Raw genomic sequence first — 144,179 nt, 5'->3', positions numbered from 1 at the left:
GCTAAATCTATTTTACACTCGGCTTGATATTGCCAACACAGAACCCCCGAAGCGACCTGTATCTTGATCATCTCCGAGACTGAAGTACAGAGGTGTTTCCAACAAGCGGACACTCGCAAGGCTGAGGAACCAGACGGCATCCCAGGGCAGGTACTCAGGATGTGCATGGCACAACTGCCAGGTGTGTTTACAGACATTTTTAATCTCTCCCTCTCCCAGTGTAGAGTGCCCTCCTGCTTCAAAACATCCACCATTGTCTCTGTACCTAAAAACAACTGGTGTCCCGTTGCACTAATCTCAATAATAAGTAAATGCTTTGACAGGCTGGTCAAGAACTACATCTGCAGCCTGCTACCACCCACACTGGACCCCCTACAATTTGCCTACCAACATAACTGATTGACAGATGGTTCACTAGCCACAGCTCTACACACCACCTTTACACATCTGGAGAAGGATGCTTATGTGAGAAAGCTGTTCCCGGACTACAGTTCAGCATTCAGCACCATAATTCCCTCCAGGCTTGACAAGAAGCTCAGACACCTTTGCCTTCACCCTGCCCTGTGCTGCTGGATCCCAGACTTCCTGTCAGATCACTGGCAGGTGGTAAGAGTGGGCTCGCTCACCTCTGCTCTTTTGACCCTCAACACAGGTGTCCCTCAGGGTTGTGTCTCAAGCCCCTGCCTTCACTCTCTGTATAACCATGACTGTGTCGCCAACCACAGCTCCAATCTAATTAAATTTGCTGACGATACTATACTGATTGGCCTAATTTCAAATATAAATGAGGCAGCCTACAGAGAAGAAGTCATCACCCTGGCACTGTGGTATTAAGAAAACAACCTCTCCCTCAATGTCGCAGAAACAAAGGAACTGATTGTGGACTACAGGAGGAATTGAGACCTATTAACATTAATGGATCTGGGGTTGAGCGGGTGAACAGCTTTTCCCTCAGCATACACATCACTGAAGATCTTATGTAGTCGGTACCTACCGGCTGTGTAGTGAAAAAAAGCACAATAGCGCCTCTTTCACCTCAGAAAGTTAAACAAGTTTGATATGGGTCCCCAAATCCTAAGAACTTTCTATAGGGGCATAACTGAGAGCATTCCAATTGGCTGTATCACTGCCTAGTATGGGAACTGTACTTCCCTCAATCGCAGGACTCTACTGTAGAGAGTGGTGCCGACAGCCCAGCACATCTGTAGAGGTGAACTTCCCACTATTCAGGACATTTACAAAGACAGGTGTGTAGAAAGTGCCCAAAGAATCATTAGGGACCCAAGTCACCCCACCCACAAACTACTCCAGCTGCTACCATCTGGGAAACAGTATCACAGCATAAAAGCCAGGACCAACAGGCTCCGGAACAGCTTCTTCCACCAGGCCATCAGACTGATTAATTCACACTGATACAATTGTATTTCTGTACTATATTGACTGTCCTGCTTGTACATACTATTTATTACAAATTTCTATAAATTGCACATTTAGACAGAGACATAACGTAAAGATGTTTACTCCTCATGTATGTGAAGGATGCAAGTAATAAAGTCAATTCAATTAAAATCAGTCCGAAAGAGACTTTCCAGGTAAATTCGGGGATGAGAGGACCATCTGATGACTGGTGGCTAAGAGAAATTAGATCTTTGCAGTTTAGAAGAATGTATTGAGACATTACTGAAACATGACTTGAGGGTGGATGACAAGATAAATGTAGGTATGCACTACTAGTGTGGGGGTAGATGTCATGATGTTTTCATAATTGGTGGGAATAGTTGCAAGATTAGGGGTGACCACATGAAACTAAGGTGCACTGAAAATTCTTCTTAAAGGTGATGAATCTTGAGAATTCTGTACCACCGTTGTGGATTCTAGATTATGGTACCATTTAGAGAATGTGGATAAATTTTTGAAAGATCATAAAACTAAGAGCCATGGGGAATTGGCACAGAGGCAGCTTGGGGGGAAATCACCTTTAATCATATTGACTGACAGGGCAGGCTTAATGATTCAATTGGCCAGATCTGATACCACTCCCACAGGGTTCTTATAGCCAAAGGCACTGCCAATAAACGTGAACCAATTGAAATAGTGCATCCAGAAGATAATGAAGTTTGAAAAATGTGAATGGCAGAGGTTATAACAATATTTGCAAAGCCACAATTACTCCATGTTCTTCATTCAGGGAAATATTAGAAGCCAATTACAATCCTCACTCATCCTGCAGACAATGAAGGTGGGTGATGACATAATCCAGTGCCAGCAATAGCATATCCACAAAATTCATCAGAATCACATAAAACACAGAACAGAACGCAAGGAACAAAACAACAAAACAAGCCCCTTTCCTCCCCCACCTACACACAGACAGTACTCCAACTGCAGGACAGGCCTCCAGGCTTCAAACATCAGGTTTCAATTTCAAGCACAGTGGAGGCCTGGACTCTAGATGCCCTTTGCAGGACTTAAAACGCTGAGTGGAGGCCTGACCTCCAACTTCCCTGCATTCCTGCCCCCAAGCCTTAAGCAAACTCCCCGCATACTTGTCCCCAAGTCCAAAGCAAACTCCCCTCTGTCCCCAAAACCATCCCTACAAACTTAAAAAAACAACTGTCAGATCTGTAATCTCGATGGAAATTGGAGGTGCAAAGGGACTTAGCAGTCCTACATGAGGAAATCTGTAGATGCTGGAAATTCAAGTAACACACACAAAATGCTGGTGGAACACAGCAGGCCAGACATCACCTATAGGGAGAAGCACTGTCGACATTTCGGGCCAAGACCCTTCGTCAGAACTAACTGAAAGGAAAGATAGTAAGAGCTTCTCCCTATATAGAAGATAGTGCTTCTCCCTATAGATGCTGCCTGGCCTGCTGCATTCCACCAGCATTCTGTGTGCTGGCAGTCCTACTTTAGGATGCCCTAAAAGTCAGCATACAGGTTGAGTCAGTAGAAGGAAGACATACAAAATGTTAGCATTCACTTTGAGAACTAGAATGTAAAAACAAAGATGTAATGACAAGGCTTTACAAGGCCTTGTCAGACCACATTCTGGAGTACTGTGAATCTCGTTCTTGTCCTCAGCACCCTCCTTCTGTTCTCCTAACCAACGAATCCCTTACACTACAGCTCACCTCTTCTTCCCATCCCTCCACACTTCCCTTCTGAGTCAGAGCCACACTCAGTGCCAGACAGCTGACTACTTTGGCTTTCCTGTGCTAGGTCATTCCCCCTCCCTCCCCAACAGTATCCAAAACAAGATATCTGTTGTTGAGGGGAATGGCCATGCAGTCATGCTGGTTTATTTCAGATGATAGATAAGGGCCAACTGCATTGGTGGTTCTGCAGCATAATGTAAATGTGAATAGTTAGAATTTGAAGGACACAAATGAACAAGGAGGTTTTGTAAAACAATCTGGTTATTTCATAGTATTATTTGCCTACACTAGATTTTTATGAAAAAAATCTTCAATTATTTAAATTTATATTTCTCCATTGCCATATAGAATTTGGATTGTGTATCCTGCTAAACAGTCCACATTAACATTGTTGATCCAGTAACATAACCACAGCACTGTTATATCACAACTAGATAGCTACTCAATGTGTTGAATGTTTCTGCTTCCACTACCCTTTCAGGGAATAATTTTTTGAGCTTCCAAAACTCTTTAGATCTAGAAACAATTAACTACAAACATCTACAGCTAAATCTAGATCCCCTGGTTATTGACCCTGCTAAGAGAACTGGGGCTTTATTCATTCTCTCATGGTTTTACACAGTGTCATAGATAAACAGTGTCACATGACCTTGTTTAATATTACCAATTGACAGGTTTCTGCTGAATTTTGTACCTCTGGAGATAGCGAGAAAATTAAGTTTTAAACACTTGATACTTAGAAAGTACTGTCAAAATATAGGCCCTAAAGTCAATTTTGTGCATCAACAGAGAAATATGTAGGGATGTTTGCTTTTATTTTCTTTACCTCAGAAATTTAGTGTCCTGCTGCAGTCAAGTCTAAAGCACTGCAAATGATGGGTCAAATGTGAGCTTTATTGACAAGGCTGTTCCATGAAATGTGGGTTCTAATTGTAGTTGATCCAGTCATAAGACCTTAAGATATCAGGGCAGAATCTGCTCTGCCATTTTATCATGGTTAGTTTATTTTACCTCTCAACCCTAGTTAACGAAAATCCTCCTCTATCTATTATAAGCGATGTCTTGCTCTTCTGAGGTTGTTCCCTCTGTGCCTAGACTCTCCTACTATTAGGAGCATCCTCTCCACATACACCCTAACTAAGCTTTTCAATATTTGGTAGGTTTCAATGAGACCTCCCCCACCCCCACCATACCTCATTGTTCTAAAATCCAATCAAATACAGCCCCAGAAACATGAAACACTCCTCCTCATACGTCAATCCTTTCAATCCCGGGACTATTCTTGTAAATATCCTCTGGAGCCTCTCCAATGCTAGCACATCATTTCTTAGATATGGGACCATGGATGTCTCTTTTGCCTCCTGAGTGCCAGGGTAAGGGACATCTCGGATTGAGTCCACAGCATTCTTAAGTGGGAGGATGAACAGACAGAGATCGTGGTCCACGTTGATACCAATGACATGAGCAGGAGGGGTGACAAGGTCCTGTAAAGTGAGTTCAGAGAGTTAGATGCTAAGTTAAAGAACAGACCCTCCAGGACCGTGATTTCAGATTGCTACCCATGTCACATGCTTGCATGGCCAGAAACAGGAAGACATGCAGTTATGGGCTTGGTGCAGGAGGGAGGGCTTCAGATTTTTGGATTATTGTGGTCTCTTCCAGGGATGTGGGCCCTGTACAGAAGGGACAGTCTGGATCTGAACTGGAGGGGGATTAATATCCGAGAGGGAAGGTTTGCTAACGGGGATGGTTAAACTAGAGTTGCTGGGGGTTGAGAACCAGAATGCTAGATAGATAGTGGAGTGATTGTGGAAAAAGTTGTTGTTAAGCCTACGTACAAATTTAGGAATCAGAAAGTCAAACATGGAGGTATTAGCGTTCTGGGCTGCATACATTTCGATGCAAGGAGTGTTGTTGGAAAGGCAGATGAGCTTAGGGCATGGATCAGCATTCTATGACTGTAGACATTATTTAGTCTTGGTTGCAGGAGGGGCAGGACAGGCAGCTCAACATTCCAGGATTCTGTTGTTTTAGACATGATAGAATGGGTGGAATTAAATGCAAAGGGGTGGTATTACTAGTCAGGTAAGATGTTACAGCAGTGCTCAGTCAGGACAGACTGGAGAGCCATCTACCAAGGATACAAAGGTGGAACTGAGGAATAAGAAAGGGATGAGCACATTAATGGGATATTATAGACCACCCAACAGTCTGTGGGATTTAGCGCCAATTTGTAGAGATCGTAGACTGCTGCAAGAAACATAACGTTGTGATAGCATGATTTTAACTTTACACATATTGACAGGGACTCACATACTGTAGAAGGGCTGGATGGGGAAGTGTTTGTCAAATGTGTCCAGGAAAGTGTCCTTCATCAGTACAAAGAAATCACAACTAGAGAGAAAGTGATACTAAATCTCCTATAAGGGAATGAGACAGGGCAGGTGACAGAAGTTTATGTAGAAGAACATATTCATCTAGTGATTTTAACGCCATTAGTTTCAAGTTAATTATGGAAAAGGATAGGACTGGTCCTTGGATTGAGATTCTAGATTAGAGAAAAGCCAATTCTGATTTGAATTCAGAAAGGGTCTGGCAAGTGCAGACTGGAACAGGTTGTTTTCTGGTAAAAGTATACTGAAGGTGGAGGCCTTCAAAAGTGAAATTTTGAGAGTACAGAATTTGTATGTTCCTGGCAGAATAAAAGGCAAGGATAACAAGTTTAGGAAACCTTGGTTTTTGAGATATTGAGGGTCTTGTTAAGAAAAAGAAGCAGGCACATTACAGGTATAGTCAGACAGGAAGAGGCGAGGTACTTCAGGAGGATAAAGAAATGCAAGAGAATTTTTAAGAAGGAAATCGGTGGGAGGGGGGCTTAAAGAAGACATGAGGTTGCTCTAGCAAACAAGGTAAAGGACTTCAATAAATTATTATCAGCAAAAGAATAACAAGGGACAAAATTGGTTGTCTGTAAGAACAATGTGGTCATCTTGCATCAAACTGGAAGAGATGAGAGAGATCTTAAATGGATTTATTTGCATCTGTATTTTCTCAAGAGATGGGCCCAAGTCTGTAGACATGAGGCAATGCAGCAGTGAGATCATGGACCCAATACAGACCACAAGGGAGGTTTATGCTGTCTTGACGCAAGGTAGGGCAGATAAATTCCCAGAGCCTGACAATGTATTCCCCTGGACCCTGTGGGAGGCTAGTGCAAAAACTTCAGGGGCCCTATCAAAGATATTTAAAACAATCTTAGCCACAGGTGAGGCGCCAGAGGATTGACTAATGCTGTTCCATTGTTTAAGAAAGGCTCTAAGCACAGACCAGGAAATTACAAGCCAGTGCACCTGACATCAATAATGAGAAAGCTATTGGAAAGCATACTAAGGGACCAGATATATAACTATTTGGATAGACAGGAACTGGTTAGGGTTAATCAACATAGCTTTGTGCACGTTAAGTTGTGTCTAACCAATATATAGAGCTTTTTGAGGAAGTTACCAGGAAAGTTGAAGAAGGCATGGCAGTGGATGCTCTTTACATGGATTTTAGCAAGGCCTTTCACAAGGTCCCGCATGGGAGGTTGGTCAAGGATGTTCAGTCACTTGATTCAGTCAATGAGATTGTAAACTGAATTCTCAGGAGAAACCAGAGAGTGGTAGCAGATTGTTGCCTCGCTGACTGGAAGCCAGTGACTAGTGCTGGGTCCATTGTCTGTCATTTATATCAATGATCAGGATGATGATGTGGTAAACTAGATCAGCAAGATTGCAGATGACACCAAGATTGGGGAGGGTTATGGACAGATAGGAAGACTATCAAAGTTTGCAGAGGGATCAGGACCAACTGGAAAAATGGGCTAAAAATTGGTAGATGGAATTTAATGCAGACAAGTGTGAAGTGTTGCACTTCAGGAGGATCAACCACAGTAGGTCTTACATGATGAGCAGTAAGGCACAAAGGAGAGCAGCAGAACAAGGGGATCTGAAAATACAGGTCCATTAATTTCTTGAAATGGCATCACAGGTAGATAGGGCTGTAAGAAAGGTTCTGTCACATTGGCCTTCACACATCAATGTACTGAGTACAGAAGCTGGGATACGATGTTGAAATTGTATAAGACGTTGGTGAGGCTCAATTTGGAGTATTGTGTCCTGTTTTAGTCATCTACTTACAGGAAAGATGAAAGAATAAAAGAGTGCAGAGAAAATTTGCAAGGATATTGCCAGGACTTGCCGACCTGAGGGAAAGGTTGAATAGTTTGGGACATAGAGAACTGACTGGAGTTTTAATAGAGGTTTATCAAAATTATGACTGATATAGGTAAATAAATGCAAGCAGGCTTTTTCCACAGAGGCTGGGTGAGGTTACAACTAGAGGTCATGGATTAAGGTTGAAAGGTGAAATGCTTAAGGAGAACATGAGGGGGAACTATTTCTCTCAGAGGATAGTGACTGTGGAACAAATTTGTGGAAGTTGTGGAAGGGTCGACCTCAACATTTAAAAGAAATTTGGATAGGTACATGGATGGGAGGGGTATGGAGGACTATAGTCCATGAAGGTCAATAGGACAAGGCAAATTAATGGTTTGGCACAGACTAAATGGGCCAAAATCGTTTTTTTCCTGTGTGCTGTAGTATTCTATTCTATGACTTTATCTATAAAGCAGTGGGCAATAGCAGCCTTGCCAATAACAGCAACATTTCATAAAAAAGTAAATAAAACATGAAGCGCCATATAACCTGAAAGGCAATGGATCAAAAGGATGGATGTGAGAATAGACTAAACTGCACTTTTCTGCCATGCAAGGCCATGTTTGGCCAGCAGCCAGTTTCTGTGTTGTCAATTTTTTGATTCTATTATCAGACTAATTAGCATGCGGCACTTCGAGATCTGTTTCCACTTACTATAATTACAGACTTGGATAACTTTTTATTCGATTTGAAATCTGAAACCAAAACATAAAAATATTTGGAAATATAGGCAAGTACTAACATTGAAGCTCAAGTTTAAAACAATGAGTATGTTTATCTGGGGTAAATTCATGCAAAAGAAGACATGAATAATTATAGAATATAAGCTACAAAGTTCTATTCAAACATCAAGTCTAAGTTTATTTTAATTCAAAGAGATATTTAAGGAAACTGCATAACTCAAGAACATAAGAGTTTGGAAAAATCTCCATATTTTACCTTGTATATATTAAACCATTGTTGTATGAAGACAGGCCAAAAAGTGGCTGCTTTCACCTCATTCATTGTTTAAACTTGGTACTGATATAAAATATAACTCAGGTTAGGAATTCAAAGTTATATAGCAAGGAAAAGGGCCTTCCAGCCCAACTAGTCCATGGTAACAGATATTTTTCTGAGCTAGACACATTTACCTGTACAAGGCCCATATTGCTCCAAATTATTTCTATCCATGTCTAAATCTCATCTAAACTTTGTAGTTCTATCTGCCTCTACACTTTCTCTAGAAACTCATATATACCCACTACACTCCATCTGAAAAAGTTTCCTCTCAGATCCTTTTTACCTTAAAATTAAGTATTTTCTCACCTTAAATATAATGTCCTCCTCTACCATTGGAAAGATACTTGACAATCCACCTTATCTATACCCCTCATGATTCGATATTCCTTTACAAACCACCCCTCAGCACCCTGCACGCCAGGGAAAACAGTTCCAGTCTATTTAGCCTCTCCTTATTAAACAAGCTTTCCAATTCTGGTAAATTATCAGTGAAGCTTTTCTACATCTTTTCAAGCTAAATGATAAGGGAAAAACAGAATATCATACCAGTCAAAGCAAAAACAAAACATACCCAAGATTTATCATAAACAGTTAAAAATAGCTCCCGGAGTAACAATGTAATACATAGGCAATTCAATGTACACAGCAAAAAAAAGAGTAGCACTTCAATGAAATTAGAGCCAAGGAAATGCGAAGATTATATCCTTTTTCCATTTAATTTTCTAGAATGTATTTTTCGAACTTTCTCATTTTATTGTGATAAAAGTCTGGGTGATGCAAGATCAAAAACTTTATAACACATCTAAAAAATACTAACAAAAGCTTCTTCTGTTAGTGATGAGAACTTATGAGCATTGACAAACACACAATTCCAATCATATTACTCTGTCCATTCAAGCTCCAAGAGTATACAACATACATCAAATAATTCTGATGTTATTTTACAATAAAATTAATCTACCAGAGGTAAATAACTTGACTTTAGATAGCCAAATACAAGTCTAACACATCACTCCTTAAAATCGGAAAGGGAATCAAACTCATCAGTAAACTATCAGTAAACTCATCAGTAACATCCTTGGTTCCAGGCCATTCAGCTTTAACATGACCAAATCCAAGTCTCAGAAACCACATTAAGCATGAACCTTTACAGACAACTGTGATTACTTTTAGGATATGACCCATCTTTCTTGTCTTGTACCTACTGTAAGTTTAAGTGTGAAAACAAATTCAAGAAGTTATTACTCCAGAATGTTTCTCCATTTTTCACATCAAAAACTCCAGTAACTAAATATTTAAGAGTCACAAATTACTCTGCAAAGCTTATTCTTGTAACAAATCTCTATTATATCTAATCTCATATATTCTACTAGATATTATTCATTCATTCGTCGTATCTTATTGTACATTATTATGAGACTCAAATAAGTTACCAATAAGAAAGCACAGTTTAAATGCCAATGACTGCATAACAATGTCCATCAAAGGTTTTAAAGGAAGCGCATTCTACATAATATTTATCAAAGATTTATTATACTTGATAAAACCACATCAGGCTAGAAACATTCAAAATTCCAGTTGAAATGGTTTAAAACGGCTTTATATCAAAGCGAATATTCGTTTATTCACATTTAATGTTTTGTACACCAACGCTCAAAAGTTACTGCGTGGAATTTTACTAACATGACTATTTCTTAAATTCCTAACTGATTAATCCAGAAAACCACGAGATTTTTGATCGAAGTTTAAAAATTAACAAAATATGTTGCAGTAGAAATAAAGTACAATTGTTTAGATACAAATTTCGAACGGTGTCAAACTATTGTCACAAGCGCTAACTGTTTTGACAGCAAATCTGAACCACCCCGCCGCAAGCAAACAGAACTCAAAAATGAATTAATCTGTCACATCTGTCACTTACCTATAAACAAAACTGAAAGGCAAAGAAATACTTTAAGAACTCAATTTGTTAGAGAGCTCCTGTGCTTTAGGCTTGCCAAACAGAAGGAAGGGGGGGGGTAGGAGAGTGAGAATAGAATTGGTGGGACAGCAATAACCCGCGTTTCTCATTCCTGGAGCCAAAACACAAACAGCAACAGGCCCTGGCCGCAACACAAACTACCCGCCTCCCATATCTGTAATACAAAAATACAGTCGGAAAAACTACATTCATACGTACCCAGCGGTTTCATAAATTTATTATTCGTAGTAATTAAAGCGGGAGGGGAACTACTGAAAATAAAATTAAAATAAGAACAGGGAACTGAACTATTAGCAATATAGATGCATTTCTGTGGAGAGATCGGCGGGAAAGAACAGCAACAACCCCAAGTTTCCAAGATGGCGCCTTTGCCTGGGTAAGTCTAACCTCGGAACGGATGGATGCGGCTTGTTTTGACAATCCCAGCACCCTCTGCGCCAAGACAAACCGAGCTTGTCAATCAACCCGGCCTCGCCATCGTCCCGCCCTTTCAAACAAGGAAATCCATCAACACCGCGGCCCTCCCGAGGAATAGGCCAATAAGCGGGGAGAGCCTTCTCCCTGACGTCCTCAGTCAACGACGTCACAAAGCGAAAGGCGATGATCCAATTGCAGGCTGAGATGAGGGTCCCGCCCCCTTAAAGCGGGCGCTTGATAGGGGAACTTGGCGGCGGAGCGATATCTCTGAGTGGGAGTGCGTGGTGTGACCGGGAGCCGGCGGAGCTTGTTTGGGGCAATGGGGGGGAGGGGAGGGGAGGGTCGGAGCTCTCAGGCCAGGGTGGGTGGAGCAGAGGTGACAGGAAGTGACGGAGCTGGGAACGGGTGACTGGAGTTGTATGGAGAAAGGCAGACGGCGGGGTATTTGGTGAAGAAAAATAAGCGGAGAATCGAGGATTGTAGTGGCTTGTCGTCCAGTGATGTATGGTGGGAATAAGTTACTGACTGAAAAAGCTGAATTATTAGCAAAAACATATGTTCATAGCTCAGTCAATTTGAGACAGGTCTTATTCAGAAAGGTTTTTGCAAGTGATCCTCATATTGCCGAGAAAAGAATGTTCCAATTCCTGTTTCGATGTTGAATTTACATTGTCTGAACTTAAAAAGGCTATTAATAGTGCTGGTCAGACATCACCAGAGAAAGATAATACTTGTTATATATGGATAATGTGATTATCGGATTCAAAAGTTATATTTTGGAATTTTTAAAAAAAATGTAGGTTGAAGTGCACCCTCCTTTTTCCTGAAAATCAATCGGATCCTAGTTCTAGACCTATTTCGCTAACTTCACAAGTATGTAAGATAGTAGAATGAATGGTTATCGCAAGGCTTTCTTATTTGTGGGAAGTACTGGAAAATTAGCTATGCCAGTCTGAACTTCGTAAAGGGAGAATGATCATGGACTCAGTGCTAAGTTTGGAATCTAATATTTGTAAGGCCCAAATTAATAATCAGTGGTAGCAGTTTTCTTTGATGTAGAGAAAGCCTTGTATTTTATGGACACAAGGGTTGCTGCTTACACTTCAAAAGACGAGAATAGGTGGTAAAATGGGATTGAAGATTTTTTATGTTATAGGAAGATACAAGTTAGGATGGGATCGACATTCTCTAAGGAGTATGAAATAGAGAATGGGACTCCATAGGGGCCAACTCCTTTTTAGTATTATGATTAATAATATTTTCTTAAATGTTGTTTCTGACATTCCGAATTGTTATATGCTGTTAATACTGAAGTGTGGAAGAGAGGCAGGAATATAAATTGGATCATTAGGAAATGCAGGTAGCTGTAAATAAAGTAAATGGGGATATTGGTGGAGGTTTAAATTTTCTATCGCAAAGACTCAAGTTATTTCCTTTTCTCAAAAGGGCATGACACCCACAATGAAAATAACAGGAGACAGTGGTAAAGTTTCTAGGTATGTGGGTGGACACAAAGGCTGGCATGGATGGTGCGTGTGAATAAAATTCTAGAGAAGAAGTATATTGCTTTGATCAGAATTGTCTTAGATTATGAATGTGTCATTTATGAGTTAGCCCAGGGGTGGGCAAACTTTTTGACTTGTGGGCCACAAAGGGTTCTAAAATTTGACAGGGGGGCCGGACCAGGAGCAGATGGACAGAGTGTTTTGGTAATACACCTCATAAGAGAAAATAAAATATCATGGGATATGTAGAAAACATGTGCTTTAATTTCAATTGAAAATGAACAAATGCATTACAACAAAATATCTGTCTTTGAAGCCCCATGGTATTTAGCTATTTATTGAAATGACTTTTAAAACACTGAAAATTAAATGAATAAAATACAGCTTTTTTAATAGTATTTTAAAGCACTGAAAATTCTGTTATCCTTCAAGATATTATCATCATCACTCTCCTCCTGACTGTCTTCATTTCAAAAGTGGTAGGAGATGCAGGTCTACTTGTCCTACTCCTTCTTATTCAATTGTACCCTGTGCCAAAACTCAACAACGACCAGCACAAGGACAGAACAGTGACAGCGCGCCAGTATGCGGAGTGCGTTATTTGATCTGGAGCGCATTTTTTATTTTGAGAACGTACGTGCACCTCCGCACTACTCATGTCCATCACTTAACAGAAATGACATGTAACATGTAAGGCTTATTGAAAAAAATATTTTCAAATGCATTTTTTTACATAACACAACGAAGAAACTTATTTTTAATTTCAGTGGGAACAGTGTTGTTAGTCTCCCTTTTTAGCCAGCGCATCAAAGTCTAGATTTAGTTTTGTTGTGGCGATTCTCAGGATGGATCTGAGGTGTTGGTCAGTTAACTTGGATCTGTGGCTGGCTTTGTTGATGTTCATGACACTGAACGCCTATTCACACAAATAGGTCGAGCCGAACAAAGAGTAAAGCGCAAATGTGGAGTAATACGCTGCACCTCAACAAAGGTCAATGTATATAGAGTGCGTCATCTATTGTGAAAACGCCAGAATTGCGGGGAAAAAATGTTAACAAGGTTTATTAATATAATTTCATCAAGTTCTGCGGGCCGGATTAAAAAGCTTAACGGGCCGCATATGGCCCGCGGGCCGTAGTTTGCCCATGCCTGAGTTAGCCTCTGCAACAGTCTTAAAGCCCCTAGATCAAATTCAAGTGCAAACATTGTGATTATAATGTGGTTTTATTAAATCATCCCCAATTTTAGCATTACCGGTTGAAATGAGAGAAGTACCTTTACATCTGCAGGTTACAGTTAGTAATGATTTATCAGGATCAGGTTTATTATCACCGGCATGTGTTGTGAGATTTGTTAACTTAGCAGCTGCAGCAGTTCAATCCAGAATAAAATATAGAAGAAGAAAATATATATATAAATTACAGTATATGTATATTGAATATATTAAACTCATGCAAAAAACAAATAATATATATTAAAAAGTGAGGTAGTGTTGACAGGTTCAGTGTCCATTTAGGAATTGTATGGCAGAGGGGAAGAAGCTGTTCTGAATGTGCCTTCAGGCTTCTGTACCTCCTACATGATAGTAACAGTGAGAAAAGGGCATGCCCTGGGTGCTGGAGGTCCTTAATAGTGGACTCTGCCATTCTGAGACACCACTCCTTGAAGATGTCCTGGGTACTTTGGAGGCTAGCACTCAAGACGGGGCTAGATAAATCTACAACCTCTTTAAATTTGCAGCTTCTTTTGGTCCTGTGTAGTAGCCCTACCCCCATACCAGACAGCGATGCAGCCTGTCAGAATGCTGTCTACGGTACAGCTATAGAAGTTTTTGAATGTATTTGTTGACATACCAAATCTTTTCAAACTCCAAATGAAGTATAGTCGCTGTCCTGCCTTCATTATAACTGCGCCAATATGTTGGGACCAGGTTAGGTCCTCAGAGATCTTGACAGCCAGGAACTTAAAACTGCTCACTCTCTCCACTTCTGATCCCTCTATGAGGATTGGTATTTGTTCTTTCATCTTGCCCTTCCTGAAGTCTACAATCAGCTCTTTTGTCTTCCTGACGTTGAGTACAAGGTTGTTGCTGCGACACCACTCCACTAGTTGGCATATCTTGCTCCTGTACGCCCTCTCGTCTCCATCTGAGATTCTATCAACAATGGTTGTATCATCAGAAAATTTATAGATGATATTTGAGCTATGCCTAGCCACAGTCATGGGTTTAGGGAGAGTAGAGCAGTGGGCTAAGTGCACACCCTTGAGGTGCACCAGTGTTGATCGTCAGTGAGGAGGACATGTTATCACCAACCCGCACAGATTCTGGTCTTCCGGTTAGGAAATCAAGGATCCAATTGCAGAGTGAGGTGCAGGGGCCAGGTTCTACTTAGTCAGGATTATAGGAATGATGGTATTAAATGCTGAGCTATAGTTGATGAGCAGCATCCTGACATAGGTGTTTGTGGTGTCTAGCTGGTCTAAAGCCGTGTGAAGAGCCATTGAATTGCATCTGCTGTTGACCTATTGTGGTGATAGGCAAATTGTAATGGGTCCAGGTCCTTGCTGAGGCAGGAGTTCAGTCTCGTCATAACCAACCTTCCAAATCATTTCATCATTGCAGATGCAAGTGCTACCGGGTGATAGTCATTAAGGCAGTTCACATTATTCTTCTTGGGCATTGGTCTTATTGTTGACTTTTTGAAGCAAGTGAGAACTTCCGCCTGTAGCAGTGAGAGGTTGAAAATATCTTTGAATACTCTTGCCAGTTGGTTAGCACAGGTGTTCAGAGCCTTACCTGGTATTCCATAGGGACCTTCCGCCTTGTTGACAGCCTAACATTGGCCTCTGAGATGGAGATCAGAGGGTCATCAGGTGCAGCAGGGATCTTCACAGCTGTAGTTATATCCTCCCTTTCAAAGCATGCAAAGAAGGCATCTTGCATTATATCAACGACTCCATCGGTGCTGCTTCCTGCACACATGCTGAGCTCGTCGACTTCATTAACTTCGCCTCCAACATTCACTCCGCCCTCAAATTCACCTGGTCTATTTCTGACACCTCCCTCCCCTTTCTAGATCTTTCTGTTTCTATCTCTGGAGACAGCCTATCCACCGATGTCTACTACAAACCTACTAACTCCCACAGCTACCTAGACTATTCCTCCTCCCACCCTGTCTCCTGCAAAAATGCTATCCCTTTCTCTCACTTCCTCCGCCTCCGCCGCATCTGCTCTCAGGATGAGGCCTTTCATTCTAGGACAAAGGAGATGTCTTCCTTTTTTAAAGAAAAGGGCTTCCCTTCATCCACTATCAACTCTGCCCTCCATCGCATCCCCTGTATTTCACGAACCTCTGCCCTCACCCCATTCCCCCCACCAGCCCACCAGGAATAGAGTACCCCTGGTCCTCACCTATCACCCTACCAGCCTACAGATCCAACGTATAATCCTCCGTAACTACCGCCACCTCCTACGGGATCCTACCACCAGACACATCTTCCCCTCCCCCCCACTCTCGGCTTTCCGCGGGGATCGCTCCCTACGCAACTCCCTTGTCCATTCATCCTCCCATCCCTCCCCACTGACGTCCCTCCAGGCACATCCCTGCAAACGGAAGAAGTGCTACACCTGCCCCCACACTTCTTCCCTCACCACCATCCCAGGCCCCAGACAGTCCTTTCAGGTGATGCACCACTTCACCTGCGAGTCAACTGGGGTGATATGCTGTATCTGGTGCTCCCGATGTGGCCATTTATACATTGGGGAGACCCACCGCAGACTGGGAGACTGTTTCACCGAACACTGGCGCTCAGTCCTCCAGCAGTGGCGGGATCTCCCTGTGGCCACACACTTCAATTCCACAGACCACTCCCACTCCGACATGTCTGTCCATGGTCTCCTCTACCGTCAAGATGAGGCCACACGCAGGTCGATGGAGCAATACCTTACCTCCCACCTAGGTAGCCTCCTACCTGCCGGCATGAATATTCAACTCACAGACCTCCGTTGATACCCCTGCCCCCCACCCTTACCCCATCCCTATCTAAAATTTTAGTCTGGTTCTCTTTCTCTTTTCCCCCCTCATATAATCTCCCCCAGCCCTACCTTTCTTTCTCTTTTATTTCCCATAATTCTGCACCTTCCCCCTAGCCCGGGGGTCGGCAACCTGCGGCTCCCGAGCCATTTGTGGCTCTTTCACCTCTGTGCTGCGGCTCCCTGTGGCTTTGGGAAATAATTGGTCAGTATTTAATTAAAATGTATTTTATGTTAGTTTGTTAGCTTTTGAAATGTAATTATGGTGATCTTGTACAACCTAAGTGTAGCGACACATTTCCTGCCACATCATAAAACGGCTCACAATTAGCCAGCATTCCGGCTAAGGGAGATAGCCTACGGGGGTTTGTGAGTACGCGTCTTTTGCAGCATCTGCGTCCATGGGGGCTGGGTTGAGGGAAGCTGAAAAGCAAGGCTGTTTAGTTCGAATAAAGCTATCTTTGACTGCAGTTTACTGACACCGCTACAACGTGTTTTTATCGCTGGCTGTCCAGACGGAAGGTGCTGAAACGCTTTGTCGCGTGTCTGGAAGAAGTGAAAACTTTCCTGGGCAGCAAAGGGCTCACCTTTCCTGAGCTGGAACAGCCAGAGTGGCTGGAAAAGCTACACTTCATGGTAGACATGACAGCGCACCTGAACACGCTGAACACAGCTCTTCAGGGGAAAGGACGTACAGCCCTGCACCTGTTGGAGGATGTTTTGGCATTCGAGCGCAAGTTGACAGTGCTTGCCAGAGATTTACAGAAAGGCACTTTGTCTCACTTCCCCAATTTGAGAGAGTTCAAACAAGGTCACGACATGATAATTTCGGAGTATTTACATTCTGCAATCATCGCAATGCAAACATCGTTTGGGAAACGCTTCTGTGAGTTCAGAGAGGAAAAAAACACATTATCCTTCCCGGTCACTCCCTTAAGCATCGATCCTTCCCTACTGAATACGACTGCATTGGCAGGTGTGAGTCAACCTGATCTTGAGATGGAACTGGCCGACATAGCCGACAAAGACATATGGGTGTCCAAGTTTAGACGCTTGACAGCAGACCTTGAAGATGTTGCCCGTCAGAAGGCCGTTCTTGCTCAGAAACACAAATGGAGTGATATTGAAAACCTCACAGATGACAGCTTGCGATCCTGTGTAAAGATGAAGGTGACATCATACAGCCCTGATGTGCAGACGCTGTGCGCTGAGGTCCAGGAGCAGAAATCCCATTAACCAAGTATGATAAATATTTTAATTGCCTATTATTTTACTCATATTCATATTTTTTCATTGTTCAGTGAAATAGTCCTTTCATTTTTCAGGATGACAGCTGGCTGACGTTATTTTTGGTTTGCTGCTGGCGGAAAATTTAAGTTCGGCGTTTTTCATAAATACAAGAAGGACTCAAATAGACATTGAATATTTTACTTAAAAGTAACTTTCAACCCAACGTCTTTTTTTCGGAGTTCAAAATGTTTTTGTTGCATGCAGAAATGTAATTTCGTTTTCTCTGCAGGAGTTTGTTTAGGAGTTTATAGTTTGTTTATACATAGCATAAAGGCAAAAAAAACGTTGTATGCAGTGTTATTTCATTTTAAATGTCAAACGGGTTTTGCGGCTCCCAGTGTTTTCTTTTCTGTGGGAAACGGGTCCAAGTGGCTCTTTCAGTGGTAAAGGTTGCTGACCCCTGCCCTAGCCCATTTCCCTTCAGCCTATCACTTCCCAGCTCTCTACTTCATCCCTACCCCCACTTCTTATCCCCCCTCGACCATCCCATGTTACTTCACTCCTGATGAAGGGTTTCGGCCTGAAACGTCATCACTACCTCCTCCCATAGATGCTGTCTGGCCTGCTGAGTTCTGCCAGCATTTTGTGTTTTCAGAAGGCATCGAGTTCATCTGGTAGTGAAGCATCGCTGCCATTCAAGCTATTGGGTTTATTGGGTTAATATAAGAGAACATAAAGTTGATCATCCAATATTAGCAACATTAGTAGAGTTTTGGGAGCATTGCATTTGTAAGGTGGATAGGAAATGAATGAGCATAAAATCACAGGTAGTTTAATGTGGAATATGATCCCAGTATACCCTTTTCTGGGACTCCACGGTTTTCTTCTTTGCCTGTGGTTAATTTAAGTCTTCAAGTAAAGATCAAACCGAAGATTGATTGATTATATATCAGTGACATAGCATCTCAGTTGTGATATTTATTAAAATGGGTATTTCAAATGGTAGGCCAGACATTCTACTTGAGATTCGATAACATCTTTTATGGGTCTCTGCCCTTGTAGGGGTTGAAGGAAGACATTCTAGCCAAGCAGTCAGTATAAATGTAGTGGTGCCTTTGCATAAAGAGGAGGTGAAGGCCATAATTAAGAAGTCTATCGATCACTGGCAACAAAGTTGTGATGAGAAAAAGAAAGGATGGCATTTAAATAAAATTCAGAGGATGGTGGGCACGTGAGTGGCAGATGGGTATAAAAGGAGGGGAGAAGTTGGACTTGCACATTTATGTAATTCCCTGTTCAGAATTAATATGCATGATATGAGCATTTGTAAGATGTGCATTTGTCAAAAAACTGTAGCATATATTGTTTGAATGCATTTCCTTTGAGGTGCAAAGGAAACATCTAATTGCTAAATTGAAACAGTGTAGCGGCTAATTCTAACAAACCAATAGCAGTTGCTGGCCATCTCCATGGATTTATCATACTTGTAAGACGTGGTCTCCAATCACTCCAATAGCGATTTTCCAAAAGTCGAATATTTGATCCTTTATTAGCATTTAGCAAACATGCAATCTTGAACCAATGAAACTTAAGCGTAACTAAACAGTCAAAAAAAGACAGGACATTTGTTGGCACCCAGCTCCAAACTACCCCAAACAAAGCACAAAAGCATAACTTATTCCCTTCACTTTCACCATGCCCCCACTCGTGACTGGTTACCATAATATACATGCAACACAGAGTACAGTGCAGGTGGAGATGAAAAGCATGGCTCCTACTCCCAGTTTAGCATGGAAAGTTTGTTAGGATATCTCTGCCATTATAATGCATATAAGTATGTATTTGACTTTCAGAAAACCATTAGATTTTTTGATATTTGGGTTTTTTGGTGGGGAATGTAGTGGGTGTACCACCCTATCATCGTTATATGCAGGGGATACGTTTCTCGCAGTCAACGCATAATGTGAATAATATTTAAATGGAGAAAGTAGGGATGCATTCCAGAGGGCTTACTAAATATGTTTTATCTGTAATTTATTCACATTTTCATACCAATACGACACAAAAGCAGTACCACAAGACAACATTTATATTATATTTCATCAATTTAAGGTAATATTCAATGTAATAAATCATAGAAAGTTAACATACTAGGGTGTACAGTACTCACAAACGGTGGCAGGTGTGTTCGCTCTGGGAGATGAGTGGTTGTTGTGGGGTCGGGCAGCTTCACATGAGCACAGCAAGGGGTGAAGGAAGACTCACAGAACGGCAGCAGGAGATGACACTGGTTTGAAGAAAGTGGTGAAGGTTGTTTGTTTGGCAGCATTTTGTTTTTCAGCATAAATTTGCTTGTAGGGAAGAAGGGTTGACGGCAGGGAATGACTGTTAGACTGTCAGAAACGTTTAGGATGGGCTGGCGCATTGTCAAGCAACAAAAGAACTTTAAAGGCAGATTCTGTTCCCGGCAGTAGTGTCCCAGAGCTGTGTTACCTTTACCTGATGCCGTGCTGTTTATAATTTCCAACTTTTTTTCAAATGTTAAAGCAGTTCTCTGATGCTCAGCTGATGGCCCAGGACATGAAATTGAATGCTTAGGAGGCATAGTGAAATATTTCAAGCACAAAATCACTGCACCGTTGGTAAAACCAACAAAAGTTTAAGAGTGCAAGATCGCACATCCACACCTTGCCAAAACCAATGTGAGTCTGGCGGGAGTTCGAATATGAGGTGCGCACACCTGACTTGTATTGGCAGAAAAGCGGTGCTTCTCATCCCAGCTGTGAGCGGTGCACACGTGACTTGTATTGGCGGGAAAGCAGAGCTCCTCACGTAACTGATTTTTGGTGCATATCAGGAGATGTTGGTAGAAATAGGTTCCTTGCATAACTGTGAATCCTTATAGTCTGAAGGCGCATATGACGAGGATAGGGTGAACTTCCTGTCTCTGCTTCACACTCAGTAGGTGGCAAAAACATACCTTGCATTGATCTGCCATTAAACTTTACAAGGAGACATTCCTGAGTGGAAGGTGCTGGTGTTAGTCAGGAAATTTGATGCTAGTTTATTTGGGCGAAGTCAAATGGGTGGATGGAGGAAGTTTTGGGAAAAGAAGTGTAGGAAATCTTAGGGGGGAGAAAAACTAACTGACCAAGAAAACAGGAATGTGAAAACCGGAGAACGTACTAGGTCAACGCATTGTGGTTGAGCAGTTTTGAAAGTTTTCTTCAAGAGATTGTTTTACAAATATTATTTTACATTTGGGAAATTTAAAAGCTTTTTATGTAGTTTGTTTGAGTAAAGTATGATGGTAAATTAATACATCACAGAAGGCTGCAATGGGACCCAGTACATTGCACTTCAGGAGAGTTGTAAAATTCAAAAAACCCCATTCTTAAAATGTCTTCTAAAAAGATGTTTTCCCCTTAAAAATCTCCTTTAAATAATATTATTCAATCAGCTTTCAATAACCTGGCAAGTGGCCTATTTAGCTAGCAACTTTTGGAAGAGGACAGCGAGGCTTTGAGAGGAAGTGCGGCGGTGGCCATTTTCAAATTGTCCAATTGCGTCTCAGATCGGAGTTCTGAGAGGCGGGACTGCACAGGCACGTGAGGAGGCCTGGGAAGGAGGGAAGATATAAAAAGAACGCAACCTTAAGAAGCGGGCAGCTTCGTTTGCGGGCAGTGGAGTGCGCCGGGAGCAGAGTGTAGGGCTTGGGCTTAGGCAGAAGAGGGCACAGTAGGCTTATCTTTTAGTTCTTGTTATTGTCAGTTATTTGGGAAGTATGAGTGTGAGGGCAGCTTGTTGTTCTCGGTGTCGGATGTGGGAGGTCCTGGAGTCTCCGAGCCTCCCGGACGTCCACATCTGCGCCAGGTGCACCGAACTGCAGCTCCTGAGGGACCGAGTTAGGGAACTGGAGCTGCAGCTCGATGACCTTTGCCTGGTCAGGGAGAGTGAGGAGGTGATAGAGAGGAGTTACAGGCAGGTGGTCACTCTGGGGCCACGGGAGGCAGAAAGGTGGGTCACGGTCAGGAAGGGGAAGAGGCAGGTACTAGAGAGTACCCCAGTGGCTGTACCCCTTGACAATAAGTACTCATGTTTGAGTACTGTTGGGGGGGACAGCCTACCTGGTGGAAGTGACAGTGGCCAGGCCTCCGGCACAGAGGACGGCCCTGTAGCTCAGAAGGGTAGGGATAGAAGAAAGAGGACCATAGTAATAGGGGACTCAATAGTCAGGGGTTCAGACAGGTGGTTCTGTGGAGGTGATCGGGAGTCCTGGATGGTAATTTGCCTCCCTGGTGCCAGGGTTCGGGACGTTTCTGATCGCGTCCAAGATATCCTGAAGTGGGAGGGTGAGGAGCCAGAGGTTGTGGTACATGTAGGTACCAATGACATAGGTAGGAAAGGGGAAGAGGTCCTGAAACGAGAGTATAGGGAGTTAGGAAGGCAGTTAAGAAGAAGGACCGCAAAGGTAGTAATCTCCGGATTTCTGCCTGTGCCACGCGACAGTGAGAGTAGGAATAGAATTAGGTGGAGGATGAATGCGTGGCTGTGGGATTGGAGCAGGGGGCAGGGATTCAAGTTTCTGGATCATTGGGACCTCTTCTGGGGCAGGCGTGACCTGTTCAAGAAGGACGGGTTACACTTGAATCCTGGGGGGACCAATATACTAGCGGGGAGGTTTGCTAGGGCTACAGGGCAGACTTTAAACTAGTAAGATGGGGGGGGGGGCGGGGGGGTGGGAATCAATTTGAGGAAACTATGGGAGAGGAGGTTAGTTCACCAGTAGAGCAAGTAAATAGACAGTGTGTGAGGGAGGAAAGGCAGGTGATGGAGAAGGGATGCGCTCAGCCCGAAGATGTAGGGGAGAAGAAAGAAAAGGATAATAAATTTGAATGCATTGTTAGGGATGAAAAGAGAGGAGGAGGTGGAGAGTATCTTAAGTGTATCTATTTTAATGCTAGGAGCATTGTAAGAAAGGTGGATGAGCTTAAAGCGTGGATTGATACCTAGAATTATGATGCTGTAGCTATTAGTGAAACATGGTTGCAGGAAGGGTGTGATTGGCAACTAAATATTCCTGGATTTAGTTGCTTCAGGTGTGATATAGGAGGGGCCAGAGGAGGAGGTGTTGCTTTGCTTGTCCAAGAAAATCTTATGGCGGTGCTTTGGAAGGATAGATTAGAGAGCTCCTCTAGGGAGGCTATTTGGGTGGAATTGAGGAATGGGAAAGGTGTAGTAACACTGATAGGAGTGTATTATAGGCCACCTAATGGGGAGCGTAAGTTGGAAGAGCAAATGTGTAAGGAGATAGCAGATATTTGTAGTAAACACAAGGTGGTGATTGTGGGAGATTTTAATTTTCCACAGGTAGACTGGGAAGCTCATTCTGTAAAAGGGCTGGATGGTTTAGAGTTTGTGAAATGTGTGCAGGATAGTTTTTTGCAACAATACATAGAAGTACCGACTAGAGATGGGGCAGTGTTGGACCTCCTTTTAGGGAATGCGATAGGTCAGCTGACAGATGTATGTGTTGGGAAGCACTTCGGGTCCAGTGATCACAATAGCATGAGCTTCAATATAATTATGGAGAAGGACAGGACAGGACCTAGAGTTGAGATTTTTGATTGGAGAAAGCCTAACTTTGAGGAGATGCGAAGGGATTTAGAGAGAGTGGATTGGATCAAGTTGTTTTATGGGAAGGATGTAATAGAGAAATGGAGGTCATTTAAGGGTGAAATTATGAGGGTACAGAATCTTTATGTTCCTGTTAGATTGAAAGGAAAGGTTAAAGGTTTGAAAGCACCATGGTTTTCAAGGGATATTAGAAATTTGGTTCGGAAAAAGAGGGATGTCTACAATAGATATAGGCAGCATGGAGCAAAGGAATTGCTCGAGGAATATAAAGAATGTAAAAGGAATCTTAAGAAAGAGATTAGAAAAGCTAAAAGAAGATATGAGGTTGGTTTGGCAAATAAGGTGAAAGTAAATCCGAAAGGTTTCTACAGTTCTATTAAAAGCAAGAGGATAGTGAGGGATAAAATTGGCCCCTTAGAGAATCAGAGTGGTCAGCTATGTGTGGAGCCGAGGGAGATGGGAGAGATTTTAAATGATTTCTTCTCTTCGATATTCACTAAGGAGAAGGATATTGAATTGTGTAAGGTGTGGGAAACAAGTAAGGAAGTTATGCAACCTATGACAATTAAAGAGGTGGAAGTACTGGCACTTTTAAGAAATTTAAAAGTGGATAAATCTCCGGGTCCTGACAGGATATTCCCCAGGACCTTGAGGGAAGTTTGTGTAGAAATAGCAGGAGCTCTGACGGAGATCTTTAAGATGTCATTAGAAATGGGGATTGTGCCGGAGGATTGGCGTATTGCTCATGTGGTTCCATTGTTTAAAAAGGGTTCTAGAAGTAAGCCTAGCAATTATAGACCTGTCAGTTTGACATCAGTGGTGGGTAAATTAATGGAAAGTATTCTTAGAGATAGTATTAATAATTATCTGGATAGACAGGATCTGATTAGGAGTAGCCAGCATGGATTTGTGCGTGGAAGGTCATGTTTGACAAACCTTATTGAATTTTTTGAAGAAGTTACGAGGAATGTTGACGAGGGTAAGGCAGTGGATGTAGTCTATATGGACTTCAGCAAAGCCTTTGACAAAGTTCCACATGGAAGGTTAGTTAAGAAGGTTCAGTCGTTAGGTATTAATGCTGGAGTAATAAAATGGATTCAACAGTGGCTAGATGGGAGATGCCAGAGAGTAGTGGTGGATAATTGTTTATCGGGACGGAGGCCGGTGACTAGCAGGGTGCCTCAGGGATCTGTTTTGGGCCCAATGTTGTTTGTAATATACATAAATGATCTGGATGATGGGGTGGTAAATTGGATTAGTAAGTATGCCAATGATACTAAGGTAGGAGGTGTTGTGGATAATGAGGTGGGTTTTCAAAGCTTGCAGGGAGATTTATGCCAGTTAGAAGAATGGGCTGAACGTTGGCAGATGGAGTTTAATGCTGAGAAGTGTGAGGTTCTACATTTTGGCAGGAAAAATCCAAATAGAACATACAGGGTAAATGGTAGGGCATTGAGGAATGCAGAGGAACAGAGAGATCTAGGAATAACAGTGCATAGTTCCCTGAAGGTGGAGTCTCATGTAGATAGGGTGGTGAAGAAGGCTTTTGGAATGCTGGCCTTTATAAATCAAAGCATTGAGAACAGAAGTTGGGATGTAATGTTAAAATTGTACAAGGCATTGGTAAGGCCAAATTTGGAATAGTGTGTGCAGTTCTGGTCACCGAATTATAGGAAAGATATCAATAAATTAGAGAGAGTGCAGAGATGATTTACTAGGATGTTACCTGGGTTTCAGCACTTAAGTTACAGAGAAAGGTTGAACAAGTTAGGTCTCTATTCATTGGAGCGTAGAAGGTTGAGGGGGGATTTGATCGAGGTATTTCAAATTTTGAGAGGGATAGATAGAGTTGATGTGAATAGGCTGTTCCCATTGAGAGTAGGGGAGATTCAAATGAGAGGACATGATTTGAGAGTTAGGGGGCAGAAGTTTAAGGGAAACACGAGGGGGTATTTCTTTACTCAGAGAGTGATAGCTGTGTGGAATGAGCTTCCTGTAGAAATAGTAGAGGCCAGTTCAGTTGTGTCATTTAAGGTAAAATTGGATAGGTATATGGACAGGAAAGGAGTGGAGGGTTATGGGCTGAGTGCGGGTAGGTGGGACTAGTTGAGATTAAGAGTGCGGCATGGACTAGGAGGGCCGAAATGGCCTGTTTCCGTGCTGTGATTGTTATATGGCTATATGGTTAACTTGCAGTGTTTAACAAAAAGTCTTTGCTGTATATAAAAACGGGTCTTCAGCCCACCACATCAATGACAATCAAATAATTTTCCAGTCAAATCCTATTTACCAGCATGGCATGCCTGGTGATCAAAGATCTTCCTCAGATCCCCTCTAAATCTAAATATCTTGCTCTTCTGCTTAAATGCTATGCCTTCTGGTCTTAAATGTGGCTACCATGATGGTACCTATCTTTGCCTGTCATAATTTTGAATCCCTCTGCTGCTCCAACAAAAATCAATCTAACCTATCCATCTTCATGACTTAAATGTTCCACCTAATAAAAGATCCTGGTGAATCTCCTCTGCACCCTCTCCAGGCGATCAGGTTCTTCTTAAAATATTATATCCATAGTAATTATTATATACACAGTATTCCAGCTGTGACCTAACCAAAGTATTATAAAATGCACTAAAATCTTCCACCTCTTACATCTGTTTCAGTTAATGAAGAAAAATATTTTGTGTATCTTCCCATCCAATCTACCTGTGCTGCTATATTTGGACTTGTACATTAAGGTATATTTGTTGCTCGATACACTTAAGCCTTGCCATGCACCATATATTTTTAAATGCTAGTCTGGCACACTTGGGACCTGACTGTTTTTGAACCACTGAAATTGTCCCCCAAGAGAAAACAATCATTTCTTTCTAAGTATAGACACTCCCAAGGACTGGCAGGGATTCCAAAAACTTAGTAACTCAAACTTTCAGTAAGTTGGAAATGCAGTTGGGTGTGATTGCAGAAGTGGCGGTGGTAGATTAAATCACTGCGGGTTAGTACAGATCCTGGTGAGATCTTACTTAGAGTTAGTTAGTTAGTACAGATCCAAAGTAGGAGATTCAAAACATGCCAGACCACAGGAGTTCCTGGATCAGTTTCAGCCCATAGGGGCTATATCCTTAATACACAGCTAAAATGCTCAGCTCAAACTTATCTGGACTAAATCCCATCTGTTGTTGCCCTGCCCAATTTACCAGCTAATCAATATCATTCTGTAGCCAAAGACTAGCCTTCTCACTGTCAATAATGGAACCAGTTTTAGTATCACTGGCTTATGTCATGAAATTTATTGTTTGGGGATAGCAGTACACTGCAATACATAAAAAACAATAAACCACAATAAGTAAAAAAAAGTAGTGTAAAGGGAGAGGGGAAAATACGGAGGGGGTATTCATGGGTTCATTGTCCGTTCAGAAATCTGACGGCAGTGAGAAAGAAGCTGTTCCTGAAATGTTGAGTGTGTGTCTTCAGGTTCCTGTCCTACCTCCTTGTTGGTAACAATAAGAAGAGTGCAAGAGCTTGGTTCTGGGGGACCTTAATGTTGGATGCTGCCTTTTTGGGGCATCATCTTTTGGAAGTGTTTTAGGATGCTGAGGAAGCTAATGCACATGATGGAGCTGGCTGAGTTTACAACTTTCTGCAGCTTTTTCCAATCCTGTGGTCCTCCATACCAGACAGTGATGCAACCAGTTAGAATGCTCTCCACATTATATCTAAAGAAATTTGCAAGTGCTTTTGATGACATACCAATTCTCAAAGCTTATAATTAAATATAGCTCCTATCACGCCTTCTTTGTAATTACATCAATATGTTGGGCCCAGGATAGATCCTCAGAGATGTTGACACCCACAATCTTGAAACTGCTCACTTTTTCCACTTCTGATCCCTCAGTGAGGACTAGTATGTGTTTCTTCAATTTCCCCCTTCCTGAAGGGAAAATTTCCAAAATCATTTCCTTAGTCTTACCTACGTTGAGTGCAAAGTCATTGCCGCACTACAACACAACCAGCTGACCTAGCTTGCTCCTGTATGCCTCCAAATCTGTCATATGTAAATTTATCGATTCTATGAGGTTTGTTATTAGTAACCCACAGTAAATATAAAGAACACAACATGGTGTCAGGAGCCAGTCTGGAAGAGTAATACATTTCTGAATATGGGAGAATCAAAGAAAAAAAGAGCACAAACTGTTTTGGTGCTTGCTAACAGTTTTACAAATGGGAGGACTGCAACTGCCACCGTCACTTCATTTATCTGAGAACTGGAGAAGATTCAAACAACGTTTTGAAATGTATTTATCGGCGATCAGAGCAGATTAAAAACAGTAAAAATGAAAGCTGCGATTCTACTTCACGTAATAGGTGACAATGCAATTGAGTTATATAACCATTTTACTTTTGAAAATGAAGATAATTTGAATCTAAAAGCGATAATGGACAAGTTTGCAGCATTTTATATACCGAAGCACAATGTGACGTATGAGAGGTACAAGTTCTTTACCTGTTGGCAGAGAGCGGGTCAAACGATTGATCAATTAGTTACGGAATTGAGAAACTGCAGTAAAACATGCGAGTTTGCAGAGCTGACAGACTCTCATTATAGACAGAATTGTTGGTGGCATTCTGGATGATGGTCTGAGAGAAAGACTGTTAAGAAAACAAGACATAGATTTTGAAAAAGCTATGAGGCTCCGCAAAGCTTTGGAAACCGTGATGTTGCAGGCTAAAGAGCTTTTCATTGAGAACTGCGTAGACGCAATAAAGCATGAACATATTAGAAAAAATAATAAAGCAACAATGAAACCAACAGTGAGCAAGACGTCATCTGAAAGAAAGAAAAAATTGTGATCGCTGTGGGTGGCAACATCAGCCAGAACAGTGTCCAGCATATGGAAAGTGTGCAACGACTGCAGTAATCATTTTTCACACTGTTGCAGAAGTAGAAAGAAAATGAAATAAGTAAATGCAGTGTTTGAAAATGAACTTGAGGAGTTTTATATAAATGTGCTTTGTGAAAACAAAGTAAAAATGACTGGACTATTCCATTGCAAGTGAACCAAAACAATATTCTGTTTAAACTGGATAATGGAGCACAAGTAAATGTTCTTGCAGAATCTGAGTTTAATGCATTAAAGCCGAGACCAAAGTTACATTAGACAAATACAAAAGTGACTGGTTATACTGGTGCAGACATGCCAGTTAAAAGAACATGTGTGGCAAAAGTATCACACAAAAATATTGTGCACACGCTTTCATTTGTGGTGGTGCCAAAAAATGTACAGTCAATACTGGGTCTATCTGCCTGTGAGAGACTGAATTTGGTGAAAAGAGTCTTAGTCCTGGATAGAGTCAGAATACAGTGACTTGATGAAAGAGTATGAAGTCATAAAGAAAGCTCCCAGACCCATCCCTTTGTTACCAGCATCTGACAAAGCATTGCCACCAAAACCAGGAGTTGCAATTTTGCCCTCTGGAAGTAACACAAAAGCATCAATGGGCCATCACAATCTCCCCTCAGCAGAAGGACAGAAACCAAACTTGCCGGTACAGTACAAATCTGATCTGAAGCCAAAGAGTGACAAGAAGCAGGATCCAACTGAAGTGAAAGCACAAGTGAAGGAATTGAGAGGTTTTATTGAAATGATGAAGTCTCAGCATAAAAAAAGATTGCACAATTAATGAATGAATTAGATGAAGAAAGGAAGATTTGTATTTCATTACAAATGGAAGTGGAAGGAATTAAGAAAGCTACAGTACTTGAAGAAGTACAACCCAGATCATACATGGCCCAAACAGAAGGAGCAGTGTTAAGAAGAAATCGCAAAGACATTAAGAAAGAGCCAACTTCAGAGTTTCAGTTAACTGATGCAGACCAGACAAAGCAAGGAAATAACAACGAAACACAAGAACTGTGTGAACCACTCAGAAGGTCTACTCGTGTTTGTAAACCCCCAGAGAGACTGATAGAGAGAAGATAAATTATGCATTTGTTCTGATCAATGATGCTCGTTGTTTTTCTTTTTAAGAAAAGGAAGATGTGATAGCATGTCAGAATGTAATTGGACAGAGTTCGAAGCATGTGCAGAAATGGGAGAATGATTGAGAAACTTGTATGATAAAAACACAGTTGCTGGTGTAAATAAAAGTTCTAGTTCTATTCCTCCAGAATATGGTTTGTTGTTAGTAACCATGGTACGTATAAAGAACACATTCCTGCATTCACATCAAAATCATTTGCATAACAAATAGCAAGAGTCCCAGTACTAGACTCTGAGGTACATTGCTGTCCCCTGTCCAACCAAACCTTGGTCTCCTATTACAAGCCAAGATTTGTTGCCCGGCAAAGTTGGGTCATCCTACTGCAGAGCAAATTCATTTGGCCAAAGTATGTTGCACAATGTGCCTTCCATGTTCTCAGACATTTCATCTATTCATCTTTGAGCAAATTTGTTGCTAAGTGGAATTGCTTTAATTATTTGCTCTGGGTACTTATGTAAAACCGTACTCAGAACCTCCCTTACTGCTGGCAGAATCAGTCCTTCTCCAGTTGTAAGGGACTTTGCAGATTTAGCAATGAACAATGAAGTGTTGTATGAAGCATGCAAACCATTACTGTTTGTTGCAGTGTTGCCAAATATATTTTGAAGTGTTTTACATGTTTTGGAAGTTTTTATGAAGTGACTGAAAATGAGCCAAGTTCTTATCTGCTTTATCAGCATGCATTTCCTTCAAATGTGTAAGAAGTCTGGATTGCCTCATTTAAAAAATAAACTTTTTCACACAACAGGTACATTGGTTGCTGTTGGTTTCTTGGTGCTGGTATAAATCCATAGTAAGGATACTTAACATTATACCTTCTGCACTTTTTCATTTAGTTTGCTTCTGCCATTTTCATGATCAAGGTCAATCACCTATTGTTTAAGTCCAATCTCAAGCACAGCAATTACTAAAAGGGAATGTGGTGATGTTATAATAATTCAGTGAAAACCTGACTCTACCTGAAGGCAGTGATATCTTGGTTGGTCCATGGGCTAGGGAAATACAGTCAAGACCATTCAATAGGGCAGATTCTGAACACAACACCTGAATTCACAGGAACTGTGTGATTAGAGTATGGGAATTGTATTATCTAACACTGTACTACAGTAGTAGACAGCAATAATGAGTGAGCTGAGCTTGGATGTAACAGGATTTCTTCACTCCAGATTTCTTATGATGTGCCAAACACAGAACTGTCATGTTGCTTTTCAACAACTATAATGTGTTTCAAGCAAAGTCTAAGAGAATGGTGGGTTAACAAGAAATGAGGTGATTACATGATCATTGTAATCAATTATGATACACTGAGCACTGAATGCTCATGTTAAGTAATTCATTTGTTATATTAAGCCTGTAATCCCTCAGCTGCCCTCCTTGCTACCCAACATTACCCCCCACCCTTCATCTCCATTATCTTTATTCCCTCTTTAGAAACTGGGGGTGAGATGTTAATATCACCCATTTTGGGAATCACTGCTTTAACATCTTAAGTCTGTTAATCCCTGTCTTGAATATACGTTTTGCTGGCCCTCTTGTTTAGAAAATTCCAAGGATTAGCAAACCTTTTGTGAAAAATATTTCATCTCTTCATGACCAATCCCTGTTTCTGAGACATTCATGCTTGGTTCAAGATAGCAAAGCTAGAACAATAATAAACCCTGCAACAAACCTGTCCAGCTCCTTGAATTTGATGCTTCAGTGAGATCACATTTCAGTAATCTAAATTTCAGAGTAAAAGTCAGCCTGCTAAGTCTCTCCTCACATGGCAAATAAGACAGGAATTGATTGGGTGAACTTTCCCTGCATTCCCTCTATTGCTGACCTATGTAGTAGTCCAGATACTGTCTCTCCAAAGTATTATTGAATCAAGATGTTTACTCCTGTGTTTAGTTAATTTTGAAACAATGATCAACACTTCCTTTACCTTCATAATTGCTTGGTGAACTATCATTAGTTGTGTGAAAATACTTCCTGTTTTCTTTAAATATAACATCTTCTAATTGCTCACATTTAAAATAAATCCACCCTTTCCATTTGTTCTGCCTAGAAGAATGGCCCCACATCTTTCCATGTAACAGTCCTGATTGCTCCTCCACCTCAACCCACATTACTTCCTAGATTTGTATCATTTGTATATTGGAATATACTATATTTCCCCCCACCCATCATTGAAATGGATTGTGAAAAGCATCAAATCTGCTACAACTAACAGTTACAGCCTTGCAACTAAATAATGGCAGGTTTTTATTCAATTTTCATCTGTTAAGCAATCCTCAGTCCATACCAGTATGTTCCACCTAATATTGCATGCATTAATTTTGTCTAATAAGCTTAAATGCATCTTATTAAAGGCATTCTGTTTGTTTTCATAGAACGCTACAGCACAGCACAGGCTATTCAGACCACAATGTTGTGCCGACCTTATAACCTACTCTAAGATCAATCTAACCCTTTCCTCCTACACAGTCCTCCATTTTTCTATCATTCATATGCCTATCTAGAGTTTCTTAAATGTCCCTAAAGTAACTGCCTCTACCACCACTCCAGGCAGGGCATTCCATGCCCCCATTACTCTCTGTAAAAACCTTACCTCTAACATCCCCTCACCCCTATACTTTACTCCAATCACTTTAAATTTATGTCTCCTCATATTAGCGAAGAAATTCCAAAACTTTTGTAAAACATGATTTCACTTTCATAAATTCAGGTTGACACTGTCCAGATCTCTTACTATTTTCAATGTTGTTGGTTACCATTTCCTTAAGAACATCACAACTATAAAAAACCTTTATATCTCATTTTAATCTTTTTCATCTATAATCTTTAGCTCTGGATGCCCTTTGTGTGTCTACTATACTTGAACCCTTCTCGAAGAACATCTGTTATTTTTGTACTCATTCCTTTCTGATTTTTGAGTTCAATGCATCCATGTCAGGTTCCTTTTTAACAACAATGTTAGACCCTCTACTGTTAGATGTTAGTACATTTGATTGTACCTTAGGAATTATTAAAAGCAGTTTTATTGTTATAATTACTGTACTGGCAACATAGGTAACATATAATCTGGGACAGAACAAGATTCAAAACTAGAGCTTTTTAGTCCATAAATATTTTTTAAATTGCCAATTTTCTGTTATTTTTGAAAATTAATAAAAATACTAACTTTTTTTCTAACTCTCCTGTTTGAAATTCTCCAAATATCAGTTTTTCCCCAATTTGTTTATGGAATGTTGGTGTTTCAAACAAAACAACATTTATGCCCAATCCCTAAGTGCAACTTCAACTGAGTATCTTCCTAAAATACTTAGGAGAGTGATGACAGATCAATCTGTTGCATTGGTCAGTGTATTAGCTCAAATAGCAGTATATTAGGCAGTGCAGTCACTGATTGGACATGAGAGTGAGAGTGTTTTTGACCTATCTTCAAATGGAACAGTTATTGCTAAGGCTTTCAAAGAAAACAATGCTGTCAGTTTCAGATCAACTTAAAAATCTGAACTCTCATCACTATACAATTATCATGATTTCTGTGCTGTTGAAAAGGGTGGTTAATACCTATCATAACATTGCTTATTCAAAGTATTTGAAATTTCCTAATGTTTTTGCTGAATTTATAAATGCTTAATTATCAGTATTGTGCATTATATGATATCTTCATATCATATAATAAAGTTGGCTTTTAAACAACAGAATAATCATACTCCATCAATATTGACATGTTGGTACAATTAATGCCTTATGATTCCTGATAACTCTTACAGTTTAGCTTTATAAACCTGAATAATTATAGTTGTAATGTTATTAGACCTAGTGCAGCAAGGCACTTTATAGCAAATTATTAACAAAGATGAGGTTTATTTATTATGTCAGTTACATAAAACAGTTCAAAGATTGCAAACCTTTTCTGTGAAAGACATATAGTTGCTGATGAATATTCATCAGGACATACTGTATATCTTTTATACTAAGTGCAGTAGAAATTAATTTATAATCATTAGAAGGAAAACATTTAGCATGTGTGAGAGACTAGTTATGTATCCTTTGGGCAGTGTATCCTGGTTTTGATCTGTCAGTTGATGAGAACAGATTCTCTCTATTTAACCTAGTGATGATCATGTACACCTCTTCCAAATATCCTTTCAACCAAAGAGAATAACCCCCAGCTTCTCAAGTCTAACCTTTTAATTGAAATCACTCATCCATGAAACTGTTCTTTTTTTAAGTATCTTCTACACACCTTCTAGAACCTTCACATCCTTCCTAAAATATGGTGACCAGAAGTGGAATAAATATTCCAATTGTGGCCTAACTAGTGTTTTATAATTAATCACATTGACTATCCATTGCTATATCCTCCTCTGATCTATAAATTCACAAATGTCTCCATTGTTGTTGGTAAAATCTCAGATGGCAACAAGGAAATGTACAAAAATGAGATGGATAGGCTGCTTGAGTGGTGTTGTAACAACAACCACGTAATCAGTAAGACCAAGGAATTGATTGTGGACTTCAGGAAGGGGAAGTCAGGACAACACACACCAGTCCTCATTGAAGGGTCAGCAGTGGAAAGGGTGAGCATTTATAAGGTTCTGACGGTCAGCACCTCGGAGGTCCATATCCTGAAGACATGCTAGTAGCTCTACTTCATTAGGAGTTTGAGGAGATTTGGTACATCACCCAAGACTCTAGCAAATTTCTAGTGGAGAACATTTTAATTAGTTCCCTCACTGGCTGATATGGAGGCTCTAATACACGAGCTTGCGAGAGGTTGTAGACTCAGCCAGCTTCATTATGGAAGACAACCTTCCCCACCGTAAAGGTTATTTTCAAGAAGCGGTGCCTCAAGAAAGTGGCGCCCATCTCTGAGGACTTTCACCATCTAGCCAATGTTCTCTTCTCATTGGTACCTTCAGGGAGGAGGTCTAGGATCCTGAAGACTCAAATGTGATGATTCAGGAATAGCTTCTTTCCCTCTGCTATCAGTTTTCTGAATGTTCCATGAACCTTAGTTACTTCTTTTTGTTTACACAATTTATTTATTTTGTAATTTACAGTAATTTGTTTTTGTCCTCTACTGCCTCCTCAAAACAACTAATTTCACCTTATATAGTCAGTGATAATGCAAATAATTTTGTCCATTATTGTCTCCCTGTTTACTGTACCTTCAACTTTCTTGTTTCTTGTTTGTAGAGTTTCACGTTTTACTCTGCATACTCATAAGCATTTAAATGAATGACAAAACATATGGCCCCAGTGCAAATTGCTTTTCTGCCACCATTCTTTTATGCAGTATTCATCAAATGTCTTCTAAAAATCCTTTCAGCTATTACATCCCCTTTGTTTACCACATACTCTTCGTCAACTCTTCTCTGTTATCTCAAAAGATATTAATTTGGTTAGTCAACCATAATATACCTTCACAAAATGTGCAGGTTTTAATGCTATTAACTCAAACTTCTCAAGTATCTATTATTTTTTCCTTCCAGCTATTGTTACACTGATGAAGTCAAACTGCCGTTCTTATCTCATTCGGTGAGCCCTTGCTTTGCTTCCCCCTTGTGGGCATGTATATCATTTGCACTTTAAAAGTTTCCTCTCCAGGTAACCCTTCGTTCTACTGTTTTACTTGACCATTATTTTCCCAACGTACACCCAGATCACCTCTGATTCCAGTGGAGTCATTCCTTCTACAGTAAAGAAGCCATACTTTAGATTGTTCTCAGTTGTCTATTATTAAACTAATTCCTATGAAAGAATGGTCACCATTCTATTGACATTTGGTCTATTAGAATCATCTCATTCTCTAGAGCTAGTTCCACAATGCCTTCTTCTGTATTGTGCCAAGAATATACCAGTCAATAAAAAATCCTTCCAGACACACTTCCAAAGTACCCCACCTTCTAATGTTATTGTAAGCAATATTTGGGGAATTAAAGATCCTGAATATTACCACTCCGTAGTTCACACGTCTCTACAGTTCTGCTCCACTCTTGCATTTTCACTCTTTGGTGCTGAATACATATACTTGATATTATAACAACACTTCTTTTGTTCCTTAGCTCTAGCTGAAAGGATTCTGTCTCAAACCAATCTTGTCTTTCCAGCAAACACGAGTGAATCTGCAGATGCTGGAAATAAATAAAAACACAAAATGCTGGCAGAACTCAGCAGGCCAGACAGCATCTATGGGAGGAGGTAGTGATGACGTTTCAGGCCGAAACCCTTCATCAGGAGTGAGGTAACATGGGATGGTTGAGGGGGGATAAGAAGTGGGGGGAGGGATAAAGTAGAGAGCTGGAGGGAAATGGGCTAGGCTAGGGGGAAGGCGGAGTATTTTAGTCTGGTTCTCTTTCTCTCTTTTTTTTCCCCCCTCACTATAATCTCTCCCCAGCCCTACCTTTCTTTCTCTTTTATTTCCCATAATTCTCCACCTTCACTCCTGATGAAGGGTTTCAGCCCGAAACGTCGTCACTACCTCCTCCCATAAATGCTGTCTGGCCTGCTGAGTTCTGCCAGCATTTTGTGTTTTTACTTGTCTTTCCAGCCTTTTCTTTTGTCTTAATCTGGAGCTTTAATCAATACTGCCAGCCAGTTTCTGTTGTTAACTTCCCTACCTGTATCCAGTCCTTATTCATTAGGCATGCTTCAGTCACATTACCAAACTACCCTTCGTGTCTACTATTCACCATTATTCACCACACCTTAATCTTTATTTGTTATACATGTGTTATAAGTCTGTCTTTACCCGAGTTTTCTTCTTCTCTCATCCAAAATTACATTACTTCAATCCAATGTGAAGTAATAATCATTTGTACATTTTATTAATCTTTTTTGCTGTTACTTACTTACACCCTTACAAATTTAATTCTTCCCTACCACACTAGGAAATTTCCTTGTCTTGGTCTCATTAAGAAGCAACCTGCCTACCTTGAACAGCTTCCTTCTGCTCTTGAATTTTACATGGTTCTGATTTTCTTCTTCAAATCATGCCCTTTGCAAAACATTAACCTGCCTTGCACTTACTTTAATAATAGAAAAATTAGCCCACCAACCCAAGGTATAAATACTATATGTTTTAACTAATATAAACTTTTTCTTGATATTGTAAGTCTCTTTGTTTTCAGATTTCTCCATAAAATCTCTACATCTTCAAGATTTTTTGTTTCTCTTTATTCTCATGCTTCTTTCCATTTTTATTTTCATTTTAAAATCTTTTTTATTAATTAATATTGAAGATTACCAAAAAAGATACATTAAGTCAATATGTCATTGTGTACAATAAAGAATTAAATTAGCAAGTAACTGATTAACAAAGCTAAGCAATATATCAATAATAAGAAGAAAAAATAAAGTGTTAAGAATATTTTTTGAAGGAAAAAGAAGGAAAAAAAGAACACCTACTAACTAAAACAAAACCCCTACTGACTGAAAAGAAACAAAAACAAAAAAAAAACCATTGGGAGCACAACCCTGGAGCTATACGTCATACAAGCTTCCAAAAAAAAATCTATTTGCCAAGTCAAATCCACGTAAAGAAAAATTGGAAGGGAACCATATTAATTAAATCAGATGATAGTAGCGGGCAAATGAACCCCACCTTTTCTCAAAATCGAATCAAGGATTAAAAGTTCAACTTCTGATTTTCACCAAACTAAGACATAGCATCACCTGAGAAAACCATTGTATCAAAGTAGGAGCAGAAGCACCTTTCCATTTCAACAAAATTGCCCTTCTGGCTAATACTATAATGAATGCAATTACATGTTGGTCTGACAGAGAAATAGCATGAATATATTGAGGAATTATACCAAATAAAACTGTCAATTTATTAGGTTGTAAATTAATTTTTAAAGCTTTAGAAATTGTACAGAAAATAGACTTCCAAAAGTGTTTCAATACAGAACACAACCATAACATATGTGTCAATGTGGCTGTCTCAGTTTTACATCTGTCACACTGACTATCAACATTAGGAAACATTTTAGACAATCTTTCCTTTGTCAGATAGCAACAATGTACAATTTTAAATTGAATTAAAGAGTGATTGGCACAAATCGAATAAGAATTGACCAACTTCAAAATTCGCAACCGATCTTCTGTTATCAGGGTCATGTTAAGCTCTCTCTCCCAATCTTGCTTAATCTTAAGTGAAGGATAATTGTGCATTTGTAACAATAAATTATAAATTTACCCAATAAAACCCTTCACTAAAGGATTCATTTTTAAAATAATATCTGACAGGTCAGAATCTTGTATATATGGAAAATTACTTAAGTATTTTTGTAAGAAGTGTCTGACCTGAAGATGTTGCAGGAAATGTGAAAATAAGAGAGAGTATTTAGTTACTAATTTCTCAAAAGACATCAGTTGGCCATCTTGAAACAAATCCATGAAGGAATAAACCCCTTTATTCCTCCAAATAAGAAAAGTAGAATCACTTAATGAAGGTTTAAATAAATAATTTCAATAAATTAAACTAAAAAGTTTAAATTTTTTAAGATTAAAAAAAATTACGAAACTGGAACCAAATTTGTAATGACTGCTTAATCACAGGATATAAATTTAAATTTGTAATTTTGACCAGTTGTATAGGCAGAGATGCTCCTAATAATGAGGTTAAGTGAAACTGTTTCACAGCACTCAATTCCAAATCAGCCCACGGAGGTCGTTCATCTCTATCAGCCCAATATAACCAAAAACACATATAACATATATTAACAGCCCAATAATACATTCTTAAATTAGGCAAAGCAAGACCTCCATCTTTTTTTAAATTCTTGTAAATGATATTTAGCAATTCTTGGTCTTTTATTATTCTAAACAAAAGTTGAAATAACGGAGTCAACCTGATTGAAGAACTTCTTACTTAGAAAAATAGGGATATTTTGAAATACATATAAAAATTTTGGTAAAATCATCATTTTAACTGCATGAATTCAGCCAACTAATGTAAGTCTAAGTGGATTCCATCTACAAAATAATTGCTTCATAAAATCCATTAAAGGAACCAAATTAGCTTTATAAAGATCTTTATGATTTTTAGTGATAATAATAGCTAAATATTTAAGTGAGTCTGTAACTCTAAAAGGAATGTAGTCATCATATATAGAAGCAGAATCATTTAGGGGAAATAATTCACTTTTATGAAGGTTTAGTTTCCAAAACTTCCCAAAATCATTTATTAGTTTCAATAAACTCCATTTTTAAGCAATTTCATCATTGTCAATCCTGACTTGAGCTGCCTAAGCTCTAAAGGTTGCAATACCTTGCCTTAACTTCCCAACCCTTCTCTTTGAATCATTCCTCAGAACTTTTTGAACTATTCTCTTCATTACCTATTTCAAGATCCATTTTTGTGGTTTGGTTAAGAGTCAGTGAGTCAACAGGGACATGATTTGCCTCCTAAGTAAGTTGAGATGCTGGTGAGCTTAACCTGGTTGGACCAGGACAGGCTTTTGGTGATGTTACACCTAAGAAGTTGGTGTAACCATCTAAACAGGAGCATGTGCACTTCTGCCCTTATCTGATCTCAATTACCAGCTGTTTTGTCGACATTGAGGAAAGGTAGTTGTCACGGCACCATGTCACTAAGCTTTCTAACACCTTCCTGCACCCTGGTGTGGCCCGCTATAATGGTTTTATCTGCAAACATGTAAGTGGAGTTCGAGCAGAATCTGGCCACATTGTCATGAATGTATAGGGAGAAGAGTAGGGGGATGAGGTCATAAGGTAAATGGTGAAGTGTTTTAACATCACAGACAGAATTATTGTCACTTGAACTTAGAACACTCCTCCACATTACAGGAACTTAACAGAACTTGGGAACTTGAAAAAGTATCATTACAAAATATAACGTGTGCTGAAGCAATGTCTTATGTTGAAGATGAGCGAAGATGATGGAAGTTCATTCTTTAAAGTGTCAATAAGTGTCATTAAATTGAACTTGCATAATATCTGCAATACATATGAGATGTATTGGGCGAGTAGACACAGCCTCAGAATAGTGGGACATCATTTTAGAATAGAGATGAGGAGGAATTTCTTTAGGCAGAGGGTGGTGAATCTGTGGAATTTATTGCCACAGGCAGATGTAGAGGCCAAGTCATTAAGTAAATATAAGGTTGATGTCAATAGATTATTGATGAAGGAATTTGGAGAAAAAAGCATGAGATTGGGGCTGAGATGGAAAATGGATCAGCCTTGATGAAATGGTGGAGAAAATTCAATGGGCCAAATGGCCTAATTATGCTCCTATATCTATGGTATTATAATTTAAAGTATAGCTCTATTGTACAATCTCAAGTTCAAATTCAAATTTATTGTGATGCAGCTACACAAATCATTGTTCCTCTGAGGCCAAGATCCAAAAAACAGCACATGTAGTTACGATCCAGCAATAGTCACCAAATATGATTAGCACAAATCCCTATGGGGCATGACCTGAAGACAGACAGGTTGAAAAAAAGTGCGAGGTGCATGATAAAGTATGACTGTATAATGTAATTGGCACTATTATAATAACACAAGCAGTTGTAGAAAATGTGAAACAGCAGCGATAAGAGTTGAAATATGAGCAGTGCAGGATGAGAGTGAGTCTGTGAGTTGGCGAGGAGGGGTTTGCAGGGCATTCGGACAGGGTGGGCTTGTTTGCTGGGTGGCAGCAGGGTGTTAAGAATTCTAACAGCCTGAGGGATTTCTCATGCAAATTCAAGCTCACAGACCACTGATGGAATGCCAGACACAAGGTAACAATTGGCATAGCACTTTTGTGTATGTGACAGCCTAGATAATCTCTGTAGTATTAAGTTGTCAACAAAACTGCTAGGGGTAATTTTTGTTTATAAAGAGGTGTCACTGACTTCTACCAAATAATCTTCTTTCTCGGCACTTTCAGGGTTTATTTATTTAAATCTTAGACAGTTATGTAATCTTATAATATGCATCCATTACTGGGATGGAGATAGTGGTCTCTAAAATTACTGTTTCTCTGAATCATAAGGCTGATTCAATGCAACCACCTCTTCCCCCAAAACAGGATGGAACTTTGGTCCAAGGTCTGCCAGGCACTGGACACAGAAACAATGTCATACCAGGTAAATACCAAACCTACATTGGCAATATTGAGATTAATGTTAGTCCCTGAGTGCAATCATTATAATCACAGTCACAAAATCTCCTGAACACCGAACACGAGATAACATTTCTTAAAAGTCAATAGATCAGTGCCAGAAATGGAAATTGTTATAAGGAAGAATGGACAACCATTCTGATAATTAGCAACAGTATTAGGAGTAGTAGTAAAAGCAATAACCCATGGTAATAAGACCATCAGACATAGGAGCAGAAATAGGTCATGCAACCTATCAGATCTGCTCTGCCACTTAATCATAGCTGATTTATTTTCCCTCTCAACCCCATTCTGCTGCCTTATAGTAACCTTGGACACAGTTACTAATCAAGAACCTATCACCCTCCTCTTTAAATATACTGAATGACTTGGTAATGTATTCTACAGATTCACCACCTTCCTCTATTCTAAGGGTACATCCCTCTACTCTGAAGCTGTGCCTGCTGGTCCTAGACCACCCTGCTATAGGAAACATCCTCTCCACATTCACTCTATCTAGGCCTTTCAATATTCGGTAGGTTTCAATGAGATACTCGCCACCCCATTCTTCTAAACTTAAATGAATATAGACCAGAGCCATCAAATGCTTCTCATGCATTAACCAGCTTGGGATCATTCTCATAATCTTCATCTCTAATGTCCACACATCCTATCTTAGACATGGAGCCCAAAACAGCTCACAATATACCAAATGCCTTATAAAGCCTCAGCAATGCATAAACATGAGAAAGTCTGCAGATGCCAGAAATCAGAGCATCACACACAGACTGCTGGAGGAACTCAACAGGTCAGGCAACATCTATGGAAATGAATAAACAGTCGATGTTTCAGGCCAAGACCCTTCTTCAGGACTGAAAAGGAAAAGGAAAAGCACCACAATGAAAAGGTAGTTGGGGGGAGGGAAGGAGAAGGAAGCTAGCCGGTAGGTGATAGGAAAAGCCAGGTGGTGGGAAAGGTCAAGGGCTTTCATTACATCCTTGTTTTTATATGCTAGTCAACCAGAAATTAATGCTAACACTGTATTTTCCTTCCTTACTACTGACTCAATCAGCAAGGTAACAATTAGAGAATCCTGCATTAGGACTCCCAAGTCGTTTTGCACCTCCGATTGCCGAATTTGATCCCCGTTTAGAAAACAGTCTCTGCCTTTATTAAATAAGAAGGAACAAAAGATGGAAATACTAATTATTTATTGTTCATGCCTTATTTCATTGGAGGCTACCTTTACAGTGGTTAATATTTGCAAAATTTTTCTTAATAATTCATGAGTGAAAGCTGCAAGAGACGTTTGGGCACATAAATATTTTGATGTCAATCTCACTGCTGCTTCAACAAGTCTGTAACCCAAATGGAAAGTCTGCAGGTATGCCTCGTTTTAACAATATACTATAAATTGAACAGATCAACATCCTTTCAATCCTACACTTTTTCACTTTTGTCAAATATATAACACATTCCCTGCCCTGAGGAGATTCACCTGACTCATCCTGCCTATCACCAGAGGGGGGAAATCAAGGAAGAGGCTATTCGCTCTGTGCTGTTCCTGTAACTGCAACTGTGCCAACAAAGCCTCATTTGTTTCTTTCAATAGCATCGGAGCTTACTCACCTGCCTGTACCTTTGCTCTAAGAGCTTGCAATTCTGCTAACACGTCAGCATTAGACAATTAACAAGATAAATAAAACAGAATGCATTAATGTAGTTTCACCAACCCCACACACCTATAGGGAGGGCTTCATAATAAGATTTGTGGTCAGTGGTGTAAAAGAGCATCATTGGGACACTGGTTAGTTTTTGGGGGGGGGGGGGCGGTGAATGTAGCCACGTGGAACAGAGAATTGTGCCTGTTGTTTCCAGCTGGAGGGAAAGGATTATGGGATCTTCCTCCCCAGGTAGCCTTAAGAGCGTGCAGCCTGCGGGTGCTTGGGCCAGTGTCTAGTCCAGAGTGGGAGGTGAGTGGCAGCATTGCTGATTTATTTTAGTGACCACGTGTACCCGCGTGAGGTGTGTTACTTATGCAGATCCTTTTGAACATTGTAGGACAGTGTAGGTCTTCATGTGAGTCACTGCTTCAGCCTTTTATTTAACTCATTTTACTTAACTGGAGCTTGTGGTATTTATATGGCTAGTCTTAAATCTCCATGTGAACCTGAGGCACTGATGTGCTTTATTATACTGGTGTAGTAACTTTACCTAACACACTTTATTGCAATGACGCATTTTATTTCACTGTGACAGAGAGCTGAAACTTTAGTCTTTTATGAGCCATATGCTAAAGATAGTGCTATTGCACTTTATTCAGCCTGATGGTAACTCAGGAGCTGTATTTTATTTGGATCTGACTTGCCTCTCAATGTGCAATGTTTCTAACAAAACTTCTGTTTGTTAATAACATTTGTTTATCACTTTAAACTACGTGGTCGGACTGCCTGCCTTAAAGGTCCAGAATCTGCCTGTACTACCGGCTCAAGAGTTACACTAAATAAAATTGTTCTCTCTTCTAAGACTAATTTATGTCACTCTTTTTTATGAAGCACATTTTTTTAAACTTAAGTATCTTATAATTTCTTCCAATCCCACTTGGCAACATTCCTAACCTTTGTGCAATATAAGTAACACATCCTAAATGGAAAATGTAAATGATTAAAAATAGTACATGGACATGCTTAGTTACTGAAGAACTTTCTTTTATTTAGATTTGTTCTAAACTGAAAATACTTAGAAACATATTTTTAAAAATATATTGTTATATATAATAGCTAATTTAAAAAAGATTGTGTATGTGTTACCTTTTCAAACGGGCCATTATTATTGTTGTTTTTTTATACTATTCACAGTTGATTGTAACTGCATAATAATTAGCATAATACCAATTTTGTTCCCTTTTTAACTTAGTAGTACCCATCTAAAGATTCATTTCAGTAAGCTTTCTGCTCCAGTTCCATGCCACAGACCTCAAATGTCCTACAATAATGTTCAAGTATTCCAATATAAGAAATACCTGGCATTCATTTTTATAGCATCATAAGCTCAGAAGAAAACTGTTCTGTATTTAATATTTGCAGTAATATTTGAGTATTATAGTCAATATATTGATTGATTGAGCATTCTTGTTTAAGTAATTCATGACAGGTTATATCTATCAATGCATGAATTGCATATCTCATCACACTACTTCGTGATATGTGTGCACCTTGCTTAAATCGAACGCTAATTTAGACTCACATTTCAGATTCCTTTATTAGTTTAAATGTTTTGAAGTTACAAAATATAACATTGACAACGAGGTATTTTTAAAATGAACCTGAGATGAGACCTGTTGAAGCGTAGCAAGACATTCGAACTAAAAAAAGCACGTGGTGAGTAAAAAATGCAACCCAGTATGTGCAGACGGTTGAGTTTTTTTAAGCACATACTCTTCAGAAAGGAAGACATGATTGAGTTTTTAAAGTAAAGGCAGTAAACAGAAGAACTCAGGTTTCATAAACAGTGATGACTGGCAAATTATAATCATATAAAAAGAACAATAATGGCTGGCTACATCAGAAAGATTGACACGTAATAGATAGCTGGATTTTATAAAGATGAGAAAATCTGCAGGTGTTGGAAATCAGGCAACACACACAAAATGCTGGATGAACTCAGCAGACCAGGCAGCTTCTAGGGAAAAGAGTAAACAGTCGACGTTTCAGTCCAAGACCCTTCACCAGGACTGGAGATAATGATGAGAGGTTAGATCAACAGGGTGGGGAGAGGGATGGAAAAAGTAGAAGACAGTAGGTGATAGGTGAAACAGGGAGGGGGAGGGGTAAAATAAAGAGCTGGAAAGTTGATAAGTGAAAGAGATAAGGGCTCGAGAGGGGGAATCTGATAGAGGGTAGAAGACCATGGAAGAAAGGTAAAGGAGCATCAGATGGAGGTAAGGAGATAAGGAGTGAGAGCGAGAAACAGAAATGGTGAAGGTTTGGAGGCATTTACCAGAAGCTTGAGAAATTGATGTTCATGCCATCAGGTTGGTGGCTACCCAGGTGGAATATAAGGTGTTACTCCTCCAATCTGAGTTGGCCTCATCACGGCAGTAGAGGAGGCCATGGACTAACATGTCAGACTGGGAATGGGAAGCAGAATTGAAATGGGTGGCCACCAGGAGATCCCACTTTTTCTGGCAGACACAGTGAAGATGCTCGTTGAAACAATCTCCCAATCTACAGTACGTCAGGTCTCAGTGATATAAAGAAGGCCATACCGGGAGCACTAGATACAGTAAATGATCCCAGCAGACTCAAAGATAAAGTGTCACCTGGAAGGACTGCTTGGGGCCCTGAATAGGAGTGAGGGACAGGTATGGCACTTGATTTTTGCCACAAGGTTTTATATACTGAGCAAATTAAAGAGTATTTTGAAGCAAATGAAAAGACCAATAAGAAACAAGTACCAATTTTGCTGAGTGCATTGGGTTTAAAGGCATCCAGTTTATTTCAACGTTTAGCTGCTCCAACCAAACCAGCAGAAATGAAATTTGTTGTTATTGTCAGAGTAGTGCAGGAACATTTAGAACTGAAGCCATTGTTAACTGCAGAATAATTTATTTTCATAAATGGAATCTAAAAGAAGGGGAGTCCATTTCACTATAAGTGACTAAATTGAAGAGATTGCCTGAGCATTGTCAGTTTGGTAATGGTCTTAATGATGCATTGAGAGATAGTTTAGTTTGTGGAGTCTTAAAAGAAAGTATTCAAAAACAGCTCTGAACTGAAGCACAGCTTACATTTAAAAGAGCAGTTGAAATCACTGTTTTAATGGAAACTACAGACAGAGATGCAATTGAGTTGCAGTTGGGAATGAAAGTGAGCGTGAACAAAATTACCACGTCTGAACAGAAACTGACCTAGCCAAACAAATTGTGCTAACATTATGGCAGGGACTCACATACACCAGATCAATGCAGATTTAATACTGAAACTTGCAGAAAATGCTACAAAGTAAGACACATACATAGAGTATGTCAGGCAGACAAAATAAAAGAACTGCATAGAAGAGAAAAAGTTAAAAAGTCAAGTTGCAGTTTCAAAAAGAGCACTAATCTGCATGCTGTTGATGACAAATCTGTTAATGATGAGACTGACATAGGACTAGCTAGCCTTGTGATTTACACTGTGAAAACTAGCATTAAACAAGCAATGTGGCTTACACCAGAAGTGGAAGGCAAATTAATTAGTTGGACAGCAGTTTTAGTCATTCCACAAAATGAATTTGAACAGCATTTCAAAGATACTCAGTGGAAGCCTGTAGATATCCAACAAATAATTTATACAGGAGAAAAAATCATTCCTGTGGGTATGGCATTCATTACAGTGAAATACAACAACAAGCCACATTGAGCTTGCAGGTGGTAAAAACACGCGGGCCAGCATTGTGGGGACGTGAGTGGCTGAGCCAACTACTCCTTGATTGGAGATCCAGCCACCATTTGCATGCCACACCCCCTACAATAAGCGAATTCAGAAAGATACTACTGGATGCAACAGCTATCTCCATGCGAAACACTGTGAGCTGTTGCCCAACAGAGGACAACAGGTGATGCTGCCAACCTTTGTGCCTCTGGTTGGAAAACATATTGGACCAAGGAAGAACCTTGCTGCTCAGAGGAACCATGAAAGTGACAAAAACAGTGTTTCCACTACAACAATTTTTGTAGGCAGCATTTCTAGTATGTTAATCTGGTAGTTGCTTGTAAAATGTCATTTCATTTTAAGCTGGAATAGAGTTCAGGGAGCTTATGAAAGTTGCAAACATTTGTTTTTTATGAGTATAAAGAACCAGAATTTACTCTGAATGCATTAAGGTTATTGCATGAACTTCAAGTGGGAGACAAAAAACTGCTTGTAAAAGTAGATGCAAAAACCAAAGCCCAGCTGGCTGAATGGAAGGTCATAAAGAAAGGAGTCAGTGGAGATATGAAAGCAGAGGATTTGACAGATGATGTTGTGGATGAGAAAACCTAGAGGAGCACTCAGATTACAAAGGGATTCATAAGAGACTACTCTAGTGAACTAAATGCACCTTCCCAACTTCAAGATGCATATCCTAGAAAGAAGAAAAAGGAAAAGACAGAGGATGATCATACAAACGGTTTGTAGATACAGAGAGAAAAGCTGAGAAAAAGAGAAGAACGGTCTCTAATGCTAACAGAACCACTTCCTGTAGTCTCAGTCAATTCCTACAGCCAACACAGAGGAGGTCCCAGAACCTGAGATCGTTTCATCTGCCAAGCAGTGATTAAATCTTTAGGCCTGAATGGGACTATTTAATGACACAGTCTAATGTGCACAAGTTGGAGCCCATGGTTTCCCCTTCGCTGATGCTCCTTCGATCTCCCGGCCTGGATCGTGGCTCTGCTCCAGCACCTTCTGTCTTCATCAGATCACCCTGGTGTCAAGCACATGGCACAAAAACCATAACCCAAACACTGCTTCTACAGAAGGACCATTACATTAGCAGTGAAACCTTTCCCAGGGTGCTACAATAACAATGCAAAATAAAGTGTTAAAGCTGGCAAAAAAAAGTGCAGCACAGTTCAACGACAAAGTGCAAAATCATAATGAGGTAGATTATGAGACCAGGAGTCCAGTTTATTGTACAATCAGTCTATTCAAGAGTCTAATAACAGTGGAATAGAAGCTGTCCTTAAGACTGGTGGTACATGCTTTCAGGCTTTTGTATCTTCTATGTAATGGAGGAGGGAGAAGTGAGAATATCTGGATGGGTGTGGTCTACGATCATAATGACTGCTTTACTGATGTAGTGTGTAGATTATAGACAAAGCCCTTAGTCAGAAGACCGGTTTATGTGATGTGCTGAGCTGCGTCTATAACCCTCTACAGTTTCTTGCAGTCGTATACAGAGCATTTGCCGTAGCAAGCCATTAGGCATCCAGACAGAATGCTTTCTATGGTGCATTGATTTAAAATTGGTATGAGTCAACAGGAACATAGCAAAATTCTTGAGGCACTGGTGAGTTTCCTGGTTGGACTATGACAGGCCTGGTGATCACACCTGGGAACTTGAAATTCAACCTTAACACCACTGATGTAGACAGGATCATATGCATTGCCTTGTCCCCCCTTTTCTGAAGTCAATGACTAGATCTTTGTTTTGTTCACATTGTGAAAAGTTGTTGTCATGGCACCATGTCACTGGACTCTCCAGCTCCTTCCTCTACTCTCTTCATCTGAGATTTGGCCCAGTACAATAGTATCATTTGCAAAGTTCAGATGAAGTTAGACCAAAATCTAGATGTACATTTATATGTACAAGAAGTTGAGCAGGGAGCTCAGAACACAACTTTGTGGAGCACCAAAATTTTAAATAATTGTCGCAGAGGTGTTGCTGCCTTTCTCTACTGACCGTGGTCTGTTGCTCAGAAAGTCAATGATTCAGTTGCAGAGGAAGCGGATCCACAGCCACTTCTAAGACAGTGGCAACACGCAACGCATGTGGAAGGGCATGCAGGACATCACCAACTGCAGGACAACATCACCTGCTTGTGCTGGTGATGCCTCCCTCCCAGATGTGCTGAACAACTTCTATGCTCGTTTTGAGGTGGAAAATAACCTGGTGGCGAGGAAGACCACCCCTCCTCCCAATGACCAGGTGCCGTGTCTTACCGTGGCCGATGTGAGGAAAACTCTTTGCAAGGTCAGCCCACGGAAGGCTGCTGGACCAGACAATATTCCTGGCAGAGTGCTTAGAGAATGTGCAAGCCAGCTGGCAGATGTTCTCACTGACACCTTCAACACCTCCCTGAGCAGTGCCGTCATTCCAACGTGCTTCAAGGCCACCACTATTGTCCCCATGTCGAAAAAGTCTTCAACGACTACAGTCCTGTTGCACTCACATCCATCATCATGAAGTGTTTCAAGAGGCTCGTCATGAGGCAAATCAAGACCCTACTGCCCCCCTCACTGGATCCCCTGCAGTTCACGTATTGTCCCAACTGCTCAACAGACGATGCCATCACCACCACCCTCCACCTGGCCCTAACCCACCTGGACAAAAAAGACACATGCTTTCGAATGCTGTTCATAGACTTTAGTTCAGCATTCAACAAATCATTCCTCAGAAACTGACTGGAAAGCTGAGCCTGCTGGGCCTGAACACCTCCCTCTGCAACTGGATCCTAGACTTCCTGACTGGGAGACCTCAGTCAGTCTGGATCAGGAGCAGCATCTCCAACACCATCACGCTGAGCACGGGGGCCCCCAGGGCTGTGTCTCAGTCCACTGCTGTTCACTCTGTTGACCCACAACTGTGCAGCAACACACAGCTCGAACGACATCATCAAGTTCACCGATGACACGACCATGGTGGGTCTCATCTGCAGGAATGATGAGTCAGTATAAGAGAAGAGGTGCAGTGGCTAATGGACTGGTGCAGAGCCAACAACCTGTATCTGAATGTGAACAAAACAACAGAGATGGTTGTTGATGTTTGTTGACTTCAGGAGGGCACGGAGCGACCACTCCCCACTGAACATCGACAGCTCCTCCATAGGGATCGTTAAGAGCACCAAATTTCTTGGTGTTTACCTGGTGGAGACTCTCACCTGGTCCCTCAACACCAGCTCCATAGCAAAGAAAGCCCAGCAACATCTCTACTTTCTGCGAAGGCTGAGGAAAGTCCATCTCCCACCCCCCCCCCCATCCTCACCACATTCTACAGAGGGTGTATCAAGAGCATCCTGAGCAGCTGCATAACTGGCTGGTTCGGAAATTACACCGTCTCGGATTGTAAGACCCTGCAGCGAATAGTGAGGTCAGCTGAAGGAATTATCGGGGTCTCTCTTCCTGCCATTACGGACATTTACACTACACACTGAATCCACAAAGCAAACAGCATTGTGAAGGACCCCACACACTCTTCACACAAACTCTTCTCCCTCCTGCCATCTGGTAAAAGGCACCGAAGCATTTGGGGTCTCACAACTGGACTGTGTAACAGTTTCTTCCCCCAAGCCATTAGGCTCCTCAATTCCCAGAATCTACACACAGACACACACACACACACACACACACACACACACACACACACACACACACACACACACACACACACACACACACACACACACACACACACACACACACACACACACACACACACACACACCCTGAACACCACTCCACTCCCTTTGCAGTTTTTGCTCATTTCTTTCTCAATTCCTGCTAAAACATTGGTTACATTTACATCATTTATCATAATATTATAATTTGCCCTTTACTGTGTGTATTGTCTTGTTATTTAGTATAGTTCTGTCTTGCACTGTTTTGTGCACTTCATGTAGTCCCGTGTAGGTCTGAAGTCTAGTGTAGTTTTGTGTTGTTTCGTGTAGCACCATGGTCCTGGAGGAATATTGTTTCATTTTACTGTGTACTGTACCAGCAGTTATGGTTGAAATGACAATAAAAGCAACTTGACTTGATTTGAGGTATTAACTCCAAAAGTCCGGAGTTTGGAGATAAGTTTATTTGGAATAGTACTATTGAAGGCAGAACTGTAGTCAATAGACAATAGTCTGATGTAAGTGTCTTTATTGTGCAGATGCTCCAGAGATTAGTGTAGGACCAGGGAGATGATGTCTGCCTTAGATATGTTTCTGTGGTAGGCAATTGCAGAGGGTCAAGGTTGTCTGGGAACCTGGAGTCAATTGGAGAACTTCATGATGGTAGATGTTAGAGCCACTGAGTGGTAGTCATCAAGGTATGTTATCTTCTTTTTCTTGGGTACTGAGATTATAGTGGTCTTCTTAACATTGGAAGGAAGCAGAGGGAAAGGTTAAAAATGTCTGAAAATATTCCTACCAGCTGATTGCACAGGATCTAAGGACCCATCCAGAACCTTATCTTTACATTGGTTCACCCTCAAGGAGAGTGATTGTGGCACCATCAACATGACATCAACCAATAAAAGAGAATAGAAACAAAGAAACAGTCAAGGTTTCTTTGCCTGTATTAGAAACTGCATTGAGACTAACTTTTCTTAATCAACAATTGTAAGATAGCAATTACATTAAAAAAAATAGGTTTATATGCAAGATTTGAGCATGATATATTTGCACCTATAAAAGTTTTAGGGTATTACATCTTCTTGAAGCAAGAAAACCACTAGGTGGCAGAATTTATTTAAAAATAATTTCAATTGCCTTAGAAACCACAGGAAGTTAAATCTCGTTGAAGCTGAGTTTCCAACCAATAGCATAACAAGAAAATGAATATCCACCATTGATATATTCTTGATTTTGATCAGTCATTTTGTGACTGAAAAATCACAAGAACACAGAAATGTGTGCTAACTTTAGTACCTAATTCTACAATTCATTTTCCCATTGTGTAAAGTTCCATGTTGTAAGTGTAGATTTACTGTACATAACTAGTCCTAGATTGATAAACTACCAAAACACCAGTACAGACTACATTTACATTCCTGATGTGTTGCTATAGTATGTCATGAGTATGTATTAGGAGCATGACTTGACAGCCTAGAATTCTGCAAATGCTCTTAAATTCAAATGTAGAGAGATCTACAGACTGGATGGAAAAATAATTTGCAAGCTTACTTGATGTCCCACAATGTTCCTGAAAACCTTTAAAATGTATTTACTGGCTTGAGTTAAATTGAGCTTGACAGCAGAATAATTGAAAAATTAAACATTCAGAAATCTGATGACAGTGAGTAAGGAGTTGTTCTAAGAACATTTGAATCTGGGTCTTCACACTCTTGTACCTCCTCCCCAGCGGTAGTGATGTGAGGAGAGGATTCAGATTCAGTTTATTGTCATTTAGAAACCACAAATGCAATGCAGTTAAAAAATGAGACAATGTTCCTCCAGAATGATATCACAAGAGCATATGACAAAACAGACTACACTAGAAAATCCACATAACGTTTGGCAATCCCCAATCCAGAGTCCGGAGAGGCTGCTGCGTATTAATATCACGCTACCATGTTAGTGCGTTCCCCAGAAAGGAGCTCCAATCCCACCAGACAAAACAAGACCAAAAACTAAAGCTACAAGACCTGCACAAAACCAACAACACACAGTTACAACATATAGTTACAACAGTGGAAACAATAGCATAATTGATAAAAAAAAACAGACCATGGGCACAGTAAAAATAGTCCAAAGTATTTTAAAGGCAAGATGGCACAATTGTAGTTAACAAGAGAAGTCAAAGCCAATATAAAAGCCAAAGGGGGGCATATAATAGAGCAAAAAATACTGGGATGGGAAGCTTTTAAAAACCAAAAGAGGCAACTAAAAATGTCATTAAGAAGGTAAAGACAGAATACAAATGTAAGCTAGCCAGCAGTATTAAAGAGTATGAAGTGTAAAAGAGAGTGAATATTGGACCGCTGGAAAATGATGCTGGAGAGGAAGTAATGCTGGACAAGGAAACGGTGGATGAACTGAATAAATATTTTCAAACGTTTCAAAGGCACATTTAATGTCAGAGAAATGTATACAATATACATCTTGAAATGCTTTTTCTTTGCAACCACAAAAACAGAGGAGTGCCCCAAAGAATGAACAACAGATAAACGTATGAAACCCCAAAGTCAGCCTGCTCCCCCTCCCTCCCGCACATAAGCAGCAGCAAGCGACAATACCCCTACCCCCAACAGCAAAAAAAAAGCATCAGCACCCACCACTGAGCACTCAAGCGTGAGCAAAGCAACAGCAAAGACACAGACTTGCAGTTACCCCAAGGACTTTGTGTTTTACCCTGTATTCAACACACCATAGGCTCTCTCTCTTCCTAATAAGGGAGAAAGAGATGTCTCCGTTTTCACAGTGAATGGTGAGACATAACAAACAACTCACTGGTTTACGATGTTAAAAGTCTATTATGTCGCTTTTTTTGTGAGCTGTGTGCCCAAAGATCTGGGCACACAGCCATAGATATTCCAACTTCCCTGATGACACACGGGTCTCCTGCCGTGACACCAACCTTCAATCTGCCCATCTCCAGAGCTCCGAGATCCTAGGCCTCCAAACACGAGCCAGGCTCTTAGGTCGAGCCCTTGGCGTGCTGAAAAACAATGGTCAGTAATGGTACCCTGAGAGTGTGTCCCATTCCCGCAAAGAACCATAGTCAGCATGTAACTCCAGGTCAGGGTCTTCAAAAGAACCTTGAAAGGGAAAAATAAAGATATTAAAGATGAAAATAGATCTGTTTCCAAAGTTGCAAGCAAAGGAGTCGCCGTTTAGTGCCGTCATCACTCCACTCGGCCTCCTTTCCACCAGCCTTCACTGTGGAAGACACAAACAGTATGCTGGAAGTTTGAAAGTATCAGGTGGCAGAAGTATGTGTAGTTACTATAACTAGTGAGAAGGTTCTTGGGAAAATGAAAGATCTGAAGGGAGATAAGTCATCTGGACCAGATGGTGTACACCCCAGGGTTCTGAATGAGGTTGTAGAAGAGATTATGGAGGCATTTTAAAGATCTTTCAAGAATCACTAGATCTGGAATGGTTCTGAAACACTGGAAAGTTACAAGTGTCCCTCCACTCTTTAAGAAGGGAGAGAGGCAGGAGAAAGGAAAGTATAGGCCAATTCGTCTGACATCAGTGACTGGGAGGATGTTGGAGTTGATTATTATGGATAAAGTCTCAGGGTACTTGGAGACACATGATAAAATACATTGTAGTCAGCTTCCTCAAGAGAAAACCTGGCCTGACATTCTTTGAAAAAATAACAAGCATGATAGACAAAGGGAAATTGACTGATTTTGTATACTTGGATTTTCAGAAGGGCTTTGTCAAGGTGCCACAAATGAGGCTGTTTAACAAGCTATGAACCCATGCTAATACAGGAAAGATTCTAGTATGGATAAAGCAGTGGCTGATTGACAGGAAACAAAGGGTGTGAATAAAGGATGCCTTTTCTGGTTGTCAGTGACTAGTGGTGTTTCACAGGGGTCTGTGTAGCAACCAATTCTTTTTACATCATGTGTCAATGATTTGGATGATGGAATTGATGGCTTTGTTGTAATTTTGGAGTCCTTGTGCCAGATTCCCTAAAGGTTAATTTGCAGGTTGAATCTGTGGTGATGGAGGCAAATGCAATGTTCGCATTCATTTCAAAAGGACTAGAATATAAAAGCAAGGATGTAATGTTGAGGCTTTAGTGAGGCCTCTCTTGGAGTATTGTGAACAGTTTTGGGCCCCTTATCTTAGAAAGGATATGCTAAAACTGGATATGATTCAAAGGAGGTTCACAAGAATGATTGCAGGATTGATTGGCTTGTCATATGAGGAGTGTTTGATGGCTCTGGGCCTGTGTTCACCAGATGTATGAGGGGTGACCTCATTGAAACCTATCAAATAGTGAAAGGCCTTGATAGAGTGGATGTGAAGAGGATGTTTTCTATGGTGGGATAGTCCTAGACCAGAAGATGCAGCCTCAGAATAGAGGGGGGTCCTTTTAGAATGGAAATGAAGAGGAATTTCTTTAGCCACAGAGTGATGAATCTGTGGAATTCTTTGCTACAGGCAGTTGTGGAGGCCAAGTCTTTACGTCTATTTACAGCAAAGTTGGTAGGTTCTTGACTGGTCAGGGCATGAAGGGATATGGAGATAAGGCAGGAGATTGGGACAGAGAGGAAATTGGATCAGCCATGATGAAATAGTGGAGCAGACACAATGGGTCAAATGGCCTAACTCTGCTCCTGTATCTTTTGGTCTTATGGTAATTGACCTGGGTGGACAAGGCACACAAGTTCACGATTGCAATAGATTTTTTCAGTGTTGTCTCTCCTTTATGACAGTCTGTTGCTACTGATAGCTTGCTACCATGGGGATTGATTGTTTAAGAGCCGATAAGCTTTTCTCACTGTTGTGTAGCAAATAAGCAGTAATATTCTGTTGGGATCAAAGCTAGATCATTCTGATCTAATGACTGACAGTGACTGGACTAACTACCAGGACCTATTTCTTTACTGGCTGAAGGGTGAAGGATCTGCAGGATTGCTTACTAACTGTTGAATTAGCCATCTCCCCACAGTTTGCTGATGAAATCAGTCCCTCAGTGCATTACAACAAGTAGGCTTCTCCAAGCTTTTATATCAAGGAATGACCCCTGCCACTGAGATTTTTTCAGTGTAACCGGGCAGTTGAATGTGAGTGGCCACAGCTGACTGAGGCACTAAACTTTTTCAGAGTTGCTGGACCAGACTATGAGTGGTCAATGGTGGTGGAGTGAATTTGGTGACCATTGGCTAAATAATTGTTTCCCAACAAAGTTGTTGCCCGAAGCACCAACTAAGAAGTAGAAGCTTTTCATACAGACAATTAAACGAAAGCAGAAGCTGGCCTCAACATGTAAAAACTACTGCTTAACAATTTAAAACATTTTTAGCTGCCTGCTTGCTTCCAAATGATTGACATGGAAACTCCTGAGATATTGCTAAACTCCTGAGATATTGCCAAACCCTTTGGGGGAAGGGTGGCAATTCCCCAGATCATAACAAGAAATGTCACCAGCAGTTTCTAGTTTAATAATTTGTGAAACAAAGGAATTGACCTCAATTTGATGGGCTGTGCAACAGTTGGAGTCATTAAATCATAGAGCACTACAACATTGAGACAAGCCCTTCAGCCCATCTAAACCATGCTGGCCTATTAATTTGCCTGATCCTATCACCTGCACCCAGCCCATTGCCCTCCAAACCTCTCCCATTGATGTATCTATCCAAGTTTCTATTAAAACCTAGTAAGTTTATGAAAATGTTTACTTGCATAGTTGAGCTCTAAGATGGCCCTTGATTGGTCAGGATCGACAGTGGGTGTTGCATCCTAGCTGTCTGTGTCAAAGTCAATTCGCAAGCTAGGGCAGTATGATATGGGGAGTAAGCTGATGTCCATGTAGCAGGCTCCTGCTCTCTACTCAGCTGATGAATCCAAAGGAACGGCTAAGACATTGCAAGAGTTGCTGGTCATCATTGAGCTCAAAGTAGGACTGCCTTAGGGACTCTAGCTCTGTATTTTTTCTTTGGGGTTGACATCTGAAGCCTTCCCCATGAGTTGGTATAGCTGCAAGGCAGTGGAGGTTTGAGATCAAAGTTTTCCTTCTCCTAGATGAGCTGCCAATCACAACTGACATGCCTGAAAAGACCAATTTTAAAGCACCAGCAACCCGCCTCTGCCCCTCCTGTCAGTAAAAACTATTCCACTGGGCTTAGTAACTAAGCCATACATGAGCTGGATTTGGTTGTCAGAGGCTATTTGAGATGCATGAAGTTGGGAGCATTTAATAGGTAGTGGGAGCTTACTCCACTAACCTCCCCCACTTCCCCCAGCTATGATAACCTTAGGAACCTCAAATAGCCATACAGGTGTCAATTCAGCATTTCATGATTTATGTCACAAATATACTTGTGAACAATGAATATCTTTGCAATATTGAATCATTGAATCACAGCATTCAGAAGAGGGGAACACACAAAACTGCTGGAGGAACTCACCAGGTTTGGCAGCATCCATGGAGATAAATAAGCTGTCAACAATTTGGGCCAAGACCTTTCATCTGAACTGAATTTTATGGAACAAAATCTGTACCTATTATGTGCTTCTTAGCAGTATCTTAACACTAATCAGCATTAGTGTTTCATGCTCCCTGGCTAACAGAATTAAACATTTAACCAAAACTAGAAATGTAATCTGGAAAAATATAAAACACAAGAAATATTTAGTTTGTCAGCCAGCCTTTAGGAGAAATAATTAATTCGCATTTCAAAATTTTGACCCTGCATCAGAAAGTAAATATTAAACTCTGATTAATCTTGTCTTTAATTTTGACTTGTGTTGGCGTGTGGCCTAGTGGGCAAGGCATCAGACTAGTAACCTGAAGGTCACTGGTTCGAGCCTCAGCTGAGACAGTGTGTTTGTGTCCTTGAGCAAGGCACTTAACAACACATTGCTCTGCGACGTCACCGGTGCCAAGCTGCATGGGTCCTAGTGCCCTTCTCTTGGACAACATCAGTGGCATGGAGAGGGGAAGGCCTGCAGCTTGGGCAACTGCTGGTCTCCCAATCAACCCTGCCCAGGCCTGCCCCCTGGAAACTCCAGGCGCAGATCTGTGGTCTCTCGAGACCGACGGATGCCACCACCAATTTTGACTTGGCAGTAGGCAGCTAAATTTTACTGAACAATTATACAATTTTACTGAACAATTATAGACCAGTGGAATAACTTTCCCATGTTTTCAATTTAATACAAATTATATCAGAACAGTAAGTTGAGAGAAGAGTATATGCATATTTTATATAATTTATAAATTTTTATTAATTTTTCATATAATGTGATAACCTTGAGACATATTGTGAGGTTTCTTCCAACTTGTAAAAGAAGATTAATGATGTAAAAACAGCAGAAGATGCTGGGTTTACAGGTCAGACCGCATTGATGGAGAGATAAACAGCTGATGCACCAATACTTATTATCAGAACTGTAAAAGTGTACTTTAAATTCCAGGTTGTTAAGTGATGGTGTGTAGGTAGGTGCAAAGAATAGTGTTGAAACCAAGGTTGCCCAGGTAACAACAGAGCCTGTAGTACCATTTAAAAAAGGGAAAGGGATTCTAATTTGTAGGTATCTGCTTTGTATTCTGTGTTGTATGTTTATTATAATAACTGGTCATGTTAGTGGGGATGTGGTAAAACGAAGAGTTTGGTTACATATTCATGCTTTGTCAGTCTAGGCAGTGAGAGCAAGAGACATCCGCTGGTGATATCTTTTTGCTGACCATTGAATTCCACTAAATAAATATTTGTGCTGCTAATTTTAGTTTCATTAGTTTTATCGTTTCAAGATTGTTTGTTTTGCTAGTTCCTTAATAAAGGATTGATATTCTTCAACTTAGAACATTATTATTATTGAAACTGAAGGCACATCATACAGGATAACTCCCTGAGCTTGGTGTCTATCAGCAGCATTGGTTTGTTTGAGTAGCTGTTACATAGTTAATCATGGTCATGTCTCCACATGGGTCAAATAGAACAAGATAAACAAGGCAAAAGAAAAAAAAATTAAAAATATACTGGAACTGGTGAGATGCAGAAGTCAGTGGTTGCTGGAGTTTGTGGAATAAGCTCTCATCATACATTGAACTATCTTGGTTCTGAATTTTCAGCCATATTAGACATGAACTGAATTCAATGATTTCAGAAACAGTCTTTCCTATTTGTATCAAAACCTACAAAATCTGACAAAAGTTTGTACACTAATAGCATTTCTTCTTTCTCCACCAAACTGCCTGACATACTGAATATTTCTTGCATTCTCTTTTATTTCAGATTTACAGCAGCATTTATGTTCTGTGTCTTATCATCCCAGCACAGTCTGCTTACAGTTTAACACCCCCAGTCATCTTCCTCTGGACTCAATCTAATGAGCAGATTGGCTATACTCAGCAAACATTTATTTGCCTCCTTTAGATAGCATCAAAAACAATTACATAGAATAATATTGTCACCTAGATAAACCATGATTTCCACTCAATCATAGGTATTGCTTTTGTTTGTGCTATCCCTCCCCCTCTCTGCTACTTAAATCACATTTGTTTTCTCACTCAAATCAAAATGCAGAAAACACTTAGAAGCCCTCATCTGTCGGGAGAGAAATGGGTCAGTTACCAGGTATTCTCAATTTTTCAGTTCAGGTGAACAATAACTCAGTTCCTCTTTCCAAAGTGCATTCTGACCAGTTGACCATTACCATCATTTTCCATTTTTATTTCAAATTTCTTGCAGAACTTTGATTTCTAACATAATTGTAACTACGTTTAAATGCATATAGGGAAAATGATGTTTTGACTCTATTAAATGATTGTGTATGTATTGGAAAACATTCAGGGTCTAAAAATCACTACCAGTAACCAAGGATAAAGAAAATGTTTTGGTTTCAGTTGTATGTGTGAAAACTAAAACTAAACTCTTAGGCAAAATCATCTGTGTTAATGTCTAAAGCAAAATCTTGCAAATGAAACTGAATTGGACATCACACATTCATTCTGGTAAAGTTCATTAAAAAAAAGCCCTGAGTAAAGTTCTGAAGAACAGGTTGTAATGGTAGATTATATTGGACCATTACTTTAAGATCATCATCTTCAGCGATCACTTGTAGTTGAGTATGAATCTTCTCCTGGTGGTTGAACTGGTCTCTTGTGGGTCTTGAGATGATGGAGGAGGCCGATTAATGATCCACAAGTTCTGTTGCAGTATTGGCAGGTGGAGGACATTGAAGTGTTGGTGAGTGTTGCTGGTTGGGCCTTTTCCAGTCTCCCCTTACGTTCAAGCTGCTTAGTCTTAGCAGCACAGTTAAGATATTCTTTGAGCTGTGCAGTCCCTTCATAGACAGTCCTTCTCCAGATTTCCCTATCCTGTACTAGTTTTTTCCATCCATTCAGGTGGATGTGGCACTTCCTCAGGAGGGTCTGATATTGTCCTTGAACCACTTTTTCTGCCCTCCAGGAGTGCGCTTTGCATCCTTGAGTTGGCTGAACAGGAGTTGTTTAGGGAGGCAGGAGTCAGGCATATGGATCATGTGGCCGACCTATCGCAGTTGATGTTGAGTCACAATTGTGGTTATGGAGTTAATGTTAGCTTCCTCCAGGATGCTGGAGTTGGTATGCTTGTTCATCCAGCTAACTTTCAGAATCTTTTGGAGGCATCTTTGATGGGACATTTCTAGGATTTTATGTGCCTGCTGTATGTTGTCCATGACTCTGCTCCATATAGCAAAAAGGAGAGGACTATAGCTTTCTAGACCAGAAGCTTAGTGTTGGTCTTGACATCCCGATCTTCAAAATCCTCTTCCTCAACCTGGCAAATGCTCCACTCTCACAGCCTATTCTGCAATTTATGTCAAGGTCAAAGTTGGCTCTTGATAAAAGGAGGCTACCAAGATCTAGGAAATGATTAGTGTTCTCCAGAGGGATCTTGTCATCTTGGATGGCTGGAGTAGGCTGGTGCAGGACTTGGGTTTTCTTAATATTTAGATCAAGTCCCAGGAGCTTGTATGCTCTGGAAAAGCATCAACTATGCTCTGCAGATCCTCCTTGGAGTAAGCTATGATGGCATTGTCATCTGCATATTGGAGTTCCATGATGGAAGTGAATGACACCTTGCTCTTTGCCTTGAACCTGTAAAGATTAGAGCTTCCCACCTGTCCTATAGAAAACTTGGACTGCTTGTGGGTGGTCTTGGCCTATGAGGTGAAGGATGGTTGCAATTAAGATGGCAAACAGAGTCGGGGCAGTGATGCTCCCTGATTGACTCTGGTCTCAACCTTAAAAGTTTCTGTTTCAGAGCCGCTGTTACTGATGACTTTTGCACTCATATCATTGTGTAATAGCTGCAGGATCTTGAAGTATTTCTCTGAACACCCAATTTTGGAAAGTACCTGCCAGAAGGCAGGACGATTTACAGAGTCAAATGCTTTTGTAAGATCTATGCAGGCCATATAAAGCTCCTGGGCTTTCTCCTGCAATTGACGTGCTGTAAAAATCATGTCAGACGTTCCTCTGGCTGGACAGAAGCCACACTGAGACTCAAGCAGGAGATCTTCTGCTAGAGGTGTAAACTGCTCACATAAAATTTGGGTGAGTACCTTTCCTGCTGTATAGAGGAGGGAGATGCCTCTATAATTTCTGCAGTCAGCTTTTTGAAGAGTGTGACAATCAAGGCATCAGCTGGAATCTTCTCCTGGACCCAGATCTTGACAAGCAGGTCATGAATATGATTTAAAAGTTCTGTGCCACCTTCCTTGATGATTTCTGCTAGAGCTTCATCAGGCCCAGTGGCCTTGTTGTTCTTCAGTTTCTTGCAAACCATCTGCACCCCTTTGATACTAGGAAGTTTACTCATGTCCTCCTTCATGGGTCGTTGTGGGTGCTGGTTGATGACTTCAATGTCAACATTAGTGTTACAATTAAATAGCTCCTAAAAATGTTCCTTCCATTAAGAATTGATGGCTTCTTTGTCCTTTAGAAGCTTTTGTCCATCTTTGGAATGAAGGAGGTTTAGGCTACGATCTTTTGGACCATATACTGCCTTGGCAATAAAGAAACCCCTGATATCACCAGCATCAGCAAGCTGCTGTATTTCTAGGGCCCTCTCAGTCCACCACTGATTCTTTATTTCCCTTACTCTATGTTGAGCTATGGCCTTTTGGGCTTGCAGTTGATGTCCTTTTGCCAGGTGCAGAAAGCTTTCTTTTTGTTGTTGATCAGCTCTTCTATTTCATTGTCACTTTTGTCAAACCAATCTTTGTTTTTCCTGGTCTTGCAGCTGATGATGTTTTTACAAGTATGTGTGGTCTTCAGTGTGATTCAGTGTGCTTCAGTATCTCAGTACTGCTTTGAGAGTCTTTCAGAGGGGACAGCCTGGAGATAAACCTTCGCTGTGTCTTTTTGGTTCTTGGTGTTGAATCTGGGATGGCTCAGCTTCATTGGGCTGTACTCTTCCACATGATTTTGATGGTCATTTGTGACTTTGATAGTCTGTCCAGCCATCATCAGCACTGATCATGGCTCTTGTATTCTTTATGTCTCTGCAATCCCTCCCCCAAACAGTGACATCATCTATAAGATGCCAAGTCTTTGAACAGGCGTGCATCCACTAAGATTTCATTTTAGTCTCTGGTGTAATTGGGTATTGGTGATGGTCAGGTCATACTCAGCACACTTGGAGAGTAAGAGCACTCCACTGAAGTTGATATTGCCAACACTTTCCTCCCCAATTGTGCCTTTCCTGGAATCGCTGTCCCTGCCAACTCTAGCAATGAAGTCTCCAAGAAAAATGACCTTATCTTCCTTGGGAATATCTGATATTATGCGGTCTAGCTCAGCATAGAAGGTCTCTTTGACGTTATCTGGTGAGTCTAGGGTTGGAGTGTAGGTACGCACAGCATAGCCATTTCATTGTTAGTGATTTTAAGGTGTATGGTCTTTGATGCCAACTGGCAATTCGAGAGTTGACTGTTGATGCTGTTCCTTATGGTGGATTCTGGATTCATCTGCTGATTTACCCCTCCAGAAAAAGGTGTATCCATCCCTCTCCTCCTTCAATTATTTTTCCTCAGCCAACTGTGTTTCAGAGAGGGCGGCAAGGTCAATTTGGAATCTTCTCAGCTCTCTCGGGATGATGGAGTACGTCTTTCAGGACAATCGTTGGTTTCGCTGTCCATAAGCGTCTGCAGATTCCAAAATCCATATGTTTTTGTTTTAGACCGCAGTTTGGTGATCTCACTGGACACAATAATCCAGTCAGGAGTGAGGAGGCAGACTGGTTTTAGGACACCTTTTCTAGCCCCTTCTCTGTGGGGTGAGCAGAGCGGATCCTGTATAGGGCTGCTCAGCCATGGGTGCAGCTACCGAGGTGTTCTGTCTGCCTCAGCCTTAGAGCAAAACAACTGTGTCTAACACCCACTGCCCATATGCCTGGTTGTGGTTGTAAGCTCCCTGACCTCACTGTCCTGCTCCTGTCACCACTTCCTGATCGCCACAGGGCTTTGTCCATGTTGGTCGATCAGATTAACAAACCAGGAGAAATGCCTATGTGTGAGGTCTTTTAACATGGAGAGACTTATGCGTAAGCAGCTACCACATGACCTTTGGCAGCGATAGGGCCAGAATCCAATGGCATGGAGACCAAAATAATTGAGGGTCCTCTTCTGCTGCACCCCTCCTCCAACTTCACAGTTGTTGTGGTCCTCATAATTCTGAGATTCCACAGAGACTCTAATTTACCACCATCTTCCGCCCGTTCCGCATTTGAGGTCTTGGTTGGACCGCACTTCATCTCGATCCTCTCCTTTGACCTTACAGCCATGGGCAAGCCTACCAAGAGCTAAGTTCCAGATGGCATCACTTGACAAGGCTAGTCTGGAAGCATAAGTCGTATGGAATCCTGAGAGAGCTTGCTAAGTGAATGCATACTATAATTGCTTTGATAGTAGGAAATGTGTTGGCATATGGCCTAGTGGGCAAGGCATCAGACTAGTAACCTGAAGGTCACTGGTTCAAGCCTCAGCTGAGGCAGCGTGTTTGTGTCCTTGAGCAAGGAACTTAACAACACATTGCTCTGCGATGTCACCAGTGCCAAACTGCTTGGGTCCTAATGCCCTTCTCTTGGGACAACATCGGTAGCGTGGAGAGGGGAAGGCCTGCAGCTTGGGCAACTGCCGGTCTCCCATACAACTCTGCCCAGGCCTGCGCCCTGGAAACTCCAGGCGCAGATCCATGGTCTCTCGAGACCGATGGATGCCACCACAGTAGGAAGTAGAGGGCGATGCTGGAAAGCTTGTTTGTTTCGGCTGGTAGCCTCTGACTAGTGGTGTGTAACAGGGATCAGTATTGGGCCCAATGTTGACTTAGATGAGAATGCACAAGGCGTGGGTAGTAGATTTGCTGATGCCATTAAGATAGGTGGTATTGTAGATACTGAAGTTTATGAAAAATTACAGGAAGATCTTGATCAGCTAGGTTAGTGGACAGAGGAATGGTAAAAAGCATTCAATTTAGATAAATGTATGGAGTTACATTTTGAGAAGTCAAACCTTGACTTTCACAGTGAATGGTATGGTACCAGGGATTGAAATAGAATAGAGGGACCCAAGGATGCAAGTATATAGTTCCCTGAAAGTGGCATCACAAGTAGATGGGGTGGTAAAGGTGATGTTTGGTACACTGGCTTTCAAAGGTCAGGGCATTGAGTTCAGGAGTTGGGGCATTATGTTGCAGTTGTACAAGACGTTGGTGAGACCACACTTGGAGTACAGTGTACAGTTTTGATTACCCTGTTGAAGGAAAGATGTCATTAAGCCAGAGATAATGCAAAAAGGATTTACAAGAATGCTGCCAAGACTTGAGGGCCTATATTATAGGGAAAGGTTGGCAGGCTAGGACTTCATTCCTTGGAGTGTAGGACATTCCATTGGGTGGTGCATTTATGGAATGAGTTAGCAGAGGAAAATGTACAAGCAGATAAAATAACAACATTCAAAAGGTATTTGGAAAGTAAAGGGTTAGAGCAGCATTCCCAATGTGGTACCTCGCAGGGGCGGTAGGAGTTTCTAAGGGGGTGATAAAGAGTGTGTGAGAGGGCACTCTGTAGTAAGGGGAGCAACTGAGGATAACAGGCTGAATTTTAAAAATGAATTACTTCATACCGGCATTTGAAATTATCACATAATCACCTCATCTCTTGCTAACCCACAGGTCTCTTAGTCTTTGCTGGAAGTGCATTATATTTGTTGAAAAGCAATGTGATATTTCTGTATTTAACATTAGATGAGAAACCTGTACTAAAGAAATAATGTTATTTCCGGGCCCAGCTGTGCATTATTGCCAGTCATTAATATAGAACAGCATTAGCTAGTACAATTCACACTCCCTAATCACAAAGTGATGTAATTCCTATATGAGGTTCACTGGGGTAAAGATCAAAATCTACCCTTGCGACCGGGCTTGGCTGCATTTGTATAGGCCAAGGCCCAACTGAGATATTGTTGCCCTACTTTATGTGCCTTCAGGCAGGAAGTCAGGTTTTGACTGAGCTATGGTGACATCATAACTTTTCCTTTTATTGATCACAATGCTTGAGGTTGGACTTAAACAGGTGATTGGCTGAGGTCATTAATCCATAACACAAATGGCAGAAGCAGACCCAATGCAAAACAAGTGTAGTCAGAATAGTGTTGGGTATCTGAAATATGGATTTATACCAGCCCCAAGCAACCAACAGCAGCCAATGTGTCTGTTATGTGAAAAGTTTTTTTAATGAGCCAATGAAACCATCCAGTTTCATTGAACACTTGAAGAGAATACACTCTGATAAAGCGTGTATAAACATGTCTTACTTCCAGTCACTTCATAAAACTTTGAAACAGAAAACACTTCAAAACATGTTTGCCAATACTTCACAACAAAACAGTGATGGCTTGTGTGCTTCATACATCACTTCATTGCTCATTGCAAATTCTGAAAAGCCTCATACAATTAGAGAGGAACTGATTCTGCCAACAGTAAGGCAGGTTCTAAGTATGGTTTTCATAAGTCGCAAGACCAAATAACTAAGGCAATTCCCCTCAGTGACAACTCTGATCAATGATGAATAGATATAATATCTGAAAGTGTGAAGACGTATTTTGCAACAACAGAATTTGCTCTGCAGTTGGATGAGTTAATGTTGCCAGATACTGGATCTTTGCTTCTCGATTAAGTTTGCTTTGGAAAAGATGAAAGAATAGTTCAAGAGTTGTTATTTGCAAGCAGACTAGCCAACATCTGTTCTTTAAGAGCAAATCAAAGTTTTTGAAAATAATTCAAAAATGGTCCCCACAATGTTTGAAAGTCTTGACAAGATTCAGAAATTGAACAACGGATCTTCTCCAAATTTAAGCATGACATAACATCACGTAACCATTGAGCATGAGTAGGTGAAACAACATCCTTCTATTTAAGCAAGAACACCCTCCTAGCTAGAAGAGAAATAAAAGCCAATATGTGCAAATCAGATATCTCCAAAATAATATCTTTTCCTCCAACAATACTGAATAAGGCAGTCGAAGGGTTAGGCTTAAAATTTACTTTGAAAAGTACAGAGAAAGTTTGGAATACTTCCTTCCAGTATTTTTCAAGACTTAGACATGTCCAAAACATATGAATTAGTGAAGCTTCTCCATTGTTACATCTATCACAACAGGGGGATATATCCAAATTAAAGCAAGATAGCTTATCCTTGGTCATGTGAGCCCTATGGACCACCTTAAGTTGTAGGAAGGAGTGGTGGGCACGTAATGATGAAGTGTTAACCAATTTAAAAATTCTATTCCAAGTTTCCTCAGAAATTGGAATCTGTAAATCTTGTTCCTGAAGATTTTTAATTGTGTCTAAAGGCACATTTCTCATTCCCAGCAACATGCCATAAATATTGGATATTGAACCATTATGAAAAGGTTCATAAAAGCAGACTAGAAACAGACTAGTTTTTAAAGAGAAAGTTCTCCAAAGTTCTTGCTTGTGTAACAGATGGGGCACCATGATTGACAACACGCTACCACGAGTTATTACACTTTTGAAAAAAGAGCTGTACCTAACATATTTACCATTCACTGTGTAATTTGCAGAGATCAGGAGAGAGGGTGAGCAGCCAGAGGCTGTGGTTCATATTGGAATCAATAACATAGGTAAAAAGTGGGTAAAGGTCCTGCACAGTGAAAATAGGGAATTAGAGAAGAAGCTGAAGAGCAGAAGACCTCCAAGGTAGTAATCACAGTGCACGTGCTAATCAGGGTGGGATTAGAATAATTGTACAAGTGAATGCATGGCTAAACAAGTGGTGCAGGGGGGCAGAGTTTCATATTTCTGGGTCACTGGAGTCTCTCAGGGGAAGATAAGACCTATATAAAAAGGATGTATTACACCTGAACCTGAAGGGGACCAATATCTTTGCAAGCAGGTTTTCTAGAGCTGCTGGGGATGGTTTAAACTAATTTGGCAGTAGGGTGGGAACCGGAGTGAAAAGGTTGAGGATGGGGCAATTGCTATTCAAGTTGGTGCATTGCGTAGTGAGGAAGGACAGCAGATGATAGGGCGAAACTGCAGTCAGTGGGATGAGTTGAAGTGTAACATGGGGCAAAATCAAAAAGGGTGAAGAATACAGAACTGAAGGTGTTATATGTGAATGCACACACTATATGGAATAAGGTAGATGATCTTGTACTGCAGTTAGAGATTAGCAGGTATGATGTTGTGGGCATCACTGAGTCATGGCCAAAAGAAAATCACAGGTGGGAGTTCAACATCTAAGGATGCACCTTATCTTGAGAGAGCAGGTAGATAGGTGACGGGGGGGGGGGGGTCTGTTGCTAGAAAATGTTGTTAGAAATGAGGTGTCATAGGATCGGAAGATATAGAGTAGGGTAATGAAATTGGAGAAAGTGTACAAAATACAGTCACCAATATTGAGTTGGGGTTTCGCTTTAAGAATCTGGTCTGACATGATGACGTTATTACGTAAAGTTTTTTAGCGCACATTGTGGTTAGGTTTTGGAGGTCAATAAAATGTGTTATGGGTTTCATTAAATATAAAACATCTCACTTCATTTTATTTGCGAAAACCTACATTGGAGACCCCAATGCACTAGGACGAATCCAGAATTATTGAGCATGTCAGCCAATGCAATTACTTTGAAATTGCCGAAGATTTGAGAGCAAAATGCCGTCGCTTGGTTTGTAGAAGCTGAAGCCCAATTTGGTCTGTGAGAAATCACTGCCGACGACACCAAATTCTGCTACGTGGTAGCATCGATCAGCAACTCCATGGTTGCGAGAGTGGTGAGTTTGCTTGAACACCCTCTGAACACGAGAAATACCGATCACTGAAAACTCACCTTTTTCAGACTTTAAACTATCGAAGCCTGAGTGCGCTCCTCACCCAGTCTCAGCAATGCTAGGCCTTTGGAGTTAGTTTTCCACCTGCTTATTCTGCTGGGAAATCACCACTCTTGTTTGATTTTTAAAGAATTCCTTATGCAGCAAATGCCTGATCAAGTTCATATAGCCTTCGCCAATGCACCCATGAAGGATTATAGGGAGCTTGCTAAAATGGCCGATAGTCTACACTCAGCCAGGCAGCAGTGCATCATTCCTCCTCCTTTCTCTCCCTCAATAAACCCAGTCAGCATGGCCCTCAACGCAAGGATGCCCGTGGCTCCAAAACAGTCAATACCAAATCTGTGATTTTACCATGCTCGCTTTGGTAGGGACACCTAGAGGTACCCATCGCCATATAGTTTCAACAGTGCCAGCACATTGGGACATCAGAGGTCTGTGAACACTGTAGGTTGCAGCTGCTAGGGTCGTCTACTGTTCATTACGAACATCCTTTCAGGGTGATATTTCCTGTGTGACACGGGTGCTAGTCAGCATCGCCTATTGATGAGAAGGCAAAGAGTGATGAAAGCTTGCTGCTGGCCACCATTGGCAGCAGGATCTAACGATGTGTGACTTTGTGCTTCAATGGGCAACTTTGTCCTAGCTAAAGTGGATAAACCTCTACTTGGTGCAGATTTCTTGTATGCCCAAGGACTGTTGGTTGATCTTAAGGACTGCTGGCTTGTGGATGTCGAGGACTTTGGGTCGTTACCCTGCTCCCCCCAGTAAGCTCCCGACAATGATTCCGTCAAGCACATGCACTACCGCATGTGAGTTTACTCAACTGTTGGGCAAATTCCCTGACCCCAAGCCCATATTCTCCACTACAGTCACAAAACAAGGGGTTGAGCGCCACATTCCCATAACTGGCCCACCAGTCCATGCTCACATGCATAAGCTGGACCCAGAAGTGCAGGTAACCACAAAGGCTGAGTTTGCCAACATAGAAAACCTACACCACAATACAGGCCCTTCGGCCCACAAAGCTGTGCCAAACATGTCCTTACCTTAGAACTACCTAGGCTTACCCATTGCCCTCTACTTTTCTAAGCATGTAGCCATCCAGGAATCTCTTAAAAGACCCGATTGTATCCACCTCCACCACCACTGCCAGCATCCCATTCCACCATTCTGTGTAAAAGCTTACCCCTGCCATCTCCTCCGTACCCACTCCCAAGCACCTTAAAACTATGCCCTCTTGTGCTAGCCACTTCAGCCTTGGGGAAAAGCCTCTTATTATCTACACGATCAATCCTCTCATTATCTTGTACACCTCTATCAGGTCACCTCTCATCCTCCGTCGCTCCAAGGGGAAAAGGTCGAGTTCACTTAACCTATTCTCATAAGGCATGCTCCCCAATCCAGGCAACATAGAAAGACTTGGCATTGTATGCCAGTCGAATAGTCCCTGGGCTTTGCCCTCCATGTGGTCCCTAAGTCCAATGATGGTTGCCGCCCATGTTATGATTATTGATGCCTCAAGGAGGATACCACCCCCAATCATTACATAGCCCCACATATCCAAGACTTCTTGGCATGTTTAGCCGAAAAATTAATTTTCCCCAAAGTTTATCTAGTTAGGGGCTACTATCAGGTGCCTGTGTGCTCGGAGGACATTCACAAAACAGCTGTGATAACCCCATTTGGCCTTTTTGAGTTTCTGTGCATGCCATTTAGACTGAAATACTCAGCATAGACTTTCCAGCGGCTGGTGGATTCTGTACTGGAAGGCTTACTTTTTCTTTTTGTTTATCTGGATGGTGTGCTTGTGGCTAATGTGTCCAGATCTGAACATGTACCTCATCTCCACACACTTTTCAAGCGCTTAAACCAACAGGGTTGACTATTAACCCTGCTAAATGCTAGTTTTAGTTGACAACCACTGACTTTCTCAGCCATCGCTTCCCTGCTGAAGGTGTGAAACTCCTCCCATCAAAAGTAGCTGCTATTATGGATTTCCCAGCACCCCAGACTGCAAAAACCAACAGGAGTTTTTAGGTACGCTAAGTTTCTATCACCGCTTCGTTTTGAGAGTTGCTGAACTTGCGCTTCCCCTGTATAGTGCGTTAAAGTCAATACTCCTAATCAAGTGCTTGGCTGGTCAGCAGACTTAACCAGGGCATTTGCTGATACCAAACGAGCTCTTTCTAACACAATCCCAACACACCCATTACTCCCAATGCTTCGGACTATACTGTGGGTGCTGTGCACGAACAGTTGGTCGGAGGTGTGTGGCAGCTGCTTGCCTTCTTCAGCCGGCAGCTCTGTCCCCATGAAAGGAAGTACAGCACGTCGGACCTTGAGCTTTTTGGCCTCGATCTGCAATCTGCCTGTTTTTGCTTTCTTCTAGAGGATCGCCATTTCGTAGCATTTGTTGACCACAAACCCCTTGTGCACGTTGTGGCCAAAATATCAGATCCTTGGTCTGCACAGCAGCAATATCACCTGGCCTACGTATCCAAGTTCACAACTGATATACAACATATCATGGGGAAAAATAATGCCGTGGCTGATTGCCTCTCAAGGCCAGCCGTTGAGGCCCGACACATAGGGTTTGATTCTGCCATCATGGCAAATGACCAAGTTACTGACCCAGAGGTCCAGGCTTACCGAACAGCAGTCATGGGCCTGCGGTGACCGACATTAAGTTTGGGGAAGATGGCATTTCTCTCTAGTGCAAAGTCTCTACCGGTTGCACTCGCCCCATTGAGCCCACATATTGGAGACAGACTGTTTTTGACTCCATACATGGCCTCTCAGAAGGCCTCATAGAAACTAGTTGCAGTAAAGTTTGTTTGGCATGGCCTCAGAAAGGTTGTGTGTAATTGTACTGCAGCCTGTGTGGAATGCCAGCTGGTAAAAATTAACCGTCATGTTTAGACGCTATTGGGACCTTTTGAGGTTTCTGAATGGCAGTTTGACCGTGTCAATGTGGACTGTGTTGGTCCTCTTCCCCACCCCTCCCCCACCTGCAGTTTCACTCACCTTCTTACCTTGGTGGATCATAATACCAGGTGGCCAGGGTTTGTCCTTGTAGCATTGTCAATGGCCACAGATGTGGCTCAGGCATTCATCAGCACCTGGGTTGCTCGGTTTTGGCACCGCATCTGATAATTCCTCTGACCACGGTCCCAATTTCATTTCAGACCTCTGGACTGTGATGGCCCAGATCACCAACTGTCTAATAGCCTACGCGAGGGGTTTCCACACCCCTTAAAGGCTGCTCTGAGGGCTTCACTGACCAATGAGCATTGGCATGATGGGTCCTGCAGGGGTTCAGAACTGCTCAAAAGAGGACCTGGAAGTGTTTCGAGGCTGAGTTGGTATATGGGCAACTGTTATGAGTGCCAGGTGGTTTCATTCCTGATGACATGACTGTTTGGTCAGCCTCTCAACAACATGCCATCCTCCTCAATTCCTTTTCACCTATTCCTACCTCCCATCATAGCATACAGCACCCTTGGGTTTCTGGTGACCTACATTCTACCTTGTTTGTTTTCATCCACCCTGACGCACACCAACAAAATACACTGAGCAATAAACAGAGAGGCAGGTGATAGGTGGAGAACAATGAGACACAGGTGGCAGCAATACAGATACGAATGGGAAACAGGTGAGGGGTGAAGTAATCAGTGGTACAGGGGCCAGAGTAGAGCAGGGGTGGGGACAGCAGCACATGGGGCATGAAAACAAACAAGAACACATGGCAATACAAAAACACAGAATGACGGCGAGGGGGAAAACATACAAAAAGACAGAGTTCAGCTGGAGGTACTGACAGGCTTTTCATGACAGCTTATCTTTGAGCCTACAAGGGGAAAGGCAGTTCTGGATTGGGTGTAAAATGAACCAGATTTGATTAGGGAGTTTAAGGTAAAGTAACCCTTAGAAGGCAGTGAAAATAATATGATAGAATTCACCATGCAGCTTGAGTGGGAGAAGATAAAATTAGATGTATTGGTATACAGAAGGCAGATAAAAAAGCAAAAAACTATTAAGTATAAAGGAGCATACCAACATTTTTTCAGATATATAAAGAGGAAAGTAGAGGCAAGAGTGGAGGCAACCACTGGAAAATATAGTAATAAAGGAGAGATCATAAACTTAATAAGTATTTTGCATCAGTCTTCACTGCGAATGACACTAGTGTTGTGCCAGAATCTGAGAGTGTCGGGGCAGAAGTGAACGTAGTTACTATTACTAAGGACAGCAGGTTTTAATCTGGGTCCCCGAGGCATCTGTGGATAGATTCCAAGGGGTCCATGAACTTGGATGGGGAAAAAATTACATCTTTATTTTCACAAAACTCTAACTGAAATTTAGCTTTTCCCCTAAATATGAATGTTGGCAACAAACCACCATAGTACTAGCAGTATATGTGACTTTGTCATTAATATATAAATCACAGATACTTTCATATCATGTTACAGTTCTTACATATATCTCAAAACATCACTTATGGCATACTCACCACTACTTCGAAATTACAGTTGTTATTAGACCCGCCGCAAGATTGAACACGATCGCAGTCTTCTTGTCTGCAGATGCTCATGCAACGTAGCTGGCCAACTATCAGCCCTGCCCCTAGTAGTCATTCAGCCATCAAGTGGTGAAGTCGCTTGTTCTCATATTTGTGAGCCAGACATCTACTTTGCTCTTCATTATTCTCTATCTCTATCTCTATTGTTGATCAATGCGTAGAAGAAGGTGAGTGTTTTTTGTTGTTTATTAAAGTTTTGCAAAACTGGACTGTTCAAATGAGAATTCTGAACTCTCCATAAGGCCATGGGGCCTTAGGTAACACCACACGACTCCATATGCAAGAATAGCTGAATTCTAGGAAGTACATGGCACGTGAGCTCCTGCTTTAATCCTTGTTTCTATCCCAGTATCTGAAAGTCATTAAAAAGGTTAAAACTTTGGATAAATTGCAAAGCCATTTTTATTTTACTTACTTGGCAAACAAATTTCTTGATTATCTTGTTCTTCACTAACTAACACACAGATTACTTATTTCTTTGCAGTTTATCAAAAAATTACCTGAAAACCATACAAAAATCTTGAGTTTCAAAAAATGCCAATTGAATCAAATATTTTATTTTAGCTTTATTTATTTAATATTTTTTCCAGACCAAATTTAAGTTGAACTGTCAAAGAAAAGGAAATATTATGAAATATGGTTCCACTTCAATTAATGGACATAAAGGCACAGTGATTTTTGTGTGGAAAAATTATTGCGAACTGAGTATTAAGCCAACAAAACTGAAAGAGCACCAGTCCATCCTGAAAATGCTTATAAAGATGTGGCATTTTTCCGAGCAACAAAAGCTCAATTTGAAAAAATTGAGACTCTTCCAAATCCTGGATTTGCCATTTCACCAAACCTTTTCTTGAAGCATCCTATAAAATTGCTTAGTGGTTTGCCAAATGAAAGAGGCCCCACACTACTGGAGAGATTTTAGTAAAGCCATGTGCACTGATTTGTGGACTAGAACAGAAGAAATAAAACTGGAAGTGATTCCCTTACCAAATAATGTGATACGTTCTAGAATAGATGATATTTCTTTTAACATTTTGAAGCAGGTTATTGAGGAATTGGCTGGCTCACAATGCCCATGCAGTATGCAGCTGAATGAGACTACAGACATCTGTTAATGTAGTCAGCTCTTTGTTTTTTGTTTGTTATGTGTGTGCTGTTGCCATCAAAGAAGAGTTCTTATTTTATGAGTCCCTTTTGGAAACTACAAAGGTCATCAATGTTTTGTAAATGGTAATAAGTTTTTTTTGCCCAAACAAAACTTTGACTGGAAAGAAAATCTTCACACTCTTTGCACAAATGAAACTCCTGCAATGCTTGGCAATAGAACTGGTTTTGCTACTTTAGTGATTATGGAAGCTCCTAACATTGTCATCACTCAGTGTTGTTTTACACAGATATGCACTGACAACAAAGGCTCTTTTAAGAACCCTAAAGGAAGTTTTGTCAACAGCCATAATAGTCATCAACTTTATAAGAAGCAGATGTTTGGATAACACATTTTTTAAAAAGACTTTGTCAAGAAATGGGTACAGAATACGAAGTGCTTCTCTACCACACAGAAGTTCGCTGGCTTTCAAGTGGGCAAGTCTTGAAGTGTTTTTTTGAACTAAGGGCAGAAGTTTCACTTTTACACAAAGAAGAATAAAATCCACTCTTGTAGCAGTTTGAAAAATAGGATTTTATCCATGGTTTGGCTTACCTAGCAGATACTTTTAACCATATGAATGAAATAAATCTTTCAATTCAAAGTCCTGAAGTCACTATTATGGATGCTACTGGAAAATTTCAAGCTTTCTTGGCTAAACTGCCGAAATGGAAGAGAGTGAGGCCGACATCTTCACAAACTTTCAAATGCTGGAGAAAGTGCTTTGCCAAGATGGAGTTGAGATAAAAAATCCTCAGTCAATTTCTTTGAAGAGAGACATCTGCAAACACCTAGAAACATTTTAGAACTCTTTCAAAAGGTATTTCCATTACCTGATGGCATCAAAGTTGAACCATGGATCCGCAACCCTTTTCTTTCTGCTATACTGCAAATTGTATCGAAGATGTTGATCTAGCCAAAGATGAACTCACTGATCTTACAAAAAACTTAGTACAGTTGGAGTTTAACTCAAAAGGCCTTGGAGAATTCTGGTGTTTTTTGAGGGAATCCTTACCTTGTAAAGCGAGCTATAGAAGATTTAATTCAATTTGCAACAACATATCTTTGTGAATTAGTATTTTCAACACATAACTTGCAAAACTTGCAAAAACATGCCTATTGCTTTGTTAAAAACCACCGTACAGTTTAATGGTCTTATTCAAGCTAAACAACAACAGCCTTCACACTGATAAGTTTTTAAAAAATAAAACTTAATTTTAACTGACTTATTTTAAATATGAAGTCTTGTTACTTAATGCATTAATAAAGAAACATGTATATTACTATATCACATATTTGTCTTTTTTAATGTTTTGATAACTATATTTCAATGAAATTGTTTCTTTTGTAATCTTATTTTATTTTATATACTTAAGAATATTATTCTGAGAGAAGGGGTCTACAATCTTCAATGGACTGCCAAAGGGTCCATGGCATAAAGAAAGTTTATGAACCCTTGAAAAGCTGAAAGGTATGAAGTTAGATTAATCATCTGGACCACATGGACTACAGCTCAAGGTTCTGAAAGAGGTACCTGAAGAGATTGTGGAGGAATTAGTAATAATCTCTCAGGAATCACTAGATTCTAGAAAGGTCCCAGAGGACTGGAAAATTGCAAGTTCCACTCCACTCTTTAAGAAGGGAAGGTGGGAAGATGTTGGGGTCCATTATTAAGGATGAGGTTTGGCGGTATTTGGAGGCACATGATAAAGTAGGAGAAAGTCAGCATGGTTTCCTTAAGGGGAAATATTGCATGACAAATCTGTTGGAATTCTTTAAGGAAGTAACAGGCAGGATAGACAAAGGAGAGTCATTGGAGGTTGCTTATTTGTATTTTCATAAGGCCTTTGCCAAGGTGTCACACATGAGCTGTTTAACATGATAAGAGCTCATGGTACTACAGGAATGATACTACCACGGATTGATACTACCCCTGTTGGAAAGGAGGCAAAGTGGGAATAAAGAGGGCCTATTCTGGTTGGCTGCTGATGACTAGTGGTAGGTATTAGGACTACTTCTTTACACATTATATGTCAATGATTCGGATGACAAAATTGATGGCTTTGTGGCCAAGTTTGCAGATAGAAGAGCAGGTAGTGTTGAGAAAGCAGGGAGTCTGCAGAAGGATTTAGACAGACTGGGAGGAAGGGCAAAGAAGTTGCAGATGGAATATAGTGTAGCAAAGTGTATGGTCATTCACTTTGGTTGAAGGAATAAAGGTTTAGACTATTTTTTAATTGGGGAGAAAATTCAAAAATCAGAAGTGCAAAAGGAATTGGGAGTCCTTTCACAGGATTTACTGAAGATTAACTTGCAGATTGAGTCAGTGGTAAAGAAGGCAAGTGCAAAGTTGGCATTCACTTTGAGAGAATTAGAATATACTCTAAGAGCAAGGGTGTGATACTGAGGCTTTATAAGGCTTTGGTCAGACTGCACGGAGTGTTGTGAGCAGCTTGGAGCCTTTTTTCTAAGAAAAATATACTGACATTGGAGGTGGGTTCAGAGGCAGTTCACAAAAATGGTTCTGAAAAAGAAAGGATTAACATATGAGGAGCATTTGATAGCTCTGGGCCTGTATTTGCTGGAGTTTAAAAGACTGGGGGGGTGGGGAAATCTCAATTGAAACCTATCAAATACTGAAAGGCCTAGATAGAGTGAATGTGGAGAGGATGTTTCCTATGATGGATGAGACTAGGACCAGAGGGCAAGCTCTCAGAATAGAAGGACGTCCATTTAGAACAGAGATGAGGTGGAATTTCTCTAGTCAGTGGGTGCGGAACCTGTGGAATTCATTGCCACAGATGGCTGCGAAGTCTAAGTCTTTGAGTATACTTAAAGCAGAGTTTGATATGATTTTGATTAGTCTGGATGTCAAAGGTTACATGGAGAAAGCGAACGGGGTTGAGAGGGATAATAAATGATGGAATGGCAAAAAAAGACTCAATGGGTCAAGTGGCCCAATTCTGCTCCCATATCTTATCGTATTCCATTTGAACATAATGTTGCAAAAATCCTAAGTGATTGGCTGCACAAATCATTAAATACTATTATCACAGCAGTAAAAAAAATCAAGCTCGCAATTTTTGATAATTTTGAGAGCTTTATATTGAGAATGATGAATAGTTTGAATGCACGGTGTTGCACAGAGAAATCAAAAGGTAACTGCCTGAGATGGTTTTATGTTCTTTTTTAAACTATGACAAAATTCTCTTTATTACCTTTCCAACATGATATTTAATGGAGTGCAGTCTCAGTGCAGTTGCCCAACTTCTTCCAGAGCAACAAAACTGTCTGCAACTTACTGAATGTGGGGACCTGAGACTCCTGAGTGACTTTCAGCCTGATGTTGAGAAGATGATACCACTGCTCCAAGCCCATCCCTCTGATTGAACGGTGAAAATGTAATTGAAATAGTGAAAAACTGGACTACTAATGTAGGCTCTATAATTGTTGATGAAAATTGTCTCACTGTAATTAAATAAAGAAATAATTTTATTTGCAGCTTTAAATAGATTTGAATATTTTTTGCAATTATGTGTTACTGCTTTGAATTTGCAGTTCCTATTTTCTTTCAGTGTGCATCATAAATCAAAATTATTTATAGTTTTTATGCGATGGCCAGAAAGGGAGAGAGGGGAACCGGACATGTGGCCTGGGAGCCAAGGGGGCAGAACCCAATGAAGTTTGGGAACCATTGGACCATCAGATGGATATGAGCCTCATGGGTAAATGGGTAAATGGCTTAGATAGGCATCTTGGTTGGCATAGATAAGATGGGCTGAAAAGCACGTTTCCCAACTGTGTTATTCTATGCTCCAATCAATCACCTTAACAATTGTTTGTTCTGGCAGTTTTTTCACTTAGTAATTTGCATTTTGTTTCCTGATTCAGGAACTCTGCCAAGTTGTATCAAGTAACCAACAAAACGTAAAGGAATATATTTTCTTTCTTTATTCTTAAGTGACAAGAATAAAGCTGCTTTGAACTGAAGGAGGATTGTTTAACTATTAACTGAGGTATTTACCATGTGACACTGATTTGAATATTACCTCACTTTTTCTAAACGTGTCTATTTGTAGTTTAGTCTTGGGTGCAGATCCTGTCTGAGATGGTCAGCTAAGGTTCTTCCTTTCTGCTGTATGTTACTTTTCAGGTAAAGTGAATAGACTTCTTACATTCCTGAACTTAAAATTGACAGTTATTTTCATTGCTTTGATATAAATACTGTCATTCAGCTAAACTGTCCATTTCCATAGGGCTTATTTCCATAAACAACTAAAGTTGATAGTATTTTTATTTTATTTTTTAGTTGTATGCTTTTAAAATCTTATTTCATTTCTGTATGTTAATGTGTTGATTCTCAACTTTAGACTCTTGTAACTTTGCAGAGTATATAATCTGCAACTTTGGTCTCTGCCAATATTATTGTACCATGACCGTTTGTTGTCAAAATTTTAGCTCTAAGATTTTATCAGACACAGACATGTATTTTTTATTCCTGTGGTATGTTATATTTAATGTGTTACAATTGGCTTCAACAATTCCGAACTAACAAAAGCTAAGCTTTATGAAATTGCACTCTTCTCTATAATCCAGCTACTACTCCTGGTACTGTGTATAGAAGTAAATTAAGACAAGATCAAACTTGGCTGTTGAACAGCATTTTATATTCTCAAGGCCCAAAGGATTATATTTGTGCAAATGTACTACAATACATAAACATTACAATCTGCAAAGAAAAGTGTGGTGGGGAGAGATTGTTTGTATTTTACAGCTCAACATTCAATGTTATTCTGAAATTCAGAAAAAATGCTTCTAAGTTTGAAGGTTTCATGAATACTCGAGTTACTTAAGCCTCAGCTCAACAAAGTAAAGTTATTTATGAAAGGATTATTCTAATCTTATTGCAAGTCGAGAGCTGTGCCTTGTGTATATTTTAGTGAAGTCAAATATTTAATATAGATTCCTGTCAGAATGCCAACATATAAATTGGGAATAAACCATTCTTTCCATGCCTTCTAAGTGAAAAACCTCTTTGGCTGTTTTCTACTAAATCTGGTAACTGGGGATTGTATGCGAAAAAAGAAGAAAACTTTTTTAAAAGAAAAACTCATTAAATCAATAATCTAATTTAAATAACTGATCTTGAATTGGAATTGAGCAGGCCAGGCAGCTTCGATGGAAAAGAGTAAACAGATGGCATTTCAGGACGAGACCCTTCATCAGGCAAGACCAACCCAAACCATTGACTATTTATTCTTTTCCATAGATGCTGCCTGGCCTGATGAGTTCCTCCAGCATTCTGTGTGTGTGTGTTGCTGAGATTTCTAGATTTTCTTGTGTTTGATTAGAGTTGGTTTATTATTGTCACATGTACCAAGTAAGGGGCTGAGCATGCAACTTTATAGAGCACCAGTGTTCAGCATAATCCTGGCAGAGATGGTGTGGCCCATCCTTACTGACTGGGTTCTGGTGATCAGGAAGTTTTGGATCCGGTTCTAACAGGAGGTGTTGACACCCAAGTCTCAGAGTTTTGGTGCTGAGTTTGGAACTATAGTATTGAAGGAGGAGTTGTAGTCAATAATTAATAGCATAAAGTAGGTGTCTATATTGTCTGGATGTTCCAGAGACAAGTGTAAGGCCAGGTCCGCTGATGACCTGTTTCAGCGGTAGATGAACTGTAATGGGTCAAGGTGGTCTGGGAGGCTGCAGTTAATGTGTGTTGTGACCAGTCTCAAGAAAGACTTCATGATGGTGGATATCAGAGTCACAAAAACAGAAGAAAATAATACTTTCAGCCCCAAGTTATTTTCTGGAAAGATTAACATTGGGTCAGGTGCACTTGTAGCAAGCCAAGTCTCAGAAAATCTCATTATTTTCTGATTCTTGCTTTTTAACCAATGGATATCTATGATAGAGTCAGTGATGCAACAATTTCCTCACTCCTAATGATACAGAATTGCTTCAGGTTGGAATTCTCACTAACTTTAGCTGATCAGCTGTATACAAACGAACAAGTAAGTATTGTATTAGAATAACGGGTTTGGTACCTTTACTTGTGAACTATGTGCATCACCGAAGTACAAAGTAGATTTATTACCAAAGTACATGCAACCCTGAGATTCTTTTTTTTGCAGATAATCACAGTAGAACAAAGAAATACAATAGAATCAATGAAAAACTACAAACACAAAAACAACCAATGTGCAAAGGAAGTCAAAACTGTGCAAATACACAAAAAAGCAATTAACAATAGTAATCACCACTAGAATAGTCCAACAGTTCCTAGCAATTGAGAAATGACCATGCTTAGCTAGGCCCACACCTCAGGATTTACCTGCTTGAGCAGAGAAAAAAAATGTTTTTAAACTTTCATAAAAGTAATAATATATTTAAAAAAATAACATTGAGAATATGAGTTGTAGAGTCCATAGGTTGTGGAATCAGTTCAGTGTTGAGGTGAGTGACGTTATCTATGCTGGTTCAGGAGCCTGATAGTTGAAGGGTAGTAACTGCTCCTGAGCCTGGTTTGTTGGGCGTCCGGCTCCTGAATCACCATGGCCAGGAACAGTTATGACCTTTCTATACTATTGTGCATTATAGAACACTACAATTTTGCCTTGCTAGGACTTTCAAAGGTTCAAGAAGTCTAAGATTGCATCCCTGCAATGTATAAGGTCATCGTTCCAGCTAGCAGAAAATAATTCTGTTCCTTCAATGCACAGCATGCCTATGATTGTTACACTGTGCTGTATAAATGAATTCTGCTTTCTCTAGGAGCAGCCATGAATCTTTAATCTAAGACAATCTATTGAGGTAGTTCTCTTTTTGCCAGTGAGCTTTCCATAGACCAAAACTATACTCTGCAATGTAGCTCATCAAGTATGGTATCAGGTGAACCTGATAATGTTCCTTCAACTACGTGGTTGGCCTCTGAGGCAAAGTGACTTGCCTGTTGTACCCACACCAGACGCAACACGATACGATCAATGCTATCTGGTGTCAGGTGTGGTAGAATTCTCTGTAATCATCTAGGACATTGGCTCAGGGGAAATGAAGCATACCTTTTGTGTCCATGGTGAAGAGATTACCCAACTGGTAGTTCCACTTGAAAACTGCTGTGTAAGCTCTTTATAAAGAATTCACTTTATATAAATGTAACCTTTAATATTCAGCTTTTACTCTATTCCTTTGCTGCTTCTATTCAGCAATGGACAGACTGAACCAGGTTTTTATTGCCAGATCCTGAAAAAAGAAATGGAAGGAAACTTTGTCCAAGGCTCCAGGACTTTTGTCTTAGTATGCTTTAAATACTGTTGAGTCCACTCATTTAAAACTTTGAACAGAAAGCCAGTTACACTGTGGTGAACTCCATATACCTGTCTGGACACGCCCCCCCCCCCCCCCCCCCCCAGCTGCCTGCTCCTGTGGCTCCTCCCACAGACCCCTGTATAAAGGCGATTGGGGCACTGCTTCTCCCTCAGTCTCCAGGATGTTGTGTGGTGGTCGCTTGCTGCTGACGGTGCTTTCTTCCAGTCAATAAAAGCTTACCTTGACTCACGTCTCCAAGAGTTATTGATGCTGCATCATACACTATATTGTTTGTAACAGTATTTTTGGCATTCTTGAAATATTCTGTTGTCTTGGACTCCTAGATAATTTTTGAAGTTGTTGCACAAAAATAATGAAAACTTCAATGTACCATGGATTTGGATGTCTCTGTGGCACCTTTGTTAAATTTATTGAGTGTGCCAGTCTTTACGGTGGCTTTGGCTCATCATGCTTGGGTGAGGTGAAGTGTCTTGTACGTTCCTCTCTCTGTCTCTCTCCCCTTATTTGTTCAGACCTCATCTGTGGATTAACGAAAATGGCTCCAGGGACAGTGTTTTGTACTGTGTGTAGGATATGGGAAGTCTGGGAGATGTCCAGTCTCCTGGATAAACACATCTGCACCAGGTGCAACAAGCTGCAGAACATATTAAGGAATTGGAGCTGCAAATTGATAACCTTTGACTCTTACAGGAGAATGGGGAGGTGACACACAGGAGCTACAGGGAGGTACTCACCCCTAGGTTGCAGGAGACAGGCAACTGGGTGCCTGTCAGGAAAAGGATTGGAAATGCAGTCAGTACAGAATACATGTGTAGCCATTCCCCTCAATAATAAGTATTCAACTTTAGATACTATTGAGGGAGATCGACCTACTGGGGAGAGCCACTGGGTCTCAGGAACAGTCTGGTGCTGTGGCTCAGGAGAGCAGAGAGGTGAAGAGGACTGCAGTGGTGATAGGAGATTCCTTAGTCACAGAAACAGAGACAAGGTTCTGAGGGTCCAATAGAGAACCTGGATAGCATATTGCCTCCCTGGTGCCAGGATCTCAGATGTCTTGGTTGGGGTTCACACCATTCTCAAGGGCAAGGGTGTGCAGCCAGAAGTCTTGGTACATATTGGCTTCAATGATACAGGTAGACAAGGTGAGGAGGTTCTGAAGAGAGATTTTAGGGAGCTAGGTAGAAAGCTGAGAAACAGGACCTCCAGGGTAGTTACCTTTGAAATGCTTCATGTGCCTTGTGCCAGTGAGGATAAGAATACGATGATTTGGCAGATGAATGTGCAGCTGAAGAGTTGGTGCGGGGGGCAGGCGATCAGATTTATGGATCATTGGGATCTCTTAGGAAGGTATGACTTGTACAAAAGGGATGGGTTACACCTGAAGCTGAGGGGGTCCAATATCCTTGTGGGCAGATTGGCTATATTCACTGGAATTTAGAAGAATATGGACTGACCTAATCAAAACCTATTGAAAAGTGAAAGGCCTTGATAGAGTGGATGAGGTCAGGATGTTTCCTGTGGTGGGAGTGTCTAAGACCAGAGGACAAGCCTCAGAGTAGAGGGGTGTCCTTTTAGAGCAGAGATGAGGAGGAATTTCTTCAGCCGGAGAGTGGTGAATCTGTGGAATTTGTTGCCACAGACAACTGTGGAGACCGTCTTTCTGTATATTTATGAGAACAGAGTTTGATATATTCTTGATTGGTCGAGGCATGAAGAGCTATGGGGGGGATGATGGGGGGTGTTGTGGGGAAGGCAGGAGATTGAGGCTGAGAGGAAAATTGGATCAGCCATGATAAAATGGTGGAGCAGACTCGATGGGCCAAATGGCCTAATTCTGCTCCTATATTTTATGGTGTTATAATGAATCCAAGTACCTGATTGAAATAGTACTGTTGTAAAACATGGGTGTACTGAATGAGCAAGCATAGAGGACAGTGCAAAGCTGAAGAGGATAACAAAGTTAAGCTTTGTCATTTACAGGAGACATTTGCCATTTTCCAAAAAAAATTCTTTTAGAATCAGAATAAGGTTTATTATCACTGAAAAATGTCATGAAATTTCTTGTTTTGTGTCATTGCAAGACATAAAAATTACCTTAAGTCATTAGATAGATAGATAGATAGATAGATAGATAGATAGAAGGAAACAGAATAACACGGTAGTGTTTGTGTACTGTTCAGAAATAACATTTCTTTTATTTCTATATCAACCTTCTCAATAACAATATCTGCTCTTTCTCCACTCCAAATCAGCACAAGCCAGCACTGATCCCTATCTAAAAGCACGATGGAAGTAACTTAAGCAAAATTGTAACACTACTCTGTGTGAATAGTGGTGGATAGATTCTTTTGTGTTGACGATGGTCAATACATGGTATTTGCAGTATTTTAATTGTGCTTTCCATCCCAGTGGTGAGTGTTGTCCATCCTGTGAGATTTCCTCTCTGTACCTCTCTGGGTACACGTACGTTGTTATGCTGTGTATTGTTCTCAGCAATTTGCATTCACCATATGTGTGTTTAACAAAACAGTTCTTTCATCCTCATTTTTAAGGAAATTAATATCAGAAAGCACAAGTAGGAAGAGAGACTCCATGCACAGCACTGTATTCAATTAGTTTCTGCTGAAAACTGCAGTAACCTCCAGCTATTGCGCCTCCCATTGAGTAAAAGGGGCAGAAGTTGGTGAGTGTGTTGTGGGAAGAACTATTCGAATTTCCAGTGGACTTTGAAATAGAGAGAGGAACAGAATTAAATGTGTGGAATTGTTTCTAAAAAGCAACTTTTCCTTCTCTTCATCACAGCCAGCATCAGATAAGACCGAATTGAAATGAGTAACCACAAGATGATTCTCTGAAATGAGATCATATTTTCTTAAAAGTGTAGGAGTTTATTTTAATCCTCTGCTCTGGGGATCGCATTAAAACCTATCAAATATTGAAAGGCCTAGGTAGAGTGGAAGTGAAGAGGATGTTTCCTATAGTGGATGAATTTAGGACCAGAGGGCACAGCCTCAGAATAGATGGCCATCCATGTAGAACAGAGTTGAGGAATAAACTGTGGATCCTATTGCCATGGATGGTTGTGGAGTTCAAGTCATTGAGTACATTTAAAGTGGGGGGTAATAAGCTCTTTATTAGTCAGGGTGTCAAAGGTTATAGGGAAAAGGCAAGAGAATGGGGTTATGAGGGATAATAAATCAACCATGATGGAATGACCAATCAGACTTGATGGGCTGAATGGTCTTGTACTGCTCCTTTATCTTATGATCTTATAATACAGATGTGGATCTAGGGATGTGCAATAAATTCTGCTTACCAAGACACTCATTCCCATGTCTGATTAGAAATTACAAAATACACTCCTATCACAGGTGTAAAATATAGCTGTAAAATAATGTAACTTTGGCCTGACTGTCACACCACAAATGAAATCTTTTTCAAAAATTATTTTCAATTTCAACAGCATTTTTCAGTATCGAGGTTCTTCAGACATCTGTAAATCTGGTGAGCAAAGAGCTGTCCGATTGGTTTCTCTTGGAATTTTCTCACACATAAATCGAACTGGTTAGTCTGGGACTTTCTCAATACAGCTGCAGCAAAATTAATTATAAAAATAATCACCTTTCTAAGCTGTTCCCTGCATCCTGTTGCAATATATCTTTACCAGCACAATTAACTCTCAAAATAGCACTACTATCCATCTGAACAGATCATTTCACACCATTTCCTCAGGTGAATCTTCAAGAAAATGTACAAAAAGATGAGGGGAAATATGTTTTTATTGCTTAACATTAATAGCAAAATTATTGTAGTTTGCTTTGTATTTAAGATTGAATCATATTCAGTCTCTGTTTTCTACCAATTCAAGATGTTTCTAATGCATTGGCTGATATTCAGTACCAAATAGAAATGAGATCGTTTTACTGCAGCCAAGATTTTGAATACAGACGTAATTTTTTGTAACATTTGTAATGTGACCATAGTCTTGTCAATAAATTAATTCATTCTGCTGATTAGATCATCTGTTTCCCTGAGGCAATGAGGCTATTTCACCTGGTTTTCTACATGAATGTGATCAAGTCTAGTTTAACTATGTACTCATAGGGAGCAAGACAAGAAAGCAAATCCATTCTTGCCCAGAATGCCAATGATTTGCAACATCTCTTTGATGTAAATATTATTACCTGCTATAAAATTCACACCTAAAATTATCAAGCGTTTTCTGGCTGAGACCAAACTCAGTCAATGTTCTTAATACTGAATGCTGCTGTGTTTGAGTGAAGAAGTGATTTCAGCGATACTTGGAACTGAAGATGCCTATGACAAGATTTGCAGAAGGATTTTGATTAGATGACAAAAGAGCAGAAAATAGCTGGTTTTACATGAAGGTGTGACAGATACTATTTTGCATACGTACGGCAAATAATGATTTCCATAGAAAACAAACCTGTTTATTTACATTCCTCTTGTGTAAGGAGCACACAGTACATTGCTGTGCCAAGAACTAATAGAACAGAGTCAGGTTTCATTTGTTATGAACTGAAGTTAACATATTTCATGCATGGTCGATTTTGGAAGCATTTTAGTTAAAAATTAAATAAATTTGACATTTCATGCTGAGTAGTACTCCCTGTTTCTTTTAATCCTATTTGATGTTATCTGCATATTTGGGAAATCAGCCTTTAGCATCCTATGTATCCTTAATTCTACAAAATTACTCCAGACATAAGAGAATGGTTGATTAGATATTCGGAGCCTGTCATGACTCATGACTAGTTCTTCCCTATTGAAGAGCTCCCATGGGTTTCTGGCCAGTGCTTGCAAACTCTCACAGTTAAATTGCCAAAATGTTACAGGAAATATTTAATTTAACTAGTTAGACACAAAATGCTGCAGAAACTCAGCAGGTCAGGCAGCATCTATGGAAATGAATAAACCATCGGTGTTTTAGTCTCATCTTAAAGTGTTGACTATTTATTAATTTCCATAAATGCTGCCTGACCTGCTGAGTTCTTCCAGAATTTTGTGTGTGTTGCTTTGGATTTCCAGCATTTGCAGAATTTCTTCTGTTACTACTTAATTAGAATGCTCAAGAACAATCATGGGCCATTCTTAAAGAGCCCTAATTTTATACTTCTCCAGTCACAGTAGTTGTGTTACTTAAAGAACAATTCACACACTTTGAGCTTTTCAAGTATCTAGCAAAACTACTGGAGTTAACCTTGGTGTGTCAGAATGCTGTGGAAAGTTACACAGCAAATGTTAGTGATATGCACCACCAGTTCCCCACATAACCCTCATTACCTTTGCCATGAATGGTACCACTAGGTGAGCCTACATGAGCAAAACGACAGGACAAATATTGAAGGAAAACAGCAAAACTTACTTCATTAACATAAAGCTATGAAAAGGCATGGTACTGCTAGAGTTAATAGAGGCAATAGAACAAAGGACTGGTAATTCTGGTTCATGCTGTTTTCATTTGAATAAACATATTAAATATGACCTAAATCCATAAGATACAGGAGCAGAATTAGCCCATTTGGTCCATCAAATCTGCCCTGCCTTTTCATCATGGCTGATCCAATTTTCCACATAGTCCCAGTCTCCTGTCTTCCCCCACACTGCTTCATGTCCTGTCCAATCAAGAATCTATCATCTCTACCTTAAATATACATATACACAGTCCTCCACTGCTGCCTGTGGCAACAAATTCCAGAAATTCATCACACCCTGCCTAAGGAAATTCCTCTTCATCTCCGTTCTAAATGAACGCCCCTCTATTCTGAGGCTGAGTCCTCTGGCCTTAGACTCTCCCACATTCACTCCACATTCACCCTGTTACCATTTGATAGGTTTCAATGAGATCACCCCTAATTCTTCTGAATTCCTGTGAACACAGGCCCAGAGCCATCTACCGCTCTTCATATGACAAGTCATTCAATCCTGGAATTATTTTCTTGAACCTCTTTTGAACCCTCTCCTGTTTCAGCACATCCTTTCTACGATAAGCTGCTCGCAATACTCCAAGTGAAACTTCACCAGTGCTTTGTAACCTGACCTGTTTGTATGTTGGAGTTACAAAAACGTGTGGAAGGGGACCACAGAAATGGATGCGATTGGTCGGAATGGGAAGAGCAGCCGCCAGCTCGCCTCACCGATTGGGTGAGTGGATGACTCTGATCAGCACTCTCAGCTCTGTCCTATTTGACCAGCCTCTGATAGTCGTGGTTCAGGGGACGAGAAGGCCTGTAGAAATGCCCTGTTCCCACTCAGTTAAAGATGCCTGCAGCCCTGCAGTAGCTGAAAAATTCATCTCCATCCATCCCACCGATCTCCCAAACACTCATTCATTTATACAGGGTGTCCACAGGCCAGGTGTTTGTAACATGGAAGGACCTGACCATGAAGACAGTTTGTGTAAATTGTATATCCACTGTTTTACATATGTACAAATTGTACATGGTAGCTCACATGACCATTTCCTTCAATATGTACAGTAACTCTCCAAAAGTTAAATTGTTAAAATAATTTTTGGGATCTGGGTGTCACAGGTAAAGCCAGCAGTTTTGTTAATTGTTAATAGCCCTTAAGGGAGTCAAAGTAGAGGCGGTGGGGCCCGGGCCTGGGTCTGAGAACTAGAAATGACCTGAGGTTTGGATGATTTAGGTGCCGAGCCAGATTGAAAAGGCCAGGTTGGTGGGGCATGAGGCAAGGGACAGGCTGGTGTTCAGCTGGCTGCTGCACGAGGTTTACTCGCCTCTGTGCTGAACTGAGATTGTGGCCTGCAAACGAACAGGCTCCTGGATGGGCTGCAGTGACGACTGGCTTCGTGGCTGTGGACCCACTTCCCTGAAATTCAGTTCTAAATGTTATCTGTTTTTTTCTGTACATTGGGTGTTTGACAGTCTTTTTTTTTAATGTGGTCTATCGGGTTTCCTTATTTAGAGGCTGCCTTTAAAGAGGTGCATGTCAAGGTTGTATATGGTATACATTGATAATAAATGTACTTTGAGCTTTAATACAAATGCTGTCTTTGCCTTCCTTGTGGTAGAGCTCTGAAATTTGAGAGGTGCTGTTAGAGTAGCCTAGGGAACCGGTGTTTATTTTGTAGGTCAAACACACTGCAACATTGTGCACAGATGGCGGAGTAAATGAATGCTCAGGGTAGTTCATGGGCTGTTGATCAAGCAGGTCACTTTGTACCAGTAGAACCATATAATTAAATGTAATTGTATTCTGTAGAGCTCAGTATCTTTAATACCAACACTTACTCTTTTCCAAGTATGTGTAGTGACCATGCAAAATGAAATGCAATATTTTAAAATATTTTTCTATTGTTGTTTTCTTACATTTTTAAATGACCTAGGATGGTTCTATGGATCACTACAGATAAAGTACTTCTAATTGTTGTAAAGGTAACATACAAATTAGGAGATCTATACGAGTTTTTAATAGCACCCACTGTGCATGAACCAAGACCTACCAAGGTCACCTTGACCTGTTCAAGTCATTGCAGATGAGCCAAATGCATGTGGTGTTAAAGGGGAAATAGTTGCCATCGATGATCTTGTAAATAGTCAAACTATTATCCAAAGTCTGAATCCTGTTTTAGAAGTGTCACTCTCAGTTTGGCTAGTGGCTTAATCTAGGAGAAGACAGCCCTTGGCCCGACCAAACTTGAAAAATCTTGTTTGGGTGGATGCTGCATGATGTGTCCCCTGTTACAAATCAGTACCACAAGATGACAAACTGTACACAATATGCAATTAAACGAGTGAGATTTATAATACTTTATTTGACTATATGGTTAGTAAAGAAACAGAAAAAAGAAGAGGGCCCATTCTCATGAAACAGTCTAATGTGCAACGTTGGAGCTCATGGTTCTGTCCATTTGTTCCCTGTCAACCTCCTCCAAGCGTAGCCCACCCTCAGACCTTTGCTCCGTCTGGTGGTCTACCAACTCTCTCCATTCGTGTCTTCTCTCCTCACCTCTCCCTAGCAAAAGACCATGAAATCCCTGCCTCCAGACCCACAAGATAGAACAACATCCCGCTCATTGGATAGCACACATTCCAAAGCCACATTATCTCTAATCATGATCCAAACATTGCTGCTACAGAGAAGCCATTTCCTTAGCAGTAAAACATTACAGAGAGGCCAATATATTAGCAGTGAGACCTTACTGCGCATTACAGGAGTTGATAGCTGACAGTTTAATTAATGCGGATAATGGCATATGTAAGTGAATACAGTTACTAAGTCTAGGTGCCAAATAGGATGCTTAGCATTACCATAAATTATAACATTAGGAGAAGATAGTGAGACACTTTTTAAAATCTAACTTTTCAAGTTTTTCCCAATAAAGTCTCCTAAAGACCTGTATACTTATTATTCAGTGATATAGGCACCTTGAAGTTTAGGAATCCAAGGAAATTCTTGCAGAGGATTTGTTGCTCTTTAATTCTCTGTAATCAAGCTTTCCAGTATTCACAAAATGCTCTCAAAAATTAATTGCTGATTTAAGTTAGAAAAAAAAATCTTCTGATAATACTTCATAAGCTAAATTTGGTTATACGTGCGTCAAAAAGTATATTTTTAGAACATCTGCTCCAAAATGGTTTTCTCTGGATTTACTTGGAGCAGCTCCTCCCCAAAGGGAAGTGATAGGCAGATCATGAGGGCAGGGGAGGAGAAGAAAAGTAGTGAGAGGGACGCCAGACTGAGGGAAAACAGAGGGACTGGGGAACAGAGGGGAATTGTTATTGGAAATTAGAGGTATCCATGTTCATGCCATCAGGTTGGAGACCATCAAGGTGGAATGTGAGGTGTTGCTCTTCCAACCTGTATCTGGCTTTATTGTGTTCTGTCTTGGTGGTCTCCAACCTGACTGCATGAACATCAGGTTTTCCAGCTTCTGTTCCCCTACCCCACACACTTTGTTTTGCTTCAGCCTGGTGGCTCTCAAAACTTCCTTTTCTCCTACCTGCCCTACCTCTGGTTCCCCAGCTTCTTTTTATTTCATAGTCTATTGTGCTCACCTGCTAGATTACTTCTCCTTCAGTCCTTTACCACCTCCGAGCTTCTCACATACATCCCTTTCAAGCCACTCGCCCACCCACTTACCTTCCAGGACTTGTAGAATGGTCCGGAAACTGATTACTCCTGATCATCCCCACTTTACAATCTTGCCAGTATCATTAATTGCAATACAAAAATACATTTGTAACTGCTTGGCATCAAAACGTAAAATCACCATTGACTCCTTCACTGAAGCATAATGAAAGATTGACTCCACTAGCCACCTACAAGACAAAGGCCCTCTACTAACCAGCACCCATGGAACAATTTCAAATAAGGCAGTTAGAATCTATGACAAGGCCCTGGACATCATGGTGAGCCCAGCACCAAGAGTGTTTCTTTGTGCCTCAACCCCGCAATATCTAAGACTTCCCAAAACCAACTATTGCTATGGATAATCTGCTTTTCTACCACATTTTCACACACATCCTAAGAAGGACATCACTGGATCATTCTCTTCTACTACTGTTCATTCCCAATAGATCTTCTTCATAATACTTTTACCCATCAAGGCAATGTGGGAGTGGTTCCATTACACTTTAGCATGGAAAATCAGTGTCACCACCCTGCAACCATCACAAATCCACTGGTAAAATGCATGACAACCTACAAGCCACAAGAAGTCCAAATTGTGCTGGTTTGTGTGGCCCACAATCAAAGTCATTCAAGCCATTGAAATTCCATGTAGCTCTTAAGTTCAAGATCAAACTATTGTATACAATATTGTGTCTGAGTACTTCTTAAATCTTGCAGTGAGAACCTGTTCCTTGAATTCCTTTACTCTATCTTTCATTCACAGATGGAGCATGGCTAAAACTGGCAAAAGCTTGCCACTTGTTCAAAGTCTACACATTTACCTGAGCAACACAATAAAAATTGGTGTATTGGTGGCAGTGGTTCTTTTTTTCCTGATATCAATGATAATTCTGGGATGGCAGATCTACCTCTACCACAAACATACAAGAGCAAAGAAATCAACAGGTGGGTTCTAAATAAACTTTTAAAAGCAGATGTTTGAAATGGCTTTGTGCTTAGCATCTCATTCCAGCTGTTAACTACGTAACTTTACATCCAGTGGCCACTTTATTAGGTATACCTGCTCATTAATGCAAATATATAATCAGCCAATCATATGGCAACAACACAATGCATAAAGGCTTCCAGACATGGTCAGAAGATTCATTTGTTGTTCAAACCATAATCAAAATGGGAAGAAATGTGATTTAAGTGACTTTGACTGTGGAATGATTGTTGGTGCCAGACAGGGTGGTATGAGTGTCTCAGGAACTGTTGACATCCTGTGATCTTCATGTACAGCTGTCTCTAGAGTAGGGGTCCCCAATCTCTTTTATGCTGCTGACAAATACCATTAAGCAAGAGGTCCATAGACCCCAGATTGAGAACCCCTGTTCTAGGGTTCACAGAGAATGGTGCAAAAAACAAAAAAAAAACATGCAATGAGAGACCATTCTGTGGGGGGAAATACCTTGTTAATGAGAGAGGTCAGCGGAGAAAGGCTAGACAGCTTCAAGCTGACAGAAAGGCAACGGTAACTCAAATAACCACATGTTGCAACAGTGGCGTGCAGAAGAGCATCGCTGAATGCACAAAACATTGAATCCTGAAGTGGATAAACTATGGCAACAGAAGACTATGACCACACACTGCATGGCCACTTTATTAGGCACAGGAGGTATCCTACAAAGTGGCCAGTGCGTATATAGCATTTCAGTGGCATAAATCCATATATTGTAAAGAAAACATCATTACTTTTCATTGATAGCAACATTAAATTATTAAATACCAGCAGAAAGATGCAACCAGGTATCAAGAGTTACCGATTATATTTCTGTAGCATTTCATAATGCACCAGCTTCATTTCCAACAAAATGCCATTGTGTTACCTCAGCTCCCACCTTGGGGATGATCCCATAACTGTGCTACCTTAATTAGTCTCATGCTAATCAAGCTATGGGGTGCTGTGGCTATGTTGTTTACAACAAAGAACTGTGCAGAGAGGGAATATGAATGCTTGTGCCCTCCATGTCTTGAGACATTTTCAAAATGGTGGGACATGAAAACTGGCCAGTGGCAATCTTCAATTAAGGAAGGCGACTAGTAAGATGAGAAGACTTCCTCTGCCAAAACATATACAGCAATCATAAAAGTGTCAGAAAATTGCACGAGATTAGTCCAGTGTACTGCAGAATGCACTGCAAATAATTTTACTCCATATGCCTTGACCGAGTGCAACACAATAGAGTATTTATGTGGATGGCTCCATTAAGGATATTCTATGCCTTAGAAGGAGGACATTTGTTTATTAATTATTTGGTCAATCTCAGAGTATTCCCATCAATCCTCTTCCCCCACTTAGCCTAATTTCCCTCATGTCCCTTAATTCTCTTGGCATCAACTTTAGTACAGGCCTTCTCAGAATCAGAATACTATCACTGACATGCAGTATGTTATGAAATTTATTGTTTTGGAGATGCAGAATAGTACAATACATAAAAATACTATAAATTACAAGAAGAAATACATTTTTAAAAAATAGTTTAAATAAATAATTCAAAAATAGAGCAAAAATAGTGAGGTAGTTCATAGGTTGGTTCATTGTCCATTCAGAAGTCTGATTGCTATTCCTAAAGCATTGGGTATGTGTCTTCAGGATCCTGTACCTCCTCTCTGATAGCGGTAATGAGAAGAGAGCATATCCTAGGTGATGGAAGTCCTTAATGATGGATGCCATCTTTTTAAGGCATTGCCTTTTGAAGATGTCCTCGATGTTGGGGAGGCTAGTGCCCATAGAGGAGTTGGCTGAGTTGGCAACCCTTTGCGGCTTTTTCCAGTCCTCTGGAGTGGCCCCTCCATACTAGATGGTGATGCAACCAATTAGAATTCTCTCCATAATACATCTGTAGAAATTTGCTGGAGTCGTTGGTAACATGCCAAATCTCCTCAAACTCCTAATGAAATATAGCTGCTGACATGTCTTCACGGGATATCACCAAACACTCAAGGTGCACATTACAATGCATTTAAAAAATTGAGTTTGTGTCTTCTTCCAGAACACTTACATCCTTCAAAATAAGTCCATAAGACTGAAGATGTACAGTAAGAGCAGAATTAGGCCATTTTGCCCATCAGGTCTGCTTCGCCATTTCATCGTGACTGATCCATTTCTCTCTCAGCCCCAGTGTTCTGCCTTCTCCCCATATCCCTTCATGCTCTAAAAAGCAGCTATAGCAAAATTTATCTTTGTTTTAAGTTACAAGTTCCCAAAAAATAACTGTGATTTTAATAATTAATGTACATTTGCTGTGTAATTTTAAACAATATTACATTTATAGATACAAAGATTAAACCCAAGAAAAAATATACAGAAAAGAGCAACTTGTCAACACCAAATAACTCTTCAGACTTTCTGGCTAAATCAGATAAAGATGAGTATTCGGACATGAAACTACACGATTACAAGGCAAGTACATTTCAGGATTGATAATACACTTACTGTATTTAGCTATGAAAAAAGTTGTTATATGTAAATTAATGCAGTTGATGTGTGTACATGACTTGTTTTAAAGGTATACAAGCTCCAAGAGAGTATACAAAAGCTAAATCATTATCTTCAAAGTTCTTCTGATCGTCTTAAACTGATACAATCAAATGAAGATCTTGTTGCTGAATCAAATTATGAGCTTACAGGAAAATTAAAATTTTCTCTATCATACGATAAAATACAATCAAAGCTACAACTGACAATTTTACAAGCATTTAATGTTCCTGCTCGACATGCCAAACGGACTACGGACTCCTTCATTCGAACAAAGCTATTCATCAGCTTACTTCAGTACCAATGTATTCTTCATCAATGGGACACAAAAATTGTGAAAAACACCAGTTATCCCTGTTTTGGAGACCACTTTACCTGTTCTGTTGAAAGTGATGTCAGCAAGAAAGCTACTTTAAAACTTCAGGTACTTTATGCTTTTTTTACAGTACTTAAATCTTTTTATTTCCCTTTTATTTTGAATTATTGTCTTTATTTATCAGTCATTTTCATTTTATCTGTATGCACGAACCACTGAGTTTAAGGTTCAAGTAAACCAATCTAGAACATTACGGTCTCTGACAAGTGTGCCCCCCCTCCCAATATCAGGCTTTGGCTTTATGTGAAAATAGTAGAATAGGAACATAGAAACTAGTAGCAGGTAATTTGGTACCTTGAACTTTTCTGTCATTCAGTGTGATTAGAGTTGATCACTAATTCAATAACCTGTTCCTACTTTCTCCCTATATCTCTAGAGTCTTTAATTTTATACCAAACTTCTTAAATGCATGTAATGACTTGGCCTGAACTGCATTTGCAGTGAGAAAATCCCACAGATTCACTGACCTTTTTGGAGAAGAAATTTCTCTTCATTCTTTCTCCTAAATGCTTTACCCTACATTCTTAAGACTGGGGTCTCTGATTCTGGACTCCAAACCATTGGGAGCATCCTATATTATCTGCCTTTGGCCGGCTCACTCCCTATTGGATTTTATATTTCAATGAATTCTCCCCTCATGTTTCTAAATTTGAGTGAATTTAGATATATATTTTGAATTTCCTGGTGACATGGAGGAAGCTATTGCAGCTCATCAAGCAATCCCATTCTCCAATAATTTTCCCTGTGACTTGTACAAGCCCAGTTGACCCATTTTGCTTTCACATTTTGTCTGTCAAATTCAGAATTTGCCTAATGAAACTTCACAGCCTTCCTTCCATAGCAAGAACATCTATCCTCAAATAAGGAGACCAAAACAGCACGCAGTTCTCATGTTGTAGCCTCATCATAGCCCTGTACAATTATAGTAATATAGTAGATAGTAATAATATGGTAGTAGTAATATTGTAGGTTGGAGTAATGTAGTAGTAATATACTGGGTAGAAATATTGTAACAATATAGAAGGTTTCCACAAATATAAACGGCAGAGGTATTCTATATTTAACAAAAGCTCTAACAACTCATTTATTATACTCCAAACACTGAACTCAAAGCGTGGTAAAAACTTTACATACTTACATCATCATGTCAGACCAGCATCTTAAATTCAACCCCAACTCAAATGTGGGTGGTTGTGAATTATGTACATTTCCGCAAGTTACATTACCCTACACAGGCTGCTGCAGAATTCACTAAACTGATATTATGAGCCCGTCTGGAGCTCGGACGAGTCACCCAGATCGGGTCCTATGTTCCATGGGTGGAGTAACAACAGGAAGCTTTGGCTCGTCCAGGTGAGTGTTGACACACTTGTAGTCATGTCTTGACATCAGGGGCATGCTAGCAGAATCCTTCAAATCTTGGTGGGCTGGTTAAAGGTGATCTACTGAAATACCTTCAGGTGTACTTCATTTATCTATGATAAAAGTCTTTTTTTCACTGTAAGGGGACCTAAAGGGATGTTGGTGTGCATCATGGCAGACAAAAATCAATGATGTGAAATGTAGGTCAACAAGAACCCGAGAATGCTGTACACCACGATGGGAGGTGAAAAGGGATTGAATTTACTGAGGAGGATGGAATGTTGTTGAGAGGCCATGCCAGAAGGAAATCACTTGGCACGTAATAGCTGCTTGTATACCAACTCAGCCATGAATGACTTCAAGTTCTCTTTTGGAGCTGTTCTGAGCCCCATGGGAGACAATTATGCCAATACTCATCAGTCAGGGAAGCCCTCAGATCAGCCTTTAAGGAGCGGTGGGCCATTAGACTGTGGGTGATATGCAGTGGTGTGATGTAGCCTAACGCCAAGGTTCTGGGCCTTCACAGCCCAGAAGTCTGAAATGAAATAGGGACTGCAGTCAGAGGAAATACCAGATGGGGTGCCAAACTGAGCAACCCAGGTACTGATGAAAGCTTGAGTCACGTCTGTGGCCACTGTTGATGCTAGAGGGACAACATCTGGCCACCTGGTGGTACGGTCCACCATGATAAGGAGAGGGGCAAGAGGACCACCAAGGTTCACATTGACATGGTCAAACCTTCACTCAGGGTCCTCAAAAGGTGACAATGGCACCTGAACATGACAGTTAAATCTTTGCCCTCTGGTACTCCACACAGGCAGCAGTCCAATCACGCATGTCCTTTCTAATGCCACACCACATAAACTTCAGTGCAACCAGTTTCTGAAAGACCCTCCGGCCCAGCTGCAAGAGGCCATATATTGGGTCAAAAGCAGTCCAGCTGCAACTTGCGGGCACTATGGAGTGAGGAGGACCGGCTGAGACTCTGCATAGTGGAGAAACCCCAGCTTCCCTGAACTTAATGTCAGACAGCCGCAGGTCTGTGACTGCTGTTCGGTCAGCCCGGACCTCTGGGCCAGTAGCTTGGTATCATCAAATTCTCTGGTCATCTCCACTGACCAGTCAAGTATGTGACTAGGAATGTTGTCTTCAAGTGCACTATACAGGTTCTGTAGCTTGCATGATGAATCAGTGATAGAAATTCATCATGCCTAAAAACCCCTGTGGTTTTTAGTAGTGCAGGGCAGTGGGGAATCCATAATAGAGGCTATTTTTGATGGGAGGTGTTTTGCACCATCTGCAGAGATTTGATGGCCGAGCAAGTCAATGGCTGGCAACCTGAACTAGTATTTACCAGGGTTGATAATGTTGGCTTATGCGCTGGAAAAGTATGCAGAGGTGAGGTACATGTTCGGATTTGGATGCACTGGCAACAAGTACTTCATCCAGGTAAACAAAAAGAAAATGTTAGTCTTTTAATACAGAGTCCATCAGCCATTGCAAAGTTTTTCAGGCCAGATGGCATGTGCAAGAACTCAGAGGCCAAACAGGGTTATCACAGCCCCTAACTAGATTGACTTTGGAAAAAATTAACTTTCTGGCTAAATGTGCCCAGAAGTCTTGAATATGTGGGACTGGGTAATAATCAGTGGTGGTGGCTTCATTAAAGCGTCAGTAACCACCAAATGGGCAGCGACCACCATCAGACTTGGGGACCATATGGAGGGGTATAGTGCAGGGTCTATTCGACCAGTGTGCAATGCCAACTCTTTCCATGTTGGCATTTACATCCATTTCCACCTATTACATTGCCCTATTAGACTGTCTGGTGGCTCTGGGCTTGTATTCATTAGAATACAGAAGACCTCATTGAAACCTATCGAACGGTGAAAGGTCTTGATAGAGTGGATGTGGAGAGGATGTTTCCTATAGACACAGCCCCAGAATAAAGGGGGTACATTTAGAATGGAGATGATGAGGAATTTCTTTAGCCAGAGAGTGATGATTCTGCAGAATTCTTTGCCACATGCAGCTGTGGAGGCCATATCTTTATGTATATTTAAGGCAGAGGTTGATAGATTCTTGACTGGTCAGGACATGAAAGGATACAGGAACAGGCAGGAGATTACTGCTGAGAAAATTAGATCATGATGAAATGGCGGACAGACTCAATGGGCCAAATGGCTAAATTCTGCTCCTATATCTTATGGTCTTGTATCCCTGTCCCCGTACTCAAATTCTCTGCCTACAAAGACCAACACACCATTTGTTTTCTCAGCTGCCTGCTGTACTTGCTTCTAGCTAGTGTGCAAGGACTATTGAGTCTTGTTGCACCTTCCTCTTTAATTTATCATTCATCAGTTAATAAACTGTCCAGTGGTATTTCTTAGCGCTACTGATATAGGTTCCACATCATGAGATCTAATCTATCTCCACACTCTTGTGTTCATTTTAAACACAAGATTCTCCAGATGTTGGAAATTCAGGTTCTCTCTCACTCACACACACACACACACTCACACCCGCCCCCCCCCCCCCACCCCCCACCTGGGGGATTTCAGCAGACCAGGCGTTATCTATGGAAAGGAATAAAGAGTTGATGTTTTGGGCCAGTGACTCTTTATTCCAGTCCTGATGGAGTGTCTTGGCCCGAAACGTTAACTCTTTATGCCTTTCCATAGATGATGCCCATCATACTGAGTTCCTCCAACATTATGTGTGTGTTGTGTTGATTTCCTGTATAACCAGCAACGCTACCCCACCACCTTTCTTTTTGTTTTCTTTCTCCTCTCCTTCCTAAATACTGAATAGCTCTACACATTCAGGTTTCCATTCTTCATCCCCTTCAGCCTTAAACCCAACTGTGCATTTTTTCTATCTGTATTTGGTTCATTGACCCATCTACTTTATTATGAATGCTCCACACTTCAGATTAGTCTTTTTTTATCTGTAATTCTTAGTCTCCTGAATATTATTTTGCACTATAGCATCATTTATTTATTCCTCTTGATTTTTCTGTCTTCCACTTCTGTTTTCCCCTTCTTGTCATTTGCTATACACAGCATCTTCCACGAAAACAAAGATCACAGCCCAGTGTGAAAGAATGAATGCAGTGCTGGAGCTTCTTTGATCCTAAATGTTTCTCCTTCTGTAAATAAAATTCACAAATATAACAAATACACATTTAGAAACTACATATTATAATGATTTTGGATTATAATGGCAAATGTCTTGACATGGCTCTAGAAACACTATTGTAATACCTTGCTTAGATAATGCATCTTGCTGGTTTTAGTTGTGTAACAAGAACCAAGTGGGCGATAGAGTAATTACTTCCACTAAACATTGCATGATGACAAACAGGAAAATAATCAAGTATCTTATTGAATAATTGGCTCTCATCACTGCTAACGTTGAGTTTCAATGAGATTTCGAGGAAGATGTTTTCAAATACAATTATCAAAGTATTCCAACCTTTAACAGGATGAGTCAACTAAAGGTAAATGGTAGCCTAATACAGTGAGAGTCAAAATTTTAAAATGACACATTAGCCTCAAAGTGTCTGGAGATAACATCCAAACACATGCCTTCTCATAGATGACTAACAATAATTAAGAAAGTGAAGGAAAGTAACTATATTTTAAAGGATCAAAGGGCATTTGGTCCTGGCTAAATTTTCCAAATATATGGAACGCATTTGAGGAATGAAAAAATGGAAACACCGTTATTCAAAAAAGGATCTAAAGATCAATGCAGTACCTGCAGATAGGTCAGTGTTATCTCTGTCATGGGAAAGCTTTTAGAGGGAATAATCAGGAACAGGAAATAGCAGTGCTATTTGTAGATGAGCTCAATGATGGGGAGGGCCTTTCCTGTGATGGACTGGACTGTATGCAAGCTTTTCCCTGCTTGGACATTGCTGTTACCCTGCCCGGCTGTGAGACAACCAGTCAGGATACTCCCTGCTGTGCTTCTAGGGAAGTTTATCAAAGTCGTAGATGGCATGAAACAATCAACACTGAGCATCACCGCTAGCCAAAAGCTTTCAAAGTCAAACACAACATCGTGGTCATATCAGCGTGGAAGCTAGAACTCTATAGCCTCAAAGTTCACTCTCCACTTGCACAGCTCGACAGTACAATGGAAGACGGTCACTCTTTTGGATGGACACAGCTGCTACCACAGGTAGGCAAAGTAGCAAAGAAAGCATATGCTTTGACAGGACCTGGCAAGAGTTAGGACACCATGTGCCAGCAGTCCAAGACTGCTCCTGGAATATAATTTGCAGTGCTGTAGCCTTGCTACTGGAAAGATGTGATTAAGCTGGAAAGGATGTAGAAAAGATTCACAAGGATGTTGCTGGGTCTGGAGAACTTCCATTATTTGAAGAGATTGGCTGGACTGTTATCCCTAGAGTGAAGGAAGCTGAGGGATGACCTTATAGAGTATATAAAATCACGAGAGGCATAGGTTAGATGGATTGTCAGTCATTTTCCGGGATAGGAAAGACTAAAACTAAATGGGATTGGGTTAAAGTAAGAAGGAAATGACTTAAAGGAGATCTGAGGAGGATATTTTTCATACAACGTGTGGCGGCCATATGCAACAGGCTGCCAGAAGAAGTCATTGAGATAGGTTCAATTACCATGTTTTAAAAGACATTTGAGCAGGTACATTGGACAGGAAATGTTTAGAAGGATATTGGCCAAATGCAGGCAAATTTAACTGGTTCAAGAAGAAACTGTCACGGTCCAGTCTGTTGACTCCTTGTTTCAGTTAATTTCCTTTTCCCCGTGTTCCACTGGGCTCCTTGATTGGGCCACCTGATCCTCATTCGAACTGGTCAGCGTAAAAAGCGCCGGTTTACATCTGCTCGCTGCTGGTTCGTCACCTCTGCAGGGCGGCTATACTCGTTCCGGGCTGCCGAGAATGAGTCGAGTCAAGAGCCTGCCATCTGTTGTTCCTGGGTCAAGTCAAGAGCCTGTCGTCTGCTATTCCTGGGTTGAGTTGAGAGCCTGTCATCTGCTGTTCCAGGGTCGAGCTGAGAGCCTGTCGTCTGCTATTCCTGGGTTGAGTCGAGAGCCTGTCATCTGCTGTTCCTGGGTCAAGTCGAGAGCCTGTCATCCGCTGTTCCTGGGTCGAGCTGAGAGGCTGGTCCATTACCATAGTCAGGGCAGTGATGAATGTTCCAAGCCGCCAAGAATAAGAGATGTCTTCATGACCTTCTCCGCATCAAAATACATTTTGTCTGTCATTGTTTGTTTTTGTCACCTCATTTCCTGTTGAGTGGGTCCACCTGTTCTGCTGCTGCTCCAAGCCAGGATGCGAGTGGTCTGTCATTTTTTTTGTTGCCTCATTTCCTGCAGAGTGAGTCTGGCTATTTTGCCGCTGCTCTGAGCCAGGATGTGAGTGGTCTGTCATTGTTTGTTTTGTTGGCTCTGAGCCCCAGTCCAAGTCAAGGCTCTGAGAGTGAGGTCCAAGTCAAGGCTCTGAGCGTCCGGTCCAAGTCAAGGCTCTGAGTGTCTGGTCCAAGTCAAGGCTCTGAAAGTCTGGTCCAAGTCAAGGCTCTGAGCGTCCGGTCCAAGTCAAGGCTCTGAGTGTCTGGTCCAAGTCAAGGCTCTGAAAGTCTGGTCCAAGTCAAGGCTCTGAGCGTCCGGTCCAAGTCAAGGCTCTGAAAGTCTGGTCCAAGTCAAGGCTCTGAGAGTCCGGTCCAAGTCAAGGCTCTGAGAGTCCGGTCCAAGTCAAGGCTCTGAGTGTCCAGTCCAAGTCCTGGCTCTGAGTCCAAGTCAAGTCCGAGTCCATCTCTGTGCCTGTGTCCTGCTCATGGGTCTGCTTCCTCAGCTGCCCATTGCAACAGAAACCTTGTTTGGAATGGATGAATTGGGCCAGCAGGCTTGCTTCCATGATGTATAACTTGATGACTCTGTCTAGAGCAGAGCAATTTGCTTGGTCAGTTATCAAAGAACTGAAGCCTAGCACTCAAGCATTGAATAAGATACCCCTGTGCATACACTTGATCAACTGAATTTTTTTAATCCTCCTCTTCTCAGTCAAACGTTTGGTACTTCAACAAAGTAGAGCTACTTCTGAAAATAGTCCAGGCTGTTTGGGCAGTAAGAGAATTTTAAAATGTAGTTTTTCGGTTTAAACCTTTTCTTTAAAAGTATTTGCCCCTCTCTCCTCTCTTCTGATTCTAAATGCCCATGGCTGTACTCACTGGCCTAAAGATCTGTCACCAAGCTTCCCTCACTGTTGTCCTGTAATTATATTTGAGAAGCTGAATGAATCTTCTCAAATGAATCTAAGTACTGCCATTTCGTGTTCAATTCCTCTCCCCTCCACAGGACTAAAGCAGAAACCTTTCGAGCATTTGCTAATTGTTATTTTAATTCAAACTTTCAGGCTCATGTTTAAATTTAGCAGCCTTGTATTTTTCTAAAGTTCTCCACAGAAGTTTCAAAAGAAACGAAAAAGCAGCTAAATTATTGCATCAATCAAATCACCAACCATCTGGTTTCTTGGGGAGGAGAAACTACATAATGAAGGTATTCACAGACTGGAAGACTTGGATGTCATTACATAATGGCCTGGATCAATTAGTATCGTAATTTCCTTAAAATTTTCAGCAGCTGAGAGCATTCAGGTTTCTTTGCAACAGTACACACCAGCACAACATGAGGATGTCAAGAAATGGATTGAGAGACTTCAACCTGCCCCAGGATCCAGTGATTCCTCTCTCAGTCTCATGCTAGGGGCAGTGAGAGCCTGCAAAGATGTCACATACACTTTTTTATAAATTATGTTAAAGTTTCACTTCACTAGCAGGATAAAAATAAACATTATTATTTCACCAATAAACAGAATGGGTAATGCACCTCCTGTTCATATTTTGTGTCCTGTCTTGTATGAACTTCAGTTCTTCATGCAATATGACTCCTTGTAAATAATCTCTTGCCAGGTCTGGGATTTTGACAAATACTCACGATGTGATGCATTAGGGGAAGTAAGGATATCATTGAGCAACTTGGATTTATCAAATACAATGGAATTCTGTGAAGACTTACAGAGTGTTCAAAAGGTATAGGTGTTATTATTTTGCCTTTCCAGTACAGTACATTAGTATATTTTATGCCAATGCTCTTCAATATTCTTTGAAAAGTATTCCTCAGTGGATCTGCTACAAAACCAAGAAAGAACACACTGTATTGCAATTTTATAAGTCATAGGATATAGGATCAGAATTAGGCCATATGGCCCTTTGAAACTTCCATCATGGCTGATTTACTATCTCCCTCACCTCTTTCTTCTACATTCTTCCATTCAATGCCCTTACTGATCAAAAACCTAACAACCTCCACTTTAAATATACCCGATGACTAGGCCTCCACACCCACCTGTGGAAATGAATTCCACAGATTCACCACTCACTGGCTAAAGAAATTCCTTCCTCATCTCTGTTCCTTCTATTCTGGGGCTGTGTCTTCTGATCCTAGACTCTCTCAACACAGGAAACATCCTCTCCACATCCACTCTTTCAATATTTAATAGGTTTCAATAAGAATCTTGGTCTTCTAAACTCTGGTGAGTACAGGCCCAGAGCCATCAAACGCTTCTCACATTAACCCTTTCATGCCCAGGAGCATTTTTGTGAACCTCCTCTGGAATATTTCCAGAGGAGATATTCTGTCAGAACATCTGTCAGAACATCTTTTCTTAGGTAAGGGGCCCAGAACTGTTCACAATACTCTGTGTGGTCTGACAGATGCCTTATATTTGTAGAAGATACACATTCAGGAATCTTATAATGGAAACGTATTAAAATAGCAACTTGAGCAATAGATTTCATAATTATTTAAGCCTGTAATGAACAATGCATATATATAAACATCACATTTTCAGTCATTTTTATTGTATTTGGTTCTTTCAGGAGGTCATTGGAGAAATATTTGTATCTCTTAAATATCTTCCAACAGCCCAAAAATTAGAAGTTGGACTACTGAAGTTGAAAATTGGTTGCCTGAGCAACAATCAAAATACAGGTACGCAAAGCTCTACATTAATCTTATTCTGAGATCAAAACTTAGAACCTATCAGCTTAATCTTCATTAAAGTTTGTATTCAATGAATGCTCTGCCTCAGGTAAACTTACCTTCGCTGCATTTTCAAGACTGATGCGTTTTCTGTTTAACTCTGGAACATGAAAGATTTTTGAAAGCAAAATGCCACAACACTAGAAATCTCTTATAAAATAGACAATGTTGGAATTCCTTGGCAAGCCAAGCAACAAATGTGCAAATGGCTTTTTCTGATCTGAAACATTTATTTTCTCCACACTTTGACTGACAATTTACAACATTTTTGGTTGTACTTTCTGTATTACATTGAAAGTATGAGGTGCAAATCTATTGGCCAGCATGCTTGTGCAGTGACAGTGTTGTTCCATCCAAAGATATTCCTGGGAAGGTTGACAAGGTCAGCACCACTCTAGCTGTTTGGGTTGTTACAAACCCTGTAACTGGGTCACTTACCAGCAAAGATAGAGAGGTCCGTTGAAGCCTGATGGTACTATTTTTTAAAGTATTTATTGATAAAAGGGGCACAAAAATAAGATTAATGCAAACATACAGATAATATACGTCATCAATACTAAATCTAAAAGCGTGAGTATAATAACAATCAATAAGAAATAGCTCTATCGTTGTCTAGGGGATAATGTATTATCCGATGGAAATATAACAGTCACTGTTAGTTCATTCAAGCTGCAGCATTTTGGGTTTAAGAGAGAGACGGTTTAAACTTGCCCGGGTCTTTTATGATGCCAATCCTTTGAGTCGGGGGAGTTGGTTTCCCCGTTGTTACCTAAAAGCCATTTTCCGTGGTACCAGCCACAGGCAATGGAACTGAACGCACGTGGCCTCCTTCAAATGGCTTCCCGCTATCACGGGATCACTAGGGTTTCTTCTGGTGCATCTGAGGGGCTGTTCCCACAGACCCTCTTTTATCCTGACTCGAAGGGTCGCAGATGTCAATCAGGTTGGGGGTGATGCAACCAGCCCTCAACCAGCCCACATTGCCTGAGGGCTTCCACGTAATACAGTCTTCAATCCACAAATTCGTCTTCCGGAGACAATGGCCATGTCCCGTAGCTTTATATCGCCGGGGGAACGAGACATTCCGCACATCTCGCTCTCATTTCCTGGGTCCCCTGACCCAAATCAATAGTGATCTTGCGATTCTCACAAAGGAGGGGGCTGCAGGCATAACACCCCCTTTCTTCGACGCGTTTTTACCAGCGATTAAAACGAAGTAGCACAGAGTCTTACAGGATTGTGGAATCTAACACAATACAAAAGCTTTTCCTTTTCACTACAGAGTAATACAGTTATACATCCAATTCAGCATCCAAACAGTTGATGATTACAGTGTCACTTCCTTTAATATCTTAAGATCTTGTACCTTACTAAAGTCTTGTAGCATCAGACGTCAATTCATTAACCACCTATTTTTATTTCCTCCCTTCAGCAACAAAACTAAGGAGTTATGATCCTAGCTTATGTGCATCTACAAAAGTTTATGTAAATACTAATCGTTTGGTTGTTTTCAAACTTAACAGGCAGGCTTCCAAGGGGTTGTCTTTATTATTCACATGCTTTGTCAAAATCCCGTACAACCAGCTTTGTTATTTAAAAATAGTGTCCCCCTTAACCGTCGCCTCTTTTCCGGTTAGTTCCCACGTGGGGAGCTTGGGTACTTTGGCGAGGTAAACTCTTGCCCACCTCTTTCATAGGGGTTATTTTATCAACACCATGTCCCAAACTTAGACCATCTTCTGAATTTCCACCCAATTCTTTAATTTTACACAGGTGGCTAGCCCTCTCGTCAGGACCCTTCAGGCTATTAGTTTTCAGTTCGAACTCTTTGTTCAAGCAGCATTTCAAATTCTGCCTTTTCACACCACACTCTGGAATAACAATAGCACGCCCCCCCCCCCCCCCCCCCCCGTCATCTCCCGGCTTAATCTGTAAGTGATCTGCAGGGTTTAAAGTTTCTTCATTTGATTTGGGAACTACATATTTCCTGTTTCCTTCAATAATAATATTTATCTCCCCATTTTTGAGCTCTGCATTAACTTTTAACACACCTTCGAGCACAAACACCTGGGCACTCTCACTTCCCACTATTACCAAGGTTAACCCTTTCTTCACTCTATCTGACCCACAAGGACGGCCGTCTCATTCAATTGAATCAAATACCTCAGACTTTTTCTGAGCTCCGTTACTAGGTTCAGTACCACGTGCATCCCCATCGTGGACACACTCAAACGGGACATTGGCCTCTTCCAGGCTTTCAATACCCGTACCCTTTTCAAATTCTAAGTTCCCCCGATCCTCCCAGGTACTCCCTAGGCAACTCCCTTCCGGAGTAAACTCAACCCCGCGGGCTGAAACAACCTCATCTGCCAACCCAGCAGACTTCTTCAAGGTAATGGCATCCTTTTCATCTAGGACTGCCCTCATTTCATTATCGGGAACACCTTTAGAATTTTCAACTTCTTCAAACAGTTCTGCCAAACCAGACAGATCATCCCTGTCCAACTCTGGACCTCTTAACCGCTCTATCGGTTCCTCATCTTTATTTTCTGCCTCTAGAACTTTTCTCCTCGCTAAGGGCTGGTCTACCTCCTCTCCCTTACTCTCTTCCACTTTACTACTCTTCGTTTTACCGCCCTCTAAACCCTCGTGGTACAGGGTCGGTAAAAACGTCTCGGCCAAATCGAAACTGGCTGGATATAAACTGCTCCCTTTCTCAGCTGCCTTTCTCGACATGCTGCGAGTGACCGCGCATACGGGGTAGATCTTGGAATCTAGGGGTGGGGCCACAGCACTCACCGGCCGGCTTGTCATCGTCATTGCTGCCCAAACCTTACCACCGGCTAAATCGTTACCAAGAAGGACGTCAGCGTCAGTTCTCGGGAAGTCTGATCGCACCCCTATTTCAACTGGTCCAGACACCAGCTCACAATCCATAATGACCTTATGTAAGGGCACCATTTCTGTCCCTTTACTTATCCCCTTCACAGCTACCATTCTCGTCTTGCGACCAAACTCTAGTACCTTACTGCTGATCAACGACAGCTCAGCCCCCGTGCCTCTCCAGATCCGTACTGGAACTGGTGTGTCTCCCTCCCTCACAGACACGGTTCCATGTGACAGACAAGTCTCAGACCCTTCTTGAACTCTGTCTACCCAGGGCACTCTTGTCCATTTACTGATTACCACGGCACATCCAATAGGGACTGCTGCTTTCCCTTTTCCTGTCTCTTTCCTCGGAGCAAAGCACCGAGATGCAATATGCCCCCCTTTCCACAATTAAAACAGGTCAAGCCCGGAAATCTCTGGCTGTCTGGCCCTTCCCCCTCAACCTTACCACTAGCTCCCAGCAGGACCTCTGCCTCAGCCGGCGGACTTTCTCTATCGTTCCCACAGTCTCTCTGGGAACTTTTATTCGAGGAAAACTTTGTCTTGTGGGTTAGGGCATATTCATCTGCGAACCTAGCAAATTCTGAGATGGACTTATTTGGCTTCTCATTCAAATACATCCGGATATCCTCCGAAACACAACCTTTAAATTCCTCAATCAGAATTAACTCCCTGAGATGCCCATAATCCTCTTCCACTATCTCTGCTGGACCAACGGTCCAAGAGCACACCCTTCTCATAGGCAAACTCAGTATATGTCTGATTCCACCCTTTCTTTAAATTTCTAAACTTTTGTCTATACGCCTCCAGTACTAGCTCATAACTCCAGAGAATGGCTGCCTTTACGTTGTCATAACTCTCCTCCTCCTCCTCCTCCATGGCCAATGCGGTATATGCCCGCTGTGCCTTCCCTTTTAACACGCTTTGTAATAGCACCACCCACTGACCTCTGGGCCACTTCTGATTCACTGCCACTTTTTCAAAAAGCAAGAAATAACTATCAACATCCGTCTCCTCGAACGGAGGTACTAACCTCAACTCTCGACTAACATTGAACCGCTCCTCTCGGTCTGACCCCTGAACTCGTGGCTCTTGCCGTAACTTCTCCATCTTCAAGTCATGTTTCCTCTGTTTCTCTGCCTCCCTCTCCTTCTCAGCTCTTTCTTGCTCTTTCTCAGCTGCTTCCAGCTGTTTTAACCAAAGTTCATGCTCTTGTTTCACCTTTAGCTGGAGCGCATACTCCCTCTCTCTCTCAGCTCTTTCCCTCTCTTTCTCAGCTCATTCATTCTCCTTCTCAGCTGCTTTAACTGAATTGCATGTTCCAACTTTAATTTCTCCAACTCTAACTGAGCCGTCCCACTAGCTGGTACCTGTTCAGGGATATTTTCCAATACCTCAGCTGTAAACACATTCTTCCCAATATAATACTGAGTTATTGCCCTTCGCACCTCCCGCTTTTTCATTGACAACCTCACCTCTGCGAGGTTTAACCCCTTCACCAAATTTATCAAGTCCGATTTGGTGGCTGCCTCTAGCGCCTCCAGAGTCGGGTTTTCTATAAATTCACCCACGTCCATCTTTGCTGGTTTCCCGTCTGGCTACCTGCGTAACCAGATCCAAGTTTGGACTTACAAGCCCGATTCACTGGCTTCCCAATTTGGTGTCAAATCCCAAGATGAGAACTCCCACTTTGTTACGAACCCCATAACTGGGTCACTTACCAGCAAAGATAGAGAGGTCCATTGAAGTCTGATGGTACTATTTTTTAAAGTATTTATTGACAAAAGGGGCACAAAAATAAGATTAATGCAAACATACAGATAATATACGTCGTCAATACTAAATCTAAAAGCGCGGGTATAATAACAATCAATAAGAAATAGCTCTGTCGTTGTCTAGGGGATAATGTATTGTCCGATGGAAATATAACAGTCACTGTTAGTTCGTTCAAGCTGCAGCATTTTGGGTTTAAGAGAGAGACAGTTTAAACTTGCCCAGATCTTTTATGATGCCAATCCTTTGAGTCGGGGGAGTTGGTTTCCCCGTTGTTACCTAAAAGCCATTTTCTGTGGTACCAGCCACCAGTCCCAGGCAACGGAACTGAACGCACATGGCCTCCTTCAAATGGCTTCCCACTATCACGGGATCGCTAGCGTTTCTTCTGGTGCGTCTGAGGGACTGTTCCCACAGACCATCTTTTATCCTGACTCACAGGGTCTCAGATGTCAATCAGGTTGGGGGTGATGCAATCCCTCCGTCAACCAGCCCACTTTGCCTGAGGGCTTCCACGTAGTACAATCCACAAATTCGCCTTCCGGAGACAATAGCTATGTCCCGTAGCTTTATATCGCCGGGGGAGCGAGACATTCCGCACATCTCTCTCTCATTTCCTGGGTCCCCTGACCCAAATCAATAGTGATCTTGCGATTCTCACAAAGGAGGGGGCTGCAGACATAACAGGGTTTAATGCTAACTGAGATTTTGATTCAGATGCATTTATTTATCAGTACATTAAAAGATGCAGTGAACTGCATTGTTTCCAGTAACAACCAATGCAACCAAAGGTGCACTGAGGGCAGCCTGCAAGTGTCACCACACATTCTGGTGCCAAACACACTGTGCCCACAAAGTTCAGCAGAGCAACACCTGCAGCAACAAAAGAAGCCAACAGCAGCAAAACAAACTCCTTTCCTACACTCATGCTCACACACACCCCATCCCCACGACAGGCCACCTCCAGGCCTCCAGTCTTTGGCGACAGATTCTCAGACTAGAAGACAGCAGGCCTCCAACTTTAGATTTTGTCCCAGGACTCGCTGATCACAGCTTCAACCTTTGGGCCCTGACTTCCTGAGTTGTGTGGCCCTCCAACACTGATTACCTGGGCCCCCATGATCCCTTTGGCCTTTATCTTCGGTCTTCAACCTTTAGGATCCTACTTTCAGACTTGCCTTCAACCTTTGGCTCTGCCCTCCGCGCTTCTCCTCGCTCTGCCTATCAACCCCAAGACTTACCAATCACAGATTTAACCTTTGGGCCTCAACCTCCAGACTTGGAGGGACCTCTGACCCCAGCAGAGCGCTCTGGCCTCAGCGGAACTCTCTGAGCTGGAATCAAACCCCTGCCCAGACTTTTCATTTACTATCCCTGAGTTTGATTTCTGGAGTTTCCACACTTTACTTGTGGCCACCTGTGTTTTCCCTGGGTCTTCTAGTTTTCTCCCACATCCCAAACCCATGCTGGTTGATAGGTTGTGACTTCTGTGAAAGCAGCATCTGTCATCAGAGATCCACCACCCAGCTCATGCCATCCGAAGGTACAAGAGCCTAAGGACTCTCGCCACCAGGTTCAAAAGCAGTTACTATCCCCCAGCAACTCTGCTTAACTTCCATCATTCAAACGTTCCCACAACCAATGATTTCACTTTCAAGGACTCTTTATCTCATTATCTCATATTCTCATTATTTGTTGTTACTTATTTACATTTATATTTGCACAGTTTGTTGTCTTCTGCACTCTAGTTGATCATCCATTGATCCTGTTGTGGTTACTGTTCTGTAGATTGGCTGAGGATGCCCTCAGGAAAATGAATCTCGGGGTTGTATATGGTGACATATACGTACTTTGAGAATGAAATTTACTTTGTAGGTGTTTAATGACGATTAAGCCGTTTCAAGTCAAGATGCCACACGTATATATGATGCTCCATGAGCTTAGTTTGCCACCTAGTGGTTACACCAGTGTTGGTTCCTCCAGAAACCTGAAAGGTCCAAAATACACTGCAGATCTAGCAAAATAAAATGGAAAATACAAATCACAGACTACAATATCAATTTTATATCCCATTTTTATTAAATTAATCAACCCAAAATTTGTTCCTATTTCAATATTTTGTAATTTTATTGCTTGTTTTTGAGAACATTATGTTTAGAATGGAGGCACAAGAGACCGGAATCTGGAGCAAAAAGGCCTGGTTTTCCCAGTGCCCACCCACAGTAGGGGTAACTTACTGAAGTCTCTTAACTTGTCAACCAGCATGTCTTCGGGATGTGGGAGAAAACTAAAGCAGCAGGGAAAGTCCACGTGGCCAAAAGCGAAGTGTGGAAACTGCAGAAATCATACACAGTCAGCATCCAGATCGCATAGTACCTTCAATAGCCTGTTTTTGCATAATATTTAGAATAAATAATCCATGGGAGAAATTTAAAAGCCATGAAAAATTGAAATAACAAAGTAGGAATGGCATCATGATCTGTAACTGCTACTTATGATGCATGAAGGTAAGACAATGGCTACATTTCATGAGGAGTTTGAGAAGATTTGGTGTGTCACCTAAAACACTCACACATTTCTACAGATGTACCATGGAGAGCATTCTATAGGCTGCAATACCACCTGGTATTGGGGAGGGGGACTACCGCACAGGGCTGCAGAGAGTTGTAAAATTAGTCAGCTCCATCATAGGCACTAACCTCTGTAGTATCCAAGACATCTTCAAGGAGAAGAGACAATGTCAATCATTAAGGACCCTCACCATCCAGGACATGCCCTCTTCTCATGTTACCATCAGCAAGGAGGTGCAGAAGCCTGAAGGCGCACACTCAGTCTGAGGAACAGTTTCTTCCCCTCTGCTCTCTGAATGGACATTGAACCCATGAACATTACGTCACTACTTTCTTTATTTCTGTTTTTGTGTTACCTATTTAATTTAACTAATATATATATATATATATATACACACTCTCTCACTCTCTCTCTCTCGGAAATTTTTATGTTTTATTGTTTTATAGCATTGCATCTCAGTGGATTTAATTTGGCTTTTTGACACTGATCAACAGAAAAAGACTCTTTCATGACAAAGTGAAAACTGATCTCTACACAATGATTGGTTGCATTAGGTATTCACTCCCTTCAAGTCAGTATATGGAGATGCACCTTTGGCAGCAATTGCAACATGGCATCTGTGTGGATGGGTCTCTGTCAGCTTTGCACATCTGGACACTGCAAATTTTCCCCCAGATTGCATGGGAAATATGAGTGAACAGCCCTTTTTCAAGTCCAGCCACATATTCTCAGTTGGATTAAGGACTGGACTCTGACTTGGCCACACCAGGCCATTAATTTTGTTATTATTAAGCCATTCCTGTGTAGCTTTGGCTTTGTGCTTGGGGTCATTGACTTGCTGGAAAACAAATCTTCTCCCAAGTCGCAGTTCTTTTGCAAACTGCTTCAGGTTTTCCTCCAGGATTTCCCTGTATTTTGCCGCATTCATTTTACCCTCTACCTTCACAAGCCTTCCAGGGGCTGCTGCAGTGAAGCATCCCCACAGCATGATGCAGCCACCACCATGCTTAGCGGTAGGAATAATGTGTTTTTGATAATGTGCAGTGTTTGGCTTATGTCAAACATAGCATTTAGTATGATGGCCAGAAAGCTCAATTTTGGTTTCATCAGACCATAGAACCTTCTTCCAGCTGACTTCAGAGTCTCCCACATGCCTTTTGGCAAACTCTAGACAAGATTTCATATGAGTTTTTTCTACAGAGGCTTTCTGTTTGCCGCTCTCCCATAAGGCTGTGACAGGTGAATTACCCGGGCAACAGTTGTATGCGCAGTCTCTCCCATTTCACCCCCTGAAGCTTGTAACATCTCCAGAGTTGTCGTCGGTCTCTTGGTGGCCTCCCTCACTAGATCCATTCTTGCACGGTCACTCAGTTTTTGAGGACGGCCTGCTCTGGGCAGATTTACAGCTGTGCCATATTCTTTCCATTTCCTGATGATTGACCTAACTGTCCTCCAAGGGATATTCAGTGACTTGGAAATTTTCTTGTATCCATCTCCTGACCTGTGCTTAATAACCTCTTATGGAATTGGTTGGAGTGTTCCTTAGTCTTCATGGTGTTGTTTTTGTTAGGATAGTGACTCACCAGCAGTTGGACCTTCCTGATTAAGGTGAATTTTTACTACGATCAATTGAAACACATTGATCTCCATTTAACTAATTTATGTGATTTCTGAAACCTGCTGGCTGCACCCGTGATGAATTGTTGTGTCATATTAAAGGGGATGAATACTTTTGCAATCAACTATTTTATGTCTTTAATTAACTTAGATCACTTTGTAGAGATCTGTTTTTACTTTGACACAAAAGTGTCTTTTTTCTGTTGATCTGTCAAAAAGGCCAAATTAAATCCACTGTGATTCAATGTTGTAAAATATTGTAAATTGTAAAAATGTAGCAAAGTTAACAGATTTCATGACGTATGCCAGTGAAATTAAACCTGATTCTGATGGGGTTTTTTTTCGTTTTGTTGGGATTTCTGTGTGTAGACCTTTTACTGACACAGTAACCACAAAGGTACAAATTTCACTGGAAGGTTAGGTGAATGAATGTCAGCCTCTCCTTTCAGGTTAACAATCCCTGGACTGAGGCCCTAAATCATTTACTGAATAGAAGCTGGATTGGTCATGCTCTTCTAAAAGGAGGAAAGCTAAATTAGTCATTAATGGCGGTTCTAAAGAAGCAATTAAGTTGTGTGACCCTTTTGGAAAACTTCAAGTGAGGCATCATATGTCTCTTTCTAATATTTCTATTACACACTGTACTTTATTTTATGATATAGAACCATAGAACAATAGAACATTACAGCACAGAAACAGGCCTTTTAGCCCTTCTTGGCTGTGCCAAACCATTTTTCTGCCTAGTCCCACTGACCTGCACTTGGCCCATATCCCTCCATACACCTCTCAGCCATGTATCTGTCCAAGTTTTTCTTAAATGTTAAAAGTGAGCCCGCACTTAACACTTCATAAATATAGGAAGCTGTTGGCTACATTGGACAGGTCCCTTACCCAACACCAAACTCCCAAAGTAGACATCCTATTCCAAGTTCTCTCAGGTGAAGAGATTAGCAGCTGTAGAAAGAATTTAAGGATGTGCTGTAAGCCTCCTTGACAAAATGCAACAACTCATTGTCTCGCGGGAATCGCTGGTCTGTGACTAATTAAAGTGGGGAAAAAAACATTTGGGATGGTATCAGGAATCTTGAGACCGTGCATTAGGAACATGTGTATGAGGAAGAAGGAGAGGACCGCTTCACAAATGTCCAACAACTCCTGTCTAACAACTCCGTTTATGGAAGGGTTTGGAGTCTGGATTTCATATTGGCCTCAATATCCACAAAATAAAAGTGGAAACAAATCATCCTCAATCTTAAGGTTGTCTGAAAAAGGAAAAGAACAGCAGCTTTGCTAGGATAAGAACTGATTGAATATTTAGTAGATCCAAGATAATTAGAAATATTGAATGAAGCTACACACACACGTTAGAGCAAAATGATTAGACTGAAAGGAAAGTGTAGGACTGATCACATGAGAAGCAAGTTCATGGACAGTAATGATCATTTGGATTAGTCTCTTGGGCAGGTTTGAGTATAAAATCTTAAGACCTAGTTTGATGACCTAAATAATATTTTTAGATGGTTCTGTAATGGTAGCACACTCAACATAGCGACTATAGCACAGAACTAGGTAACTAAAGTGACAAATTCATATCAAGTTTACAGTTTGTAAATCAGGACCAATAAGTAACACATGAGTGATGATGGACTCGTGTGAAGAACATTGATCTGGCCGCCCACCCAAGTTGAACGATTTTTGTTATATTCAACCACAGGATGTGGGCTTTGCAGACTGAACCAGCATTTAATTGTCCACCCCTAATTGCCCTTGAGAAGGTAATGGTGAACTGCCTTCTTCTACTGCTTCAATCCTTGAGGTGTGGGTTTTGCTGTTGGGGAGAGATGCAATGATGAGCAACTTCTCTGTGGCGGTGTGCCCCTGCTTTTGCTGCCCGTGACCTCGCTGGTAGGAGTTGTGGATTCAGAAGATAGTGTCTAAGGAGTCTTGGTGAGTTGCTGCAGGTGTACAAACTGCTGTACTGTGTGTCCAGGTGGAATAAGTGAATGGTAGTGAACGGGATACCCATCAGCTGGACTGCAGTGTCCTGAATGGTGCTAAGCTTCTTGAACGTTGTGGAAGCCGCACTCATTCAGCCTACTTGTGATAGCACTGCACGGCTGACTTTTAAAGTCTGTCCTATTTGAGGGGAAAGGTGTGGGATGAGCAGAGGGTGCAGAGAAGAGGATTGGACTTTCCAGAACCCAAGAGGAAATAAGAAACAAACAACACACAAAATGCTGGTGGAACACAGCAGGCCAGGCAGCATCTATAGGGAGAAGCACTGTCGGCGTTTCGGGCCGAGACCCTTCATCAGGAAATAAGAAAACAGTTTGTTATTTCTGTTTATCTTCTGAAAATGGTTTCTCCCTTGGATTGACTTGAAGAGGAACATATGAAGGCAATGAAGTGGAATAGTATGGGCATGGGCAGTTTAGTGCAGAATGACATGTAAAACAATTTCCTCTGAATCAGTCAATCTGACACATTCCTATTCCATTGAATTGTATAGCACAGAAGGAAATCATTCAGATTGTTGAGCTTGGCCCTTCAAACTGCTGTTTTCACAAGTTTATTTTATTCCCTTTTGAAAGTTATTTTCAAATTTGTTTCCAGATTTTTTGTAGTCAGTGCAGACATGTGTAGTCAGGGTAAAAATAAGTGTCATCTCATCTCCTCTGAGGTCCTTTTGCAAATTACTTTAAATATGTGTTCCCTGGCCCTGGATGCCTTTGCCTGTGGAAACAATTCCTTCTTATTTGCTCATTCAAAAGCCTTAAAGATTTTGAATCCCTCTACTGCAGCTTCACAGAACAAACTCTGTTATTGGAAAAAAAATGCTTAATTAATTTTGGCACCCCTACTTTGTTATTAAGACAGAACCTAGGTCACTCGTCATAAAATCATTGAAACCATTTTCCAGCAAATATTGACAGTCCTAGAATGAAGGGTTTTTTTCTATTTGGCTCTTCTATGCATATGAAAGTTCGTTGAAGATATGGAAAATGACATGTATGAAGGGTCTTTAACAGCTTCTACAAATATTATTATTACTGTTCACTATCACTCACTGTTATTTATTTGTCCAGGTTAACAAATGTTAAAGTCTATTTACACAGTTCAAATCTAACTTTTTGAGAAGTGATGACTTTAAAAGTAAGGCTCTAAATGTAACCCAGGAAATTATAGGCTGGTAAGTTTGACGTCGGTAGTAGGTAAATTATTGGAAGGAGTATTAAGAGATAGGATCTACAAGTATTTAGATAGACAGGGACTTATTAAGGAGAGTCAACACAGCTTTGTGTGTGGTAGGTCATGTTTAACAAATCTATTAGAGTTTTTCGAGGAGGTTACCAGGAAAGTGGATGAAGGACAGGCAGTGGTTGTTGTCTACATGGACTTCAGTAAGGCCTTTGACAAGATGGGAGGTTAGTTAGGAAGATTCAGTCGCTGGGTATACATGGTGAGGTAGTAAATTGGATTAGACATTGGCTCAATGGGAGAAGCCAGAGAGTGGTAGTGGAGGATTGCTTCTCTGAGTGGAGGCCTGTGACTAGTGGTGTGCTACAGGGATCAGTGCTGGGTCCATTGTTATTTGTCATCTATATCAATAATCTTGTTGATAATGTGGTAAATTGGATCAGCAAATTTGCTGATGATACTAAGATTGGAGATGTAGTAGACAGTGAGAAAGGTTTTCAAAGCTTGCAGAGGGATTTGGACCAGCTGAAAAATGGGCTGAAAATGGCAGATGGAGTTTAATACAGACAAATATGAGGTATTGCACTTTGGAAGGAAAAACCAAAGCAGAACATATAAGGTAAATGGTAGGGCACTGAGGAGTGCAGTAGAACAGAGGGATCTGGGAATACTGATACAAAATTCCCTAAAAATGGTGTCATAGGTAGATAGGGTAGTAAAAAGAGCTTTTGGTACATTGGCCTTTATAAATCAAAGTATTGAGTATAAGAGTTGGAATGTTATTCTGAAGTTGTACAAGACATTGGTGAGACCGAATTTGGAGTATTATGTGCAGATTTGGTCACTGAATTACAGGAAGGATATTAACAAGATTGAAAGAGTGCAGAAAAGTTTAACAAGGATGTTGCCAGGACTTGTGAAACTGAGTTACAGAGAAAGGTTGAATAGGTTAGGACTTTATTCCCTGGAGCGTAGAAGAATGAGGGGAGATTTGTTAATTGCAAGCAGGCTTTTTCCACTGAGGCTAGGGGAGAAAAAAACCAGAGGACATGGGTTAAGGTTGAAGGGGGTAAAGTTTAAAGGGAACATGGGGGAGGGGCTTCTTCACACAGAAAGTGGTGGGAGTGTGGAATAAGCTGCCAGATGAAGTGGTAAATGTGGGCTCACTTTTAACATTTAAGAAAATTTGGACAGGTATATGGATGAAAGGTGTATGGAGGGATATGGTCCAGATGCAGGCCAGTGGGACTAGGCAGAAAAATGGTTCAGCACAGCCAAGAAGGGCCAAAAGGCCTGTTTCTGTGCTATAATGTTCTATGAAAGATTCAATCATTGTTTTTAAAAAGGGAAATGAATGGTTAAGAGAGAAAAAATAAATTGAATCTTTAATGGACAGAGCCAGGTCCTCTGAAATAATAACACCCATGAATTTAAAATTGCTGACCCTCTCCACCTATGATTCTCTGATGAGGACTGGCTCATGGACCCCTGATTTCCTCCTCAATAATTAGCTCCTCGGTCTTGCTGACATTCAGAAAGAGGTTGCTGTTATGGCGCCACTCAGCCAGGTTTTCACTCACCCTCCTATATGTTGATTCATCACCACCTTTGAAATGGCCTATGACAACGGTGTCATCAGCAAGTGTGAATGTGGCTTTGGAGCAGCGCTTAGCCACACAGTCATAAGTGAAAAGTGAGTAAGGCAGGAGGCTAAGCACACAGCCTTGTTTTGCAGCTGTGCTGATGGAGATTGTGGAGGAGATGTTGTTGCCAATATAAGTTGACTAGATCTGCAAGTGAGTAATCGAGGATCCAGTTGCACAAGGGGCATTGATGCCAAGGTCTTAAAGCTTATTGATTGGATTTGAGGGTATGACAATATTAAATGCTGAGCTGTAGTCAATAAAGAACATCCTGATGTATGCATCTTTGCTGTCCAGATCCTCCAGGGTTTAGTAAGGAGTTAATGAGATGGCATCTGCTATGGACCTATAACTCCAAAAGGCTAATTGGAATGGATCCAAGTTGCTTCTCAGGAAGGAATAGATATATCATCACCAACCTCTCAAAACCCTTCATCACTGTGGATGCAAGTCCTACTGGGTGATAGTCACTGAGGCAGGTTACCGTGTTTTTCTTAGACACTGGTATAATTGGAGCCTGCTTGAAGCAGGTGGGTACCTCAGACTGCCAAAGTAAGAGCTTAAAGATCTCATTGAACACTCCAGCCAGTCGATCAGATTTTCAGTACTTGGCCAGGTAACCCATCAGGGCCGGATGCCTTTCATGGGTTCACTCTCCTGAAGACTGCTCACGCATCAGCCTCAGAGACTGTAATTACAGGATCATCGGGAGCTATGGGAGTTTGTGATGGCTCCCTCATGTTTTGATGGTCAAAGTGAGCATAGAAGGCAGTGAGCTCATCTGGAAGCGAAGCCCTGTTGTTGCCTTTGTCATGATTTAGCTTTATAGAGGTGATGGTATTCAAGCCCTGCCACAACTGGCCTGTTGATTCAAGTTTAGTCTGGAATTACCACTTCACCTGTGAGATGACTTTCTGGAGATCATACCTGGACCTCTTGTAACTTCCTTGGTCACCAGACTTGAATGCCTCTCATCCACTCTCAGCAGATTGCAGATCTTATGGTTCATCCAGGGCTTCTGGTTGGGGAAGACTGTAAATGATTTTGTGGGGACGCAATTGTCTACAACTATTTTATTAATAAAGTCCATGACAACCATGGTGTATTCATTCAGATCCACAGATGAGTCCTTGAACATGGCCCAGTCCACCAACTCAAAGCAATGCTGAAGCCCCTCCTCAACCTCCCATGACCACCTCTTCGTTGTCCTCATTTCCGGAGCCTTGCTCTTTAGCCTCTGCCTGTATGCAGATAGGAGAAGGACAGCCAGGTGGTCCAATTTCCCAAAATGCAGTCTGGGCATGGAGAGGTAGGCACTCCTTTTCTCAGTATAACAGTGGTCTAGTGTGTTGGGACCTCTAGTGCTACAGGGTTACATGCTGATGGTAATTGGGCTGCATTTTCTTCAAACAAACCTGTTGGCATGGACTGTTTATTGTTTGGAGACAGCATTATGCAGTATCTCAAGTGCTTGATTATAGTTAACTGTGGTATGTAAACTGCAGTCGGGGTTATGGAGCGAAATCACCCTAGGTAAGTAGAATAGATGACATTTGACCATTAGGTGTTCAAGGTCAGGGGGGCACGAGTTTGACAAAACCACCAAATCAGAGCACACCAAGAGCACCACACCTCCTGCTTTTGCCTTTTCTGAATCAGCAGTTAAGTCCATTCTACAAATCGAGAAGCCTTCGGGTCTGATGGCTGTTTCTGGTGTGCTTGAAGAAAGCCATGCCTCTCTGACAATCTCTCATTTCCTCCAATACAGCAATTTTGCCCTCAAATCCTCAATTTTGTTTTCCAGCAACTGCACATTTGCTAACAAGATGCAGGATAGAAGGGGCCTCATCCCTCTGCATTTTAGCCTGGCTTGGAATTCCCCCCCCCCCCCCCCCACTCCTGCCTCACCTCCAGTCATGGCGATGAACCTTCATCTGCTTGAAGGTGCAATACCCGTTTCGTCGACCAAGCCCTTCAGATGATTGTGAAACCTATAGTTCATCAAGCCAATTTAAAAGTACATTGCTTAAAGAGAAATTACATTCTACGCATTGCAGTGAGAGTAATTCAATAGAGGTATACTTCGTAAGAGGTACTGTATGTGGCCTGCAGAACATTCCCGTGGTTCACTGGTGCCATCTTGCAAGCATAATTCCATGGTGCTTTATTTTTATAGTAAGTGGTTGGTAAATATCAAGTGGAGGCAAAAGTAAGTATAGAGACAGGAATAGGTACAGGAGCAACAAGAAACAGTCATGTAGCAATATCTGCTGAACATTACTCCTACACAGCCCACCCACCCTCACCAATGAATCATAATTGAGAAGGACCATGTTGCTGTGTGAGCCAATTTGGCATTGTAATGAAAACTTCAGAAACTAGCCAAAACATTGCCGTGTTAAGCAACGTGGGAATAGAAGGCAGAAACAATGTTAAGGAATCGCCACTAACAAGATTAGTTAGTGAGATCACTTTAGCTAAAATATGATAAGTGGTGCTGGTGACAATAGGACAGAAAATTATTGTCGTCAAGGTATGTAGATACCATTATTTGCCTGTTGGTGTGATAAAGCAGCATTAAAACATTGAACAGCTGCTCCAGAAATATCCTCCCCACTGTTCAATGAGATCATGTCTAGTGTGTGACCTAACCACATAAAGTTGCTTTTCCACATACTGTACTGTATGTTGTTTTACTTTTGTTCAGCAAAATGGATTATCTCTTATCTCAGAAGCCTGGGGACATCAAAACATAATTCAATGGTTAATTGTTCACAGAGTATAAATGTATTGTCTGAATGCTTTAAGTAAGCTGTAGGAGAGGAACTCAAGAGGCTTCACAAAGTCAAAGCTGAACAGAGTTCAGCTGATCACTCCTATCCTGGATTTACAGGCCTCCACGTCAAGCCAGGCCACAGCTGATGACATCACAATGCTTCACAAGCCAGCAGTCTGAAGTTACAGCCTGCCCTTTGTGACCAATGTTAAACACATTACTCATCTTCGTTTCAAAAGACAGAAAAACATTATGTATACACAAAAGTTTTGGACCATAGTGATCTTAGTTTGTGTCCTTAGATGTTAATTGTTCATCCCTTCAGGATTCATCAGAAATTCAGCTTGCTGTTCCCATGTCCCCTTTAGCTTCTTCATGTCCCACAGCTTTAGTCACTACATATAAGGACAATTTGGGGAATTTGTATTCAGCTCATTGTTACCCTGTTTTCCACTTTGTAGAGAAATATAACTTCTTTTGCCCAGATTTTGATCTGAATCTTATGGGCACTGTCAAATTCAAAACCATTTTCTAATATTCAGTTACAGAAGACAACCAACAACTAACTCCTCTACAGTGTAACTGGTTTCTTGATGATATGAGCAACAGGTGTTGTGTCCCTTCCAAACCGAGAACCCATCTGGATGCAAGGGAAAGTGGAAAACTGACAGTGTAATAGCAAAGATATTTAACAGGTGTCTTTGTGATTAGAAGAAAAAATTTCCACAGGGCTAGGACTCAAGACTTACGTTGTCTAATGCATATTAATGATTTGTGTTATCTGCAAATAAAGATATTTTGTCATGTGGGGATGTGATAAAGGTATTTGCAGATGATACAAAAACTGGCCATGTGGTTGACAGTGATAAAGAAAGATATGAATGGTCAGTTGAGCATAAAAGAAAGTAGAATTCAGTTCAGAGAGATAAGATGTAATATGTACATTTGGAGAGGCAAGAAAACATTATAAATGGGAGGATATTGAGCGATATGGAAGAGAAAATGGGATTTAGAGTATACAGGTCCTTAAGAGTTGCAAGACAGGTCAAAACAATGTTCAAAGTGATATAAGATGATTTCCTTTGAATTATAGGTTCATAAATATACAACATGGAAGCACAACCTTTGGCCCTAAAAATGAATGCATTCTTCTAGAATCTTTATTTATCTCATCTGATAATCTTGTCTGATTCCGATTTACTGCTCTTGTCTGCCTTGTCTTTGCTGCTCTTGCTTGTCTTGTTCGTGCTCTCACAATTGTATCCGCTGCTTTTGCCTATCTTGTAAAAGTTTCTCTTTCCGTCTTGTACCTGGCACTCTTGCCTGCCTTGTGTTTGGTTCGCTTACCCGGTGCTCTCTTCCGTATCTCATCTGATGCTCTCACCATCTTTAACAGTTTCCACTGGAGTTTCACCTGTCATGACAGTAGAAAGATTACAGCCCTACTGGCTCCATTCCTACCTCTTTGTCCTCAGCTAAGAAATTACAACCTCACAGCACAGTTATTTCAAATCGCACAATTATATCCAGTGCAGTTGATATCTTGACCCATGATAACAAGAGGTATTTCTGCAGTAAAATGTACCATATAAATTAGCACATGTATTGGATAATTTTGATTTCCATTTTACATTGAATGGGGCTAATTGTTCTCTTCCTATGCAATAATGTTTAGTTGCTGCTTTGCTGAGGGACTTGTGCCGCTGCTTTCAGTCATTGAATACTGAAAGGTAAAGTCTAGCTTGATAACTAATTATCATGAATCATCATTTCTGTTCTGTAGGTATTCATTATTTAGAGATTGTTTTCAGAGCTAACAAAGATTAAGGTGCATGTTAAAACCTGTTGGCATAGTGCAAAGGTCAGTCATTAAAATCTTGATTAAGTAATGAAGTAACTTGCATTTATAAAGTGCTACTCACATTCCCTTTAGGATTTACCAAAGCATTTTTTTAGCCAGTGAAGTATTGATGCCATGTAACCTCTGAGTAATGGAAGTAGAGCTGAAAATATAGGTTTATTCACCAAGGAAATCCTGCCCATCCATAAATGATGTAATTAATTGCCATTTCAAAGAGATGCTAGGTTTATCATAGTAATGTATGTTTGAGAGTGATATCTGAAATGCTTTTCAATGTAATGTAACGTGCTTCTCAAGATTTGGTGACCAATAATTCAAACTGCAAAGGATTTACTTCATTCATTTAATGATTGTTACTTTACTTCTCACTATAAAAATGAGTGAAATTAATTACTGAGTTAGCAAAGCAAGCATGTGACATGGGAGATGGGGGAAGGTTGTTTTCCCACATGACTAGGTAAGGTCACATTGGTCTTCATTTTAGTGATGCAAGTAGTGTGTTGAACCTGAAAGAGCAAAGAAAACTACTGAAGCGATCAAAAATAATCCAAATAAGTAAAGAACATTTTTCTAAGTGGAATTTGACTAGAATTAACTGCTTATCTGCTCACCCATTATACTACGCTGATGAACACCAGGTATGAGAAAGCTTATGATTATTAGAAGTCTCTGTATTGGAACTGAAAGGCAACAATACGTACAGGTATGAGAGGATACCACTGCTGTGTGCTGGAGAAAGCTTCTACAGAGAAATCAAAAGTGAATTTCCCAATTAAGGAGAAATGAACATGTTCTCACAAATATTAAAAGAAGCTTTGGCCAAACAAAACATTTACCAAAGGAAAAGTGAACATAAGAATTATGATAAAAATAATTATTTGAACATTAAAAAATGATTAGTAAATCATAATGGTGGCACTGAACCAAATATGGAAACAGCAGACAGCAAATAAAGAAATGTGTGAAAATTGTAACAAGACAGAGGAAACTACTATTTACTTTTTACAAATGTTTCAATTATTCTCTCCCATTTTGACCAATTATCATTTAATCTCTCCTGCCTTCAACTATTTCACAGAACTTCATAACCTTTCTGCCTATCGTCCTTTCTCTTATTTTCACTTAACTTTTCCCAGATTCAAATGGATTGTCGCCAAACTAAGGCTGCCTTTTCACCTGCAAAGTTCTGACAACGTTTTCCTTCTTATTTCAGATTTCTAGCATCTACAGTACTTTGCCTCTGATTTTAAACTCACTTTCACGTTGCCTTCTTCCTGTAGTGATCCAGCAACCTTCAAACTCTACCCTTGTTTTCACTCAGTCACTCACTCACTTCCTCCCACTTTCTTGGGTTCAATACTCACTTCCACTCACTCTGTTGCTTTAGCCAGCTATTGGAAAGAACAGAGTTCAGTGTGTTGAGGCGAGGCTATCTCCTTTGTGTCCGTGTAAACTTTTGACTGAATGCAATCTTGTCAAAAGCATTGGGTTATTTTGAACTGTATTCATGCAAGTTGTGATTGTCCAACATATGTGCATTTGTCTAAATTTGAAAAATACTGTGAATTAGCCAGACTGAATCTTTAGCTATTTTTAACTAGCTCTGCTTTTAGAATCCAAATCATTCCAACAGAAGCATCTCACTTCTGAAAAATATTCATTACACTTGTGGGTAACCAATATTGTGAATTATAAATTGGAATACAAATACCATACCAATAGTGAGGGAGCAATCAGTTCCAGTTTTTATTATTTATTACTTTAAATCCCACTTTGACTCTTTTTCCATTTAGATATTTATATAAGAGTAGATTTTTACGTCAATCAACACAAGCTGAAGCACCAGAAAACACCAGCAAAACCAAAGTCTGAAGTAACTGTATTTAATGAGGTGATATTTTTCACTGTATCAGACACTGTTATTAATCAGTCCATGATTATAACTTCTGTGTATGAAATTTCACTTGCCAACGACAGTAGAAAGCAGCTGTTAGGCCGTGCGTACATAGGGAGGAAGAGGTCCAAAGAGAAGGATCACTGGCAGTCCATGTTGCAGTCGTTGCGACAACCGGTGTCAGAGTGGCATCCGCTTTTAATCTAAGCACATCCTCTAACCAGCGTCGATTGCAATGTAGCAGTGGATACCTGAAGCACTGTATTCTCTGGCAACCCTACTGTGTGTAATATATCATTCTGGAAGAACCCTGCTTCAGTTGAAATGTTCTCAAATTCTCATAAAAGCTGAAAGAATTGAAAGATTAATTTTGAATCACAGAACAAAATAGAAGATTGAGATTATAATGGCATTTGCAATAATTAATAATGGCACAAGGACATTCCAGCATTCTCCCCACACATTAATGGAGCTGGTTATTGCAGTTTGCTGGGCCAGCCCAAAGTACATACAAAGCAAAAGCAGAAAAGCCTCCTATCTATTATGTTACTAATGGAACCTCAACATTTCACAATTCTTAATTGTGGAACCTCAGCATTTCACAATTCTTAATTAGGTTTTAAGAATACAATTTATCATAGAACCATAGAACACTACGGCACAGTACAGGCCCTCCAGCCCTCCATGTTGTGCCGACCCATATAATCCTTTAAAAAAAGTACTAAACCCACACTACCCCATAACCCTTTATTTTTCTTTCATCCATGCGCCTGTCCAAGAGGCTCTTAAATACCCCTAATGTCTTAGCCTCCACCACCATCCCTGGCAAGTCATTCCAGGCACTCACAACCCTCTGTGTAAAATAACTTACCCCTGATGTCTCCCCTAAACTTCCCTCCCTTAATTTTGTACATATGCCCTCTGGTGTTTGCTATTGGTGCCCTGGGAAACAGGTACTGACTATCCACCCTATCTGTGCCTCTCATAATCTTGTAGACCTCTATCAAGTCCCCTCTCATTCTTCTACGCTCCAAAGAGAAAAGACCCAGCTCTGCTAACCTTGCTTCATATGACTTGTTCTCCAATCCAGGCAACATCCTGGTAAATCTCCTCTGCACCCTCTCCATAGCTTCCACATTCTTCCGAAAATGAGGTGACCAGAATTGAACACAATACTAAGTATTCTTTTGAGTATTCCTTTGAAAGTTAAGAGCCACGGGTTGGCCCCATGAGATGTGGGAACATTCATAGTAGATAAGCCTATCAACAAAGTCTCATATTGTCTGCACCTACCATCATCAATGAAGATTTATCCAATGTTCCATGTTTCCCAACTCAAGCCAGTGATTCCTCTCTCCTTGCCCCAGTCACGCCCCTCCTCCTCCCCTCTTGGTGGATGGGTTCCTGGCCGATTTTGTGTGGCCCCTCCTAGTATCTTGCTGGGTGTGGGGGCACAGTGCAGTACCTCATGGAATGGGAGGGGTATGGCCCTGAAATGTTCTTGGGATCTGGCTCAGGGTATCCTGGACAAGTCCCTCATCCAGGACCTCCAGTGGGCACAGGTCACTGGCACCTCATGACCTGTGCCTAGGGAGGGGGGCCCTGTCACAACAACGGACTCTACCGTGGTGTCTGGGCACCACACAGATGGGCTGCTGAATGGAGTCAGCCATCACACTTGTGAGTAGGCATGTTCCAGCCGATTAGTGTTTCATTGTGATGGTATTTACCTCCCTTCCTCTCATTTCAGTCTTGTTGAGTCTTGACCAAAAAGACAGCAACGTCAACACTCCCTTTGTCCTTGATCTGGGGAAGAAGATGCTGTGAAGGAGCGGTATTTATTTAGTGTTAAGATACAGATATAATGATGTTAAGATTCTTCCTATAATGAGGTGACCAGAATTGAACACAATACTCTAAGTGCGGTCTCACCAGGGATTTGTGGAGTTGCAACGTGACCTCTCTACTCTTGAACTCAATCTCCCATTAATGAAGCCTAGAATCCCATAGGCCTTCTGAACTACCCTTTCAACCTGCGCAGCGACCTTGAGGGATGTATGGATTTGAACCCCAAAGTCCCTTTGTTAATCCACACTCTTAAGCAACTGACCATTAATCCTGTACTCAGTCTTCTGGTTTGTCCTTCCAAAATGCATCACCTCACACTTGTACGGATTGAACTCCATCTGCCATTTTTCTGCCCAACTCTGCAGCCTGACTATATCCTCTTGTAACCTTCGACAACCTGCAGCTCCATCCACAATGACTCCAATCTTTGTGTCATACGCAAACTTACTCACCCATCCTTCTGCATTTATATCCAGGTCATTTATAAAAATCACAAATAGCAGGGGTCCCAGGTGTGGTGAACTACGTGTGCCTGTCTGGACACGCCCCCTGCTGACTGCTCCATGGTGAAAGCTGATAAAATACATTTTTTATAAAGGTCAACTTTCCTAAATTAATGCAAAACTCATCAAGAATATTTACTCCAAAGAGGTTCTACCTGAGATGTTTCAGCTGTGCTTTAGTTGCAAGGAGTTAATTCTCCCAACATCCTAACTGGAACTTACCATTATTGAAAAAGTTCAATGAAATTTGCTAAAGACGCTATGGCTGTTTGTTTTTTGCAGTCCTTGAAATAGTTTGAATGCTCATTTATTTGTTCAGAGTCATACATCTTTGGAAAAATATCCTCAAAAATAGCTACAGAAATTATTTGGTGTTTGGGGCTTCCATTTATTTGTAAGAAATTAGTACATTAAAATGCAAAGCAACACAAAATGCTGAAGGAACTCAGGCAACACAAATAGTCGATGTTTCAAGCTGAGTAACTTCTTCCGAAACAGGACGGTCTCAGCCTAAAACATCGACTGTTTACTCTTTTCTATAGATGCTGCCTGACCTGCTGAGTACCTCTAGCATTTTTTGTGCATTGCTTTGGATTTCCAGCATCTCCAGACTTTCTCATGTTTGTGATATATTAAAATACAGTTTAAAACTGTATTCATTTTTACTCAGAATATTTGATTTCCCAGCTGAATAAGCTAATGGTGCACAATTTACTGGAAGAAAACATTTTTGTACTAGGGAATGAAGATTGGTTCCCTTTCCTTATTTTCCAGTGCTAATTAATCTTATTCCACCAAATGCTGGAATTGAAAATCGATAAGGGAGCACTGATTGCAATTCCACAGACTCCCTGAAACAATAGATTAACAGTGATTCCTTTAACCAATTAAATTAAAGAGATAGAATGAAAGCAAATAACTGACAAAGCAAAACACTAACTTAGTGTTAACATGGCTACAGGAAGGAAAATAAAGAAATATTAAATTATAACAGACTTTAAAAAGGAAAACATATTTTAAACTCCTGTGATTAATTGATGGCTATGGCCCGGGTGTTCATGGTACTTCACATTCTTGCCATGATTTAATGGAATCTTTGTGCAGATTAAATCTACATGTGCCAGAAAATTCTGTCGCAATGTAATAATGTAGTTTCCAGCAATGTTTTTCCTCAAAGATATATATAGTATATATAGAAAGTATATATAGTATATATAGAAATAGTATATAGTATATAATATAGTATATATAGAAAGAAACAGCGAACATTAAAACCTTAATGCATTGTAAATAATATTAGTGCTTGGAATGGTATACAAACTCTGCCTGGTCTCACTGATTTCTCACTTAATCCCACTGTTGCCCTGCCATTTTATAATCTGAATCTCCTGCCCCTCTCATATAAACTTTGAACTGATTTGAAATTTAGAATGACACCTCTGTAATTACCTATTAAATTCCAAAATAATGCATGAAATAGAGCAATATTGCTGCTCAAATATTCACAGATTGTGTAGAGAGTGATGCCATTTATTTTATCCCAATGGTTCAGTTGCTAAATACAACATAGTCTGTGAAAGTGAGCAAATTATTGCAGGGTTGGATCACTCTGTGAATGATAAAGTCACTACTGTCTGCTCTGCTATGAAGGAAAATAAACTATGAAGGAAAGTAAACTAACAGCAAGGCTACCTGATTGAATGCTATTCAGACATGCATGCACATTAATATTGGCTTTTGGATTGATTTTTGCTGTAATTCATACAATGATTGGTTAACACTACCACAGATCATTTTCGCACTCTAATATGTATCAGCTGCTCAGATGATGGTCCTGGTGGGCATCCAGTGTCTGGAAGACCACATTCCAACAATGAATTAGTACTTTCAAGAGAGAAGGAGCAGAGCTATTTTTAAAATGTGTGAACCCTGAGTGCAGCTGACTTTATTCTCAGTTCTTGTGCAGGTCACTCAAATTCATGTTTAAAACTCAGGAGTTCTGCATTTATGTTCATCTCTGTAACTTGAGAACAATAAGAATTTAATGTATTAATTCTAAAAATGTACAAAATTACAATAAAAGTAACAATCATGTGAAAGCAATTGAATGTGTTATCTTGCATTATTAGTTATTACAGAAGTTACAGAATAATTGAGTAGAGAAAGTACAAGACTATTCAGTCTATGCGAGACAAAAATTGTACTATTTATGTTACTACCACTTTTCTACCTTTGGTCCATAACACCTAATATTTTCATGGTCAGAAATAAAAATGACTTTAAAAATGCCACATACTTCATTCGCAATGCTTACATTTTTAAAGCATTGTATTTTGTTTAGAGAATTGTATGTATGAAAATTTTGGACCTTCTGTAAGACCTGATTTAAATTGCAGGAACAGCTTCAAAGTAATAAATCTGGTTTGCAGCAGACCAAATAAAACTGCAGAAAGTGATTAAATTTCCATTGGTTGCCAAGTGGCAACAGGACAGCAGACATGTTTGTTTCTGGGGTAAAGCAGCTGAAACTTCATTAACACTCCGTATCTATCAAAACATCTTTTAGACCTGTTAATAGATCATCAAATACTTTTGCTGCCAAGACAGAAGAGAAACGATCTAGCCTTTTGATGGTGTGATTTACAAGATGTACCTATTTAATTCTGGAAGAAAATATTTGAACTACATAAACATTTAGTAAACAGTCCCAAGGTGATTTTATTTTCAGCTCATTCCTTGGTGCACTGTAGTTCATTGTTCTCATTACCAAGAATGTGAATGGTCTGATACATGAACAGATGATCTGTTTGGGATGGGGTAGACAGACTACAAGCCGCAGGAATGGTAGTGAGGCCAGGAATCCTGGGATTGGCCAAAAGGAAAGCCAGAAACCATGGCAACATGACTGCTGATAGCCTAATGTCATTGGTAAGTCAGATAATTACGTCCTGTTGACACAGGAAGACGTTCATTCCCAATCATAGCAAAATCCTCAACAATGCACCCTGCAGAGGAGAAGGGTTTTACCACGGCAGTATCTGAACTTCCATTTTGATGCAGGTATTGTGGAGCAGATCTTGTCAGAGCAGTCCACAGTCTCCAGTCCCCTGATGCCTGTACTTACCAAGCCCAGATGTAAAGGACCAAACTCAGCGGGACTTCTCAATTCAAAGATGGTACAAAATTGATGGGGGGGGGGCATCTAATGAAAAAAATGATTTTAAATAAAGCAATTTTTTTTTGTATGTTTTTCCTTCCTTTTTGCCTTACACTTTAATCTCATTTGAAATAAGTGGGTCTGGGATCCTGTACCAAGTCTGACCCAGCTCAAGATCTGGGGGGCAAGGGAATCCCAGCAAGACCAGGTGAGACAAATGGTCTTGCTGGGAAAAGCAAACCAGCAGATTTGTTCTTCCATTTAGATGTCTGGAAATACCAGCAGAAGCCAACAAGATCCAACTGAAAGTACTGTTCTATTTCACAGAACAGCTTCACCACTCAACAGTGAGCAAACTTCAGACTACTCTGCTTTTGCAGGTGCTGGTTGGAGAACGAATAACAGGAAGCATCAGAGACACAGTACAGCCAACACACTACTGCTAATTTTCACCGCTAACAGAAGTCAGAACTAACATCATAATTTTCAACATCTGCTTGAAGCAACTTAACTTTTCACACAAAAAGGACACAGGGATCAGGGCCGGGCCTTCACTTTTGTTGCACGCACCATCAATCTGGTGAATTTTAGAGGTATGATTAATTTGCAGAGGGCACACAGGTTCACAGTGTTGTGGATAGTGAAAAAAGTAGTTGTTAGCTACAGAACAATATTGATCAACTGATAAAATGAGCAAAGAAATAGCAGATTGAATTTGAAGTTCTAAATTCAAATTTCAAATTAAATTTAATACCAATGTACATATATGTTACCATATACTAGCCTGAGATTCATTTTCTTGCAGGTGTTTACGGGAACAGAAATACAACAGAAGAACTATACACATACAGACATAAACTGTCAAACAACCAATGTGCAACAGACATACTTTACAGATAAAAATAATACAGCTCCACATTCCCTTATCCGAAATCCTTGGGGCCAGTTGCATTTTGGAATTCAGAATCTTTTGGATTTTAGAATCCCTCCTTACTGTCACTGTAAAACTTCAGTAACTTGCCTTTCTGTTTCTTTAAATCATATACAGTGGTAGTTCCGACAGCATATTCTTCAGCAAGGCACTGCACAGACACACTACAATCAAGCTTCTGTAATAACTCAACTTTCTGCATTATTGATAACGATAGATGCTTCCTTCTCTTTTTCTCATTGTTACCCATAGGGGTATCTGCAGCTCTTTTTGACATTTTCACAGTGAAATTAAACACAAAGTCAACAGTGAACACAAAATATCAATGAACAGTAAGTGCACGTGTAACCAGTACGAGCGCTGAGCCACAACTGACGTCTGGCGGCCTCTGCTAGTGCTGCCACGTCACAGCTGTTGGCGGAAAAAAACTTGGTTTTCAGAGCTTTTTGGATTTCAGAATTTCGGATAAGGGATTGTGGACCTTGAAAACCTGAGTTGTAAAGAGTCTTTGAAACAGAGTCTGTACATCATAGAATCTATGACAGGTGACTGAGTGGTCAAGGAGCCTGATCGTTGTGGGGGGGATAACCTTTCCTGAACCTGTTGATGTGACACCGAAAACTTCTGTTGCTCCTGCCTGATTGTAATAGCAAGAAGAGGGCCTGGCCTGGATGGTGGGTTGTTTGACGGTGGATTCTGCTTTCTTGTGGCAGCAACGTGCTCAAAAGTGGGGAGGTTTTGCCTGTGATGGACTAGCTCTGTGCACCTCCTTCTATAGACTCTTCTCTCCCTCAGCGTTGGTCTTTCCACATCAGGCCATTTTGCAACCAGTTAGGGTACTCTTCACTCTGCATCTATGAAAGTTTGCCGAAGTTTTTAGTGATATGCTGAACCTACACAGACTCCAAAGAAATTAGAACTGCTGTTGTGCCTTCTTTGAGATGATACTTGCATGCTGGTCCTAATGAGGGCAGGTTCTTCCTCCTGTAGTCATAATTAGCTCTTTGGTTTTGCTGGCATTGAGAGAGAAGCTGTTCTTGTGGCACTATTCAATTAGATTTTTGTTCTCCCTCTTACAGTACAGTGCAAAATTCTAAGGCACATATGTATAGCTGGGATGCCTAAAACTTGAGCACTGCACTGTACTATCAACGTGGAGCAGGGAAAGGAGCTTGTAAATCTGGCGGGAGCAAAGGATGTTGGGAATGGTGAGGATGGAACACCATGGGAGGGTTGAAGGACAGGTGACAGAGAGGAAGTGCCGGGGTGGGGGACACACTCAGCCTTAAGACACCAGGCAAGATCACATGTCTCCAAACAATTGGTTTATTCATCATTATGTTAGGGGTTAGGTATTGGTTTAGGAATAGGAACGTGGAGGAGTTAGAGGTCAGGCCAGAGTCTAGGCCTCCCCTAGAAGTTCCCCTTTGAAGGCTGTTCATGCGGATGGACGATGAAGGAGATCGGGAGCTGAAGCTTCCACTCCACACCCGAAGGCTAGTAAGTGGACGGGAGGTGTGAGAAGGGACATCTATGGATGTCCAATTGGCAGGTGCTGTGATGCACCATCAATAAGTCTCGGAGACAGGAGGCAAAAGGTAGACTTTTATTAGCTGCAAGCATGACCACAACATCTCGGAGACTGAGGGGGGAGCAGTGCCTCCAATCGCCTTTATACAGGGGTCCGTGGGAGGAGCCACAGGAGCAGTCAGCAGAGGGGCGTGTCCAGACAGGTATATGTAGTTCACCACATGCTGGGGACAAGGATGAGTAAAGACGAGGGCTGGGGGCCCACTGGGTCAAAGAGGCCCACCAGGTTGGTGGATCCTAGAATCAGGTGTCCATGCAAACAGGAGACGTGAGAGCCAGTGACATCCCGAGGTATGTAGGTCGGCAAGTCTGGAGTTCGCGCCCTTGAAGTTTAGCATCCTGTTATCAGCCAGTGAAGGTCAATCTGAAGTCCGGAAGCCAAAGCCCAGTGGCTGAAACCCTGGGCCTGTGAGTCTGGTCTACTGGGGAAGTCAGGGGCCCTTTGTCTACAAATCCACTGGAGGCTGGAGGTTTGCTGGCCTGTCCCGAGACTGGAGGACTGTCTGTGTGTATGAGTGAGGGAGGAAATGGCTCATTTTGCTGTTGTATTTTGTTGCTTGTTGTGCTGGTATTACTGTGCTCTGTGTTGTTCTACCGAACATTGTGGGCATCCTACTTTGGCAGCAGAGTGTGTGGCTCCCAGCAAGTCCTTAGGTTGTGTTGGCTGTTAATGCAAATGCCACATTTCACTGTATGTTTCAATGCTTGTTTGATAAATAAATGAGTCTGAACCTGAAGCTGGAGGGTGTATACGAGGGAGGATCAGAATTATTACGTGACATTTGTGGCAATCAGTGAGAACTCAGGAGGCTGTGATTTGATGACATACTACTCCTTGACCCATTGAACATTGTGGTAGGCTGAGGAGGAGGAGTGGGTTGGAGAGTAAAATAAACTATCTTGCCCTACAATTGATGTCAACTGAAAATGCAATTTGCGCATAATACTTTTGAAGGTTCTTCACTGTTTTCAACTAACAGCATCTTTAGTCTCTTGGAGTAATTTAGTGTTCAATCAAATTTAATACAAATCTTATCGTTTGCTCACTCTAAACTTGGGCTCAAGTAAAATCATACCACCCTATTCCTAACTTGCACCAACAGGTTTTGACACATCTTTCCAGTTCTCGTTAACCTACAGTAGTAGAAGATACCTTGATGCATCTCACCTTTACTACGAGGGGTGATTGATATGTTTGTGGCCTATGGTAGGAGGAATCAATTTTAGAAAACTTAGCACATTTATTTTTCAAAATTGTCCCTTCCTATATTTACACACTTAGTCCAGCGGTCATGGAGCATACAGATCTTGGACCTCCAGGAAGTGTCCACAGCAGGAGTGATTGATAAGTTTGTGGCCTAAGGTAGAAGGAGATGAGTTATTAACTTCCAACTTTCTGCATATTCACTCAAAGAGTTGACCTGCATGTGCATATAACGAGAGTTGTATAACTCATCGCCTTCTGCCTTAGGCCATGAACTTATCAATCACCCCTGCTGTGGACACTTTCTGGAGGTCCAAGATCTGTATGCTCCTTGACCGCTGGACTAAGTGTGTAAATGTAGGAGGGGACTATGTTGAAAAATAAAATGCTAGGTTTTCTAAAATTGACTCCTTCTACCTTTGGCCACAAACATATCAATCACTCCTCATATAACTCACCCATGAGTTTGCCTCCTACCTGCGGCCTGAAATCTCTTAAGCCTACATTCCTCCATCTTCTGACTCCAGCCTCTTTTGTCAGCTTTCATTCACTGCTGCATTAGTCCTCAGCTTTGTTTTAAAAGCTGGCCACTGATGTTTTGTGTTGAGAAATTACATCAAAACATTTCAAAATCAATCAACTTTTCACAGTATTCCATTGTCACTAATCTATCAATCCAATATGTACAATTGAAACATAACTAGTGGAATAGAACTCCACTCCGCCATTGTGCAGAAAATATATTACAGGGCGCGGCCTGCCCTCAGCTATGTTTGCAGATGCCTCATGCAGTAATTACTTACGTACACTAGGTGGCAGTGCCTTCCATTTCAGTTACACAGGCAAGAGTCACTGCAACAGAGCACAGGCATATTTTGGCCCTGCAACTACTTTGTAGGAATCTAACCCCAAAACATAAATGTGTGCATTAAAATCGCATTATATTATATTCAAAGCAGTTAATCCCTTTATTTAAGTACCTGAGGCACATAGAAACAACAGCATTTTAATTGCCACCTTAAGCAGCTTTGATTGCCACTAATTTGGACCTATTACGTTTTGTAACTGCAAAACATAAAACTAATCAAAAGAAAAAAACCAAGGAGAGCTGGGGCAACTGGGGTATATTTTGCTTCTACTTTTAGCCAGGCATGCCTGCCATTCACATAGTTCTACATATAACCCATAATGAATTATGTAAGCAACAAAGACTGCTTAATCAAATATGTTCGTAATATTACTCAAATATTACTGAATTATTAAATAGGCAACACTCCTCCCTACTTAGCTATTAACTACAACTCAATATAGAATTCATCTCAACTCAAATATATAATGTATTGCTCTCTAACTATCTATACACACACACATATATACACTCACACACAGTATACTATATATCATACAACTATTATGTGGACATCCTTAGCGTGGTAAATTTGATTAAGTCACTGTAGAGGATTTCTTATTCTTGTGGGATAACGTAGGGAGGTCACTCTGCTTGGGTGGTGAGCCTGTGGCTGTGCAGCAATCTCAGAATTTGGGCCTTCCTCCATTCTAGTTGTAGGAGTTCACTCTGGGACTGTAGGAGCTGGCTTGGAGAGGTCTGGATGTGTTGGCATCCTGCTCAGTGCATGGCAAGCTGCTCAATCTGCTGATCCATCCCAGGGCACCAGACAAATTTTTGAACTGGGATTTCTGCTGCACATTTCAGTCATTGTTGGTTGCTATGTAGACCTAAGACAGTCTGGGGACCTTTTCTGGTTTCCCTTGGATCATCTCTGCCATAACAGGGAGACTTTCAGTTTGCCTCAGGGAGAATGCTTCAAGAGGAAAGTCTTCTTTTGTAAATTTTTCAGGTGCATCAGTAGACTGACAATGCTCAGACAATTTCTAAGCTGAAACGGAATCCCCTTCTTTTTGAATTGGCTTATGAAACTTAAAGCATTCCGCAATCACGATGGTTTCAATTCTAAATGTTCCTGCATTTCTTTCATAATAATATCAAAGCTAATTTTGGCTGGTTTGGTTGGAGCAGTCAGACTTTTAAGCAAAATGTGTGTTCTTCCACCTATTGTACTCAGCAAAACTGGCACTAGTTTCTCACTGGCTATTTCATTTGCTTCAAATCACTCAGTATACATCACCATTTATCTTCTGTGCAACTGAGTACATCTATCTTTCCGATATAGTTAGCCTTTTTATTGATTTATTTATTATCGTCCAGTAATCACTATTTCATCTACTTTCTGTCTTTCAGCTATCTCTGTTCCCCTATTCCAAAGAAAAAAAATGTACTGCACTTTTTTTTAAACTCAAATAAATTGCTGCACTTCAACAGGTAGGTATTTGACCTGGGTTCAGTTTAAAACTTACTCATTGTCACTGTTATTGGCGGGCACTGAGGAGTGCAGTAGAACAGAGGGATTTGGGAATACAGATACAAAATTCGCTGGAAGTGGTGTCACAGGTAGATAGGGTCGTAAATAGAGCATTGTCCTTTATAAATCAAAGTATTGAGTATAACTGTTGGAATGTTGTGGTGAGGTTGTTTAAGGCATTGGTGAGGCCGAATTTGGAGTATTGTGTGCGGTTTCGGTCACCTAATTACAGGAAGAATATTAATAAGGTTGAAAGAATGCAGAGAAGTTTAACAAGGATGTTGCCGGGACTTGAGAAACTGAGTTACAGAGAAAGGTTGAATAGGTTAGGACTTTATTCCCCGGAGTGTAGAAGAATGAGGGGAGACTTGACAGAGGTATATAAAATTATGATGGGTATAGATAGAGTAATTGCAAGCAGGCTTTTTCCACTGAGGTTCAGGGAGAAAAAAATCAGAGGACATGGGTTAAGGGTGAAGGGGGAAATGTTAAAGGGAACATTAGGGTGGGGCTTCTTCACACAGTGTGGTGGGAGTGTGGAATGAGCTGCCAGATGAAGTGGTAAATGCGGGCTCACTTTTAACATTTAAGAAAAACTTGGACAGGTACATGGATGAGAGGGGTTTGGATGGATATGGTCCAGGTGCAGGTCAGTGGGACTAGGCAGAAAAATGGTTCAGCACAGCTGAGAAGGGCCAAAAGGCCTGTTTCTGTGCTGTAATGTTCTGTGGTTCTATGGTTACGTTTTGTAACTCCAATCCAAAACATAAAGCAAGTTGACAGAAAAATATGAAGCTGGGAATAACTTGTGTATGTTTACTTTAGTGAGGCACATACTTATGGTGTGGTGGTATAATGACATATGCCATTCATGTACTTTTACATAAAACCCATAATGAATTATGTATCAACAAAGCAAGCTTAATTAAACAATATATTTGCAATATTACTGAAATATTAAGTACACAGCAGAACTGTGGTAGAAACCCTATCTGTCCATCCTTGGTTCCTACTCCTTGTTACTCTTCAGTAGCAAAAATCTATTTATCTCACTGTGTATGGTTTCAGTTTGACAACCATTTATATGAAAAGTAACACACACAAAATGCTGGAAGAACTCAGTAAGTCAGGCAGCATCTATAGAAAGGAATAAACAGTCGACATCTTGAGCTGAGACCCTTAGGTCTTGTCAGTAGATGCTGCCTGATCATCTCAGTACCTCCAGTGTTTTTTGGTGTTACTCTGGATTTCTAGCATCTGCAGAATCTCCCGTGTTTATATTGAAAAGCTCCTACTTGGCTTCACTTCCAAACAGGCAACATGTACTTTTTTCAGATTATGTCCTGTTACCCTGGATGCCTGCTACTGACCAAACTATTTCTTTGTCTGGTGAATCATTCCATTTATTTTTAGCACTGAAAAGTCCAGTACAGCACTAGACAGGACATATGATTCACAACTTTGTGCCAATCTTGATGTCAATTTATATGAAATTTCCTATTCCTGTGTATCATATATTATCACTCCATTCCCTTCATATTCTTGTGTCTATCTAAAAGCCTCTTAAACTCCTCTAAACTGCCTGCTCCACTTGGTAACCTTGGTAACCCATTCCAGGCACCTGTCCTTCTTTATATAAAAGACTTGCTCCTCATGCCAAACCTTAATAGTGTGCCCTTGGCATTTGATATTTCTACCCAAGAGAAGTTATTCTGACTACCCACCTACCCTACGTATGCCTAACAATTTTAAATATTTCTATCAGGTCTCCAACACTCAAGGGCAGGGGCTCCCAATCTTTGTTATTTCATGGGCCTCTGCCAATAACTGAGGGGTCTGTGGACCCCAGGTTGGGAAACCCATGTTTGTACAAACTTTTCTTACAGTTTATGCCCTCCAAACCAGGCAGCAGCCTGGTAAACCGCTTCTGCAACTTCTCTACAATCTCCATATCCTTCCCATAATAAGGTGATCTGAAATGCACACAATACTCCAAGCATAGTCTGGCCATAGTTTTATATGGCTAAAGCATGAATTCCTTACTCTTATTCTCAATACCCAATGTAATTAAATAACCCAATGAATCATTTACATACAGGAGAGATCAATGTAAATTTAACATTATAAGCCCCAGAGTAATTTTAGTGAGACTTCTGATATTGATTCCAAGGAAAAAATTATTCACAACCACTCCGCATGAGAAGAAGCACAGGCTGAGGACTGCTGATTATTTATTTTCTCACTTTTGAATTCCAAATCCCTGAAAGATTAGCCATGACCTTGTTTATACCACCGTGTCCTTGGTTACTTGTGCTCAAGAATATCAACATCTCTTCACTTCTCCACAGCACCAAGTTTCTCACCTTAAGAACACATCCCTAGTAATAGCAAATTGGTTATTTATTCTCATATGTACTGAGGTACTTAGAAAAAGTGTTAGTTTGTATGCCATCTAGACAGATCATTTCATACATAAGTACATCAAAGTACAAGGGTGATTGATAAGTTCGTGACCTAAGGTAGAAGGAGTCAATTTTAGAAAACCTAACATTTATTTTTCCTACATTTACACACTTAGTCCAGCAGTCATGGAGCATACGGATCCCTTCTTTGTAGAAGTCAGCGTCTTGGACCTCCAGAAGTGGTCCACAGCATGGGGTGATTTATAAGTTCATGGCTTGAGGTAGAAGGAGGTGAGTTATTAACTTCAACCTTTCTCCATTTTCACTCAAAGAGTTGAACTGCATGTACATGTAACTAGAGCTGTATAACTCATCTCCTTCCACCTTAGGCCACCTTATCAATCACCCCTGCTGTGGACACTTCTACAAAGGAGGGATCTGTATACTCCATGATCACTGGACTAAGTGTGTATATGTAGGAACGGACTATGTTGAAAAATAAATGTGCTAGATTTTGTAAAATTGACTCCTTCTACCTTAGGCCATGAACTTATCAATCACCCCTTCTACATAATGTTAGAACTACAGAGGAAGTGCAATACAGGTAGACAAATCTTTCTATTGCTCATCCATTGAGCACCATCTGCCATGCATTTTCTTATACTGCAGGAAGAAGAAAGATGGAGGAGAAAGATAGGACTCGTATCACCAGTCATTAGCCCTCAACCATCAGGCTCTCAAACCTCACTCACCTTCGCTTGTCCCATCATTGAGATGTGCACACAACCTGTGGGCTCACTTTCAGGGACTCTTCATCTCATGTTCTCGATATTTATTGCTAATTTATTGTTTATTATTATTTCTTCTTTTTGTATTTGCACAGTTTGTTATCTTTTGCACACTGGTTGCATGCCCAGTGTGGGGCCATTAATTGATTCTATCATAGTTATTACTCTATTACGGATTTATTGAGAATGCCCACAAGAAAATGAATCTCAGGGTTGTATATGGTGATATATGTACTTTGATAATAAGTTTAGTTTTCAACTTTGTTGAACTTTTTTGTACCTCTCTATGCCATTTTGTGACTTGGTGCACTCATCTGTAAACTTTTTGACTCTTGGCATACTTCCACAGAACAGCAAATAACAGCTCATCAAAGCTGTGGAACACTTTAGGATTTTAAACACCATTGCCAAATTCCCTCTAAAGAGAACCTGCTCACCTTACAACAATAATCTACCATTGCTAAAAACATACAGTAGAATCATTTTATACATTATCAAAATCATTTAAACTCTACTGACATGTAGAACTTGAGACTGGACAGCATTAGAACAGAACGAGATTTGACATAGCTATATTTTGCCCACTGTTTGTAAACACCATAATCACAATTACTTCCTTAGCTAATTTTGCTCAAACTGTTATAATGTTCCTAGCTCTCTATTCTTGAACCCATTTTAGATCCATTTATCCAGTATTAGATCTCCTCATTCTCCCTGCCAAAGTATATCACCACACTCTTGTGCATAGAATCGCATTTGCTGCAGTCCGTTCCATGCCTTAGCTGTCCCATAAACTCTTGGGAACTATTGCTATCTTGTTTATTAGCTATGTATCTTCTCTCGCTGTGAAATGGGGACACCTCCTTTTCCTTTATTAGGGAGATACCTGTGGTATGTTGAATTACCGGGTGTAGGAGTAGACTTTGGGGTACTGCAAGTCTGTGTCTTTATTGATGCTTTGCTGCACACTTGAGTGCTCGTTGGTGAGCACCGAAGCTTTTTTGCTGGCAGGGCAGGTGGGGCTCATTGCTTTGCTGCTGCCTGTGCGTGGGAGGGGGGATCTGGGGGGGACTTTGGGGTTCTAATGTTTAACTGTCGTTCATTCTTTGGGGCACTCCTCTGTTTTCGTGGATGTTTGCAAAGAGTAAGAATTTCAGGATGTACATTGTATACATTTCTCTGACATTAAATGTACCTACTGAACCTATTTTTTGTTGTTTACTCCAGAACCAAGTTTCTTACCAGTTACAAAATAGTTCCATCACTAATGATGAGGCATTGCTCCATGTCCAACATGGTATCAGGCATTGAACTTAACTAATGTTTGACTTAGGCAGCAAAGAGTAAGGCCCAATCCCCTGATTTTTCCCCATATCCCTACATCTATTCAGTTACCTCCCAATTTGTTAAATGGGATATTTAGAAAAGATAAATGAACTTGAAATAGTGTATTAAATCAAAAAAAAACAAAACGTGCTTTAAAGTTCAAATTGTTTTTTTCTTTGCCAGTAGCTTGGCTACTTAGACATATGATGAAATCTACCCGTTGGAGTTTGATGCTAGCTGAGTGAGTTATGTCTAAATTTATAAACTGAAGTCAGTCATATGGTTTTAACTGTCAACCTTGTGATTATATTGTTTAATATAATAAATATACTGAAAATGAGAAACCTGGTCCACTGAAAGAAAACATTCAGGCCTCAATTTTGTCTCATGGGTCTTTGTTAGCTGGCTTTTTGGTTATGAAGTGGCTCTCTGCAATCAGTAGATTTACTAGTGACATGGAAAGTGCATGTCAGTAGCTTGGGAGACTGCCTTCCACCATAAACTTAACAAATCCAGTAAAGAGCATATGTTCCAGCTCAGGAGAAAACTAACCTTTCAACTCATGCCAGCAGTCCACAAATCCAGGTTTTTTTTTGGTTTTGAAGCCTTTATTTATACATTGTATGAATAAATCATCTTTGATTCAATACCATGTCAGGTAAGATGCCAATGTTATTGTGAAGCCAAACCCAGCACCTGTAAAATATTAACCTCATGTGTAGACTCTGGTCTTCAGAGCCAAGCTGGTGAATGCGTTGTGAGCACTCAGTGACCCAATCAGGGTCGATCAGTTTGAACCAGTCGAACACGTTGGCAAATGTTCATTACCTATTCGTGCAGAATTGTAGTACAATTCATGTGAGCTACACAAACATAAAAATAAATGAATCCACTTTACTTGCTGACAGAGCCTTGTTTATAATGTTGAACTCTGTGGCTTTGTGCTTTGTTCTTAGCATCTGTATTTCGGGAGAACTTTTAACGTTGAATTATTGATAAAATCATGCGCCTTGAAGCAATTCCACTCAACACTTTAATCTTCTGAATTTCAAGAGGGTATCTACTGAAGCTCAAAGTCACTGTTCTTTTTTGCTGTTCACTAGAGCCATACAGGGTGGAGCTGCATCTGAATTTAGACACAGCAACCAGCTGCAGCCCCCACTGAGGGAAATGCACCTGCACTGTCTTCAAGCTCCTGAACTATGTCAGATTAAATACCACCAAAGAGCTCGGCGAATGGCGAGTACTGGCTGCTCACTGCAGATGAGGACATGTGTCCATCACTGGATAAAGGAATCAGAGTGGTGGGCACTGTGGCATTGCCCAGAATAATATGAGACTGCTTAAGGGAGGCCATTGTCTCCGTCCCGCTCTGTGCTCACGTGCTGCCTTATGGGAAACAACAACTACCAGAGAGTAAGCATTTTGTTAGCCCCTCGGGATGGTGGATGACTTATTTCTATTCCAGTTCGTTGGGTACTGAGGTGATTAATGAGACCAATGTGGGAACTACAGGCGTTGCTACAGGTGGGTCAGGAGCTGGTTTGGGAGGCAGTATTAACCTTATGCCGTTTACAACAGTGGTCTGAGTCCTCCCAGTGCAGAGATTTGAGCTTCTCAAAGCTCCACAAAACTCCTCCGTTCTGTGCCAGACATTCCCATATGTTATAGACATTGAACAGTACAGGCCCTTCGGCCCACAGTGATGTTCTAACCTTTTAACCTACTCTAAGATCAATCTAACCCTTACCTACTACGTAGCCCTTCATATTTCAATCATTCATGTGCTTATCAAAGGATTTCTTAAACCCCCTTAATGTATCTGCCTCTACTGCCACTCCTGAAAATCTGTTCCACGTACCCAACATATCTGTAAAACACTTAATTCTGACCAACTCTCCCTGGATTCCATGGGATCTGACCTTGCCAACTAGCCTGCCATGTGGAACTTGGTCATAGGCCATGCTAAAGTCCAGATAGACAGCATTTACTGCCCTACACTAATCTACCTTTTTCAAAAAAATTCTGAAGGTTTATCAAGCATGATTTCCCACTATCAAAGCCATGTAGACTCCTCCTAATCAGGCTTTAGAGGCTAGAACACTACAGTTACAGCACATTGGCTATCAAAATGCTGGTAGATCATGTCCCTCAGAATTCCTTCTGTTCTCTAATGGGACCTACTCTCTCTAAATACCTTCTTCCTCTTAATATAGCTATAAAACCTCTTGGAATTTTCCTTAACCTTATCTGCCAAATCTATCTCTTACCCTCTCTTTGCGCTCCTGATGTCCCATTAAGCATATGCCTAATCATTGTATAATCCGAAAGGGATTTGCTCGGTCCCAGCTTCCTAATCCCATTGTATGTTTCCTTCTTTTTCTTGATCAGAGCCTCAATATCTCTCATCAGCCAAGGGTCACTGAACTTTCCAGTTTACCCTTCATCCTGACAGGAATGCTGCATGTGGACACTTGACATCACACTCACAAAAGCTTCCCACTTGCCACTTCACAAACAAGAAAAAATCTGCAGATGCTGGAAATCCAAGGAACACACACAAAACGCTGGAGGAACTCAGCAGGCCAGGCAGCATCTATGGGGAAAAAATGTAGTTGATGTTTTGGGCCGAAACCCTTCGCAGCTCCTGAGTTCCACCATTATTTCCACCATTATTTTAAAACTAATATTTTCTTGAAACACACATTTCTCAGGTTCCTGCTGACTCTTGGTGTGGGGCAGGGTCTATAACATAGCTCCACTAGAAAGGTTCTTCCCTTCTTGTTTCTAAGTTCTACCCATAGGGCCTCACTGGACGCAACAGCATTTATGATAATATTATGTCATCTCTAAGTACTGTTGTTACGTCCTCCCTTATCAGAACACCCACATACAAGTCCTTGCTTATCCATATCTTTGTATGCTGGAATACTGAGCTGCCTGTCCTTGCCCTTCGCTCAGCCATGGTTCTGTTACAGCTGTGATAAACCAGTCCTCAGAGCCAATCCTTGAACCTTGAACATCCTTTTACCTTCATTTTGTTGAGCAATTTTTATGTGGCGTTTAATCAACTGCCTTCTGAAAATCTAGATAGACTACTTGATAATCTCTAGTGACATGGTTATTATGACTTCAAAGAGTGTTAAATTGGTCAAGCATGAATCTTCTTGCATAAAATTTGCCTTTTTTGCAAGGAAGTGGGTTGGGAATTTGATGCTATTGTTGCTGCCTTTTTGCGAGGGAGTGGGTTGGGAGTTTGATGATATCATCACAGAGAGAGTAACTTTCATGTTTGTTGAAAAAATTTTAACAAAGATGAAAGTCTCACTAAGTAAGAACTGGAATTTGATTGTAAACAAAGTGGGAGCATGGAAACCTGATTGGTTGAGGATGATCTAATCAGTAGTGATGGACTACTGGACTAGACTCACCCAGGTATCACTCCCAAAGATGGCAAAGTTTGTCATTGAAGCATTGGTTATAATTGATACCTGTTCCCGACTTGAAGCCTGAGAAGAATTTTTTTGAGTGAGGGAAGGTGGGGGGGGGGGGTGGTTTGGAGGCTTTGTTTCTATTTCTTTTTCATGTCGGTGGGGTCGGGGGGGTGGAAGATGATGACTCTTGCTTGAACAGCTCCCAAGGATTTTTCTGTATTTGGAGAAGACGAATATCAAAGTTGTATTGTACATGCATACTTTAATAATAAAGTGAACCTTTGAACTTTTCAACCTTTGATGTTCTAAATGGCCTATAACCAGTTCCTTAATAATGACCTCCATCATTTCCTAGGAGCTTATAGTACTTCAGATTACCTAGTTTGCAGTTTCTCTGTCCCTCAGTTCTTGAATAGCGGTGGTATACTTACTATCTTACAACCCACTAGTACCTCAGAAACTTTAAAGAAACAAAGTTCAAAGTTAATTTTCTTATCAAAGTATGTGTATGTCACCAAATATTACTCTGAGATTCATTATCTTGCAGGCATTCACAGTAGAACAATGAAATACAATAGAATCGATGAAAAGCTATGCACAAAGACTGACAAACAGTGCAAATACTAAAAGAAAAAAGTAGTAAGAATAAATAAATAAAACTGAGAACATGAGTTGGAGAGTCCTTGAAAGTAGGCTCAAAGGTTGTGTTCAATGATCAGTTCAGAGTTGAGGTGAGTGAAGATGTCCACTCTAGTTCAGGAGCCTGATAGTTGAACAGTGATCAGTGTTCCTGAACCTGGTGGTGTGGCTCCTAAGGGTTCTGTACCTCATTTCTAACGGGAGCAGTGAGAAGAGAGCATGGCCCGGATGATGGGGGTCCTTGATGATGGATGCTGCTTTCTTGTGGCAGTGCTCTTTGTAGATGAGCTCAATGGTGGGAGTGCTTTTCCTGTGATGAACTGATATATCCATCACTTTTTGTACACTTTTCCATCCTTGGGCATTTGTGTCCATACTAGACCATGATGCAACCACTTGGGGTATTCTCCACTCTGCTTCAATAGACATTTATCAGAGCTTTAGCCCAATTTGTGCAAACTTCTAAGAAAGTAGAGGCACTGCTGTGCTTTCTTTGAAATCATCACTAAAGTATTCACCATTTTTGCTGCGCTTCTCCCTATAGATGCTGCCTGGCCTGCTGTGTTCCACCAACACAAGTGTGTTGGTGTTTGAATTTCCAGCATTTGCAGATTTCCTCGTGTTTGTTCACCATTTTTGCTGCCTCTGTTTTTAGAGCTTCGGCTGTAGAGCACATGCTTCAGTAGGTTTATTGACCACTACTTCCCACAATTTCTCCAGCATTTTATACCTATTAATGTTGGATATGCTATGATCATCAAGATTCAGTTCTTGCTTAGTTCCCCATTATTTTTTGTGACATTTACTTTGAAGATAGATGCAAATTATATTTCACTTCCTTATCAACTCCTGTACTGTCTCTGAGAGATTTATATTTACCTTTGCTTTCTTTTCTTTTTACTGACTTGCAGAAATTCTTTCAGTTTGTTTTACATCTCTTGCTGTATTCTACCTCATTAGCTTATCACTTATTTTCCCATCATTTACTTGTTCCAAAATTCTCCTGATCTTCAAACCTGCTAGCTTTCTTAGAAATAGTATAAACCTTTCCATCTAGTATCATCAGCAGCCTCTCTAGTTAGCAGCAGATGGATGACATTTTCCACAGAGCCTTTGTTTTGCAAAGGAGTGCTTACTTGTTGCAAGTGATAAAACTTTTGAGGGAATGTTTCCTATGGATCACAGAGCAGCATGTCCTTTCATTTAGCTTTGTAATTTACTTGAATCACCCCGCCTTTTCTCATATTCAATTATGAAACATTCTTCCACATATATTATTTTGAGTGCTGTAATGAGAATATTGCCTCACTACTAAGTTTGTTGTTAAATATTAAAATTGTGCAATGTGCTTGCTAAAAGCAATAAAAAGCATTAAACTTCTGTTAA

The 144,179-nt window shown here is 40.8% G+C and overlaps 4 protein-coding genes across 17 annotated transcripts in view; 2 read left to right on the top strand and 2 right to left on the bottom strand.

Annotated features, from left to right (window-relative positions):
- ppp6r3 (protein phosphatase 6, regulatory subunit 3) overlaps positions 1–10,812 on the bottom strand; it is a 137,715-nt gene extending 126,903 nt beyond the window's left edge. For all 3 annotated transcript variants that reach the window (XM_059975923.1, XM_059975924.1, XM_059975925.1), the window contains exon 1: positions 10,599–10,812. The gene's annotated coding sequence lies outside the window, so the exon portion shown is untranslated. The remainder of the gene's footprint in view (positions 1–10,598) is intronic.
- Positions 10,813–16,487: 5,675 nt separating this feature from the next.
- LOC132396418 (general transcription factor II-I repeat domain-containing protein 2-like) lies at positions 16,488–17,762 on the top strand. The gene is made up of 2 exons (XM_059973957.1): positions 16,488–17,595; positions 17,681–17,762. The coding sequence occupies exon 1, from the start codon at positions 16,989–16,991 to the stop codon at positions 17,589–17,591; it is 603 nt and encodes a 200-aa protein (XP_059829940.1). The 5' UTR covers positions 16,488–16,988; the 3' UTR covers positions 17,592–17,595; positions 17,681–17,762.
- A 58,873-nt stretch (positions 17,763–76,635) lies between these two features.
- syt19 (synaptotagmin XIX) lies at positions 76,636–125,415 on the top strand. Of its 5 annotated transcripts, XM_059975914.1 has the most exons (9): positions 76,640–76,724; positions 85,896–86,068; positions 89,784–89,965; positions 92,338–92,465; positions 92,572–92,964; positions 101,237–101,356; positions 102,206–102,317; positions 122,490–122,587; positions 124,341–125,415. In XM_059975914.1, exons 2-9 carry the CDS (start codon positions 86,013–86,015, stop codon positions 124,347–124,349), a joined length of 1,098 nt encoding a protein of 365 aa, XP_059831897.1. In that variant the 5' UTR covers positions 76,640–76,724; positions 85,896–86,012; the 3' UTR covers positions 124,350–125,415. The 5 variants fall into 5 exon arrangements, with proteins under 5 accessions (XP_059831894.1, XP_059831897.1, XP_059831898.1 ...); XM_059975915.1 differs by lacking the exon at positions 122,490–122,587; XM_059975910.1 differs by having other exon boundaries at positions 122,490–125,415.
- LOC132397305 (uncharacterized) lies at positions 96,832–122,481 on the bottom strand. Of its 8 annotated transcripts, none has more exons than XM_059975920.1 (3): positions 109,268–109,978; positions 108,741–109,044; positions 102,395–107,702 (listed from the first exon to the last, which is right to left on the bottom strand). In XM_059975920.1, the coding sequence occupies exon 3, from the start codon at positions 105,363–105,365 to the stop codon at positions 104,511–104,513; it is 855 nt and encodes a 284-aa protein (XP_059831903.1). In that variant the 5' UTR covers positions 105,366–107,702; positions 108,741–109,044; positions 109,268–109,978; the 3' UTR covers positions 102,395–104,510. The 8 variants fall into 8 exon arrangements, 7 of the variants coding, with proteins under 7 accessions (XP_059831903.1, XP_059831904.1, XP_059831900.1 ...); XM_059975921.1 differs by having other exon boundaries at positions 108,881–109,044; XM_059975917.1 differs by having other exon boundaries at positions 102,395–109,044; positions 109,268–109,416; positions 109,730–109,978.
- Positions 125,416–144,179: the final 18,764 nt, after the last annotated feature.

Source organism: Hypanus sabinus, chromosome 7, assembly GCF_030144855.1.
Source record: "Hypanus sabinus isolate sHypSab1 chromosome 7, sHypSab1.hap1, whole genome shotgun sequence".
NCBI classification, from domain to species: Eukaryota; Metazoa; Chordata; class Chondrichthyes; order Myliobatiformes; family Dasyatidae; genus Hypanus; species Hypanus sabinus.
This window is presented reverse-complemented; position numbering and strand designations above follow the sequence as displayed.

Coding starts and splice junctions, on each gene's coding strand:
- LOC132397305 (XM_059975916.1), bottom strand. CDS start 105,365: ATGGTAGCTGTGAAGGGGATAAGTAAAGGGACAGAAATGGTGCCCTTA.
- syt19 (XM_059975910.1), top strand. CDS start 86,013: ATGGATGCGATTGGTCGGAATGGGAAGAGCAGCCGCCAGCTCGCCTCA. Junction 89,966..92,337: donor AAGAGCAAAGAAATCAACAG/GTGGGTTCTAAA, acceptor TTACATTTATAG/ATACAAAGATTAAACCCAAG. Junction 102,318..122,489: donor GAGCAACAATCAAAATACAG/GTACGCAAAGCT, acceptor TTTTCCATTTAG/ATATTTATATAAGAGTAGAT.
- LOC132396418 (XM_059973957.1), top strand. CDS start 16,989: ATGGTAGACATGACAGCGCACCTGAACACGCTGAACACAGCTCTTCAG.